Source organism: Hermetia illucens, chromosome 6 (genome assembly GCF_905115235.1).
Source record: "Hermetia illucens chromosome 6, iHerIll2.2.curated.20191125, whole genome shotgun sequence".
In the NCBI taxonomy this organism is placed as follows: Eukaryota; Metazoa; Arthropoda; class Insecta; order Diptera; family Stratiomyidae; genus Hermetia; species Hermetia illucens.
Genome location: NC_051854.1, coordinates 21,118,612 through 21,240,507, shown reverse-complemented (window position 1 = coordinate 21,240,507; position 121,896 = coordinate 21,118,612). Strand labels below are relative to the sequence as shown.

General features: G+C 42.3%; 1 protein-coding gene across 1 annotated transcript; it reads left to right on the top strand.

Moving 5' to 3' along the window:
- Positions 1 to 444: 444 nt before the first annotated feature.
- Positions 445 to 99,946, top strand: LOC119659509. Its single transcript, XM_038067639.1, has 3 exons — positions 445 to 1,283; positions 51,415 to 51,699; positions 97,407 to 99,946. The coding sequence occupies exons 2-3, from the start codon at positions 51,582 to 51,584 to the stop codon at positions 98,144 to 98,146; spliced, it is 858 nt and encodes a 285-aa protein (XP_037923567.1). The 5' UTR covers positions 445 to 1,283; positions 51,415 to 51,581; the 3' UTR covers positions 98,147 to 99,946.
- Positions 99,947 to 121,896: the final 21,950 nt, after the last annotated feature.

The following is a 121,896-nucleotide window of genomic DNA, read 5'->3' as shown; positions in this document are numbered from 1 at the left end:
ATTCACCCCAGAATAACGACAATAAATTTGTCATGTTAATGGCGAGGGTGACTGAGGCGAGAAGCGTGAATTTTTGCAGTCAGCTTTCTGCAACACGTGCCGTTACCCATTCGGTTACTTCCGCTTCTTGTTAATGGCAAAAGCACACACTGACACACCAATAAATACCCAGAAATATCTGATAGATACGCGCCTGCTAAAGATATTCGTCACTTACAGAAAGCACGTGTATGCGCCGGAGTGTGTGCGGTCTCCCAGTGGAGCTTCGCTAGCTTTGGGGACCGAAAGCCAGTCAGCTGAAAAGTAGCGAACAAAGCGCGGCATCGAACAAAGTGCAAGGTTGATTCATGGGAAGGATGGCTGTGGGTGGTGGAGGGTTCAGGCTGCCCGAGATGCTCAGAGGGATGAGTAGGCATAAGAATGGATACAGATACGTCCGGAAAAAGTGCGACATGCGCTCGAAAGCTTTTCACGGTCACATCAGCAAAAGTAACAATGTGGAGCCGGCATGTGGGGCATTCAACAGTAACTCGCATAAGTGCTGTCCCACTACCGGCTTGTGTGGAGCGCTGATAGTATAGTTTGAGTTCTAGTGCAGAAGCCGGGCGGCATTGAGCTTTCTGCATTGGCCCCCCTTTGGATCGGCTAGTCGCGAGCTAGCTAGCGGTGTTTATGTTTGATTGGAGTCGCGTTGCATGCCAGGCCAGTTGGCTATCAGACCGAATGTATATGTGTGAAAATCAGAGAACTTAGTCGCGTTTTTAGTGAATACCAGTCAGTTGGCAAGCGTCAAGCTACAAGACGAGGTCGGCAGCTCCCATTTAATTTCGGTGTAGGTTTTTATGTTTGCAAGGTTTTGTTTTTGACGCTGAATGTATGGTGTTTTGGATGATGTTTGATAGGAAACTTCTGTGATTTTTTTTTTTATGAAGAAAAAGTATTGAGGGAATACGTGATTTTCTATAAAGAAACATATCTCCCATGTTTACTTAAGTCTGTCTAAAAATTCCGGATTTTGCGCTGTGGTGAACGAAAAAGTTAAGTACTTTTATTAGTCGTGAGAAATTCCTTGTGGACGGGCCGTTTCCGGGTTATTTTCAGAAATTCTGTGCATTTTTAATTAAAGTGTTGTTTACATTAAGAAATTAGGAAGTGGTTAGAAGTGAAAAGTTCAGAAGGGGTTGTTGCTATCTCTTCACACTCTTGAAAAATATTGGATTACGGCCGCCTACACAAAGGATTATTTTTCAGAGATTCAACGGAATTTTACTGTTTGCTGGAAGGTTAGTATTTAATATTCATGTTTAATGCTTCAGGCTTTACCAGATTTCCTTAGAGTCCTATCTAAGGGGCGTTCATTAATGCCCATTTGCCTTTGCTATGCTGAAATTTTTTCCTGAATTGAGATTCATAATATAATAATGGAAAACCTTTTTTTTTCCAAATTTTTCCCAAAGTAATTCTGAGTATGAAAAGTACGGTGACTTAAAATTACTGGAAAAACAGAGCAGTAAAGGTTGGACTTAAATAATTCCTGGGAGCTATGAGCCAATCTGTGCGTTAGGATAGAAAATTGGCAACAAAAACTTTTAGCCAAAAATAAGAAGGATTTCTCACAATTATTATTTATACATTTGAAGAGGGAATGGGTCTTAATGGCTTTAGCATCAAGTGGAACAATTAAGGCCCGTGAAAGCCTTTTCTTTTGGGAAACAAGTTCGAAATGTTACTGTGACTGATTTCCAAGAGACTTGTAAAATCTGCTCGTGCTTTACTTCTTTGGTTTTATCAGAACAAAGCTCGCATCCGTTCTTTTGTCGAGAAAATTGTAAAAACCATTAGTGACCTACCTACCATTAGGAACCCACCTGCCATCAGGGTTCTACCTACAATTAGCCGCCTACTACCTCTATTAAAATTATCTCCCCATCAAAGGGTTCAAACACAAAAGACCTCCTACAAATTCACATCTCCACATCATTTCAGCCCAAATCCATAATAATTACTTTTGTAGAAATACCAAACACACAATCCTAAGCCCAGACCGTATACCTCCAAATTTCATAATAGTCTTGGATTAATAGCAGACACACATGTGCTCCTAATAATGTCTGATACCTCACACGTTTTTGTTTCGGCGGATCTTGTGTAATAATTCCCATTGCATTAGTGGCCTTGGTTAGCACTGCCAAAAATTTCTTTGGCACATTTTTTTCTTATTTCTGGTACAGTTTTGGTAAGAACGTGGCTTTCAAAAAAAGTGGAGGGAACTTCACATGCTCGTGCCTGTTGCACATGAAAGAGGTCTTTTTTTTTAAGAAGATGGGATTTTTTTCCTGCAGTAAATGCCATTTCTATGAGTAACTAATTGAATATTGGCAATTGAAAATTGAAAGATTTGATCGAAGGCTGATTGGTATTCAAGCATGAGTCTCCATTGCGCTGAGTGTTCTGGTTTAAACTAACTTTATCCATGGTTGAATTGAGTCCCGGCTCTGTTTTGCGATTTTGCAGAATCTCAAAATCATTTGCAAGAAAATCACTTAAGATATTTAGCCTTGTCTGCTGTTCGAGGACCACCAAGTTGATAGTGCACGCGCTTAGATGCTAACTGCATAGCTTTATGGCGGATAAAAATGCCGGCTAATTGGTGATTCCAATCAAAGCAGCAATGCAGATACTATATAGCTCGTTGGTTTGTCAGATTCAAGGTGAATACTTACAAAGATTGATTGTATTTCTATTTTTTTAATCTTCTGTATGCAGTCCCATTCAAACGAGTGTATCTTTCTAAAAATTGGAGAGAAAAAAATTGTGGATGTGTTTTCTGATCCTCATTAATATGAGGAAGTCGCCAGAGTTGAAGGAGAAAGGAAAAACAACTGTCTGTTGAGCACAATTGAATCGTGAACTCATGTCTAGTTGTCTAATCTCATTAATGAATGCTATCCAAAGCCAATTTTTGAAGGATTAATGTTTGTAGTTCTAAAGTTACCGTTTTAGTTTTGCATTGACTAATTAACATCACGTTTAACGCATTGCCTAAAGTCACGATACAATGCTTTCCGTTGATGCGCTTCGTCGACTCTCGAACCTCCCAAGTTAGAACAGTTTGAAGCATAGTAAGCCAATGATGATTTCAACTCATCTTCAAAGATGCTACCAAGTGATCAAAGTTCTTTTTGCAAATCAAACTAGATCAGCCACGCCCTTTTCCACTTCTTAGAATTTAAAACCCCACTGTCATGTCCAAGAACTTCTCCCTCCTCACTACTAATCTACTTTTATGCAATTGGCATCAAGTAATGCCAGATTCACATTTTCTTTTTGTTCTAGAAACCAATTACTATCTCGATAGTTCCCCCGGAAGTCGACATGTCTTTTCAAGTGAAATTCGATTGGGTCATACTTTTCAATATTGCCTTCCGAAAAGACGCCAATGACGGGAAACTATCTCAAAAAAAAATAATCTTTTCAGTAATGTGTGGTATAAGTAGTCACTCCCAAAGTAACTTAGCGCTCTAGTGCCAGACCGTGGTCGTTTCAGGTAGCGAGGGGAGCAAAGTCTAGGCGGGTTCTAAGTTTTAGAGTTAGCCTGTGAAATTCACGAAAGATATCAACTCCGTTATGATACACTTGCCGATTCTTTGAAAACCAAAGAACAGTTTACCTAGTGATTGTGGCCTGGATCCAGCTCTAGATTTTTGTAGAATTTCCCGGTATTTTGGAGGCACCTGCCGCGAGGTTTAGAACAAAGATTATCTAAATGTGATTCAAAAAATATCTCTAATTGAACCCTCGTAAATCCCTCACCATCAGAGCTTCTTCTTCGTCTTCGTAAGTAACATTAAAGACTCTCTCCTAGTCATGAAAATATCTTGAACTGAAATAGTTGAAATGGACGTTGATTGGTAAACAGTATTCGTAAAATTGAAAGGAAACCCGACCTGTTCTACTTTAGCGTTGCCGATCGGTCGTGACCCATGTAAGCCGAAACATAGTCTGCTCTTATCGACTTCAGTTTAACTAATGTGAGCTCGCTGGAACTTAAGTCATCAACAAAAAAAAAACATAGGGCGAACTTGTAATTGTCAATGCAGATCTCCAAGACCCAACACATCTTCTAGGTATTTTGTCACATGTGCTTAACGTGAGTTCTCGGCTTTTTTAGGACTTCCAATCGATGCTGATTTTAGCAGCGCATGAGCTGAGAAAAACTCCAGTAATAATCCTTTAGCTGAAAATTCGTCCGTTTCCGACGTCGATTACCCCACATTTGAGAGAAATGGAGACCAATTTAATTTTCCATATTTCCCACTTCCGTCCGGAAAGCTGATTGCTTAGAGCACAAGACTTTCGTGGCTCAAATCTCACTGGTGGCAGTGGGATCTGTATGGTGATCTGACTCAGCTGTGGATGAGTACCTGAGTCAAATCAGGGTAATAATCTCGGGCGAGCGCAAGGCTGACCACATTGCCTCTTACGGGGTACTGTACCATGTTCATTGTTTTTTGAGGCACAACTCTTGTCACTATGCTTTTACAGAACTTGCCTTCTTTTCTCTGTGTCCAAATTTTTTTCGCTTGGAAGTTTAATATTTCGGATTATGAGTCGGCGCCTACAGCACGCGATTTGATGCTCTGCGTTCAAAGTTGTGAACGCTTGCCCGCATTCTGTATGCGCCGGGTCTACTAGTTTTAGTCCAAGTTCTCGTCTTGTGACTAGCAGTGCGGTAGCAGGGTCGTTTTCTGTGTACTTCTTAGGTTTCTGGACGTCTACTTATCCTATTCTCACTTTTTAATTTATCCTGCTGATTGCCGCCACTTGAGTCTTGAGTCCCCCATTAGTAGCTCATAGACACAAGCTGCATCTGCATTTTCTTCTTCTTCTGTAAGCTTTGTCCTGTTTGGCAGAAAGATCGGCTCCAATGTATTGGTTGCAGTTTTTTGGTCATAGACTAGGTGCGGATGATGTTTAGAAGTTCTCAAATCACCTTTTGCTGTATCAGATCATCGGTGACCCGGTGGGCCTTAGAGTCCTTTCACATTGACTTGCATACTCAGGCCAAACTTAGTTAGCAATTTATCATGAAGGCGAATTAAATGACCAGATCATGAAAAACGCCTTGATTCTAATGTACTCATTTCGGACATGATCACAGGGATTAAATGGAGCATTTTCGTCCCCATTATTGCGAGGTGACGTTAGTTGTCACCGGTGAGCACTGGAAACCATACCAGGTTGAACAATGCTGTAATAAATTTAGGTCTTTTGGACTGTAGGTTATGCGATAGATGAAACACTGGCTAAGAATCTTGATGCTAGATATTATAGTTTGGTTGCTCAGAGGAGTAGTGAACTGGCGCTCCCATCTTAAATACCAGCAAAAACCCGTTTTTTGTATACCTGTTACACTTTGCCTTTTAGATCGAGGAAGGAAATGAAGGCGGCACGAGATCTTGAGCTGCACATTACTGAAGGCAACGTCAGCACCAAAAACAGTATAGAGTCCTATTTGATACTCGCGAAGAAAGAATTCTCTTTGAGTACATCATCAGTGTCGTACCAGAGTTTTTTTTCCTTCGAGTAGTGGTCGATAAAAGCAGCAAAACACCTTCCGATTTGGTTCTAGTCAGTAGAATTTCAGTTGCATCCACCCATTTTCAGCCAAGCTAATAAACTTGATAGTTTGAATAGTCAGATCGCTTTGCGGGAATCAGACTGTCAATGTGAAATGCTTCCAGGTCATCAATTTTCCAGAGTATTACTTGCTTCAGTTCTCTTTTCAAAGTACGTAAACGGTATATAAGGAAGCAATAGGATGGCTAGCCTCGAAGTTTATCAGGTGTAAGTATCAACACAAGCTTCGGCCCCTCCCATGGGAAGATTCGCTTTCCAATGCAAATTCAAATCAACCCGTCGACTTTGACGATATCCCACTTCTGGCCATGCGGATTTTCTTCGAGCTCCCTCCATAGTTGGAGAAAATTCCTTGGTCGACGTTGTAGGGATCCTCATTAAAGTGGTAAGGCATGGTATACGTCTCCTCCGCAACTGAAACAGTCCCGCTTTTGTACTACATACTTATATCATTTGTATTGGTACTATGTCCAAATGAGCGAAAGCTACCAAAGAACTGAGTTTTCACTGGCTACAACAATCGCGGGCTGCTGGAGCATCTTTTCAAACTTTGTCAAAATAAGACTTATAGGATCGTAGCAGTTTGACACATATACGCTACCTACCATAGCTTACACAAAACCATCTTATGAAATCCCGTATGGTTTAGACGTCAAATGTTCATATTGAACCTTTGCCAGTCTAATCCGAAGCCCATACATTATTGCTAACATTCCTATAGTGTTCACTTCCGAAGTGGTATGGAAATGCAAATACAGAATGAAGTTTGAGGACGATTTAATTTTACTTTCTCATTCCAGTTAACCGCTGTTGCAGGCATTCAATCTAGGGGCAATTATACGCCTTATGACACCAAATTATTGTATAAAAATCTCTTATCCACTCCCCCGAGGAAACTTCGGGCTCGGGGGAATCACCTCTTTTTCACCTTCCTCTCGGCAGGCCTGGATAACAGCTGAGACGGTGAAACTCTCGCAATAGTTTGTTTGATATCCTGTTCATCAGACCTAAACAACGGTGGCTTGATACGCTGGATGGGGATTTGAAAGCCTCGAGATTGCACTCAGATCAGGCATTCGATAGAGTCAAATGGCGAAGCCGATCACGACGAGTCGACCCCGCTTGTGAACGGGACAAAGGCTGAAGAAAAAGAAGAAGAAGTTTGTTTGATATCCTGGTTGTATGAGTGTCCGCTCTTGCAAGGTGATATAGATCTCTGTCCCTATCTGAGTGGTCCAGTTGATAAACAAGTATAAGGTTGGGTAAGTCAACTAAAGCAATGATATTGCACTCATTGCGTTTGCCGAAGTTTGTACCTCTGTGGTACTATTTCTTGTCTAGCTTCTCTCCCGGATAAATATTTAAGGCTATTCATTGTCAGTCACGTTATGTATTGAGTTGTTGCCCGAATATGTCTGTGTCGCAAAAGTAGAAAAGAATGTATGGACGTTTTTGGCACCTTTATCTTCTCGCACAGAGTAGAAATCAATGTGTCCCTACTGTAAGTTCCTCCATTTTGCAGTTGATCGTGCCAATGTTAGGCGAGCAGATGCAGATTTGTGAGCTAAGTTTAGAGCTAATATGCTTATGCTCTGGCATCATCCGTTTATCAATAATCCTTGTGCATTTCTCGATAGGTCAGGATTGAAGGCCCCAATATTTTTTCGAAGGATATTATTCGGTTCCCATTTAACGCTTTCGAAGGCTAACCTTATCACCTTACCTGAACGATGCAATAGCAAATCACTCTTTGATCTTTCATGTGTAATATTTCGGGGACGCGTTTTTTCAAGTGTTCTTTACTTGTCAGCAGCTTTTCACTAGCGCCATCCATACAGCCATCCTGGTGACACACACTTGCTGGGTTTTTTGCTAGCCAGGATGGAATAAGTGGGGAGAAGGTTCACTTCTGAACATAAGATGGACTACTTGCAAAATTGTTGCGTATCCTTCAATCCGATGCGTGGGACTTCACCGAAGTCTGAAATACAGAGAGGGATAATGCGCAATATTACGCAAATGTGGCGAACACCAAGCTAAACATGGAAGAAGAAACTCCAGTTCGATTGTGCCCCTGGTGCTGGTAGGTAGCGCCCAACGTGGAGTCTGGCATTCTTTATGTGTCTACTTAATCGAACCTATGGGAGATATCCTTTCCGGACTCCCAACCTGGTTTTGGTGTATAATATCAAGATATATTGGCTTCTCAACTTCGTTCTTGCTCAGTCTCTATGCACATTTCATTTAATTTCTCAGACTTTGGGTTACATGCGTTTTCGTTTGAAGCAAGGGCTCGTAAGCCTCACTTTCATCTCAATTTGGAGAATAGAGTTTCGTATTCTTCCCTTGGTACTGTACTTCAGCAGCTTTTATGTTTGGTGGAATACGAGGACCGTTGCTCTGAACTGTGTCTATTTTGTCCTCAATGTCCCAACTTCATTTTGAATTCGCGCAATTTGCTGTTGATTGATTTTGCTAAGCGATATTTTATGAGAGGCAATTACTCATTCATATTTGGGCTTTTATTTAGTTCTCTTTTGTAAACAATTACTTTTCTGCTTTTCAGCCTTGAGCATTGTTTATTTGGCTTCAGTTTACTTTATAAATCATATGAGCAAACGCGTACTGTGCATTTTATTATATCTCTCCAGCAAGATTTTTTTAAGGGAAACCAAAATCGTTTTCCATGCACTGTTGGTGGCAGCCAACAGAGTCTACTACAACTTACAAAAACTGTTTCGTTCGAAACGTCTCACCATAGAGTCAAAGCTCTTACTGTACAAGACAATGATCTTGCCAGTCCTTATGGGTTCCTCGGAGACTTCTTAGCAAAAAAAAACTGCGAACTCTTAGCCGTGTTCGAGAGAAGAATCCTCCAACGCATTTTTGGCCCCCTACTTGAGGATGGACGATTCCGTAGTCTACATAACGATGAAATCTATGAGCGATACCACAACCGTCTGGTTGTGAATAAAATCCGGCTCAATAGGTTGCGGTGGGCGGTCACTTAATCCATATGGCTGAGGATGATTCAGGTTGGAAAGTCTATAAGGGCAATATCTATGGTAGAAAAAGAAGATGAGGCAGACTCTGCCTAAGATGGAGCAATGGCGTAGGTCAGGACGGCAGGCAGCTTTTAGGGATATCGGATTGGTGGACCTCGGCGCAAAATCGAGATGTCTGGAGTTCCTTAATAAGGTAGGCCTACACCGGATACCGGTTGTTGCGCCGTTGATGATGAAAATACTCTTTCTTCCTGAACTGTATTCTACGTCTTCTCTGAGGACTCTGAAAACGTGACGAACAACCGCGCTACGGCTATTCTCCTCTAGGATGTCAGGCACCATTTAATTCTATATCTACGGATCGTGTGTGCACTATCATCGCATCCTGGGATCTGGTTTTTGATGGCACTCCAACATCTTTGCTAAATAACTAGTTTCGTTTCCGTGTAAAAGATTTACCCCACTCAACCCTTCATGAGGATTTCGGGCTATCATGCCCTTACATATATCCACACCCTTTTCAGAGGCAAAACAGCAGATTGGTATTGAGAATCTCCTCGTTGCCAAGGCATTCCTGTTTCGGATGTTTGCGACTGCGTTTTTCAATTTACCTCCTCCATCGATAGTTTTACAGCTGCACGTGAGAAATACCAAGCAGCCAGAGACCGAATTTTCGTAGTGGTAGAAATGACAACACTTAAAACAAAACAAAAGTAGAGGTTAAAAAGGAAGAGAAAGTGAAGGAGATCCTTTCTAGGTACACTGACAATGCCGCAATTCGCTTCCGCCACCACCACGAAAGTTTACCCATAACTTTTTAAAAGGGGGAATCACGACAATTCTAGAACGGTTCCTCTTCCTTCTGTAGAAGAAGAATTCAAACGTCACTAGGGTTCCACGGCTTTTTGAGAGGGGGAGGCCGTTACGGGTTTTTATCGGGATTGAAGGAGCGCAACCTCCCCTTCACTCCTCCTTTTATTAACTATAGGGGTTACTTCATTCCCGCATGCTCTGACTTTTATATATTAGCTGTACTTTGAATACTACAATACAAAACTTTCATCATATTATGCTTCCCAGAGTCAAACTTAAAAGAATGTAAATCGTGACAAGAAATCCGATCAGTGGAATTTATCATAAATTTCTGAAAACAATGGACAAAAACCAGTGGCTGATATCTTTTTATTGTTAAACCAACTCTTTTTTGAAATTTTCCACAGCTATGGTAGCTGTTAAACAATTGAAAATAAATTATCTAGTTTCGATTTGTACATAATTTTCTTCTCCGTATCGTATCTATTCTGCATGCATTCACTTTATTTAATTCCATTTTATTTTTAGTTGGTTTTATTTTCAAATCACATTCCAGCTAGATTGTCTGCGTGATAATTTCTAAAGAGTTTACTGGCAGACATTTCTGCGTCGCCATTCGCGTGATCATTTCAGATTGTAATAAATCTTTGAGGTTTATTTGGCAATGATTCAAAAAGGTTTAGAAAGATTTAGAGGATGAAGAACGCGAAACAGAAATTACTACAACAGAAATGGACAAATTGCAAAATTTTATTTTGTATCTATATTTAGCCATTTAATGGATTCCATATCGTAGTTTCAAGATAGTTTTCTAACTGGATTATACTAGTTTGGTCCTCACTTATGTGTCTAGGAATGGAATGGATATGCAAATCTGAAAATGTTTTTTTTCGACTGCAGATGTGTGTAATGTTATCTTTATTTTGGAATTTAACACTGTCCCAATTTTGCTTGTTAGTTCGTCTATGAAGAAAGAAGTAATGCAAACAAAGAAAAGATGTTTCCTTTTTTTTGGTAAGAATATAACTGGTTACTCCATATACCAAAGGCGATATAACTAGCGAATCAGAATTGAGCGCTTTAAGTATAAAAGTTTTCTGGCTTTGATAGGCTGCATGACTGTTCCACTGCGTATCATTTCCCTTTGTGTATTCTCCCGGAATTGTATACCAAGCTTCAGTCCTGTTTCAATTTAAACTTGTATTTTCGGCATCTTCGTCTCTCTCTTTACCAACCGACTTCAAAACCAAAAAATCCCCGAGAAAGAACCAACCCTGTTTTTTCATTTGATATCACACATGACTAAACCCAAAACGAGTCGGAAATCGGGACTTCGGCGCTTCTGGTGTGTAAAAATTGTTGTTCTGGATATGTAAGAATATTTCAATGCATGACGGTACATATGTACGTAATTTGCAGATCACAAACGCAATAATGAATGTCCATTCATAGCTCCAAAAGTTTTATCAAATTTCGTGACACCTATGTAGATAGACAGACGGATGGACGAATAAGAGTTGTGCAATTGCCACTAGTCACTAAGTGGTCGTTAAGGATATAGAGGAGACGGAAAGAAGCGGAAAGGGGTAAGAGAGTAAGTGTTTGCAATTTTGAAATCGCCAGTCGGTATCCCTCGATTTTAGTACCTTGGTAGAAGACAACTTCATACACCTTGCAAAAGAAGGTACTTATGTTAAATGTACTATGGTTCTTGCTAGGTCAGTGGTAATAAAATGATACGTCAAGGGAGCACTCTAGCCGACACAAAATAACCACTTTATGAGAAAGCAATAGTGAGTAAGTAATTGAGAATATGAAAGTGCGCAGGGAATCAGGGTACCGTACAATAAATGAGGAGAAAAACGAAACTAAGCTACTCTTCCGAAAGTATCCTAGTCAAAGACGACCACTCTTGACGTTGCATGTTATGTTGTTGTTCATGTCTTCTTCGCCATTTGGCTCCATTAAATGCCTGATCTGGATGCAATCTCGAGACTTTTAAATCCCCATCCAGCATATCAAGCCACCGTTATTTCGGCCTGCCTTTTGGTCGTTTACCATCGACTTCGATGTTCACACCAATCTTAGCAAATGAATTCTCGATAGCGTGAATTGTGTGACCATATCCTCGAAGACGCCTCTCTCGCAATTTTCTCACGATCGGTGCAACTCCAGGATGTAATAAAAACATGTCACGCCACTAGTCCAACGCAACATCTTCGTCTCGATTACCACAAGACGCCGTTCATTGTCTTTTATAGTTGGCCAACACTCAGAACTTCGATTTGAGACGTTCGTTGATACGTCGATCACAAAGAACACTAGTTGTGGAACGCCACTTCATCCAGGTTGCGTTAATGCGTGAAGCAATTTCATAACGCAGTTCTCCAATGGCTGGTAGCTCGACGTTTGGTAAGCAAAGTACCGTTCTTGTCATTAACGCAACAGAAGTGTTCGATACCCTGTGTGTGTTCGTTACGGCTTTTGACAAGTCGATACAGATCCCTCTCGCCATCCCAAGTGCCCTTTCCCTTCCTTTTGTCCACTAAAAATAATACTAGATGTTTCGAAATAATGTCGGAATTATAAGGGGGGGGGGGCCTTTCCACCCTGGGCACCCTGTTAAATGTAAGACCAAAATCCTTACTGGACTGGTGGAGTAGCTTAAACTACAGGACCTTTAGGCAAATAGGTGGCCATCATATCATGGAATAACTAGCAGCTTCCTAAACTCTCAAAGGAAGCCTCGAAATCAAACCGCGGTAACTGCTACGGTCTGCCTCTGATTGTACCACTAATAAATTGAAAGAATTTTGCATTTTCTACGTCACCGTGTGCCTTTAGTATGGAAAGAACTTATTTTTATAGATGATAAATTAAACGTCCCGAAACCCTGCAATCATGAGAATGACAGAAGTAAAATTAGAGCCATCTTGTTGAAGTCAGCGGGTATTGAAAAGAATTCACTACCGGATTGGCTCCTATTAATTAAGACGAAATGTTTGGGTTGAACTAAAGGCCGCGTTGTAGACCACAAAATTGCATCGAATGACACTTTTGCGAGTGTAGAATTCACAGCGGCAACAACCAAATCGACTTCCAATAACCCAAACACGTTCTCGAGCTTTCTTCGGAGCTATAGACTGTTACGCAACAACATCCAGTCGCCAGGGTAGTCATAACAGTCGACCGCACTACTCTCCAGCCGTGTTAACACAATTAATAAAATAACGTCGCTGACAATGCTGAGTAGATTTACTCAGAACAGGACTCCTCAAGGACACCGAAAATAAATGTCAGCAGTAGGCTTGCGCCGATATACGCAGTGCACAACTCGATTGTGTCCTTTTCAGATCAATGATGTAGACTGCTGAGAAATCTTAGAGTAACAAAACCTGTGACTTTTACGCTAAACTCTCACATTGAGGAAGAGACACTCAAATCAAAGCAAGGGGCCTACTCCAAATATGAAGCTGCAATCCTACTAGTTGTCGCCCTCAAACGGGTCTCCACTCGGATGGCGATGCAATGTTTTGCATCCTTCTTCCAACACATAATCGTACACATAAGGACGGCAAATTTCATAGATGTCATCTAGTTCTCAGAATGGCCATTTATTGGGGGTTTCAATTCAGGTTTTTCAAAGAGCAATGTCTCAATGACTAATGGTTCGGAACTCCGAACTTCTAAGCCATTCCTTGTGGTCAGCGTTGATTTTGAGTTACTGCAAAGTGAAGCAGTATCTGGCAATAATTAATTCACACGGAACCATCACAGCTTTAGCTATGTCATTTGGAATGCGAAGAGGGCAATTTTGCTGTTAATATTCTCCATTGTAAAAGATCTTCTGGGGACTAAGAAGTACAAACGTGTTATATCGAAAATTTCAAGCAGCATCCGATGCACCGATGGTCTGAGTCGTCGCGGTTCCAAATAAAATTGTTGATATTCCTCACATGTCGGGAACCACAACATTAGAGCTCATCCTATAATCTGTAATGTCAAGCCACTATTGCGAAATCAGCTCCCAAGTAGAACCTGATTCTAATTCAATCCAAATTGGATCGAAAAACTAGCTCCATCACCCCGAGGTTAGGCAATGAGGAATAATATGGAATAAAGAATATCATTTGAAGTAATCGAGTTGCAAGGCCGGCCTCTCCCTTCATACTTTTTCCGTATCAACGGGGCCTTCTTGTCGATTTAAATGCGGACACGCTACCGAAAGAGTGACAAATTTCTCTATCACCGAGGCCGTGCTGAATCTACATCTATATTTTACCTAAGAATCTACACGTTCTCAGCAGGAATATTTTTTTTCAGAATTTGTTTAAACAATATGTCAAAGCAATCTTACTTTGAACTTGAAAAAAATGTAGGAGATAAAGGTTTTGCCTGGTATACTCATTGACGACCTGCCGTTGGGGTAAACTGTACACAGACTTATCATAGGAAACGGACAAGAGGTGCAAACCCAATTCTAGTTCATAATGTTCCGTGGAATTTGTCGGACCGTTTCGAGTCAATAACCTAGCTCATTGCATTGAAAGGCAGATCCTGCCACCCGCTGACTTCACAATGATGTCAGTGACTAGTAAATATTTCGCTGTGAATCTGCATAATTTTTCACAGAAGTTCGCATTATATTTTCAACAATAGAGTCGACTGACCCCTAACACCAAATACCAATGGAACTTGAGGATGTCCCGAAGACCTGTTCAAGTTTAAGCTAATGACATTCAGGCTATGCTCATCATCATCAACGGCGCAACAACCGGTATCCGGCCTAAGCCTGCCTTAATAAGGAACTTCAGACATCCCGGTTTTGCGCCGAGGTCCACCAATTCGATATCCCTAAAAGCTGTCTGGCGTCCTGGCCTACGCCATCGCTCCATCTTAGGCAGGGTCTGCCTCGTCTTCTTTTTATACCATAGATATTGCCCTTATAGACTTTCCGTATACCGTAACCTATTGAGCCGGATTTTATCCACAATCGGACGGTCATGGTATCGCTCATAGATTTCGTCATTGTGTAGGCTACGGAATCGTCCATCCTCATGTAGGGGGCCAAAAATTCTTCGGAGGATTCTTCTCTCGAACGCGGCCAAGAGTTTGCAATTTTTCTTGCTAAGAACTCAAGTTTCCGAGGAATACATGAGGACCGGCAAGATCATAGTCTTGTACAGTAAGAGCTTTGACCTTATGGGGAGACGTTTCGAGCAGAACAGTTTTTGTAAGCTGAAATAGGCTCTGTTGGCTGACAACAACCGTGTGTGGATTTCATCCTCGTAGCTGTTATCGGTTGTGATTTTCGACCCTAGATAGGGGAAATTGTCTACGGTCTCAAAGTTGTATTCTCCTATCCTTATCCTTCCTGTTTGACCAGTGCGGTTTGATGTTGTTGTTTGGTTCGTCTTCAGTGCTGACGTTGCCACCATATATTTCGTCTTGCCTTTTATTGATGTGCAGCCCAAGATCTCGCGCCGCCTGCTCGATCTGGATGAAGGCAGTTTGTACGTCTCGGGGGGTTCTTCCCATGATGTCGATATCGTCAGCATAGGCAGTAGTAGGGTGGACTTGAAGAGGATCGTACCTCTTGCATTTACCTCGGCATCACGGATCACTTTCTCGAGGGCCAGGTTAAAGAGGACGCATGATAGGGCATCCCCTTGTCGTAGACCGTGGTTGATGTCGAATGGTCTTGAGAGTGATCCTGCTGCTTTTATGTGACCTCGCACATTGGTCAATCTTATTAGTTTCGTCGGGATACCGAATTCTCTCATGGCCATGTACAGTTTTAGCCTGGCTATGCTCTCATAGGCGGCTTTATGTTACAATTCACAAACTACAATAAGGATTTGGAGCCACTTTTTGGATGCAGGACAATTCATAACGGCGATGGGTACAAATACAATCCGGACACGAATTAGTTATTGGCAACGGTAGTGTAGTAACTTTCAGTTTCTGTTCGAAAAAAATTGGCCAGTTGTGATTAGATATAGTATGGGCGACAGGCAACTGAGCTCGCCATTAAACTGCACAACCAGGATGTCCTCTTTACATGCAAGTAAAATTTGAAGAAGACTTCACCAATGAAAATCAGTCAGTTGGCTATATTGGTCAAATAATCCATGCTGTAGGAAAGAACAATTTTGAAGAAAACCCTCTCTCTGACGGATATTAGCATGTGAGTCTCTTTTACAAGAACATCGCTGCATCCTAATTCCCCTAATCTGGGGTTTGATCCAACCCTAACCATAACAACATTTAGTATTAATGGAGGTAATCTGCTATGGTACATCGCGCGATGAGATCGAGCCCTTTATACGGATACCGTTCAGGAGGTTCTCGAGATTACATGTAGTCTGACGCATTCCAGCAGAAGCAAACCGAATGAAATTCATGTGGCCACACCACACAAGCACATCGGAGTTCGCAATCCGCGATTTAGACAAGATAGACAAATTGATATATTGGGGAACTTTCTTTGCATTTGCTATGATTGATATGTACGAGAGATGGGGGCGGGAGTCGTAGCAGGAACTTCTTTGCTGCTAGTCCGGGATCTCCAGATTCAAGTTCCTTATAACGATGACGTCTATATTCGGGACATTGTGTTGCCTAAAGCTCTCTTTTAATTGGTGGAATTCTGGAAAATTAGTTCAACCGCCTACCAGCGATGGTGCAAAATGGTAGAGCTTTGTTATCGCGTAGGTACCGCTTTCTGAAAGCAGTCATTCTGTACCACAACGAGGGGAGCAAAAGGGACTTGTTTGCAATAGTTTTTCTAAGTCTGTTAAATTCCAGTTTTTTTCATTTACACAGGCCTGTATTCATGCTCACATGCTGTTATAAGCATGTTAAAGAGACGCTGGAGCAACCCAAATAGGGGGCCTTTGAAATGGTAATGCGAATTCCGCAACGTGTTTTCGCTATCTTGATTAACGGCAAAGAAGTCCCGCGGTGAGCAACTGATCTTCTTGGAAGTATCTGAGGACATTAAGGAAAGAGATATGAATACAGCGCATATGAATACATAATAGGAAGCAGCGAATCATTCTTCATCCATTCATTCATTCAGCTCAAGGATTCTTTGCCCAAGTAACTGTTGCCGCTCAGTGAATGATGAGACTTCAGCTTGGTGATACTAGAATATCAAAATAATCAGACCAGCTAACAGGAATTGTGTTGTTCGCAGCATCAGGACGTATCCTTTTTCCAGATGGAAGAAAAAGCATCGAAGGATAGTAGGGCCCCAATTTAAGGCATCGTCTTTTTTTTTTGGGGGGGGAGGGGGTCGTTCTTCACATATCCTTTCTATCTTTTCTTCTTCCTCTGAGGGTAGGGCTGAGAATCCCAAATACGCCGTGGTGCAGTACAAGAAGACCAAACTTTGAGGCGCCTCAGCTTTCCAAGAGGTGTTACCCATTATGTGCTTTCATCGGGATTGAAGAGTAAGGACCTCTCCTTTATTCTCCTTCCACTTCCGGGGATCGCATCTCTAGCAGACTTAGATTCGCTCTGCTTTATTGCATTGAGTCTAGATACTTTCTAAATGGCAGGAACTACTTTTATTTAATTGATGTGTTAAGTTCGTTATCTTTCCACTGAAAAATGCCTATTCTGTCAACTAATCCGACTTTATCTGCGATAATAAGCTCGAATGAACTTACCTCAATATCTAAAATCATATAAAAACGTTATGGGTTTATAGACTCTACAATTAACAATCGCATTAATCACACGCGAGATTGCTTCCCATCTTTTTTTGAATATAAACTATTTATCAAAACTATTTTTGTTTGTTGTTCTTCAGATATATATATATACATATGAATACGTGTGTAGCTTGTTAGCCATGTAGCGCATACCCTTGAATATCAATCAGGTACAGATAGATCTAAAAAAATATCTTGAGGCCAAATTATGAACCAATCCAATGGAAGACAATCTAAGATAGATTTTTTCCCAACTAATTTTATTCTATCATAATTCAAGAACGTCGGAGTGAATTGAATGAATTCAATAGAAATTTATCCTTTTCGAATCTCATTAAAGATTTTATTCTAAAAATAGAATGCCCCGTGCCTGCTCTTCGCCATTCTTAAAATGAAAATATCCAATTAAAATCTTCTCGTGTGTTTGATATATAGCGAACGTGAGAAAACTATTATCATTGAGGAAGATAGAAACACCGTAATCTTCAATTCAGGTGCAAATTTATGGTTCAAAAATAAATTTCGCGAATTGTGATGATTACCCCTAGTGCGAATTGAATTGATTTTATTATAGAAAAATGCTATTTTTAGATACTCTTTTCCGTGCCCTTTGCAGATAATCTTTCTTTCGGATAATTAGGGGAGAATTATATCTTTCTTAGAAATTCGGGGCCACAGAAAAAAATTCTTTGACTGCCATACTCTTTTATGGTTTTCACTAGAACGTTACGTGACCGGCAAGAGCAATCAAAAGAACCAGGTGGAACATTTTAATTGCAAGCAACGAATTTAAGCCCCTCATACGGTAGAGAAATTCCAAATGAAATTAAGAGGCTGCACAGTGAATCTCAATGGCTCAACTATTATGTCTGCCAACAAAAGGAGTCACTCAGGCTCTAAAGAGGAAAAAATTAAATGGGATTTCCATGCAAATAGAGACCAAGCTCGTGTGATATTTAAATTAATAATTCTTTCACTGATTCACATGCAGTTTTTCCAGTTTTTTACGTGAGAAAACCGGCGTGTGACCAACAACTCAGGTTGGAAAACTTATCTTGAGGGATTTTTTTTATATATTCGGAGTAAAACCCATTTACAGTGAAAAATGAAGCGTCTTATACGGTGAATTCCAGCTAAATGCTAATTAAATTTTTTGTTATTCGTGGACAATTTCCTGTAACTATGATAACGGAAAAAAGTTCCATTATCTAGAAAAAATGAATGCGATTAGATTATGCAAACAAAAGGTGACGTGTGCTTTGGTTATATGCACGCATGTTCGGCTGATCTGTTTTTTTTCTAATACATGCAAAACATGGCGAACGACCGATAAGAAAATTGCAAAATTTATTTAAATCCGAAGACCCAGTTTCAGCCCAATCCGTTTTTTTTAAGTGCGACTGTTGCTATCACTGATAAGGTTACACTTTAGACAGTCCAGACGTGGTTGATTTAGCACAAATTAGGGCAAAGGTCAATAAACTTGTTAAACTGTATAAGCAGATGAAATGCTTTCACCGACTTATTGCTGATAACGACTTCAAAATTGTCTTTCGTAAAGAAGAAAGGTCAACCTGGAGATTGGTCAAACTCTTCTCACACATTGCCAGGCCTAGGGAGGATTCCTCCGGAGTTTTCTTTGAATTGAAAAAAGGAATAATAGGGGTTTCGCATAATTTTGACCCTAGATCCATATAATTTTCACCACAGGCCACGATTACCACATTACCAAGTTGAAGGAGATAAGCTACATGACCAAACAGATCAGTAAGGATATTGTGCAAGGGAGGGAGATATTATTCTGTAAATCCCGATGTGAATTACCTCCCAGTTCCATTACAACAATAACTCGCTTGAAGATGGGACTAATAGTCAAACTTAACAACAATATGTAATGACTATCTGGATTGTTTGGTGGTCAAAAGATCATCCGAGTTGACTCAGACAAACTAAAAGGGAGGAGCTATACTAAAAGCCTAAATAAGCAGCGAAATTAACCGTGGAGATTCGCCTGCAAAAACAGCAGCTTCACCAAAGTGTCATGTCGGCACACACATGCGAAGTTTGATTGGACAAAGTAAAAAAAATACCATTCGACGTAGAGTCAAAAAACTCGACACCCGACTGTCGAGATTAAGAGCAAAACCCACGACGGACCGCATCTTCAATCTACGCTTCGAGAGCCTGACTTTTTCTAGGAGGCGTGGTCTTTGTAGTTCACTCTACCTTGGAATCCTCAGACCCGAGAAAAATAGATAAGTAGACGGATCTCCATAATTTTCCTTAACCTGCTTATAGGACAAGTCGGTATGATGATGAGTTTGGGTAGGTGGGGTAGGTAGAGTGGACACATTAATCGAATCTGCTTCCAAGCAAAGTTCTTTGAAGCATTCCTGGCTGAAAGCGCGAATAACTTGCTGAGACTAACTCCGAAGATTCATGTGCACTTGCGGTTTCCTACTAATATCCGGTCCCTCTCTAGGCTGGTGATAGAGTCTTTTTGGCGTGCAATGTTATCATTCTATCAAAATTTTGGCCGCCTAATTTTAGATACTCTCCAACTGGGACATTCGTTATTCGCGCTGGGTTTTAGTAGCCACACTTTCGTTCAAGGTAGGTCTCCTATCAACATTTTTGCCAGCATTTCTCCCTCAAAGACCTTCATGGGCCAATCTGACTTTCCAGCATCTCTTCCTTGGAAACGCTCTCTCTATCGCGCACCTCTTTTGCGATCTAGGAAGAAATTACCTGATTGTCTCTTAGAGCGGAATACTAAAAACGCATTAAGATTCTGGCTATCCTTCACCATGTTCGCCGCTTGTAAGCACAGATCTAATTCTGCAAAAATTTCAAATAGCGTATGCCCTCTGATGTTTGCATTCCGGCTTCCTTATGCTTTGTCAACACATTAAGATCGCCGTCTATGATTTTGGGGGTTCGGCTTCCATCATTTGAAAGCAAGATATATACTGTTTCCTTGTATTCTGGCACCGTTGTGTCTAGAGGAATATAGCAAAGGTAGATGTAAGCGCCAGGTATTATTGTCCTGATGGTCATCTTCCAGGAACTCTGTAATTTATTGGATGGCTTGATTGTTACACGCAATGAGCTTCGTTTTATCAGTTACCTTTTTTTAGCCAAGCCTCGTTGCTGTTGCACCAAAAGTCGCAAATTATGGCTTTTATGATCTTTTCACAAAGCTTTGTGGAACAGGCCCTACGCTGCCTCACAATGGTTGATGTTGGTTTGTATCAGCCTAGTTTCTTCATTATTTTGAAAGATTTTCTAAATACTGTGTCTTACGCCCTCTTCCTGCCTACAAAGCATAATTTGAAGGTCATTTTCTGAGCGCATGGTTTCTCATCCCTATTTCCTGCATATTTTTTAACTTTGCAGTCATGGTTTGCTCTTCCCACAAACTGTTTGAAGTTTGTGTGCTTCTATAAGTTTTCCTGCGCTAACTCTTACAACCTCCGCTGTCTAGATTGTTTTCTTTTTTAGAGTCTCGTAGATGTCCTGCTTCATCGCTAATTTGCATATCAATCTTCTGCCTGTTAACCTTTACTTGAGCCTGCTTTCCAAAAATGTGACCCTTCCCTTGCAGAGAAAATTTTCCGGCGTCTTGTCTGAAGAATTCTTTCATTGAAGCGTCAAATCTTCCTTAGTAAGTTTGAGTACCGGTGGATAAGCTTGCCATTCTTCTGAGATAAAACCAACGATCAAAATACGCCCCAAGGAAAGACACACACAACTCACTACATATCAGAGAAAACTTAGAGCTCTCGAAAATGGTAAACTCTTGGAAGAACTGAGAGATTTTCGGTCGTTTTTTTTCTCTTGAAGACACCCCATGTCTATATCAAGTTTGCTAGTTATCGGTTGGATGACAGGCTAAAGTAAATGGCCTACTTGTGCCCCGGTTAGAATAGAAAATTATGGCATTAATACCACTATTAAATCGCTTGGAAAAACTATTTCCCTACTTTATGTCAGACTGCCAAGGTTGTTGTTCACCTGAATTCACCAGAGAGAGATCGGAATAATCTTCCTTCGTACGACGTTCCCTGACCTTTGCAAGATCCGGGAGAAGATAGTGGTCCATTAAATGGGGGTGAAAATACCCCCCCAACAGGCGTTGGAAAGACAGCCTGGCTTGCGCTTGTAGGTCTACCGACGACACCTTAATGCATGTCAAAAACTTTGTTGTCCGATGTTTTATAAAATCCATCTTTGACATTCTGTAGATATCAAACGGGCATTTGATTATCTAAGTTGGTCCTCTGTGTTGTCAAGGCTTTGTGAATGTAGCTGCCGGAAATTACCCCTTGTACCTTTCCGTGGTAGGAAAGCATATGTCGAAGGCGTTGACGAGCTTATGTGGCTTAATGTAGAGCGCGGCTGCCCGCAGGGATCTATTGCAAGTCTACTTATATGGTAGTTTGGTGGTTAAATGCGTTGCTTACGCGGATGATCTTCTCATTCTCATTGAGGGGAACAGCGGACTTAAGCTCGAAGAGCGTACTGAGTACATGCGCATCGTTAGTGCGTGGTCTCATATTGTTGCCCAAAGGCACTTATTAAGTTTAAAAGAAGGAATTTAAAATACCTGGAGGGAGTGACATACTTAGGAGTTACAATCACGGTTTCGACGATACCACGCAGTTTTTTGGGTTGTCTCAGCCTATATTTGATGCATTTCCAAATTAGAAATTCCTGTTGATTGCCTAAGTTATAATATCACATAAAGAACATATCATAAATTCATTATGTTATATGTAGTCCTAATTCGTATTGGTTGGGTGGTTTTTATCTCAATGGCTTCATGTTTTCGGGAGTAATGTGTGGCAGGGGGATGTGTATCGAAGAAAATTGATGCCCTGATACCAGTGGGTGTTCCACTAAAGCTGACTCTGTGAAGTGGTTGTATTTTATATCGCTTTCGTGCTCCTTCCGTTGATGTATCGTCCAATCGGTCTCCGCTATGACTTTTCCGAAGTAGCAGGGAAAATTTCCCCTCTTTTGGTCGGGGGCTTGAAGATGGTTTGGATTTTGTGTTTTCTAGGGATTCTCTCGATTTGCTTCATCGTGCCTTTTATGTAAGGTAACGCCGCGCCTGCTGTTGTTTCGCGCTTAAATTCACCAGAGAAAGATCGGAATAATCTTCTTTCGTACGTCGTCCCCTGACCTTTGCAAGATCCGGGAGAAGATAATGGTCCAATGAATGGGGGTGAAAACAACCCAATAAGCGTCGGAAAGAGAGTATGGCTTGCACGCTGGTAGATCTACCAAAGACATCTTAATGCATGTGAAAAACTTTGTTGTCCCATGTTTTATAAAATCCATCTTTGACATTTTGTAGATATCAAACGGGCATTTGATCATCTAAGTTGGTCCTCTGGTTGGTCCGCGCCTGCTGTTGTTTCGGGTTGGCTCTGTGAGTCCGTGTTCTCTTTGGAAATCCTTTGATTCTTAATAGCGTGATTTATTTGATGTATCTCCGTTGAGAATAAGCGCTTCCCTTACTGTTGTCAATTCTTGCTGTAGATGCGCTATGTCTGCAATGTTTACAGCCCTGAAGATGAGAGAGTTGATTACCGATTGTTTTTGCGATGGTTGGTGATGTGATATTGCATGTAAATATCGATTGTTTACGTCGGCTTCCTATATACATTATGACCTAAGGTGTTGTTTGGCTTGTTGTATACCAATACGTCAAGAAATGGTACCTTTCTATTTTGTTCTTTCTCCATGGAAAATCTGATGTTTGGCTACAGGCTTAAGATTGAGCCTGATTAATAAGACTTCATCGACGAACCAGTCTGATGGTTTGTGGGGACCTTGTTTAGTGCCCTGGACTCAACGGGTTCCCTGGAGATGTTGGCAACGATGGGCGAAATGGGGGATTTCATAGCAATTCCAGATGTTTGTTCGTAGAATTGGTTGTTGATCGAGAAGTATGTACCGGTAGAGCAGTGTCCTATAAGGGGAATGAGATGTAACGGGAAGTTTAGTATCTTTTTGATGATTTCCATGGTTTCCAGGATGAGTCTCTTTGTAAATATGGATTCGACGTCGAAACTGGTTGTCATGTCCGTTGGTTGAGTTGTTGAATTTTTTATTTTGTAATGCAATCTTGTGACTTGTAGTGACTTAGCATAATCAATCAGTGGGTGCGCTAGCAAAAGTGAAGTCGAATATGGACTCTATTTTTGTCTTCGTCTTCTTTCTTGGGATGAGTTCCCTTCTACTCAACTGCTTTTCAGCCAATACGGCGAAGTTTCCAACTATTATTTTGGAGTTGTAACGAGGTGTATCTAAAGATGTTTTCTCTAGCAAGAACTTGAATTCCTCTAATCTGTACTTCAGCCATCAGGTATTTCGGCCCGCCTCATTTGATTTCAAATCAAGTCTTATAATTTCGTAGCATTTATTATCTTTGATTGCGCCTTTAGTTACATATATTAGCACCCAGGGTAACTGCATTGATCGTAAACTTGTTCCAGAGGGACTAGCATCCTTTTCGCTAATTGAAAGTCAAGTGCTACAGATTATCCATTGGAATTTGGACGCTTTACTTCCGAGTATTTTTTTGCTGTTTCCAAGACCTCTTTCTCGCCTACCTACCTATGGCAAAAGATTCGTCACAGTTTCTTGTAGTACGTTAGGGCCACTAGTCGGCCGAGAGCGTTTGTCTTCGATCATGGGGTCCAATTCAGCTTCTTCATCCAGTCGCTTAAAGTGTTCGATTTTCCTTTCTATGATAGACACATGCAACTTTCTTTGCACCTTTTTATATTACTCGTATCTGGATAGGTTTTTGTTTCGCAGACTGCATCCTCCTGCATGCTCCAACGTGCCACTGAAGATCTTTATCTAAAGTGTGTTGGCATATGCGACAGCTATCACCGATCCCATCCCGCTCCTTCGCATAGTATTGATACTTTCAGTATTTGCAAGTACAAAATCCAGACGAGATTGAGCTTCAAGCAATATACCTTCAGCGTGGTCACCACTCTGCTAGCATAACGGTCTGGCGGGGAGTTTCTTACCATGAGGTTAGCGATATTCACTTCTGTGAAGTTGGCATAAAAACGAATTCCAGCGTATAACAAACCATGTTGGAGAGATTGTTGAACTTCTAAACGATACCTTATTCGCGGGCGGAACAATATTCAGTGCCGGTACGCAAAGTTAAGTGAATCCAACAATGGCCGACAGAGCTTATTCCCAGTTTCCTTTCCTGTCTCGGGAAATCAAAGAAATTTGGCGTCTCGAACGGGTGGTTGTATTATAGTTCCCATAATATTGTCAGCTACAGGTATTGTACCGAAATCCCTCGCGGCTTCCCTTGATGTCCTGGGACTTTCACACAGTCTGGTTCAAACCATGCATGATGTTGCGGGGAATACTCGACGGATTCCCCCTTTGACCTACCACCGGCCACTACCACCAGCGCCCCTTTAGTTTTTAAGTAGGTAGGTTAGTCCGAGCCTAAATGCTTGACATTTAGTGCTAGTATTAGGTAAAATCCGGCATCTGCCGATAAGAGAACTTATGGCTATATTGCGTAAAAACACCTAAAACGTTTTTTAAGAGATATCTGCTCTCGTATCCATCAGACAACCCATCTTATCCGGGCTCTGATGGCAGTGATAGCTGTTTTGGTTGCTTTAAGAGTAAAAATTATTGTCGCAGTTTGCTTGCCGCCTTATATCTTAATTAGCCGTAGAATTTCTGTCTTCTGTAAAGACTATATTCTTAGCTTGAAAAACTTGGCAAATTTCTTCTTTTTTTGGCAAGGTAATTCAAGCATTGGCATACGACATAGAATCGCTTCGAGTTCATTATTTGACTTCTTAACCTAAGGGTATTGGTCGAATTTCTCGCCATTATCGGCCTTTCCTGTTGGAGATCATACTAACTTAGTACTCTTTCTTCCACCCTGTGACCCACTAAGATTCTGAATACTAGCCGATTACAAACGGCATTGAACCGCGCCTTTGCGGTAATAGACACAAAGATGTTGCGCTGGATTAGTGGTTCAACACGTGTGATTGCATTCCAAATGAGGAAGTCCGCCATCGATATGGGGCTGTATCCATTGTAAAAATTCTGAGCAAGGTGGTTCGTTACCTAGGACTGAGAAAAAGGGATTAATCCGATGTACAAGAGCTGATTCCTTTACTGAACTCGACAAGGAGAAAAAGAAAGATCAGGACTGCAATATGATGAAATTTGATGTTTATGTGAGGGAATAGCGGAAACTGTCATTCTTGCCGACGGGGGTCAACCAAGATGTTAGGAATATTGGGAAATGGTAAAAATTATGGCCTGAGATGACTATGGTCACTAAAAATTTTGTTCAATCCCCAATATCAAGACTTATTAAAAATGTGCGCCCAACGTGGGGTTCGGTGGTCATAGTCACTTTTGTTACTTAACTTACATTGCGACCTCGATAATATCTATTGAGTTGATTGTCGTGAAGACTTGACAAATACAAGTTGTAATTGTAATTATTGGTGGCAATTTTTTGAAACATTTTATCAGTAAAGTGTTTGGATTTGTCATGAAAATCTGTCTACTGCAATATTATCTCCGCTATCTTCTTTTTGTTCAGCGAAACTTTTTTGACCCATTTTAATAAAAATCTTAGTTGGGCTTAAGAAAGGCACAAACATCGTACCAGCAAAGAAATATTCTTTCGTGTGAAATTGAATCGCAATCTGGAAGCCGGAAACTAGTTACAACCCTGACAGTTCTGAAGTAACATTGGGGATATCGAAAGCTTCGTTTACGTATAAATCTCTTCAGCTTACCCTTCCATGAGTCGAGCTTATGATGGCGATGGTTTCAAGTCAACATGTTGGAGCTAACAACAGTTTCTTGCAGACAGATCGATTTTTTGTCCCGGCCAATACGTCGTAGAAAGAATTAGGTTCTACGTGACCGCAGAAACGAACTCATAATTCGCTTAATGAGTTGATGATGGCTTTCTCGAAGCAGATTTTGGCTTTGTTTACGATAACTTCGGCATTGATTAAGTTAACAGAATCTAGGCAGTGTTATGAGGCGAATCAATTTTGAATTATTCTTAAAATAGCGGATATTGCCAACTGCATATTGAGTTCTTACGTAAGGGTATGAATTTGTATCTAAAATCTCAAAGCTTAGCTAATGATTCTGCACATTCGATTTGTTATGGTGAATTGCCATTCTTTAATGAACATTTGTGGCAGCTGTTCCCATGCAAAGCACATCAATACGGTTGCCATGACATTCCGAAATCATATCGTTCCTTTAAAAAAGATATTAGACAACCTCTAGGTATACAAAAATTAAAGCCTTAAATACCATACAATTGTCAATTCACACGAACCTATAAAAAGATTTGTCTTCTCATAATAAACATGTCAGCACTTTCGAATAATTTTTTCCACCATTAGTACATAACCAACATGCAATAAATTATCTTTACAAGGTTGTTAACCTATCGTGGCACACGCAAGTAATTTTTACTTTCCTCTCGTCCACCTAACAACTTTAGATGGCCCCAAACAAAAAAAAAGTTGTATATGCTGCAACGGTCAAATGATCAGCAAAAAAGTTTTAGTACCTAAATAAAGAAACAAAACAAAAATCTTAACTTTTCCCACTTCTCAGATGGTTGTATCTATCTGAATAGATGTGCATGTGATTGTGGAAGCTGGTGGAGGGCTTTATCCCGGTCGTGTGGCGCTTGGAGAAACTGAAATTTTACGCGCGTTTCTGCAGAAAAAAATGGTTATTTGCGCTTTGTTGGGAACAGTGCAATGACCAGGTCAATGAAAACTATCACCTGACAAGGTGATACCTGTGAGACTGTCTGCCGGAATGAGAGGCGTGTGATATAAGATGCTATCCACGGTGATAACAGACATGGGATGATTTACGAGTGGCACCTCTTTTGTGAAGTTTGGAATGGTATCGGGTGGCTTTTTGTAAATATATGCGCAACGTTACTTGGCGGCGACTGTCAATGTCTTAGCTTTTCAGGTAACTCGACACTGAATCTGAACGTTACCCCTTTGCATGCATTTGTCATGAGATATTGAATAGGATATCTGCATAACGTCTTTTCCACACGTTCTTCGGCATTGCGGATTTCAGGTCTTGTACAGCAATCAATAGCTTGTCCGCAATTTCTGCAATCGATATGGAATGGAGCTCCCCTGCTAGTTTCCTCCTCCGCATCGTTCGAAAAATGCAGTAAAGCACACGCTGGCTAAGTGCACAGCCACATATGGAAGCAGATACGTGCAGGAAACCAGCTGGAGTTTTGGTTTGCGTGCAGCGCAAGAAAATGAGGTCATAGATCGATGGCATCATGAAGCATGCATGGCCATACACGTGCCGTGGTGAAAAGTTCATTGTCGGCATTTTAGATTTCGTTTTCTGAACACGACATGGTTGCATTAGCATCATATGCTCCCCCAAAAGTTCCAGTTATATCTAAAGCAGGTCTCAGGTAATTGACTGTTTAGACTCACACCAGGCTAAGGCCGGTCAAGTGGAAGCTACACGTGCCTCCATCTGTTAAGACTGCATTCAATGGTCCAGCGCATGTTGATGGTGAATGACTATTGGGGTCATTGTGATGATTATATCATCGTCACGAAACTTGGTGGATTCATGCGCTTTAAACATTTGTCCGTTGCTTTTGTTGAAGATTTATTACTCAATTTTTTTGAGTGGACTTGAAATGTTGCATAACCGCTCTTAGATGATCGGAAAAGTTTGATTAATTGAAACATTTTAAATCGGGTATGAGCTTACAAAAAAAAGAGCATTGCTTTGAATTAAGTCCAATTATTCAACGATTTGCAGTCATAATAATGTGAGGCTATGGCCAGTGAAATGGAAAGGAATATTGGAACAATGACTTAATATTGGAATTCATATGTGGAGGTGATGGAGTCGATTTCTGCAGAGCAAGTGTTAAGCAATACGAATTTGGGCTATTTGTAATGTCTATAGGAATAGCGTCGGTCAAAAGACCATCATGTTTGGCTGGAGTCGACCTAGAGAAGAAAGATATCCCAAAACGTTAACAATTGTCAAATTTGACAGTTTGTCAAATTTGACAGTGAAGGTCCGCCCGCAAATACTGAAGCTCCATTGAAGTGTTCTGGGGCTTGACATTCGCTTTCTCGCTTCTTAGCTAGCCAGGCTCGAGAATGGGTGATAGGGCGTCCTTTGGACACTACAGTCCATAACGTGTCATTTTACGAAACTTTATGTGTCCTTAAGACCATGCGTGAGTCCGCATAGCAACCTTGAAATCAAAGAAACGTGAGTATATCGCGCGTATCCAAAACACGGAAGTTAAAGCTGGAAAATGAAACAAAAAAAAAACAAATAACAGCTCTACCGCGCACCTGGAGCCGTATTAATCCGAACCCGACTGCGGCGATCAAAAGGGAAGCTTGGCGACGGATCAGACCCTAAATCGATACTTCTCCTGCTTCAGATATTCATAAGGGGCGGCCTTTACGTTCATGCCATGATATTTGAATATGTCGCTATTTTGTTGTGAGTTCCGCAGGTTAGAGAAGAGGTGAGGAGGAGGGAGTCCTTCAGTAGAAAGACTTATAATTTATGTGCCTGTTGCAACGATGCAAAATCTCAGACCAAAATGGCAAAATGCATGAAAAAACCAAAAAATCACAAGTTTCCAGAAAAGTTGATAAGAGAGATAAAGTTAAAATAAGATAAAGACAAAAATCGGGAAAATAAACTAAAGCGTACAACGTGAAAATAAACAAAGAACACCATTGCAGATAAATGCGCTAACCTTCATCCATCCATCTTCGCAATCCTCCATTCAATGGTTGGCCAATGTCGAAATTCCGTTGTCTAAAAGCATACACTGAAAAACGCTACTGTTGACATAGTCTGAAGGGCTCAAAACGTCGCTCAACTGCTCCCGATTGTTGCTGAATCCTAGTGCAAATCTTGCCAAAACCACCCAAAAAAGGCCCTTTTAATTTTTTCTCCTTTTTTTCTTTTTCGACGCTTGGTATGTACTGAATTTCCTACACCAGGCGAACATCTCGAAAACCTCAATCTTTTCCTCGGAAAAGTCGCCGTTCGCAACGCTAACCAACAATTTTATAATAATCGTTGACGCAACAATCCATATTGTATCAGGGCCTGGAAGTCTGTTAAAGCACTTCCTTCAAGACCACTGCCACCAGTGAGGTTTGAACCGGGACCTTCTGTACGATAGCCTTGTGCTCTAATCACTCAGCTATCCGCACCACTAACAATTTCCGCAGCTTTTATATACGAAGTACACTCGCCGCTCCTTCCAACCGTCATTGAGCCGACATCCATCCAATAGCAGTCCCGCTATATCCCATCATTTGTGTCCGGATAGCTGAGTAGTTAGAGCATAAGGCTCTCGTACGGAAGGTCGGCAGTGGAATTTGTATCGTGATTTGGCGTCAGATACCAGTCGACTCAGCTGTGAATGAGTACCTGAGTTAAATCAGGGTAATAATCTCGGGCGAGCTAGCTGCTGACCACATTGCCTCCTACAGTATATTGTAGTGTACCGTTATGGTCTTCAAGGAAGTGCTTTAACAGACTCCGAGGCCCTGATCCAATATGGATTGTTACGTCAACGATTATTATTTTATCCCATCATTTGCATTTGCATGCACGAAATTTCGCCTGAGTTAGAAACAAGCGTTAGTAATGCTTTTCATAATATGAAACATGATTAAGCCTATGTGCAAACAACAATGAAAAGGTGATTGAAGTGTATAGTATATTAACGTTGTCTTCAAAAAACACGCGTTTGGTACTGTATTAATTACGAATTAAATGAAACGTTACCTCTAAGACGGGGAACCAACTTCTCCTTCCTTTATGGCGAAACTTCCCAAGTCTCCGTCTCCATTCTTCTCAGACGAACGTCCGCGTTCTTCAATTTCGGAAACCGGGCAGCTTGTGATTGTCGTATACCCCTTGAATCCTCGCAACTGTTTCTCGTAACCTTCCGCTTTGTCTTTGAGTATGCGTCTGGGAACTGTGTTGACCTCATACGCTCTCCATATTCTGCTCATTGTAGTTTTCGAATTTTAACATGGATGCGGTTTCTCACTGTTACACCTCATGCACCATCCGTTATCAGCGATCGAATGTCACATTTTGTCCGGTTGGCGTCTTTCTTCTGGTATGTGTGTTGATTTTGGTTTTAGGCCAACTTCCTTCCATATTTTATCAAATTTCATAAGCGCCTCTTTTGTGATCTCTTTCGGACATGCCAGGATATGTATATCATCCGCACAGGCTACTCCTTGCGATGAATTTTACAGTAGTGTACGATTTAGATCTACTAGCGATATTTCGAATGATATACTTCAGAGAGGGACCAACCTCTCGCTTTCCATTAATTCGGAGTCTGCGGTGAAAAGTCTTTTTAGCTCGTTTTGTATCTTTACCTGAGCGCTAGACTGACTCATCGTCATTCTAATGAGTCCAGTCAATTTAGTTAGATCTTTAAACTCAGGCATCCTACAAAGTAGGGTTCTCTGCTGGAATCCTATTGTTATCGGTTTTGTCTTGTTGTAAGCAGATCTTAAAGCTATTGTTCAATCTGCAGATTTCGTCATTTGCGGCCTTGCCTTTCATCTTTGTACAGATCTTGCCAACAGTATGACTTATTGCTACGTTTTTGTTTCGTTGGGCTCCTGTAATTTGTTCCTGATATTGTTTGTATGTAGTTCTTCCTTTTTGCACCAAGGTTGTTGTCCCATAGTTTTCTTTGAAGCCATCTTGATTAGGTCTTTTAGCTGGCTCCGCTTTGCGTTTCTTCACCTCTTCATTCGGAGCATATATTTTGATTAGACAGGCATCGGAAACTTTAATTTTCAGCGCTTACCCTTTCCCTGGTTAGTCTGACGTCTGCGTTGTCGTTGGCGAAATTTTTCGCTTCTGAAAATAGTATGCATTCAAGAGTCGAAGACCTGCCTTATAATTTCTTTTGCTAGACCAACTGTCCAATGAGTTGTCTTAGAATAGCAGTACTGAACATTGTCATAGTTGTCTCTGTATTTCTGATCCAATTCGACTATGAGTTTCAGGTACGTATACGATATTATACTATAAACCGGGTATCAGCCTGTTGCACAGCCTCCAACCTGGAGAACCAATCAGCTTGTTCTCATGTTATGGTACACAGAACTCTCACCCACCCTCGTCTGCTGCTTTGCATTTTCAAGGGGTTACTATGGGGGCAATCTAGTGCCTATTTATAAACAGTAATAGTGCTATTCAGAAATGGAGCAGAAACAAGTGGCAATCGGTGGTTTTAAGCGCGGTATATTTGTATATTTCCCCTGAAGCTGCATAAATTCAAATTTCGGACACTGTTCAACCAGTTGCTAAAAGGTCACTGAAGAATAAGGTTCAAAAGAATCTACAATCAGAAGCAGCGTTTGAAGTCTGCAAAGAGAGCTTGGCTTAGGCAGGACACCCACAGTTCCAAACACCGGCCATTATCTTACGCGAACTATCACACCTTACTCATCTTATATGAACCTGTCTATTGCTTACATCCTTTAATTTCCGCTTCGACGAAATTTTGATATCCGAACTTCGTCAGATAGTCTACAATCGATATTCAGCACCCCGCAGGGAAGGAAAACGCCGTCGCAGACATAATTTTGTGGGTCGAAGCAATAAAGCCCGAGTTAATCCTAAAAACCCGAGTTACATACGTAAAAAGTCAACGCCGAACTAAGGCAATTGGATCAGATTAATTTATTAGACCTATCGCTTAGATTCCAAAAGAAGTAATTTCTGTCAGCGCGATTACATCGTGTGCAGAGCGTGTGCAGTTACTAGCGCTGCATTGATTCCGGCAAGCCTGACTCGACTCCGCAAGGAACTAATCCTAAATGGATCTAGCCACCGAACCCCACAGAAGGTTATCTGATACCTTTAAAACTGAGTTGGCATTCTGAAAGCATATTCTCCATAAGAATTCTTGTTAGATATGCTTTTACGAGGTTATTTGCGGCTGGACATCTTGCGGGAATTCCATGATGCCTATGGTAACGCCCGAATTGCGGGCAGGCTCAGTGAGGGAAGCTTTACAAAGGTCGTATCCACTGGTATGAATATTGACTTCGCACTCAGCATAAACCAACACTGCTGTGTTATTCACAACAGGGCTCTGATTGTGGTCCCCAAATCCATCCGTGTCAGAGGTGGATCCATTCGTTAATTGTTGGTTTGTGCTTACACAGATTTCAGTATTATTGCACTGAACCGTTTTTGACAATTATAGTGAATTTGCTAGCAACAGGGCAGAGCTACACCTCAGTAAAAGTCAATGGCGAATTTTGAGCATTCTGATCCGGCAAAATATTAGTGAAATTCCTTCGATGTGTCCGAATATATGTATTGAGGCGGGGCGTAGCGAACTAGGGCAGGAAGGTAGGTTGGATCTTCGCGCTTCAGTCCTTAATGCATTGTTATACCAAAATTCATGTGTTTGAAACCAGCCACGTCGAGATTTGTGCTTTAAAACCCCAAATGGAAACATTATAAGCGGTTCCGCTGTGTGCATGAACAGTTTGGCGCTCTTTGCAACAGTTTAGCGCTCTAATCACTGAGCCATCCATTGCTGGTCGTGCATTATTTTCTCCCTGTAAGGTCTTTCTTATCGGTGATTGTCTACTCCTCAAGCAGATTTCGGTCTTTTGGGTCCTGATAGTTGTAGCATTTTGACTTCCTTCAAGGGCCACTTCTAGGGAGCCCGGAAAAGGACCCTTTCTTATTTTGTAAAACTTTTCCTCCTCCAGTTTCTCTTTCATTTGGTCATCCTATTGTGGCCTGTTCAAGGTAAATCCCTCATTGTTCTTATCAGTAGGGGTGGGGTTTTGTCACAGCTCATCAATCAGTTGCTAATGATTCTTTCGATTGACATTTCCTCTTATTTTAATATTTGCTGGATAGTGTCACTAAGATATATTTTTTTCTCCTGCTTTCAGGTAATTGAATCTTGCTTCAGTATCCACAGTAAAGCCCTCTCTTGGAAAGTTTTTTGGTATTAACTCCGGAGTTTTGAATCAGTTGAGTATGTAAAAGTACGTTGAATGTCCTTTTTTTTAATTTTTTTTGTATTCCTTTATTGTTTTCTGATTTCGGTACCATTCCATAAATTTTATTACAACCAGAAAAGGGTGGTATAAATCGCGAAGGAAGATTCTATTAGCCTTTGCAGGTCTCATAAAAAGTAAAGGAAACGGGGAATATGGACATCTACAAAAGTAAAAACAAAAATCACAATTTAACAGGATGCTGAAATCGGTCCAGGACAAAAAAGTATAGAAAGTCATATTTACACAATTACTTGTCCAAAGGTTGACAAGAGACGTGTGATAAACGAAAATATTGATACATTCCCAGCGATCGTAGATACAAGATACAGATACAAGGCGAAAAGACGAAATAAGTCCAAAAATTCAAAAGATTTTGTAAGTAACAATTCGAAATAATGGCTCTCGAAATATTGTGCGAAATCAAAGCTATCAAAGCTAAGACCTTCTTAAAAAAGCTCCAATCGAGACCTTTCATTTAACACCCCATACTTTCTTTTATGTGCATGGGGACCTCCCTTCAAGCCCGAAGACAATGGAGTCGAGTCTTCTATACGCTTCGGGCGGTATCCGGTCTTCAGAGCGGAATTAAAGGGAGCTAGGAGACGATTAACATGACCTTCACCCTACAGATCAACATGCAGAGTGCAATCACTTTTGAGTTGCTAGGTAAAAGCTGATGTACCAGTCATCAGTTAATAGGAACAAGGGCTCAGCGTCGTAGCATCTCGATTTATCGCTGCCCTGTGAGTTCGCGATTCGGTGTCAAGGAATTACGTTTTTCACCTTTCACTTTCGACGCAGGCTTGATGTTCTGGAGGACACTGTCTTAGGCATCAAGGGGGACTGCAGTGTCAAGGCACTTGAATGGAACATGCCTCATCCAGGCTCCAGAGGGAAACTGAACTAACAGCGAGATTGGGGTTTGTAATTTTAAAGACCGGGTCCACTCCAATGTTCCGGCACCCAGGCGGTTCCCGACGGAACCTTTGCTTCGGAATCACTGGTGTCGTTGGTGGAAGGGTGGCGAATTCTGACAAACTTTTCGGTAAGAGACCCGTTCAAAGTGGTTAGGCTACCTCTAGATATAGACCAGCCCCGCGCTTTCCCTAAGCGTGGAAGTGAGCACCGGAAGATTCGTTGATGCTCTTGAAACAGGTAGAACTGCGTTATAGGGCAATCCGGGAAGAGGTGGCACTGCAACTGACACTGTCGCAAATTTAATTGTGAATCAGATAAACGACAGCCTGCGGAGCTTCCATGTCTAAGAGGGTACCCAGAGGTGACAAACCCTCTATGTATTGCCGGAGGGCGAGCTGTGGAAGGATATCATAAACTCCGCCGTTTGACACAACGTTTAAACGACAGGGAGTAGCCAGGTAATACAATGGCAGAGTACAGATTAGCCGAAAAGAGACTGCGACGGCGATTAACAAAAGCAATATTCGTTTCTGGCGGGACTTACTCGACCAGGTGAATGGGCATTTGTGGGGACGTGGCTTTAAATTGGTAACCCGTACAGTTGTATAGAAGTCGTGTTTATTTACTGGCGAATAGATGGACTGCTTTGATCTATAAAAGAGTTGGAAGAGATCAGATGGTATCCTGATTGAGGTATATAAACTGGTGTTCTACCACCGGTCATGGGTGTATGTGTGGTGGGGGAAAAGCTACAGCTTCTGAGCACTCAGGCCCTGTTGGCCCATTGTACTCGCCACGCTTGCCTGAATGTGGGTATTTTTCCTTCCTGCTGGAACGTGGCGTTGATTGCGCTGTTAAGCAAGTCGAAAAGAGATTCTGAGTTGCCGTCTGCTTTATCGACCACTTCGTCTGCTTGATAAAGCCGGGAAAGTGCTTGAAAAGCGCTGGGGCAATATGTGCTGCCAGCGACATAATTCCAAAACAGCTCGATTTTAGAGCTATCATGCAAGTCATTGATGCGATCCGTCAAGTTAAGGTACACAGCTGCCGATCTCTGCGGGTGGTGCTCTTTCTAATGCTTGGTATCAGAAATGCTTTTAACTCTGTAGGATGGATGCTAGACGTACTATTCATTTCACACACCAGGCTATCTCTTACGGAGCCACCGTTCGCTGCTCTACGAGGGGCTAGAGGACCAGACGATCGAGATTACGTCAGACCTCTGGAAGACTTCTTACGATAGTCTTTGCTAAGACTCGACATGCCAGGAGATTTACGCCTGGTCGGTTGTGCACATTGACGTTGCGGCACTTGCTGTGAGACGCATTGTTGAATAGTTACAAAGCAGACTTCGCATATTGATGCGATAGGTAAGCGAATGTATGACTGCTCATGAGTTCAGCTTTTCGCTGGAAAGAACCGAAGTACTCATTCCGACTAAAAAAAAAATCGCAGCCCTGCGTTGTATATCGAATGGCGTCTGATAATCGAGTCGCAACCAACGGTTAACTACCTTGGATTAAAGCTTGTCTCAAAGATGATCTTTCCCCAGCAATGAAAGCAGCGAAAAAAGCGGTAGCTGGAGTTTCACGCTTAATCGGTTAATGGCAAACATTGAGTGTCTTACATCTAGCTAAAGATGTTTTCCAATGAATGCAACGCAATCTGTTCTGCGCTTCGACGTGGAGATACTGATGTTCTTTCCAAGTACTAGGTGTATCGAGAGCACTTGTTCGACACACCTTTGCGGGTAGCGTCTGCCTGTCGCACTGTCTTTGAACTGGGGGTTGTGGCGAGTGATTTATTTTGATTTTCTTGCTAAGGAACGTAGAGCAATATACAAGCGCAAGGGAAAAGACTCAAGGGAAGTGGTTGCTTGTGAAGACTGACAACACACGCTAACTCTCTTGTCAATACAAGTCAAGAAGCGGATGGATTGCACGGCTCATTGGTAACGTAAGTGCGTAGTTGAACTGAAAACATGGTGAGGCTGAGGCTTCCTTACCCAGCTTCTGAATAGGCACGGAGGTTTCCAGTCTGATTCGCACAAGATTGGGAAGACACGCGTATTCTGCAGTGCAACGCCGATCACACCTTTTGAAAAATGGATGAGCACTAGTTGCAGACAGAGGGAAGTTCGCTGCAGACTACATTGGGATATGCTGATGAGCGTTGGTAGATTGATCTGTATTGCGCACTACGTTCGGGTTTTTGTTGTTTAGAAGAAGGTGAAGCTAGATCGGCGAAGGTGTCAGATTGCAGAGGGTTCCCTTCCAGTATATCTAATTCCCTTCCACCTCTTCGACAGTGTGTTCGGGAGTCCAACAATCTGAACATAATTGCATTCATCTAAATTACCCAAACATCTCCTTCAATGTGAGCGTTCGCAGTTCCACAAAGTTCAATGGTAATAGCTATAACCTTCTCCCAATAGGAAAACCGTGGAGCGATTCTAGGGAGGTTTGATTGTACACGAAACCCCATACTGTACACAAATATACGAATATAGAAAGGATGTTTCTGGAACCAATGCATATCGATATCCACCTAGATCTGTTCATTTTGCTAGGTCACGAAGCCATTAATCTTTACTCCTATTTAGCGAAAAAGGGGGAGGTATTCACAGGTAATTATTGTAGCCCAGAGGGGTGGCTTAATCAATTAAGTGACAGCAATGAACGTCATTGTGCAATGGCGGTGTAAAGTCAAATAGACTTGAATCAGCTGCCAATGTCACGCACCCCAACTGATTCAATCTGCAAAAGGGTGAATACATTATAGAGATGGAAGGGTGAGCGAGTTCTCTTTGATATTCTTTTCGTATTCAGAATTAAGTGATGTGTGTGCGAGTTGTATAGCTTGAGCAGGATTTGTCTGATTTGAAGTCCCCCCTCAGGGATTATAGTTGAAATCCTCAATTTCCTTCTGCCAAATTTACAACTCACGAAGGATATATGGCAGAAGCGCATCCATCAATCTGTTAATTTTCCGCTTCCATCATGAATCAAAGACCGATTAACATATCGAACCATCAATGTTTCCAAAACATTAGTCTAACCCTAAATCACACAGTCATTCCCCATAGTACCCGCATCTCCCATGGAACTTATGCAATGCACATGGCACATGTGGGAAGATTATTCGCCTTTGAAACGCCAAGAAGGTCATACTATGCCGCCTAGCCGCTGCTCCAGCAGACACGTACACTCCTGGCATGCATGGGGTATGGGGAAAAGCTCTGAGTTGCTTGGCTCTACCCCGTACGCCTGCCTGCTAGCCATGTCAGTTAGCTGGAATAACGAGCCCAACGGCACGTGTTCCGAATTCTTTGGAAACATTTCTAAATTGAATCACAGCCGGCGTAGTTGCTTGCTTCGCCACACCGCAGAGGGTATGCCGACATGCTTTTCGTTTGGTAAATAGCTTTGCGGCGGTAATGAGTCAGCTTTTACACACTTCTCATGGAAGTGTGAAGAAAAAACTTGATTTCGCGATTATGATGTATGAAATGCGGGGATAATTTTTTGTTACGTAAGTGCAGAGTGTGCAGTATGATGACTCTTTTCTTGGGGATCAAATAAAAAATGGCTTTAGTCATGGCTTGGCGACACGTTTTCCTGAGTGCTGTTCAAGGGCGATGAGTGGACTACTTGACGCTTTTCAATATTTGCGAATCGACCCATTATTCACCTTCGATTTGTGGTTCTTCCTTTTTTTGTTGACAATGGTATCAGTCCACAGTCGATGTTCATGCAAGATTAAGCGTGAAGCGTTCGATGTGTCAGTGCCTTCCCAAGAGTTTGAAGAGGTCACCATGGATATACCACTCATCTCACCCAAACAACAAACCGGAGCACCCAAAGAAATACACGTTTTAAGCTATAAAACTTCAGAATGCTCGTGAAGCTTTATAGGCCCCAATCAACTTCCTCAATACCTCCGCGATAAAATATCTAATCAACACAGTATTTTTCCCACGGGTGACTTTTTCCACACATACAATCAGTAATAAAAATTTTTCACGACCGTAACTATAAATTAAATGGCTCAAAATCTGTAGCACGTGGCGCCATTAACTGGTCCAACTGCTTTTGGGACCGGAACTTCCCAATTGTTCAGTTTTTTACTGGGAAGGACCCAAAACAAATGTCTTGAAATGGCTGCGCTGTATAATTTACAACCCCATTCTTAGTGCTTCAAACATAACGAGTAAAACAGGGAACTTGGCCTGAACTTAAGGACAATAAAGAATTGATGACTTATCCACGTCATCGACATGTGGGTGCTAGCAGAATCCGATAAATCCGTAGGCGTCGTCGTTGAAAAATGGATACCAGAAAAAATGATTCCCATAACATCGACATGGAATCCGACAGAAAAGCAACAATCGTGACGACAATACCTCGTAATTTGCATTTAGAATAAGAGAACGTTGCGAACGAGATAACTTATCTATGTCCGAATCGGGAAGCAGAATATCTAATATGTCACTTGAGACTGGAATCAGTTCGAAATTTCATTTTCCATAAAGAATTTAAATTGCAAATTCGATTTTGGAAGGTAAACATTCACTCTTTGTTGCTGAATAAAGGAACAAGATTTATCCTCATAATTCAGATCAACTGAACGAAAAAAAAAGTCTATAGAAAGCTGTTTACGCATGCCTGCAGATACGCACGTGTATCTAGATCTATTTATTCAGACAAATTGAGATTTATCAGGCTCTTCTCCGCTAAATAGGAATTTGAAAGTATCTAAAGTATCTTTCGAAAAGGCGCTTAAGTTTCATTTAGGGAATTCTCATAGAAATTAAATTTACATAATGTCCCTATTTATGGAAATTGAAGATACACATTAGTCTGAGATAATTTTAATTGTATCTTTTGTAAAAAAAAAAAACTTTTTCCAATTTCCATTTTGAGCCGTTTAATAGTATTTTTTGTCAGAAAGAATATTTTAAAAAAATTTATCTTTTGCCCATATATTGTGTAGATTTGGTAGAATTTAAACGATACTCTTAGCTTTGTCCCGTTTATTTAATTCATTTCAAGCGTGAAGTTCTTAGTGCTGGAATTCACATCAAAATTAATTTTCTAGAAAAAGACAAGCAAGTCGAAAACCGCGTTTCGGCTGTAAAATTTTTATGGTTTTCTTATGTAAAAACTATTGGATTCGCGATTTTGTTTAACATTTGGGTTCAAGCTCGTGTTCTGGAGACCAAGACGAAGAGATTTGTTTAACTATTATAGATGCTGGCATTCAAATTTTATATAAAAAAATTAATGAACATATCATTTTAGTTTGCATACTTTTATCTGTTTTGCAGTTAACTAAAAAAATCAAAAAAAAAAGTAAAATGTTTCTAAGTGGTCCCCCATTCAAGTACCAAACACTTTCAAGAAAGCTTAACTGAGGTGGTCGGATGAACATCAGTTTGTCCTTTTATTCGGTCTGTGCGGGCCTTTCCTTTGATGTCCTACATGGTAATATACGTGAAAAAGTAGGTTTCCATGAGTAGGATGTTCCCCTACAATTAATGTAAAATAATGCTGAATGATCCAAATATTTTTTCTTCTTCTTCTTTTTCTTCAGCACTTGTCCCGTTCACAGGCGGGGTGGGCTCGTCGCGAATGGTTTCGCTATTTGGCTCAAATGCCTGATCTGGATGCAATCTCAATGCTTTTAAATCCCCATCTAGCGTGTCAAGCCACCGTTGTTTTGCCCGGCCTTTTTGGTTGTTTAACATTTCTTCATTTCAAGGTCGTCATTCCAAAGCCAAGTATCTCGGTTGATGTACCGCTTACCTGGCTTGGCGGCCCCGAGGGTTGCATAGGCCGTTTGGTGGATCGTGTCTTTCGTTTGGTTCCACTATTCTTCCACATTCGTAATGGTTTTTAATCGCATAAGTGAGATCATATCTTCTTTCTTCTCACGAAATCGTCACCATTTAATGCGCGGCGGGCCAGTGCGTTCCTCACGCTGTTTTATCGGTAGCTTAATTCGCAGAACGGCAATCAACGGCCGATGCTGAGGTGCGATGGTTTCATAGGGAACGGCTTTGCAATCAGTGACGGTAGTAAAATGTTGGCGTCTTATGAAAATATAGTCGACTTGCATTTTACTGTTCCCACTATAAAATGTAGGAAGATGAGAAAATCTTTTGATGAACCATGTTTTCATAAGTGCAAGGTCATGAGTGTCCGCAAAAGCGACGCCACCCTCATTGCGCGATCCGAACCCCTTTCGCCGTGGCACCTGTTACCGTCTCCCTTTTCATCCACATGACCATTAAGCTCGCCGGTAATGATGATATAGTCGTTAGCACGCACCTGATAAGTCTTTTCATCGAGAAGCTGCCAGAAGTCATCTTTCTCGGCATCAGGTCGACCTGTCTGTGGTGCGTACGCGGTGAAGAAGTGAATAGTGCGATCAGCTGATATAATGGTGAGCTTCATCAGCCGATCATCAAATCGTTAGACTTCTTTAATGGCATCACGGAAACCCTCTGAGATGGCAATGCCAACAATGTATTGAGTGTGTGGGTTATCAAAATGGAGAAGTTTATAACCATTTTTTCCGCGTTCGCGTTCAATGTCACAGCTTTTCGCACTAGACCATCGGGTTTCTTGCAGGGCGCACATATCAATGCGCCTTTTCCGAAAGGCTCTTGCGAGTTCCTCCGTCTTTTTAGTTAGGGTACCAACATTTAGCGTGCAGACACGTATTTGTTTTGTTTTTTTATGTTCGGACTTACATGCTTACGTCCTGACGCCGTCCATGCGTCAAGAACCCTTGCCCATTTCTCAACAGGACCGAGGCCCGTCCTGCCGCGTCGACTGAGGTGGACGCCCTAGAATTTCTCCGAGGCATGTGACTTAATCCGATCATCATGTTTGTAATGACATTGTATGCATTTTCTTGGTCGGCCTGTCGTGGGACCTGTCACCAAGAGAGATTAGGTAGGATTTAGCATAGTGGAATAACTCCAACTATACTCTATTTATCTCTTTCCTTTCTCAGCATTTTATTTTTGTTTTACTGAGGATAGTACAGAGTGCGTTACCTCAAACTCTCCTCCTTTACCTGGGCTTGGGGTCAGCATACTATGTTAATAGCATGGCGGAGTTGGTGTTAAATCTCACCCGACCTGTGCAGCTGTGAGGAGAAGGAGCGTTTGAGCTCAACTGGAGATTGGTCGGATATGCCTTGTAAAGACCTGTATATCCAGTGAACTTTACATTATGCCTGCTTTTTAGTCACGCATCTGAAACGCAGTAGTCTGCTTTCAGAGTGTCTTCCAACTTTTGGGTGCCGTGTGAGACCAGGGACGCAGAGTTAAATGTGACTACATTGACATTGTAACTGCTTTGGTAAATTGATAATGTACGCAGTTATCGGGGAACGGGCTATTTTTAATGAGGACTGACCCTTATTACTCCTTATAATTTTTTTATGTTTCCTTTGGACGAATTTGAAGGCGTCACCTTCCTTTTCCTAGATGACAACTTGGGTGCACATCTCCTCATTATCCGCCGGTGCCGTGTGATGTGGTTGTCGATGTTGTTGTTATTGATGTGTGCTCTTGTCATTATCACTATTGTCATTGTCGCTAACGAAGATGCTGCGGATTCGCGCTCACATTTTGAACCATAAAGGCTGCTGCTGCAGCTGACTGATAACTACCTAGTGGCACTGGCCATATCGGCTTTCTGCCCCTGCAGTTTCACTATCTGCATTGAGAAGCCTGAATTCAACTCGATGTGTGCTGCAGGCCCGTGGTCCTCTTCTTTTCCAAAGAGAGTTCCCTTGGCAAGATCGCTATTATTTTCTAGGTGGACACCCTGTCCCAACGCCTGTCTTTGTCTTTTGCCGGCTGACCACTTATTGGTGTGCAGCCGCGGTGCATTTCCCTGCAATTACAAAAGAAATTGTGAAACAAACATTCCTTATAAAGCACAGTGTCCTTATAAGCACAGTGTCTTATCAATTTTTAGAGGTTCGAATGCAAGAAGTGAACACTGAACTCCCAGATATTGCTTGACTTCAAACGGACTCAGAACTTCTTTTCTTTCTTTTAGTTCGATCGACTTGAACTAAACATTCTTTGTCCTGAATATGAATTTGAATAAGTTGATGAATAGGTGTTCCAGTCGATCTTGGGTCGCGATTATGCACACCATATGATCAAATTTATCGCGAATGTCGTCATTTCGGGCATGACCGCGGTTATTGTTTTTCAGACTGACCAGAACTCAAAACGACAACGGCAAGCAGGGCGAACGACAATCCAAATGAAATGAACATAACTAAAGGAGACTCTGCATAAAGAAATACTTTTCGGAATTATGTTCAGCATTTACTACTGAATAGAATTTTTTTCATTAGCTTCAATTGAGGACAATCTGGAAATGTTCAAGTGGTACTCGGTAAATTGGCTAATACTTCCAATAATTCCCTGATTTTTGGTCTTCTCTTCCGCGTTGAGACAACGCTTTTGACAATTAAATTAAAATACAAAACTTTGCTGTATGATTTATGTTAAAATGAATTTTCTCTGCGAGCTCCGAAGGAAACCACAGAAGTCTATACTTTTAGATACTCCCGGAAGACACTGTCCACGGAAAAGAGGTGGCAGACAGTTTGGTTTACTTCCAATTCGAAGATTGATATCTATTTAGAAGCCATATGTATATATGTTTGTCACCTTTTGTGGGGATTGTGCATTGTGCATCAACCACTTCACTGAAATGTGCTTCCACTCTCCCGCAGGAGTTCCCGAGAAGCCCGGACTCCTCCTCTATTGTTCTGCGCTAAGTAGTCGCTAGTCGACCATCTTATGAGTTACACTATATGGTGTAGCCAGTAATGGAATAGTTGGCCATCCTAAATGTGTGACCTATCCACTGCTATTACCGCCTTCCATCTCGCGTACAGGTGACAGGTCTTCAAGCTCTTCATTTGTGATAGTATCACGCCAGGATACGTTGAAAATATAGATACTCGTATATGAATTAGAACTTTGAATTGGTTTCATGGCCCCACATTGGGCGCCATTTTTAAAAAAAGTCTTCAATAGATTTTGAGATGTACGAATGCCATTCAAAAAAACTGGCTTAGTTTTATGAAATTCTGTATGCAGTCCACTTACCCATACATTTGAAACCGACCCCTGAGACTGTCACTAGTTCATTTTGATGGACACTTATCCTTAAACTGCTATGCATATGATATTTTAGTCTCGGCTGCACATTTGTCTTATGTAAATGATACACGGTTTTTTTTCTTAAAACCTTGACGCTTCACTGTCCATATTAAACACTCTCTCTAACAATAACTGCCCTGAATTTTTATCTTGTATATCACCGTCGCCTATCATTTTGTCTCGAAAGAATGGTTCAATTTAAATTTATGTGGTCATTTCATCGTCTCGAATTTCGTGGCCCCCATCTTACCTACGTTCCTGGTACCCATAAATTGTTAGCTGATCCCAAGACCACCGGTGGTTACGTTCTATTTTTTGAAACATCGTCATACCTTCTCGTCGGCTTCCATTTGTGTTTTCCCCCCTGGTTACCAAAGTGGACCTGGGGCCAGGATGTTAGCAAACTGCTACTGATGTCTTTCCAGCAGTTGTTCGAATATTCTCGCCAACTTGTCTCAGATACAATCATGCAAAAAACGTATCCTAAATTCAAATTTGATAGCTTTGAAACCTATTTCTTGGATTTCATCACAGAACACTTTCATTGCGTCTTTTACTCCAGTTTTACGCGTACGTTCGGGGAAAACATTACATTCAAGCTCCAATCAAAATTCATAAAACGTATTTCCTTACCGGATCTGCTTAGAACAAAATTACTTAAAACAATCAGTTCATTGTCATTCGCTGGAGGAATTCTTACTTGTTCAGGAAAACCCAGTTCGATCTAGTATTTCATGTGAATTTCATTGACTCAGATTCTCCGTATTTGGCGTGTTATTTTCATATCACGATTCTAACCACCGAATAAATGCGTGTACTTTACATAATGAAGTAGAGAAAAAAATGCAATCTACCTAGTCATTGGACTTTATCATCGAAAGTAAACGTGCTGCGAATTTAAATTGCCTGCATTATGGCAAAATGTCCTCACAGTTTACAATTGAATATTACGTGAATTGTGCATTGTGTTTGTTTTTGAAAGATGGAAGATAGTAGATAGTTGGAATGTGGTTTGGAGGTTGGAAGCACCTTATGAATGCACGTGTTGAATATTTATATTTTTAATTGCGTGGAAGGCCAAACACTTCAGCAGTGATTCTGAATTATTGGGCCCAAGTAATAAGAGAGAGACTAGCGAGAAACTTTTGGAGTTAGCCCCCAGCAGAGGTTAACTATAATACTATCAATAGGTCAGAAAACAGCAGGTTACGAAATATGATTGGGAAAAGTTCTAGATGATATAAGCTAGAAAACGGAATATCACTCAGCGATTGCTGTAAGTTTCCTCATATGAGCTCGCAAAGGAAAGAGCAGAGAAAAACCCTTTTATAAATAACTGCTCCATTTGCAGCCGCATGAAGAAAATTTACTTTTACAGTCTGCTAAGGAACAGCAGCCTAGCTACAAAGCTAAAGAATAAATTTGAAAAGCAACCATCGTCTTTGGCAGTTCCTTGAATACCCTGGAAAGAAGTTTACTGCAGAACCCAGGATAATTTGAGCCGTATGTCCTCTTCTTTTTCTTTAGCCTTTGTCTCGTTCACAAGCGGGGTCGGCTCGTCCTGATCGGTTTCGCCATTTAGCTCTATCAAATGCCTAATCTGGGTGCAATCTCGAAGCTTTTAAATTTCCATCCAGTGTATCAAGCCACCATTGTTTCGGCCTGCCTTTTGGTCGTTTACCATCGACTTGACAAGTGAATTCTCGTTAGCACGAATTGCTTGACCATACCATCGAAGACGCCTCTCTCGCAATTTTTCCTCGATCGATGCAACCCATAACGATCGCGGATATCCTCATTTCGGATGTGATCAAATCGTGTCACGCCACTAGGCCAACGCAACATCTTCGTCTCTATTACCGCAAGACGCCGTTCATTGTTTTTTATAGTCGGCGAAGACTCAGAACCATAGAAAGCGACAGGACGGACGTCATTGCGGTAAATTTTAGATTTGAGACGTTCGGTGATACGTCGATCACAAAGAACACCAGTTGTAGAGTGCTACTTCATCCAGGTTGCGTTAATGCGTGAAGCAATTTCATAACACAGTTCTCTATTGGCTGATAGCGTTGACCCGAGGTATTTAAATCGCTCAGTTCTGGGCAGATCACTGCCGCTGACAGTGATTGTGTCTATTTAATGGTGATTGGTCGTCAAAAATTCAGTTTTTGACAAATCCGGCTTGATTCACGGTTATTTTGGATCCGTATGTCATCGTAAAACCAATTCCACTGCATGGAAGTTCGGTTTGGAGATTGGCATCTGATACCCAAACAAACTGAGGGATTTTTTAGTGCATTGAGGACTACGCATTTGTATAATTAAAACAGTTCCATAAACAAAACAAATCCTGGTTGATTTGGGTTTTCGCAAAGGGCTTGATAACAGGCGCAGTCAGACACCAAATGAATGTGCACTCAGGGCTTGTTGTATGTAGAAACAGGAAATTGTGCCTGGTTAGTTACAAGTGGAATTATAGCAACATTAAGTTGAATCTAATTCACAGAAATGACATGGCTGCACATTAATAAAGAGCAAGCTACTAAAATCTGACGCAACTTGCAGGGAAATTTTCGCTTTGACGTGGGTACCCCTTCTTCTTCGTTTATTTATTTATTTATTTAATTAACGGACAACAAACAGAGAGAATTCCAATTAATTATTGTCCTCAGGAGGAGAAGGAGCAAGTAAAAAACTTATCCTACGTTTAAAATTACTTAAAGTAGGGAAGTTAAAAGGACCAAGCTGTGTTGTATTATAATTACGGCAAAGCCTGGGAATCGGGGAATGAAAATAGACTTCGAGCTCCGCGAAGGGCACGTTGAAAATATCTGCGTTACGTGTGTCATAAGACGCAGGACGGCAGGTGATCTCGTCACAGGCGGAGCAGTCCATCAAACCCGAGGAAAGTTTAAAGAATGTGCATAGATCCAGATAGGATCTACGCTGTTGTAGGAAGGGAAGGTTTAGAAAACGGAGGCGGGAGGGATAATCCACACGAGGGAAGCTTTTCTTAAAGAAGAGAGAACGGGTGAATTTACGTTGCACATTTTCAAGGGCAAGACAATCACAGTTACGAGTGGGTGACCAGATCACGGAGCAATACTCGAGGGTATTCCTCACAAGGGAATTGAAGAGAGCTAAGGAGGGTTGGATGGAGTCAAAATCAGAGGAGGAGCGAAAAATAAAGCCTGACAATTTTGCTGCTCGATTGATGACAGCGAGGCAATGGGTGACAAAGCGGAGCTTATTGTCGAAAGTGACTCCGAGGTCTTGAGTGGAATTTAAGCAGGATAAGGAATGTCCGTCAAGCGAGTAGGAGAAAGAAGTGGATGAGGATTTTAGGGAGTAGCACATAGAGTGACACTTTCTGACGTTTAGCGCTAAACCATTGGTCGAGCACCAACGAACCAGAGTGTCCAGGTTATTCTGAAGGGAAACACAGTCTATAGGCGACGATATAGCGGAAAACAGCTTAAGGTCGGCTGCATAGAGCAAACAGGGACAAGTAAGGAGGGGAGGAAGGTCGTTAGTAAAGAATAAAAATAGCAAAGGACCCAGAATAGACCCCTGTGGGACGCCAGAAGAGGGGGAGAAGGAGCGGGAAGTACAGCCGTCAAAAGAGACGCGGCAGGATCGGTTGGAAAGGTAAGAGGCAAGCCATAAAACAAGTGGTATGGGAACGTTTAGGGACGAGAGTTTGGATAGAAGTATCTTGTGATTTACAGTGTCGTAGGCTTTCGCGAAGTCAGTGTAAATGGTATGCACTTCTTGCCGTGAATTTAGACATTTGGCGACAAAGTTGGTAAAGTCAAGCAGGTTGGAGGCAGTGGACCTACGTTTAACGAAGCCGTGCTGTTCTTTCACTATGTGATGGCCAAAGTGGGCGGACAACCAGTCGCTGACATATCTTTCCAGGATTTTGAAACAGGAGGAGAGGAGGGAAATGGGACGGTAATTCTCGGCAAGCGAACGATCGCCACTTTTGTGAATGGGGATAATGGGAGCCTCTTTCCACAAGCTGGGAAAATGATTCTCTTCAAGGCTTTTGTTGAAAATAAGAGATAGGGGAAGGGAGATGGACTTACAAGTTTTAAACAAAAAGAGGTTTGGAAGACCATCGTGGCCAGGTTCGACCTTGGCATCAAGTTCGCCAATGAGGTATTCGACAAGGATAGGAGTAAGAAGGGGAATGGTAGGCGATGCGGGGCAGGCTACATCTACTATCGGGAGGGATTCGGAGGAAGGAGGAAGAACATAGACTGACGAAAAGTAGCGGCAGAGTAAATCACAAGATTGTTGGGGAGAGTTAGCTGAGAAGCCAGAGAATTTAATGGACGGAGGGGATAACTGGGCAGGGCAGCGGGAGTTGCGAATGTGGGACCAGAAAGGTTTCAAATTTCCGCGCTTTAATGAGTCTTCCACGCTGGACAAATATTATACCTTTATTCCGTTCGGTAGCGGGAAGGGCTCGTCAAAATCAAATCCATTATTTTTCTTGGACGTTGCCTTGGTCCCGGTGTCATCGTGAGGCTCCTAAATCACCATCTATCCATTACAGTTCATCATTATCTAAAAGTATTGATATCTGCCGATACCTATCTGATAGCGAGTCGTCATAATGGGTTGGTTATCTCGACTGACGAATACAGCAGGGGACAATTGGATTCAGCTTCGTTAGTGGATTGTAGGGGATTCGAATAGATAAGAATTAAAAACCTATCTCTCTCTTGGGGGAGGTGCACTATCTACCTCTGCCTTGGCAAGAATAAAGATTTAGTTAAAAAAAAATTATTCATAAGAATAGTACAAAAGATTGAAATTTCTAAAAGTAACACCCTTCATAAGAGTGCTGCCAACGAGTTTTCCAGTTCTCATATGGCTCCTGAAACGCCTGGATCTAAATTGCCTCTAGCGAATCGTGATGGTTCTCCTTGAACAACAAAAAAAATCTGGTGGGGTCCCCACATTGTCCAAAATGTCGGGGTCCTTATAGAGACAATACAGGCCTTTTGCTTCTCGTATAATTTCCTGGTTGGTTAAGTTTTCTGTGACGATCTCACAAACTTGGGTTGGATGGATACTGAAATCATCAGCAATCATTCTAATACTCATCCTATGATCACTGTTCAATAAATTTTTCATTGTGGTCGTCATCTGCCACTCTTTCTTTACCTCCTTGGTAGAGCTTGTGCCCTGGGCGTAGTGTGATCGAAAAAGCCTTCCAGATTCTCCTAGGTTCGTTCTTTTACATAGATCCATGCAAAGGGTGCCATATAGATCCACAAACGCGACATTTGTGTGAATCATACTGAAGGTCGTCTTCTTCAATCCTAATCAGAACTAATTTTTGTTTTAAGATTGAGGGAGCCCTAAATCTACCTTCCACTTTAGGAAGGACCGAGAAAGAGTGGAGAGAAACCTTTTTCCTCACTTTTTTCCCCAATTGGCTTGGTTCGTCATTAAATTGATGATGAACTCAAGACTTAAAGACAGTAAAATAAACGTGTCCGGATGGCCTAGGGGTTAGAGCGTTAGGTTGTTGCAGTGGAAGATAAAAATTTTTGTCGGATGCAATACAGAGCACATTGCTCTTTAGTGCACTTCTATGATATAAAATGAAGTGCTCGAACCTGCTTCAATGCCTAGATTGTAATGACTAAGTGCGCTAACATTGTAGCTTGAAGAGATTATGAGCACCACATAGGAAACAAAAGTAACCTCTCCAGTCTTGCCGTGTGTACCTCGCTTTTTCATAGCTTCAGCATGTATGTGAGTCTCGGTCTCTAAGTAGCGTCCCGATCGTCAATTCCTGTGAGTATCCTGCCATTGTGTAGCTCCCACAGTTAGTGTTTTGTAGTCGCCGTCTCAGTGAATTTACAAGCAGCTAAACGCTCCTGCTCTTACGAATTAGTTTACTCATCCGTGTAACTGTTCGACCATGGAAAAACCGCTCGCATTACTTCAGATCCTAAACTTTGATGCAGGGGTTTCACCAGTTCCATTTCCTGAAGTGATTGCTGCAATCTGGACACAAGTTTGTGCACACCTCGACTGACTGCGAATTCGTTCTCAGAGTTCAATGTCGAATAACCGGTCGCGAAATCAATCCTGGAGAGCATCCCGCAGACTCGCCCCATGAACTTCCGCAATGTTCTACTGATATCCTCAGTGCCAGTCAACAGCGGCCTCTGTGAAAAGCATATACCTTTGTTCCAGCAGCAGCGAAAAGTGCGATTCAGAGTCGAATGCTTCGTAGTTTCGAACCCGCTGGCTGTTCGACCTCACGCTGTGTGTTCCTCTCAACAACAATGAGGAGATCATCCGGGTAGATAATACACTCAGCAACGGTCGAAAGCTCAAATGGACCCGCGATGGATCCCTGTGGGCAGCCGCGCTCCACGTTCACCCACACACTCGTTCATTGACACCTTGGACGAATGCTTTTATACCATGGAAGTAGCTCTTCCACAGAGCTAATTCCCGGCAATCACACTCACAAAGCTTCAACAACACAGACGACCAACTTAGGTAATCAAATTCGCCTTTGAAATCTACAAAGATTCCAAAGTCGTACTTGCTAGGACAACGGATAATAAAGTTCTTCACATGCATCAAGGCGTCGTTGGTGGACCTACCAGTACGGAAGCCATACTGCCTGTCAGACGTCAGATGGGATGTTTTCACGCCCAATCGCTGGACCACAATCCTCTCCAGGACTTTGTCAAAGGCCGGGAGAAGAGATATCGCCCTGTTCGACCGAGGACTACTCTTATCCTTCTCTGGTGACTTCAGAAGCACAACCATCCTGGCAATCTTCCAGAATGCATGAAAATAGCCCTCCCGAAAGCAACAATCAAACAAACACTGGACATGAGAAGGGATGGCCTGCCAGATGGCTTTGTACATCTCGCCTGTCATCCCATCCCAGCCAGGTGACTTCCGAGACCTGAGCCTTGCCATGCTCTCCTCGATCTCACAACTCCACAGGGGAGGAATTTCTTCCCCTCCCTGAGCACGACCGTCCGGAGACATCGAAGGCTCGGATCTCGAAAATAGTTCACCTAACCAGAGTGACATGTTATGAAAAGTCGCCGACTAGGACAATGAATAGATGCTGATGAGCCATCGAAGCATATGCCGAAACCGAGCCTCCATCCGAAGAAGGTAATGGTGACTGTTTGGTGGTCTACAGCTGGAGTTATCCACTATTCTTTCTTGGCACCTGGAGAAACGATAAATGCACAGAAATACTGTGCCAAACTGGAGGAAATGCACCAAAAATTGAGTATTCAACGGCCGAGATTAGTCAACAGAGATGATACTCCTTCACGACAGCGGACGACCTCATGACCCAAGCCTGAGGGGTTACTTTATAGAAGCTAGGTCAGCAATTTTGCTTGGTTCAAAGCGTGTTCCTCTTGTAATAAATGCACCGTTTTATGTCCACAATATGCTCAATTTTCGGCGTCCTAATAAATTGAAATTGAAATTGAAATTGATAGACGCCATGACAAATTCCATAATTTTTTTGCACTCAGATATAAGGTAACTAAATGGATAAGATACTTTTGCAAGTACTCGATTTTGCTAGTCATCGCATTAAATAATAAGATCTTCAGTCAATGCCGTCAGCAGGCAGTCATACCCAAAATCGTGTACGTGAAACTAAATATATTTCAAGTGTCAACGTCATGACTCAAAAAATTCGTTAATTGCTCTGCATACTTCGCAAAGTCACGTATCTCAATGGAACTATAAATACGTCCTTATCCACTAATAATAACAATTACGCTTCTAAGGAATTTTCCGTTGGGCACGTGTACTCTATCCACTCTATCCGCCGATGGGGTCCATTCATTTCAGACTTTTCTCCTCCTATTTATTTTTCTGCTTCTAAAATAAGAATTATTTATATTTAATTCGGTCCATTCATTCATTTTTTCATCTTTTTTTAATTACAGTGACTTCCCGTGTTTGAAATTTAACGAATAAATAGTTTCGAGCAAGACAAGAAGACCTGGACGCTGGGCTAGTGTTGCTGCCTTCGGTGTGAACATAAGAAGCCGCCTACCATTGCTTTAGGAGGAATAAAAAATAGTAGAATAAAGCAAATAAAAATATCTTAAATATGGCGCCAACAGTTTGTAACAAAAAAGAGCCGCATGTCCGTACCGGGACTGGTATTCGTGTTTCAACAAAACTTCTTAAGAATTCCATAAATTCATCGGGATCGAGTGTCAGTGGTGGTGAGTGTGCTATTATTATTGCTAGTGATAGACAAGCAAAAGTAAGAAAAAAGATTTACCTACGTATGCACAGTGCGTATGAAATATGAACGGAAAAACGCAAGAGACAATTAAGAAAATATTCAGACAGAAACTGAAAAAATGCCTATTGGCAACGGAAAATATATTGAGAGCCTGAGAATTTCAATTTGAATTACTTAGCTCCGTAGAATTACCTTAGGCTGGGTTGAAATTAGATTCAATGCGCTGGGCTGATGAGAAAAATAATTAAAAGGAGACTTGGGAACGGAAATATATGACTTGCGTTTCTTTAGTGTAAGCACGAGTGGTTTGAGGTTTTCTCTTGGAATTTTGAAATTGTAATCTAAGTGCCTGACCCAATTTAATTGAACGGTCTGACTATGCTAGATTTGATTATGAGAATTTTGATTGCAATAATCAAAAGAAAGAGAGAGGTTTTTTTTATTGCCTTGATTTACTTAGCTAAAAGTGCGTAATTAACTCCTATTCTTGCTGGAGATTTCCTAGTGACTATAATTATGTGACAATGAAGGACAAGTAGAGTCCTTTGATATCTAATACCCTTAAACATTGAGCCTTAAGTAAGGCATAGCGCGCTTACCATGGTTATGCTGCTATTGAGCCTTAGGTAGGGCTAGTGAAGTAAGCTTTAATTCAAACATAAGCCGAACAAGTTTACGGCGGTTGTAAACGCTGGCTGTAAACGAAACTTCGGATCTAATTCTAATATATATATATGTACTTTCATTTTCTCTGCAGCCTAATTTGACCGACCCCCTTTGTAATTGTTATCATCTGTTTTCAAAAAAGAGATAAAAGAAGTTATTACTCTTTTTTGAATACCTTCTTTTTCTGGAAAACACATTCCTTCTACGTTGGTTGGCTGTGGATGGAGAGTCTACGTATCTGATTCATGAAAGTGCTCGCATCCCCATAATTTGTTCTTTAACTTGGTAGAATTGGTATGCCATATGATCAGTAATATCTTTTGGAGGATGTTAGCAGTTACGGTATCACTAAGAGACTTTAGATCGTCCATAAACCAGTTTTAAGCCATTTGGAACAAGCCGGTTGCAAAAAGAAGCTTCATGCTTGGATACCTGACGAATTAAGGGAAGAAATCGGTCTGAAATGCAGCTATTTGTGAACGGGAGACCAAAAATGAATCGAATGCGGCAAAATATTGTGCAAATACGGTATTATGCTGAAACGCATGTTGAAACTTTCATGGCAGGAAAGGCTGTATTTTCTGGAATTGGAAGGATATGATTTATCATGCAATACCACAGATTGGTGAAGTATTTGATTCGAATTACTGCTGCCAAGAATTGATGTAGTTGATGCAAGCATTTTAGTCTCTTTCTTGGTATGGTGTATGGTCTCATCTGAAGTGGCTTTTGCCACAAAGCCCTACCGGAAGTTATCTGCCACCACGAGAACCGGGATAATGACCTCTGAGAACATATGTTTTAGAGGAACCCCTGGAGGATGTGCTCTTGGCCCAGCTATTTGGGTTTGGCCCGCTTGCGGGAGTTTCATGGTGATTGTGTCCATATCCCGGGCAAAGGTCCTTATGAGCTCAAGCGTGGAGTTGCGCTGTATAACTCGGGCGCTATACCCCTTACTTGCAGCAGAGATGTTAGATAGGTCTCACATCCACTGGGATGAATGTTGAGCCTTCATTCAGTATAAACCAGTACCGCTGCGTCAGCCATGGCGGGCTCTGATTGTGATCTCCAATTCAATCCGTCTCCGAAGAGGACCATGGAATTAACCTTACACGGCAGGTACTCACGGTAAACCCCCAGGAGATTCATACCTGCTGTAGCAATTTGACAGTTGATTGGTACTCCCTGAACTCATTTGTGATTTTCTTTTAAATTCATTACAAAATTCTAATGCTACACTTACTCCATGATGCAATCCTGAACAACAGAGGTCGGTTATATTTTTACACAACGGTTGCCCCTTCTGCTTTGATTATCATTCTACTTGGAAAAAAACCTTAGTTATTACTTATTGTTCTATGGGAATGAGATAATGAACAATATTACCCAAGGAATGTTGAAGCAAGTCGGTGCAAGAGCAAGTCTTTTTGCAGGCGGTCGAAACACTGATCATAACGACTTATTCGCTTCTCTTAAATGAATTTTGATCTGACCCTGTTTCTCTTTGTATCCAAAGATCGAATCAGTTCATTGATACATTTCTGATGGACTATAATAAATCCGTTCTAGATAAGCTTCTAGATTTTCGTCCTGCTATATGGTTGTAACGAGGAAATGTGGAATTAACTGCGTATGTTGCCATAAATTGGTAAATTGCTCTAACTAAACTAAGGTTTAATTTGTAATAAGAGGTGCTTTACTGGTATTGTTTCGAAAATTTAACGGTGTGCGGGTAGATGACTTTCACTAGGTCTACTTAGGCTATTGTCAAGTGGAGATGGTGAATTGTGCTTCATTGTTCGCCACTTGTAGTAATGGCTTATCCGAGAAATTGGCTTTGTGTTCGATCCTGGACCAGCCTATCGATCTTGGCTATCATTGTTTCCTCTGATGGTGTAGTGCGTCTTGTGATGCACGTTTATTTATGAGGGTTGAGATCAGTGGTCATTTGGTGGCAGCATCTACCGCAGTCTGTAGTCGCCCCAATTGGAAGGGAACACTATGCACAGTCACCCAGTCCTTATTTTCTATGATGAAAAGATGATGTATATAAAACCATGACCATTTATAAACCAAACAAAAAACGACTTAATTCTCATGGAAATTCGCTTTCAAAATAACATCTATTAGAAGCACGCGTGTAGCATTTCACCTACCCGTCCATGTATCCCGGGTAGGTCGCCAAAAAGGGGAGGGTGCCTTTACCTCTATCGTCGTATTCTGCTTTTTCGATTTCGGCTGGTCTTCAAATCGCCAATCAGACGATTGTTGACTTGTCTCGATGTCAAACTCGTAGGTCCACGTCTCATCATTCCATGTTTTTGCACGAAATTTCGGTCATTTGGGATGTGCTGGGTTCGATAAGTTTCACACGCAAAGTTAGAGAGCCACATTAGAGACAGGCAGGGACTGTCCTGTGCTTCATAGCCCCACTTCTAACTTAATGTGCAACACCAATAAGCTCCTCCGATAATATAAGAAGATCTTTCTATTTCGTGTCCGAATGGCTCAAGTGGTTAGAGCATTAGCTATTGTAGCACATGTGAATTTAGGGGCTGTCCCGGTTCTCATAGTACTAGTATACCCCTGTTGCTTCATAACCTAGAGCCACTTTAGATGAGTTCCCATGCAAAATCGAGTCCGATCGCCATTATTAGGCCTTGGCTAGCAAAACATGCTGAGTAAAAGGTTTCTACCACATGGAAGTTCTTGTCGCCCACTTGGTTATGGTTTGGCCGGCAGGGTTACTTCCCCGTCTTCCTAGCCGCCATCTCAGGGTACCGGCAGTAATGTTCAGCACAAGTAGGATTCTCTGTTCCGGTCTTAGACAATCAGCTTCATGTTTCTTATAAGGAAGAAAACCGCGCGCTGAAAGTTCACGAAAAGGATCATCATTCAGATAAATGCAAGAAAAAACAATTCTCAAAAGCACAGGCGGAAGAAACTTTCAGTTTTCATTTTTTCATATATTTTTATTTCAACCTAATTCCTCTAAGGACGAAATCTATGGAAAAGGTACGCCTTTGTATCAGATTATTTCATATAGCGCTCCCTTGTAAGCTTTTGCCAAAAACCGTGTGTCTTAAATTTGAAGCATTTGCGCCAGGAGAGGACCTTATAATATAAAACATTTTCTATCGTATTGGAAATCAATACGGCCTTTATGAGATGAAAAAAATAGGAGATTACATTGATTTCCCGACTTCTACGATATGGTTGAATGTTTACATGTGTAACTGGCACGTTTCTCGGCCAGGCTGTTGGCGATAGTCCTTCTTGGTTTTGAACAGACTTTAAAGGGGGACCTTCGGGCCTTATCAGCCATGATGGTTTTTGGAACGATTTTCCGAGTATGAGGCGAGTTATTTACATCAGACCGCAATGATTAGAGCCTTTCGTCCTTCGTAGGGTGCTTATCAAATCTTGTGTTTGGCGTTGACATTAAGAGCCAACCAACCGTCATGCTGGAACCAACTTATTTTGAGGCCTCTCGACGTCTACCTCGTTATTTCTATCAATTTTTCCGAGAGGCAAACATCATACCGCCATCGTAATGCCAAAGTCGTGAGTCTCATCTCCTCTGAGGCCACTTAACCCATCTGAATAGGAAAAAGAGATGGGTTACGTTCTGCTACAAATTTTCGAAGAACATTAGAGGGGAGTCACTTTTGCTCTTCCAGCGCTAAAATTAGTTACGTGCAGAAAGCAAACACTCGCTTCAAGGGCCGGCAATGACGGGGTCGTTAGCTTTTTCCCGGCTCTATTTGTGAAAATAGGAGACAACCGATTGTTAAGCGGTAATTAGTGGTTATAAAGGGACTATATTATTATGTATTACGAACCAAATCTGCACGAATTCGCTCCTTTTTCTTCTGGTATGATTTTTTTAAAGGTACTTGGCTTAGTATTTACTTCACTTCAAATGACTCTTTCGCATTGCTTTTACTCCTTTCAATGGTCCACTTGATCCTCCAAACATCCGCCTTTTCTCGTGACTCATAAATTAATCCTCCGTCATATCCTTCGTCTTCTCTTCGAAAGTGAAGAGTGAAGAGTGGAATCTTCTACCTCAAAATACCAAAATTTCAATACTGTTTTTTCCCTCTTAATTGTGCCGTCCACCTATTTTCCTTACCATCTTATGTGGAAAATCGCCAATAAAGGCTAAATCTGAGGTATTTTGAGATCACATTCGCGGTTTGATATGCTATCATTATCATCATCAACGGCGCAACAACCGGTATCCGGTCTAGGCCTGCCTTAATAAGGAACTCCAGACATCCCGGTTTTGCGCCGAGGTCCACCAATTCGATATCCCTAACAGCCGTCTGGCGTCCTGACCTACGCCATCGCTCCATCTTAGGCAGGGTCTGCCTCGTCTTCTTTTTCTACCATAGATATTGCCCTTATAGACTTTCCGGGCGAGATCATCCTCATCCATACGGATTAAGTGACCCGCCCACCGTAACCTATTGAGCCGGATTTTATCCACAACCGGACAGTCATGGTATCGCTCATAGATTTCGTCATTGTGTAGGCTACGGAATCGTCCATCCTCATGTAGGGGGCCAAACATTCTTCGGAGGATTCTTCTCTCGAACGCGGCCAAGAGTTCGCAATTTTTCTTGCTAAGAACCCAAGTTTCCGAGGAATACATGAGGACTGGCAAGATCATAGTCTTGTACAGTAAGAGCTTTGACCCTATGGTGAGACGTTTCGAGCGGAACAGTCTTTGTAAGCTGAAATAGGCTCTGTTGGCTGACAACAACCGTGCGCGGATTTCATCATCGTAGTTGTTATCGGCTGTGATTTTCGACCTTAGATAGGAGAAATTGTCAACGGTCTCAAAGTTGTATTCTCCTATCCTTATTCTTCTTCGTGTTTGTGTTTGACCAGTGCGGTTTGATGTTGTTGGTTGATTCGTCTTCGGTGCTGACGTTGCCACCATATATTTTGTCTTGCCTTCATTGATGTGCAGCCCAAGATCTCGCGCCGCCTGCTTGATCTGGATGAAGGCAGTTTGTAGGTCTCGGGTGGTTCTTCCCATGATGTCGATATCGTCAGCATAGGCCAGTAGTGGGGTGGACTTGAAGAGGATCGTAGCTCTTGCATTTAACTCAGCATCACGGATCACTTTCTCGAGGGCCAGGTTAAAGAGGACGCATGATAGCGCATCCCCTTGTCGTAGACCGTTGTTGATGTCGAATGGTCTTGAGAGTGATCCTGCTGCTTTTATCTGGCATCGCACATTGGTCAGGGTCAGCCTAGTTAGTCTTATTAATTTCGTCGGGATACCGAATTCTCTCATGGCCGTGTATAGTTTTACCCTGGCTAGGCTATCATAGGCGGCTTTAAAGTCGATGAACAGATGGTGCAACTGTTGTCCATATTCCAACAGTTTTTCCATCGCTTGCCGCAGAGAGAAAATCTGATCTGTTGCTGATTTGCCTGGAGTGAAGCCTCTTTGGTATGGGCCAATGATGTTCTGGGCGTATGGGGCTATCCGGCCTAGTAAGATAGTGGAGAGTATCTTATAGATGGTACTCAGCAACGTGATACCTCTATAATTGCTGCACTGTGTGATATCTCCCTTTTTATGTATGACAGATAATGCCTCGTTGCCAATCGTCAGGCATTGATTCGCTGTCCCATACCTTGAGCACAAGTTGATGAACCACTTGGTGTAAATCAGATTTCCCTCTTTGTCTCGGCAGGATGAGCATCGAGGTGTATAAGGTTTGATATGCTAGGAATGAAACAAAAAATGATTTCAAAATTCAAAAATATTTACAAAAATTTATTGCACTGAAATCACGAGAATCCTTGATTGCCAAAAGGGTTGTCCTCATCAAATCTTGTCGAGCACGAAGTCTTATTTCTGCTGAAATACTGAAATATTTTATTTAGAAACCGAAGTCGACTCAAGGGGCAACATTCAAAACATGGAGTGCAATGTAAACAAGTGTTCCATTTCTTGGGTATATTTTTTCCTTAAATTGCTTATGAAATTGGAAAACATAAAATAAAGATGCCCCACCCCCATGTCCCATGTCCCCTTTACAATCCATTTTGTGGCCTTTACGCAAAAACTTTTTTCCTGAAGTCTTGAAGGATAATTAAACCAGTCTTTCGGCCACTAGAAATACTCCAAAGCCTTAATTTCAATGAAAATATGATTTTCGCGAATAAGCAACTTCCGTGGCTTTTCACTTCTAACTTTCTGCTTTGGCGATCCCAGGCAAATCTGTCAAAGTAGTCTTCTTCAACTTGTTTGCCGTCCATCTAATTGGTCCTAGGGCTGGCAATACATAGCAAAAACAATAAAAAGTAAATAAGTATAATTGTAGTTAAAGGGGAAAGATTCCTTTTGGAAATAATTTTAAAATAAAACTTTGAAAAAATTCAATAATTTTGAATTCAGATAGGGAGTAGCCAGTATTTTAGGGCAAAGGGAATCACCACAACGCCATTTTGTGGGGGAGGAAAGTGATTTAGACAAGTAGATGGATTTTCATTCATTTACAATTCGTTAGGTTAGCGGACAATCGTAATATGCTGGAGTAAAAGGACGGTTTTTGCCTTTGGTTTTAAAGTAGATCTGTCTGGGAATAAGTGAAAACATTTGAATCTAATTGGTTACCAATGAAGGCAATAAATGAAAATGTTATCCAAGCTACTTTTTTCTTTGGAGAACAGTAAAGAAAGTTTCCCTCTCTTCTAGACCCTTTATCGGCTGAGAACGATTTTATTTATATTCCGCATTTGCAATCCATACGTATCTGAATGCTGCAGTCGAATTTCTGGATCAGCAATTGCATATGTTCACACCCTAAAATAACACATTATTTTTGAACTGAATTCGCTGATTTATGTTACCATTCAACTCAAAAATATAAAAATAATCTATTCATGTGTATATTTGTCTGCATTATCTGAATTGCATGCTAATTGATTCATGCCAGATAATAGCATGTTTTCGCAAATATCCGCTTGAAAAGTCGCACATGCTTACTATTTCGAAAACTCCACTCCACATGTTGTTTACATTAATCCATAATGTAAACTAGATTCGGCTCAGCGATAGTTTCAAAGACGCAACTTAAGCGCTACGAGCTACGCGAATGGCCTAATATGATTACGTCAAATACGGAAAAAAATTAATTAAATAAACTTTAAGAAGTTCTTTGTAATCAATCGGATGATTTGATGATTGACCGTTACTTATTGGTAGCACACGCAGATGATATTTTTATCTTTTCCCAGTAGTGTGTCTAAATGGGTCCTAATTTCACACGAATAGTATTGCAAAAAAAATATAGTATTTCGCGTTCAACATGCGCGTGTCTATCTACACGCAGCAAAAAAAAAACGATGTATCTATTTTCATGTTCCCACAAATCCATATGCTTCAAACCACGCACAAGTGCCAAACTATTTCTAAAAACTTTTAGCAATTTATTATCTTGTCTGAATTAACACGCGTTTCTGTGATACCGAGTTTACGTTATCTAAAGCGGAGTAGCGCATTTTACAACTTATCGAAAATTATGAGGGGATTTTGCTTGACGTTCGCCAAAGAAGCTATTAATCTCCCATATTTCATTTGGACGTCCAAGAAACTATGTAGAATTAGTTTCTTTGATTGAAAGAATGTTCATATGCAAAATGTATCTTTTTTTCTATGAAAGAAACCCGTTTAGTGATGAAAGTGATAATGATCGTACGACATTAGCGTAGACGTCAAAGTCTATAGATTTATTTAATTGTGAAGTAATAGTATACTATGTTACGCGTGTGGAGCAAATCTTATATTTATCATGAATAGAAATACATTTAGAGAAATTAAAAAAGCATTCGCTTTATTATTAAATTAAATAGATACACGCAATGCGTTATTGAAGCCTCTTGCATCACTTCATGACAGCTGGATAGAGGGCCTCTCGATTTACGTAGATTGAAACCAGTTGGAAGTATGAATTATAGTTGCTCTGGGTAATAAGATTTGTCATTCAGAGAATGAATTGAAAAAGAGTTGAATGATGAAAGAGAAATTGTCGTCAGAGTAGACCAGAAAAAAACCCATTATTATTTCCCAACATCTCAACTCCTTTGCCAAGTTGCGAATAATGCTGGTTTCTCAATATTTTTATGACGGGTTTCATATTTACGTATGCACTACTATGTTGTTGAAATTTTGGCAACTGCCAAAACGAATTATTTTTTTCCCATCAGTTCTTTTTTAAGGTTTTGTGTAAACACAAAACCTTATTAAAATCGGTTTACTGTCTGTCTGTCTGTCTGTCTTTTCTTTTTTTTTTTTTTTTCCCGATGGAAGGTGGAAAGCTTCAAAAGCTACCGCAGGCTCCTGCCACACGGTTATGTGGGACTCTTACCCACTAAAACCACCTCCTTCTCCTTCCACTCTCCCCGCGGGACTCCCATTTGGTATTACGTCGCGGGGCTGGATCAGAATTTATTCTGCGCTCATGTCAACATTCGTGTTCCTCTCGCGTTCATTCTTTCGGATGACTTCCTTCTGCCTAAGCTTCTTTCCGATGGCTGTAATCACTTTTTCAACTTCGGTCCATATTCCCTTGGCTTTCACCATAAGCTCCATGATATTTTCGGGTGTAAAGTGCTCCCCGGTTGTAGCTTCTAATGTAGCCTTTTGGGTTTCGAATCTGGGGCAGTGAAAAAAGACGTGTTCTGCGTCCTCTGGAATGTTTGCACACTGTGGGCAATATGGCGAATCATCGCGCCCAAATCGGTACAGATATGCTCGATAGCCTCCGTGTCCGCTCAAGAATTGAGTTAGGTCGAAACCTACTTCGCCGTGAGCTCGCTCGATCCATTTCCGGATATCCCATATGATTTTGTGAGTCCAACGGCCTTTTTCTGACTCGTCCCACTTCTCTTGCCATTCCGCGACAGTTTCAGCTCGTGCGAACTGTCGCCGACGGGCAGGAGATTCTCCGGTGAGGTACGTTCGATCGTAAAGTCGTTGTATTTCTTTCGCCAGAATCTCAATCGGGATCATTCCTGCTATCACGCAAGCTGCTTCATTAGAAATTGTTCTGTAAGCGCAACATGTTCGGAGTACACTTATGCGATACGCAGCTCCAATCTATTTTTTATTTATTATATTTTCCAGTGCATCTGCCCATACTGGGGCTGCATACAGTAGGATCGAACTGACCACCCTTGAAATAAGGAGTCGACGGCTCGGCCTTGGGCCACCTATATTTGGTAGCATTCTCGCAACCAGCGCTCCGATGTTATATGCCTTGGTTGCTGCACCCTCCATATGCAATCTGAAATTCAACCTCTGGTCAATCATTACACCTAAGTACTTAAGTGCAGGCTTGGAATAAATTGTTTGCGTTCCAACTTTGATCTTCATGGAAGTGCACTTTCTTCGCTTGGTAATAAGTACTACTTCCGTCTTATGCTCTGCGAGCTGTAGACCAGCATTCTCTAACCAGGATTTAATCTCATAGACTGCTTCATTTGCATAGAGCTCGGCTTCCTCGAGAAGGCGTGCAACAACCGTCACACAAATATCGTCCGCGAAACCAATGGAGGCCACACCAGTAGGAAGGGTTAGGGTCAGTACTCCGTTACACATAATAATCCACAAGAGTGGCCCTAGGACAGACCCTTGCGGAACTCCGCATGTCGTTTGGTAGGATTTCATTCCTTCATCTGATTCCCAGCACAGAGTCCTATCGATTGGGAAGTCGGCAACAATACGCACCAGGTACTTCGCCACGCCTAAGTTAATTAGGGACTCAAGTATCTTGCTCCATCTAGCGGAATTGAAGGCATTCTTCACATCAAGTGTAATCACTGCACAACATTTGCCCTCGTCAAGTGCGGTCTTAGCTGTGTTAGCTACTAGGACAAGTGCATCCGTTGTAGACCTCCCCTTTCGAAAACCGAACTGATTTTCGGAGAGACCGCCATCCTTTTCGGCAATTCGAATTAATCTGTTATAGATTACTCGTTCGAATAGTTTGCCAGTATTATTTAGAAGGCATATCGGCCTGTAGGACGAAGCTTCACCCAAAGGTTTGTTTGGCTTGGGGACTAGAATTAATTTCTGCTTCTTCCACTGTGTAGGAAATACTCCTTCTTTAAGGCATGTGGTGAACGCCTCGGCAAACATATTTGGAGCTATTTTTACTGCTGCCTTCAGAGCTTTATTGGGGATGCTATCCAAGCCAGGTGATTTATTTCCAACAATTTTATCCACAGCTTCGAGGACCTCCTTTTCGCTTACCGTGGGAACTTCCGCGGTGTCTATCTCGACAGTGGGAAGGTTAGCGGTACTCACATTCTGTGGGAAAAGAGCTTACTATTTCATTAAGCAGAGTAGGGGAAGAGATCGGTGGGGAGCGTTTGCCTTTAACTTTCGATATTACGGTTTTATAAGCGCCACCCCAGGGGTTCGTGTCAGCTTCATTACACAGTCGCTTAAAGTGTTCGCATTTACTTTTCATGATGGCCACATGTAGTTTCTTCCGAGCGTTTTTATTATTCTTCATGTAATTGCTCGTATCCAGATCGGTTTCTATTTCGCTGACTGCGCCTTCTGGCCTTGAGGCAGGCCTTGCGGCATTCTCCGATTTCAGAATTCCACCAAAAGTTCGGAACTCGCTTCTGTGATACAACATACCTTGGCATGGATGCGTCACATGCTCGTCGCAACTTCTCGCCAATCTGCAGAGCTTTATTTTCTGCGCTTCCTTCAAGCACTGTATTTTGCTGCAAAACCTCTCCGAAAATCTCCTCGTCAAACCTATTAGCTGCCCACCTTTCAGCTCTCGTCCGAGACCGTTTCATTCGTTTTCTATGTCTGATTTCAAAAATGATGGCCTGGTGGTCGCTATGTGTATATTCGTCACTGACATACCACTGCAGATCCTTAGCTAAAACATCGCTAACAAAAGTGACATCTATCACGGACCCCATTTCTCTCTTACGGAAAGTGTTCACGCATCCAGTGTTAGCCACTACAAGATTCAGACGAGAAAGAGCTTCGAGTAATATTCGTCCTCTTGCGTTCGTTTCTCGGCTGCCCCATTCTTCAGCCCATGCGTTGAAATCTCCAGCCACTATCTTAGGACTATGGTTTTGTGCGTCTGTTGCTAACCTCTCCACCAAAGAATGGAACTCCTCTGTCGTAAGGCTTGGAGCTGCATAACAGCTGTAAATAGATATTCCGCCTATTTTTGCTCTAGTGAAGCCATTCTCGAGGATCTTGGTGGTTCCTTCTATGGCCCGATTTCCGCATGTCCATATTGCTGCCTTTCCGCTCTTATCCGCGACCCATACTCCACTGTCTAGGTTTTTGTACTGCTCGCAGATAATAGCAACGTCGATTTTGTTTTCGAATATCGTCTGGGAGAGCAGGTCCTGAGCCGCTTGGCAATGGTTCAGGTTTAGCTGTAGGAACCTCATTTGCGCCTTCCTATACACCGGACATGTGCTGCTGCCTGTGATATGGGCGCTGTCAATGTCGTTTATTTGCCTGCAGAACAGACAATTGGGTTTTTCTTCGCAGGCTTTTGCAATGTGGCCTTTATTTCCGCATTTACGACACAGGTCGGACCTATCGTGAACGTTAGTACATTTCTTCGCCACGTGCCCAAATTCCAAACACCTGAAGCATCTTTTCAGAGTTATCTGCTCTCGTAGTCGGCAGACGACCCAGCCAATCCGAACTTTACTGGCTGTGATAGCCCTTTTGGCCGCTTCAAGTGTTAGGCTTATGGACGCAGTTTGTGTGCCGCCATATGCCTTTCTCAGCCGTAGAATATCTCGCTCCTGGACCGACTGTATTCCCAACTGGGATCGTAGCGCTTGACAAATTTCGTCCTTCGTTGTGATCTCGTCCAAGTCTTTGCACTCAATGACCACATTTTTTGACTGAGCTTCACTTCTGCTGCCTCACCCAGTGACGACTCGATTTTTTTCTGCAAGTCTTCTGACTTGTTTTCGCCTGATTTGAATTCCAGCAATAGGTCGCCCTTCTGTGGTCGCCTTATGCGGTTCACACTTTCACCTAGCTCCATTAACGAGGTGTCTGTTTTGACCTTGCGCAGAATATCAGCGTATGTAAGCTCACTTGTTTTTGTTATTATTAGCGCATCAGGCCTGCTTCTCTTCTGCAGCTTTTTCTTCTTTTCCACCTTAGTCCAAGTGGAACCTTGATTGGAGTTACCGTCTTTAGCCGTAGGCTCTGGTAGTCTTTCGCGAATTTTCCGTGGAGGCGTTTTTTTCCATTTTGCGTTTTTGGCTGCGTCCTTGATTGTTCTCTGGAGAACTGTTCCTCGCAGTCTGCGGAAATTTTGCGAAACTGTTGCTTACACTTTTACGCAAATCCTGGGAATCGGAGATCTCTCTAGGGAGTGTTAGGTGGAGAAGTTCGTTAAGATTCCGAAGAAGTGCACCCGTCTTGAGTGGTGAGGGGTGGTGCATCGAGGTAGCATCCCGAAAGAAAAAGGAGTCTGCCAGCTTGCCTTTTCCCACCGATATTGTTTCTTTTCGTTACATGTAACATCTTTCATGCTGTTTTGGCTGATACGCATCTACATGCATGCTTGAGAAAGAATCTACCAAAGAAATAGAAACGAGCTATATCCATATTCTCTTGGACAGTCAGACAGCATTGAAAGCTGTTACATTCTCTCAAACCATGTCTAAATTGAATTATAACTAAAAAAGAAGTAATATTTGTAATGACTTGTGGATTTGGTAATGATCAAAGACCATCCTGAATGCCCGGAGTAGACCTAGTTATCCAAAAAGCCTAAAAATTGGGCAAAATTAATCGTGAAGGTCTAGAACTTCAGTGAAGTATTCCGTCGACAGGCGTTTACACGCATTACTGTTAATCAGGTCGAAAAATTTAGAGGAATTAAATCTTTGCTTGTGTCTGCACTAGAACCTGAAAATAAAGAGCATCGGGAGTATCACCTCTGCCTATTGATACGTCTCTTGCCTCCGAGGTTTACAACGCGCAGCCTTTGGAGGTCTCACCCTGCTTTGACATGCTCAGGTTATAATATTGGAGAATCATCATCATCAACGGTGCAACAACCGGTATCCGGTCTAGGCCTGTCTTAACATGTCAAAACATCTCGGTTTTGCGCCGAGGTCTACTAATTCGATATCTCTAAAAGCTGTCCTGGCGTCCTGATTTACACCATCGCTACATCTCAGGCAGAGTCTGCCTCGTCTCCTTTTTCTACCACAGATATTGCCCTTATAGACTTTCCGGGCTGGATGACGTTGCCACCATATGTTTTGTCTTGCCTTTATTGATGTGCAGCCCAAGATCTCGCGCCGATAGCCGACTGCTCGATTTGGATGAAGGCAGTTTGTACGTCTCGGGTGGTTCTTCCCATGATGTCGATATCGTCAGCATAGGCCAGTAGTTGGGTGGACTTAAAGAGGATCATAGCTCTTGCATTTACCTCAGCATCACGGATCACTTTCTCGAGGGCCAGGTTAAAGAGGACGCATGATAGGGAATCCCCTTGTCGTAGACCGTTGTTGATGTCGACTGGTCTTGAGAGTGATCCTGCTGCCTTTATCTGGCCTCGCACATTGGTCAGGGTCAGCCTAGACAGTTTTATCAATTTCGTCGGGATATTGAATTGTCTCATGGCCGTGTGCAGTTTTTAGTGCTATCATAGGCGGCTTGAAAATCGATGAATAGATGGTGCAACTGGTAGAAGATTGGAGAGGGATTGGGATACCCTTCGATTAGTGCGACTATTTAGGGAGGAGTCAAGCACAAATGTTGTCCACTAACACTAAAATATTCTATGGTTTACTTGGTATTCTCAACCATAAACTTGTCATAGTTATCCAATTCGCAGGACATAATTCGACGGGTTTGACAATGAACTGGAATGCTTGAGCTGAAGACAGCGTTTCATTGAGATTGTGGCGAATAGGTAGGTCATCTGAGGATTGGAAGACAGGCAACAGAATGATATGATAATTTAATCATCTACCACGTCATACCCACAAAAAATAGACAATGACTTGTCTGTAAGCAACGGGATGTCTGATTTTTCCAGTTAGAACTCTTTAAGTGCAGTATGATCAGCATCAAATAAATTGTCCGCGTTTTTGTTTTTCTCCTTATTTTTCATTTCCTAATTCATGCAGAAACGATACCTCTTCAGCCATGGTCTTGACCAAACTTATGTATGTATAAGGAAAAAAATACCCGAAAAGTGCAATAGATACTAATGGGGTCCATATTACGTATCTCTCCCCTTCCCAAATATCCACATTTATCATTGTTCTCATAAATGTATGCAACTTTGATCGCACTGGTTTCCTTGTGAAGGGTTGAGGTGGTGGGTGGGTGGAGTGGCACAAAATCCCGGTCACGCAAAGTAATGTCACTTTTAGGTCATGAAATTTAGGCAAATAATCCAGTGCAGCAGGTAGAGTAGCCGTGTTTTTACGATTCAACCGTTGCAAATCTGCTCACCTTTCCCAACTATTTCGTTAAAATAATGACGGAAAATTGCTAGGGTCGGTATGTAGATTAATACAGTCTACAAACCGGACATAACATCATTGATGAAATAAAGTGCTCCAATTCCTATTCTTCCTATTTTCGGTGCAGTATGCTGAGATGAACACCAGCGGATAGAGCTTCTCCAAATAATGTTTTCCGTTTTATCTGTAAGGACATCAGCTGTTGGCGATAGTGCTGATCTGATCAGCCAGGAGAGAAAGCCCGATATAATCATTAGAAGAGGATATCATATCACAGGCTCTATTCAGAATTTCTATGGGATGAGTTAAATCAACCCACTATCACCTGGTGCTTATTCATTACGTAGCTGAATTACTAGATTTTAGATAATTTCTTGCAATAGGCATTTTTCAAAAATACTATCTGATACAAGCACGGAAGGGCACAAATTGGGCGGTCATCGGGAGCCGTTTTTGACGGTTGTGACAATCAGAATCGCAGCCAATGATTGTTTCGAAAATCCATGCGCTTGTTGCCACTCCAAACTTAAACGCTTTCAGCAAAGCACCTGCTCGACTGTCCTTGATCGAATTTGCATCTACCCAAGAGCATCCCACCATACTCCAGTTTTTGCATTTGCATACACAATATTTCTCCTTAGCTTGAAACAAGCATTAGCAATGCATTTAATAATATCCAACATGATCAGGTCTATGTGAAAACAATAACAACGAACGTCTTCGGAAAGTTAGAACATTTGTATATCAACCTTGAAGTTTAAGAGAGTGGGTGGTGTCGTTTTTATCAGCATTTTGAAGCCAGAATAGCCTATTTTCAAAAATTGGGTTTTAGGGTCCTACGTTGGGGGACACTTGTAATGAATCTGGTTGATTGGCGTAACCAAGAAGATTCGCTTCAAGTTCTGATAAACATTCAAGTTCTTTGGAATGGCGCCCAACGTGGGGTCCGGAAACAGTTCAACAAACACTACCAGTTTTTTCTATAGAAGGGAGCCTTTCGGATCCAACAATTATATTCATCTTCCATATAATCATCCCATTCTGTATCTTTTTTTAAAACACTCAAACTTGGATAGCAATTCGCACGTGTGGTTTTGGCAGCTTTATGAACAATAAACAACCGCCTTCTGATAGATATTTTAGTCGCTTTTTGATGGATCTGATTCACTCAGCATCACCTGATGTTGGTTTCTCCCAAACTAAATCGCAAAAAAAGCAGCGTTCTTGCAAAACAATGGATGATGTTGCCCTTGGTCACGTCCACATGTTTTGATAGCGTCGCTGTAGAAGCTTATTTTCGTTTGAATTTTGTGTTAATTTGGGGATGGAACTTTTGTAAAATTAGAAAGAGCAGATGCATTGTGAGTTTTAAGGCTCGAGTAAAAGGAGATGTGTTGGACAGGTCAAGGAGAGAGGGCACTTTATAGGTGCATATAATGGAACCAAAAGTTGTTTCGGGAATGTTCCATGAGATTATTGGTTTAATATGAAGAATAAATGAGTAATCAAGGCACCATATACGCATCCAATTCCTAGAAATTCATCTAAACTTTGAAATCATCTACGCATTGCAAAATCTATTTTTGTCAGATTGTGAATCTATTCGAATGAATTTGAAGCGTTCAGGCGCACCCAAACATCATCGTCGCGACACATGAAACAAATGGTTCAACAATAATCTACTAAAAAACGAAAGAAATATGTAAAAATAATGGGAGGATTCCATGCTGAAGAGCAGTTACATAGACATGCGGCCATCATCGCCAGCTCGTTAAAAATGACATATTGAAAAGATTAGTTGGAAACACGTGTGGTTTGCGCCTTATCGCTGGCATTATTCTCATTGACGTCATAGGCCGCGCACGCCAAATATTTTAAGATATTTATTTATTTTTTTTCTGCTTCTTTAAAAACGTCTCACTTTTGTTGGCATTTCTATCTTGAATTTTTTATTTTGCGTCCAACGTGTAAATTACTTTTTTGATGAAAGTTTGGCTGGAGAGCAAAGATTAAATATAATTTACACGCGCGGGTGTCATGTTGGAGGTTTTTTTTTGGGTTGAGATGTGAGTGTGTTCAAGAGGGCGCGACTTGCACGAGAGTGGTGAGCTGGTAAACAAAAATGGGAGTTTATCATACTTCGCTTCGGGTGGTTTTGTGTAAACATTGTCATGTTCTGGAAAAGTTTTTGCGAAGTATTATATATTGGCAATGATTGGAAAGTGTTTTGGTGTGCGGGATTGAAAAACTTTCATTCGGAATATATTATAGTAGCGGTGAGAGCATATGGACAATATGCCAGTACCTTGAATACATGTCTTTCTGAGTAGCTGGAATGGTGAATAGAATCCCTTGTCAATGAACCTCTGAAAAGAAAAAGAACTTGAATAGAGTTTATCCTTAATCTCGCTGTTTCCGGTTTGCCTCCTTAGCATACTTTCATGCCGACTACCGTTGGTATCCTTGGTCCATAGTCTCAAACTGTCCGTTGTGTATATCTGTTATTTTAGGATAACTCAGACCCTTTTCCAACCGACTGTTCTGTATCTTAAGATATAAGTGACCCAAAAGCAATCCGTCAACTACGAACAGAAATGAGAAGCGTGGACTTGACATAGATTGATACTTTGTCATAAAAACGAAATAAATCTAAGATAGAAGGGCGCTTGCGGAGGTTTTCAATTTTTGCTTTTTTTTCTTTTGGGAAAGTGAACCATATTTGAAAAGTATTGAATATAACGTGGCAGCTTTTTCTCCGGTCAGAAAACGAAGTTCACAATCTCTGGAAACCTGTTAGAGAAAAATGAAATGAAAAACGCTGAATTCCTTGGTCCTTTGAATTGCACTAGAGATTTGTATTAGCAACAAACGTAGCTTCGTTAGCAATCGGCCGAAAACGTTCCCCCCCCCCTGCGCAACCATATAAAATAAAAAAAAAAACAAGAATCAACAGTGAAGAAGACTTCACCATTACAAACAAATATTTGTCTAACTGTAGTACATAAATAAGTCATCCGTTATTCTGAATAATAGCTCAGAGACATCGTTTCAAACTTACCAACGTCTGCGTCATCTGGGGGCTATTCCGGTTCATGCTTTCCATAACGCGTCACAAAGACTATTTTTATTTGTTTTGCAAAATTTCGGATTTCTCGGACGAGCGTTTTCCATAAACGTTCTACGGGGTTAAGGCCAGGTGATTGTGGAGGTGTGTACAGGCATCGCGATGTGTAATATAGGAGCAACTCATGCATTTTGTGCGTTATACTCTTGGGATCATTGTCTTTTAGAAAGTCAGATGTGTTCTTCGGACTTAAAAGGACATACTACCCAATTAAAGGTACACATTGAATTTCCAACCCCAATTCCGGAGGAAGTGAGTAGTTTATGGAGGTTCAAAGTGGATAAAAACTCTTGACAGTCACATCGCCATTAAAAAGCTAGGCCTCTCAAAGTGGGTTTTTTTATATCATCATGGTGAAGTTTTTCAACCTTACCCCGTGAGAGGCAGAGAATGGAGAGGATATGTAGAAGACAGACAAACATTCCCCCTTTCTAATTCGTTAAAACATTGCGGCAGTCAACCACTTCAAAAAGCGATGACCCCCTTAAAGTGGGGCTATTACCATGTCCACCTCTTAGGATTTATTTTGAACTCTATCCTCGCAGTAGTAAAGGGTATGAAGTGAAAAGGGGCAGGACGTCCTCTCTCTTAAATCCCGTTAAAGAAACGCGGCGGTCACTCTCTTTCAAAATGTTATGGCACTGCCAATGGAGGGTATTTTGATATCATCATGGTAACGCTTAGTTTTCCAGCCCATTCTCGCAACACAATTTCTTCCGCCACAGTGCACCAGACATCAGCCATCTTCATTCCGAGCTCCTTTCCTACACACTCGGGTGGCCCTCTGCTGCAAGTCGCATCATCGCCTAAGCAACTTTTCGTTACCAGACTTGCCTATTACACCTTTTCTGATGAAGTTCTTAATTACATCAGAAGTAAAGTTGGTTTATCGCCGTCGTCTCTTTTTTGTGCGTGAAACTGACGAGGGATGGCTCCTCCGATCCCGTAATTGCATCTTTCATTCCTTCATCAGCTGGTGGAGGAGCCTTGATCGCGGTTAAGTCCCCCCTGCGAGTCGAATCCATCTTTTCTTCATCTTCTACCCGCTATGGTTGTATCACTTTAACTGCTTCCTTCCTAACGCCGGTCCTTTTATTATATGTTGCGCATACTTCCTTTGCCTTAGCCTCTCCTATCGATACGATGAATTTTTCGACAGTCTTTCAGAAGTCCTTACTGCAACTTTCCCCCCTCTCTCTCTCTCTCTCCCTTCATTGTCTGTGACTTTAACCTCCCTTTGCTCTCCTGGCCTAACATTCCCGGCCCTTAACAACTTCCAATTTGATCCTCCTGGGCTTCAGTCCAACCGTATCAAAAATCATCTAAATCGCACTCTCAATCTAGTCCTTACCAACTTGCCAGAACGGCTCCTTTCTCAATATTCTCTTGCTCTTCCCTATGTTGCTGCTGATGTCGATTATTCTGCTTCTTGAACCTAGCTCTGGCGTCAATCAAATGGGCTCCCATTCTCTCACCATTAACCAGCGACCAAACCCTACTCTCCTTTTATTCCATTCTGTCTGATCTCCTTCCTAGTTATGTTCCTTCCTCCTCCAAATCCCTGAACTCCTACCCATCGTGGTTCACTACTGAAATCTATAAAAACTTCGTCTGAAGCAACTTGCGAGGAAAAAGTTTTTATTCCTGGAACCCGTGCAGACTTTGATCATTTCATCGCTCTGCCAGCTTCAGTTAAGTCGTTGGTTCATAACTCCTCTCCCTCTTCTTTCTCTCTCTCCTTTCTGAGTTCAACTTACTTTGAATCTTCTGTCATTTCATCCCATTTTTGGTGGAGCACCTCATTGACAACCTTGATGTCAACGTGGGACCCGGCACCGCTGGTCTTTCCAACCTCTTCCTGATTAAAGCCTCTAAGTCCATTTCCCGTCCTCTCTGCATTATTTTCAATAAGAGTCTCGAATAATGTCTTTTTCCCAGCCTGTGAAAAGAAGCCCTTTTTTTGCCTGTACACAAAGGAGCATACTTTTGCTGAGAATTACCGCCTATGACCTCAAGCTGTCTTTCTCTGTCTCGTCCGCAACGGATTGCAGTTCCCTGCAGGCAAATATAGATACTTTGGTCCGTTAGTGCAGTTAATAAGTTGGCTCTTAATGTCAGCAAATGCCACTCGATGTGTTACTCGCTTAAAACGTCTCTCACCCCTGTCATCTACTTTCTTGGCACTCTATCATATTTGAATTCTATCCTCGACCTTCGACGGTAAACACCGTTTTGACAGCCACTACTTCAATATCGCTCGCTCTTCTTGAAGATGAACCCCCCCCCCCCCCGTATTGGCTATCCTGCCCGCTTACTCGATCTTTGCACCCTCTTCAAACTCTCTACCCGCCTAATGGACTGCCCCGCCTCTGCTAACATCGTTTTTCGTGATGCGTGACGGTGCATCACAAATCGTTAAGAACGAGACGCAATTGAAGTCTCTATAAAAACAAATTAGACCTTTTTCGAACATTGATTGTTATATGTCAGGAAGTGCTGCCTCCTTGTACTTATTTTTCCGGCTGTCATGTTGTTTTAGGAGAGTAGCTTTTTAGGAGTATACCTATCTCTTATAAAGCAATCTAATAGTTTTCCTACGTTTTAAGGTAGAAGGAAGTTTGGTCAATGTGTTGGAAGTCCTAGTGCAGGATGGTGTACTAGATTTTGGAATGAATACCAATAGTCAAAAGAGGGACGAAGACGGTTACGGTTTCGTATCAGGGCAGAGGCAACTCATCAGACCTCTGCCTGGGAACAGCGTTACCGAAGCGGCTCGCAGGTGTTATACGCTCCCTTTTATAATTTGCAAAACGTAAATCCGCCCACGGTTCGGACCAAAGCTTGGCCGAAGCTTGATCATTTTTTTAGAGTTGAGGAGCCCTAAGTTCGCATCCACTTGACGTCAGACCGGACCCAATGGAAACCAATTTACTCCCACCTCTTATGGTCCGTGGACTCCTCTTTTTGAAAATATCAAGAGGTTATCGGAATATGTGCTTCCGAATTTGTAGGACAAGAATATGTCTATCATCTTCCTGGGTAAGAATGATCTCATACAAGTCGCCCCTACTTAATATCATCATCAATGGATTTGATGCAACTATCAATTATATTTACTTAGGTGCTCAGTTTATTCATCGTCTAGTCAGTTTACTCCAGAGAAGCTGGGAGTGGTTCTATGTGCACTGTGAAATATTCACGCCTGTAATTCGATGCTGTGATATCATTTGTTGCTCACCATTCTCCGCCCAGGGTCGCATTGATGGATTCATTGCTTTACCAATCTGTAGTTCTATTTCTACCAGATATTCTGGTAGTCGAGGTCCTCCGCCTTTGGTGTTAATCATGCGTTCTTCACAGATTCCTTTTTCTTGTGATTTAATCTTCCTTGTACAACATGCATCGTGGTTCCCCGTTTTCGTCCTCGGTTGGTCGTCTTTTTCTTCGGATTTCCTGTTCTTTGCGAGTTGATTTTGGTGCTGTAGGTTGGTCAAACTTAAAACCTAAAGGATCTAGAAAAATATTTGCTTCCCGCGCCTGCACATAACCCTACCCACCTTTAACTTCCATGCGGTATACAATTTAGTGCTGTTTTTACCGGTGTAATAAGCTCCTGTGTTTACATCCAAAGCAAATATACCTTTTTCCGAAATAGCTTCATTTAAATCATTTATCCCTCAATGTTCTTCGCTGCAGAAAGAGCGCAGTTCATCGTGGGTAAGTTCGTATCCTAATATCCATAAATGTGAAATTGGCATTATTTTATATAAACGGTCCTTTGATCAATGGAGTTCAGTGAAGCCCTTCACAACAGCTGGAGCAGTAGCTGAAGGAAATCATTCTGCTGGAGGATATGCGTGATTGTAATTTAGGCATTTTGCATGAGAAAGATCTCAAAGACTAACCAATTCTGGACCTTCATGATGGTTTTGATATTAACGTTGTTGAATGCTCCCCTAGGAAGGCAGCTAGAGCATATTGCTACACTGTAAAGACCCTTCAATCGTGCTAAATACCTCGTGAAATGTGTTTTCGTCTTTGAGGGGGGCGTTTTCTCAATAATCCTCTTTAAATCAATGTTCAGCACTCGCTCCAGTCTTTTCATCACGAAAGATGTCAAGCTGATTTTCCTTCGTGGATTCATGGGGTACCTAAGCGCTTTTGTGATTTTATTCTTCGTAATTGCTAATTTCACAAGACTGGGGCTGCATATCCCCCCCCAAGACTCGGACTCATTGTCCTCCTCGCTGGTGGTCAGGTGCATCGGAACCAACAGAAGATTCTTATCCCAGGAGCCCTCCCACTTTTTAAGTAAGAATGAGCTTCTATGTTTCTCGGCCAGGATCTTATTGAGTTTCGCAGATTCGATGTTCTGACAATATTCCAGTCGGGACCACTTCTTAGCGGTCTTGATGACCAACTTGTACTTCTCCAGGTAGTTCTTGTATGGCTTCCAAGATTTGTCTTTGTAGCAAATATTCAAGACGTCCTTAGTCAGCTTCGTGAGGCAGAACAGATCTTCATTCCACCATGGTCGCAATGTCTTCTAGCTTTATTTAGCTGGTTAAGAGACTTGAAAAGCGGTTTCAAACGTTCTTTTTCAGGGCATCGACCTTTCTCCCAATTCTTTAGTTATCCCAATGTTCCCGAATTGCGCACCGACGGGTTTATTCTCGATAACGTAGTCAAACTTCCACCAGTCGTTTCGATATTGCTTGAGATGGGTTTCAGGGGTATCTCTTCAGTGTTCAGCTGGGAGCGTGTACTGGGTCCTTGCGCAAATAGCTGGGCCGAGAACATATTCCCCAAAAATTCCCTGAGATATATGAACTCGGAGGACTGTCGCGGTTCTCATGGTACCGGGTAACCTCTGGTTGCGGCTCCGTCTGCCTCCTTACCACCTCTGAGCACTAGGTGATGGTGAGTAAATCTTGTAATATCTTAGAATTCCCAAAGTAACTTCCAAGATTTGCAGAGTTGAGGAAAATTTCTAAGCAGTTGTTCCACCATATCAGGTAGTGCGAGATTCGGGAGAATCCTCGTGGTGCTCTTTGACAATGGGGGGGTACGTAGAAAAGTCGGTCCCTTAGAATGTTTTGACTGTATTGGAATAAACAAATTCGCTCATACGAAGCTGCATCTTCTGGGAATTGGGGATAGTTGAACTGCTGTCTTTGCAATGACTCAACGCTCCAGGTTCATGATTACAGATTGCAGGTTTTTGTTAGAGTCTAATGTTTTCAAGCCCCACGTTGGGCGCCATTTGTGTAAACCTCCATTGTTGGGTCCTTATGTGCAACTATTTGCCTGTTTGTAGGAATGTTTAGTTGCGGTTGATATCTGTCAACAACTATTTACTTCCAGCTTATTCCGCACTTTGAAACTGAAAACAATTTCCATCTTCTTTGTCTCCGGAAATAGATGGCAATAATTGTATAAAATATTTGTTTCCGTCTTATCAAAACATCTTTAGTTTCGCTGTTCTCGCGTGCATATGTTAATACAACGTGAAGATTGTAAACAATCAACAATAGGTAAGCAAACGTCAAGGTTCTGAACGCCATGAAAGTGAATCAATTACAATCTACTTGAAAATTTTCACTGAGCTCGCATGGCTGACCATTTGACTAGAATGTAAATAACGCGAATATCGTGCGAATCTACAACGTGACAAAATATGCGGTTAATTCTTGTGAGTTCGGTTCTGTTATGGAAATTGTTACAAAGCGAAAAGTCTGGATTGTAGGTGTGCGCTTTCTGAAGCAATATGGAGCTCGGTGGATTTGTGCTATAGTGGGCGCTCCCGCATCTCTGAAGCCAGACGCATGTTCTCTCCACCCCTCGACATAAATCTGACCAAACAGCGTGGAAATGAAAACAGTAACCTGACAGCAAACACCTTTCCTTTCCAAGTTTCTGGAATGAATAAAAAAACTGTAAACAAAGGCTCAATTTGCAATACGATCTCCATCTTTTTTCTGCTCTTTGAAGGCACCGATGTTGGGGTTTTGTAACTTGGCCTGGGTTTTTTTCTCTTTTTTTTTGAAACGAATAAACATGTTTTGCACATAGGCGCGAGATTTTCAAGGCAGATACTTTTAGGCATATGCAAATGCTCAGAACAGCAAAAAAAAACATTTCAGGGCAGAGGAAATGGAATGTAAGATACTTAGTTGTGCGGTGAGGGCTCCACAAAAGCTTGTTTTGTTGGATATTGTTGCTAATGTTGCGGGCACGTGCCTGGCAAAGTGACTCGATTGTTAGGCTGGTCAAGAGCTGAGGGACAATATCGCACGAGAGTCACGTTGTCGCAGACCTCGAAATAGATAACGAGGAAAAAGTGTGTTTTTGATTCTGAATTACTGACCTTCTGCCTGTTTTGCTGCAATCGCATATTTTGTTTTGATGAAGGAGTCATAATATTTTAGTTTGTTCGAGCAGCTTTTGTATGTCTCGTTAAACAATTAACAACAATTGTTCAGTTTTTGTTGTTGCTACTTTCATGTGGGGGAGCTCAAGGTCCAAGTTCTGAATCAAATGATCAACACAAATACTTCCCTATTCATTAGAAAAGGCCATATTATTTGTTTTCTTGACCTTTGCATCTAATTCTGTGGTATCAGATACTTTCTTTACACTTTACAAGGAGCAAGTTATTGATAGCATTCACCTCTGTTTTTGTGTTCTTGAAGATAAGTCTCTAATAATAGACGCCATACTTCGCTATATATAGTTGGCCTTCGGGAATACAGCTGTTGTTATTCCCATGTGGTTTACCATTTATTTGGCATCTGTATATTCTATATTTTCTGTTACTACGTCTCCGTCGTTAACTTCATTGGATAGCATAGTTTTGAATCCTAATTTGAGGTGGGACAGACTTGAAATTAACGTTGACAGTAAAGGATGTAAAGGCCAATCGAAACAGTGACAGCTTGACGCATTAAACGCTGATTAGAAAACCACGCGATCTCCTAGACCAAGTGTACAACCGAGATGAGTGTCGAACTTTGCCCACACGAGCCGGTCCCGTTACCGAACAGGACAGAAACTAAAGAAGAAGCGAACAAATCAAAACTTATATCTACCATGATACCTCCCTCTCCCACTCGGGTTTTATTGGAACAGGCAATCCTGTCCTTGGCGTCCCACCTCCTTGCAGTTCCAGAAGCCATGAGTTCCGGTAAATGGGTCGCGTCCTTTACGCGTGACCTTACAAGCGACTAACCGATTTTTCAGTTGTCGAATTTGTCGATTTATCCGCGTAACGCTCGCGGGACTTCCTATCGTAAACTATGGTGCAAGGTTCCCACCATATCCGCCTTCTGAAGTGGTTTCTACAGTCTGGTATTGCCGGAACTCCAAAAATAAATCACAGCACTGGTAGAGAGTATGCATGCATGTTCCAATAGAAGTGAAAAGTTTTCTTAAATAGTTGAATGTTTTAACGTTTTGATCCCAAAAAGGAAGTTATACATTTTCAGCGACCCTTCAGAGTTTATTTATTTAATTTAACGGACAACAAACAGAGTAAACTCCAATTACTTATTGTCCTCAGGAGGAGGAGAAAGCATTAATTTTATCCTATGCTTAAAACTGCTTAAAATAGAGAAGTTAAAAGGACCAAGCTGTTGTATGTTGTAATGACGGCAAAGCCAAAGGATCGGGGAATGGAAGTAGACTTCGAGTTCTGCGAAGAGCACGTTAAAAATGTCTGCGTAATAAGACGCAGGATGGCAGGTGATGTCATTAGCGGTGGAGCAATCCATTAGACCCGAGGAAAGTTTTAAAAAAGTGCTTAGATCCAGATCCACCCTTTTTGACGTTTAGTGTTAAACCATTAGTCGAGCACCAACAAACCAGAGTGTCTAGGTTAGATTGAACGCAAACACAGTCCATATGCGACGATATAGCAAACAGCTTAAGGTCGTCGGCATAGAGCAAAGAGGGACAAGTAAGGAGGGGGGGGGGGGGGGGGGGGGGGGGATATCGTTGATAAAAAATAAAAATAACAAAGGGTCAGAATAGATCCCTGTGGGATACCAGAGGAGGGGGAGAAGGATTGGGAAGTGCAACCGTCAAAAGATACGCGGCAGGATCGGTTGGATTTGGTGACAAAGTTGGTAAAGTCAAACAGGTTGTTGCTCTTTCACTATGTGGTGGCCAAAGTGGGCGGACAACCAGTCTCTGACATATCTTACCAGGATTTTGGAAAACGAGGAGAGGAGGGAAATGGGGCGGTAATTCTCGGTAAGTGTACGATCGCCACTTTTGCGTATGGAGATGATGAGAGCCTCTTTCTGGGAAAATGATTCTTTAAAATAAGATAGAGGGGAAGGGAGATGGACTTTCCAGTTTTGAGCACAAAGAGGCTTGGAAGACGATGGTAGTCAGGTCCGACATTGGCTTCAAATTTCGGCAAGGAGAGGGGTAAGAAGGGGAATGGTAGCCGACGCAGTGCAGACTACAGCCACTATAGGGAGGGATTCGGAGGAAGGAGAGGGAACATAGACTGAGGAAAAGTGGCGACAGAGTAAATCACAAGATAGGGGGAGTTAGCTGAGTAGCCAGAGAATATAATGGACGGAGGGGGTAGCTGCGCAGGACAGCGGGAGTTACGAATGTGGGACCAGAAAGGATTGAGGTGTCCGCACTTTAGTGAGACTTCAACACTGGTCAAATATTCGTTTCTGGACTTACGTATTAAGGATTTGACCGAAGAACGTAGAGATTTGAATAAAACTAAGTCAGCATAGACAGTCAAAAGACAGGAACTTCTTCGAAGTAGTGTGTTTTTGACGTATGTTTTTCTGGACTTTAGTGGTGAACCAGACAGGGTAAGTGCGTAAGCACTTAGGAGAAGAGGGGACGTAACAAGGAAGAAGATCAGATAAAATAGTATAGACGGTGTTGATTGCTTGGTCACACGTAAATGGAGAGTGGAGGGGAACACAGTTGATTGTCGCCTGGACTGAGTGTAGACCTTCGAAGTTCGCCTTACGAAAGTTGAACTTGGTAGGCTCGCGAGCGACATGAGGGTGGAGTCGGTATATCTGAGCATAGAACTCGAGAGCAGGATGATTGGCGTCAGGGGCAACGTAAGACGGGGCATGAAGGGATTGGGAAAGGCAACGCACAGGAAGGTTAGGGAGGACAAGTGCGATCTAAGTGGTTTCTAGAAAGGTAAAACTGGAGGGCGCCATAGATGTACATGAAAGTGGATAGAGGAAGGGAAGGGTGGGTGGAGTTATTAGGGAGGGAGGGAAGGCCACAAGAGCATGGAAAGATTAAAGTCGCCACAGAGGATGAAAGCAAGTGAGGGAAACAAAACGATTAGGACCTTTGATAATCTGTCGAAGAAATCCTCGTACAGAGAAGGCGGCCTGAGGCAGGGAAAATATACACACGATATGATAAAGGGTCATAGCTTTGGCGGAATGACTCGTATGGTGACAGAATCGTAGGTAGAGGAGGAGAAGGAAAAGATGTTTTCGGAACGGAGAGGAGACTTAACAGCTATTAGGGCACCTCCGCCGGTTGTCTTGCCAAGCGCAGTCTCTGCCACAACAAAAGACAGGGTAACCTTCGAGGAGCTCGGAATCTTAAATGTCTGTCATCCAGCCAGATATCAGAAATGCAGATGACGTGGTGTTGGAATGTTAAGGCAGACAGTTTGAAATCCGAAAGCTTGGTCCTTAGACCCCTTAAATTTTGATAAAAGAGTGTAAAGTTATCGGAATCATTTAAGTTCGACGAGTTCACGAAGCTTAATCCTCTGATAAGGAAGAATAAAACTAGGTAGCTTTCTTCTAATATAATATATTTCAATAGTTAGTAAATACGTATTTCGAGAGCTACTTACTCTCTTCCTCAATACTTAAGCTAAGGAGGAATCGTATGGTGGTACTAATGTAGTGACAATAGGACAATCGTCAGAAGTGCGTAGTGCAGCCGATGCTGAGTAGGGATCATGTCCCTCAGATGTAGGACGATTTTTCAGTTGGCTAACGGACGTCGTCGGGCTGATACAATCTTTTGTAGATCCTACAGTGCGTGGCAGATTAAGGCAGAGAATTAGTCGACCGGGAAGACTTAGGTACGGCGCCAATATTGTTGGCCACAGTCGGGGGCAGGGTATAAGCAGAGTCAATCAGCGCCGCTTCAGGAGCTGAAGCTACGCTGATGCTCGATGAAGTAGCAGCTTGAGGGAGCAGAATCGACGCTAAAGTCGACATGTGTGTTATTATTATATATTTTAGCCCCTATGAACTAAGAATGTGAATTATTCAGTTAGATGATAGTGTCCCACGTGCGTGGAAGTGGAAACAATGTCCACGACAATAAACCAAGTTCTTGAGAGTGGACGAACACTGTTGTCCGTTCTTCATCACCCTGACCAATTGACCATTTGAGATAAAGAGGAAAATAACGATTGAAATGAACAGAATTTAAGGTACCTTGAGGATTTCTATCTCTAAAATTTGTCTCCTCTTCACTCTTCCACAGAACTTACACTAAATTCTAGTGGTATTTCCCAATATCATAGTCTGTAGATGCCGAAGAACGGTGGAAATCCCGAAGGACGCACCTCCTAAAAATCCTGGGCAGAGGAAACACGTGACAACTTTGTATCTCCCCGGCCTCGAATTTGGCAAAAACTCCTCTGCATTTTCCCACTACGTGCTTTCCTATTTTTAGACATAATATTTAATTCCTGCTTTGATGTCCATTACGATGTCATCTTTGGAAAAAGTGGGGTTCTTTAATGTGAAATTTAAGCCTTTGTTGAGTAGTCATAGTTGCTCCTGGGCAAAGTGTTCGTTACATAGTTGGGGATCAGTACATCTTCCGGTTTTTCTATTGCGTATTATTCAGTCATCTCAACTGTAAAATCAGAACAATATCCGTTTGTCTAAAACAATTACAGGACCTGTGTTTCTATATGGGTGCGTAAATTGGGCGTTCTAAGATAAATCACAAAATATAATTAACTATTTCGAATGAAATACTTTATGATGAATCGTGGGAGTAGTGAGAGAGAGCTCAGAAAGTAGCTGTACGATTTGTATGACGAATCATATCCATCGATTTCTGTAAAACTAGAAAAACAGCATAATCCTGAGCAATGAGTAGGTCCGACGCATGGACATATGCAGAATTAATAATAATAATAATAATCGGTTCCTGGCAATATGTTTGCCACCACCCTCCTCCACGACTTTCCGAAAAGCTTATATTCTTCTTCATTATTTTGTACGTAGCTTTTGAGGTTGTCAAATTAGCCTGGCAGGGAATAAGATATGTAGTTTACAGTGTACCGAGCAGGGGAGCTTGAACAAGCGCGGTATATGTAGGAAGAGGAGTTCATTTATAATCTCGCGTATGCCAGAGGTTTTTGGTTTTTAAGAAGTTGTCTTAGTTTATTTATTTTGGGCGAGGTTGTTGAGTTTTGAGAAGTCTCATATTTGCCTCCTTCAGTTGCAGTTGTGTGTTTTTACAGCAAATCCAACTTGTTTTTTGCTTCTGTACTCATCTACCTTCATGAATCAGATCAAGTAGGTAATGTAAAAATACACAAAAGCTCTTTACTTCCCATTTTAACTTCATGCTATTAAAAACCACTTTCAGATGTAGGTCACTAGTATACTTGAGACGGTTTCTTTATGTCAACGAAAATACGTATATCTTACGAAAAGTCTTTTGGGAGCTACATTTGTGTTATTGCTCAGTCATCTAGAAGAGACATCGTGAATCTTAGATCTTAGATTTGAGCCAAAAGTTCATTGATTGGATTTCAAGTAGCATAATCTCGATTTTAACCGAATGTGGTACGTTTGTCGTATTGGTTTTACTGTTTCGAAAGTGCTCCCTTTCAATTCAATATGATATATGGTAATATATGTACTATGTATTTATTGTCACTTCGTCCAGTCCTTAAACTTGAGAACATCTAGAATCATAGAGACCAACCTTGAATATCTTCCATGACCAATTTCCCAAAAAATTTCCCATTTTCAACCATCTACATTGAATCTATTGAAATACTTTTCAATATCAATGCCAATCGCGGTTAACATATCTTATCAGTCTTATCAACTTATCAGTTTTCCAACAACATTCCTTGCCAATACAACACGGTGCGTGTGCGGGAGACATATGTGACTAATTAGTTTCTTTTTTGTGTATACAATTTTACCCACAAGCCTTCGGTGTTAGCCTCCATCAATGTCAAGGTTTTATCAGTTATTATCGATCTGTGTTCCAATAGTTTGTTATTGACATTGAATTCTCTCCATTTGATTATTTCAATATTTTCATGCAGGTGCAAAGTCGAAGGTATGTGAAATTTATATTTGGCGTCTAATGATTAAAATTTGGAAGTTTTGACGTGTTCGCTGGAAACAGTTGCCTTCAATTGGTTAGGCAAATTGATTCAAAGTGAAGTGTTTGCTTAATTATTCAGCATCGGATTTTCATGTGGATTTATGTATTTCTAAGGAAATATTTGTTTGACTACATTGGGCTTTAAATATTCGTCTGAAGTGCCCTTAAGGGGCAAATTCTAGACAAGTGTTTTGTTTAGCATTAAGGGAGGCATTCGCTGTACGACAGACCGGGCCAATTATAGGGAAACTTTTCCCAGTTTGTGGTCCCGAAAACCCTCTCTTTGGGCTAAGTGCCTAAGTTTTGACAAAAGCACGACCGACCGGTTCATCCACAGGGTTTTCCAGCAAGAACTGTCATTTAATTTTTGAACTATCAAAACGCAACTGTCATTGAAATGGTATTCGACAAGTAAATAGGGAAATGTTTTCAGATATGGATCGATACTAACTCATAGAATACATTGAAGTAATGAAAATTCAATATGAAAATGGTTACTGTCAAAAAACGTCGAGTCTTGAAAACGGTTAATAACATATGCACTGCCTTTGATCGTCAGGGGGAGCCTCCACAGCGTCCACAGCTATAATGAATTTAATCAATAAATAAGTATCTCTGATAAAATAGTAACAACTGTCACCTGTGCGACGTTTGCTAGGGTCGCTGAAAATAGCGCCTGTGGAGCGGAAAATCGAAGTTTGTCAATACTTAGCGCAATTATGGACCATTTTGCCAAGCAGTAGTCCGCATTATGATCTTGGCCTGCATGCATACATGCAAAACTTAAAGTTGGTAGATCATGCACAATGGCGCATATTTATTGGGAGCTGATATGGTATGAACAAGGTGATCATGCATTTTTAAACCAAATTATTCTTAACGCCGAGGTTCATTCAAAAACAAATCTGTGACATCTGGAGCTTCAATAATTGCTGAAGTTAATTGCCTCTTGGGTAACAATAAGTGTGAATTTGGCCCAGCATTTGGGCTATACATTTTCGAACGTGTTGCTGTTCCAAAGGTTGCAGATTGAGGACCCAAGGACCTTCACTGATTTTCTTTGCTTGAAGTTAGCTGCGGACAATTCTTTTTGGTAACAAACAATGGTCCTATAGCGTGAAAAATTTCCTGCATCTGTGCTTCCTTGAAAGAAGTTTTTAACTGGCTACCGTGACTGTTCGATTTTTTTCTTTAAAGTTACCCTAAATTCGGATTTTTATCCTGTACTTCGGTAACGATTTAAGTACTCAGAGATACAATACAGCCGCTAGTATGCGAGAAGTGATGAGAAATATTATTTCAAGACCGTGTGCAAGAAGAACCGAAGTTGGCTTTTTGCAGAGACTGCAGTGCAATACTAAACTCTGAGACCATACTGCGGCTGAACTTTCCCACTCTAAGTACGAACGATTGGATCAGCGACTAGCTCTGAATAAGGTTATCGAACTGCCGTTATTCAATAAGTGCATTATATCACTTGCAGGTGAGGCTTTGGAATCACTTGGTATCCAGAATAATCTCAACATCACCACCAGGATATTATTTTGTAGCGGAGCAGGAGGAAGAATTGATGGGTCAGGAGGAAGGGCTGATGGGCCAGGAATATTTTTCAAATAAATTTGCAGCACTGTATAGCACCAGCACCCCAATCAGCTCCCGGATCAATTATTGAATTTATTTATATACCTCACCAAAAAACTACGGCTAGCTATTGGAGAAATTAGGTGCTTTAACTTTCGATATATTGTTCTGCTCTTTGGCAACGGAAATTTAAAATTCTGCTCCTTCATGGTGGTTTCAAAAGACCTCTGGGCTATTTTGGTTAACGATCTATGTGATGGCACTACACCAGTCAAATTAGCCGTAAAAAGTCAACAGGCAGGGAACATTCTTCGAGCTCTGCTTATTTGAAGTACGACATGGATGACAGTGGAACTTTCATAAGAGCTATTCAATATGCCAAAAGTGGAGTGATGTGAGTTATTATGGGGTGCAATTTTAATGCCCAACATATTTGTTAAAAATTTTAACATCAACACGAGGAAATGCGAACTATCAGGGCCGCCGAACTTATACAAAAATTGGGCATGGAACCCGTTTTTTTTCATGTGACCAGACAAGAAGCCATTGACATTCCTGGGATTTTCGCTCTTGCCCGATATTGACGATATCGCAGTGAAAAATACGGTAACAGGGCATCCATTTCATAATGGCCATGGAACCGCTCCCGGAAGCTCGATTTCAAAATAAGCAGAAGACAGATTGGGCGACGTATAACCTAGTCCTGAGTTTTCAAGTTAGTATACTTGCTTTGCGTCCAGGCCGCTCTTCTCCGCGATGACCGTTTTGGTACTTACTACTTTCGTAACCTAATTCAATTTTCTTCCATTGATTTTGCTGAATCCACTGCAAGCTCCTCACAACAATCCTGCGACCTTCTCTGTTCTTACATCTTTTCCGTGTTTACTCCCTTAACCATTGCGCCCTCTACACCTCTTTTAGGTGCAGAATGCTCCAAATGTCTGGCTATTCCTCTTCCTTTTTAATTATATGCAATATATTTTCCTTTCTCTATTTATTCCTATCCTCAAGAGCGGAGACCCTTATCTAGTTGTGAAATACCGTCCCATTTCTCTTCTTTCCTCTTACTCCAAAATCCTTGAGACCAGGCACTTCGGTCACCTCATTGTGAAAGACCAGCATGGTTTCCTGAAACATCGGTCTATTGTTTCAAAACTTCTAATCTTTACAAATTCCGTTACAAAATATCCTAATTCACTACAGTAGGTACACGCTATTTACGTCGATTTCTCCAAAGGTTTTGATACCGTTGGCCACAATATTCTCCTCTCCAAATTCTCTCTACCCAACTTTCTCTCCCTAATCATCTCTTTCCCTCCTTAATCATCCCTTAGGTTTTCTCCTACCTATCATACCATTTCTCCACAGCTTCTTTTCATTATTATTCATCTCGTTTCTTTCTTCTCCTTCCTCTAGTGGCTCCATACTCCTCTGCTATTCCTGTTTTCGTTATCCGCTCGTGCTTGCTTTACCCAGACGACCCTAAATGATTTGCCTCTGTTTCATCTTTGCTGGACTGTGTTCTTCTGCAGGGCAACCTTGATGTTTTTGGTGCTTTGTTGACAAGGTGACACTGAATGTCAGCAAATGCCACCTCTTTTCAAGACCCGGGTGTAATCTTCGAAGACAAACTCAAATTCAATACCCACTTCGCCGACATAATCAATCGCGCTTCCGAAATGGTTGATTTTATGCTATGCTCCGATTTTACCTCAATACAGCCTTCCTTAACACTTTTCAAATCCCTTGTCAGAAACATCCTCAAATACTGCTATGTAGTCTAGTCTCTTTTTCACCACATTCTCTCGGATCCTCCTTTTCAAAAACTGCATTCCCCGTGTGGATTTTCTTTCCCAGGTGCGCACCCTTAATCTTGTGTCCCTGCATCAAGATGCGACGTTGGTGATACGTGTACTTTTTTAAAACTCTGTAATTGCTTGATAGGCAATCTGCTAACTCCAATAATATTTTCCGAATCGCCTCTCCTAGTACACGTAGTGCGAACATTTTTGACGTCTCCTTCGCGTAGGTCGACATCTGCTTTCACTCCTCGCACCGTGTCACCTCGTACCAAGTCTAATGCTGGAATTGAAAGGACAATCCCCATAATCGCAACTAGCTTGAGAAAAGTTTCCCAGGAGAACTATCCACTCAGTACGCGAAGGAGGAAGGAGGTCTGAAGTCTGATTCAGCTGCGGGCTGGAATCGGTGCCAAGTGGTTTAGAGAGTTTTGAAGAAGAGTTTAACGTCAGCCAAAGAATCACCATGAAAGCACCTTTGCCAAAAAATTAATTCGCTCAAAACGACCCCAAAGTTGAAACGGATCAAAGAATGTAGCCAGCAGTTAGATAACCTACATTTAAACATTGAGAAGTGTACTGAAAGCGATGAGGAAACCGCAAAACATTTGGTTGAAGTGCACTTCTGAGGCAATATTCAAAATCAGATGTTGACAGCCATTGTCAGTTCTCAATCTAAAGATAGAACTTTGGCATGCAAAATGGTGTCACTTAAGTGTGTTAAATGACCATTTAACTCGTTCCATAGATGGAAAACTACGGGCCCAGATGACTTCGTTGCTGCCTAGTAATAGAAGAAACGAGTAGCCTGGGTCTACATATTCGGAACATATACTACGCTTCCATCTGAAAATCCTTGAGAAAACATAAGGTAGTTGGGACGCCTGTTCATTATATCATTTCTAGAATTTGTTGCAATCAAAGAGAAAAAAATGGTGGGCAAATGCCCTCGAGTTTGTGGTTCCGGGATTACAGACATAATTATTTTCACCGATTAGTCAGTCTTGGAAGGTGGATTGGGCTCAGGGGGTATTTCCGGAAAGCTCGATTACGGAACTAACTCGATTCCTTAGAAAAATGATATATTCTATTTTATTGGTCGCAGAAGATGGCTGCAAGCAAGGCGAATCTGTTCCGGGCCCAGCTGCTGTTGACACTTGGCTGACTCAACAAAATTTTTTTGAAGCAGGAAGTAGTGCATTCGAACATCCTTGATAATTTGAAGACTGACAGATAAGCTCATCAAGGATCTAGCTCCACAATGGTGTGACAAGAGCTAGCATTTCGCTTCAAGCCATTCACTGTCAAGTCTAATCTAGGGTGAACATGCTGTAAGAGCTCCTTGTTAGCAGGTAAATATCTTTACAAAAGAATCTAAAATATTGAGAAAGCCAAGCCAATGATGTTCAGCCGACTCAGTATTTAGCCAGATAGATACCTTGGAAGGACTTTCTTTAACGACGTTCTCATATTTGTAAAAGTCTCTGAATGCCGCAGGTGGGAGGCCGTTGAATAGGAGTTTTTATGGAATAGTTCAAAAGACCTTATAAAACCCCAAACCTTACATAATCTGGTACTGTGCATTTTCATCCTTTTTCCTCTGGTCTGCGTTCTTATGTTTGCTTAAAATGTAGCACAATGATGGAAGGTTACTGAAAGGGCCAGGATGCTATTTAGCGGTTATACTGACCCAGCTTGTTCTGTGAATGAGTGAATTAGAAAGCGGAACTCGCAGTAGATAGGCCACTCTTAAATCAGCTGATTCAAGCTATACTAATGCGTACGCTGCAGCTGTTCGCACCTCTCTTATCTAGGGGCAATCAGTGACAAAACACTTCATTTGCCGATAATTCCATTCAAAACTTTCCTTGGAATTATTCATTTCAATATGCACAGATATCAACCCTGTACTTTGAAACTTCCACTCTAAAATAAGATTTCCAAGTACCAAATAAATAATAATTAAGTAACCTGAATAACCTCACGTTTTGCTGATTTCACTTTATCAGTTCTATAAATAATCTAATAATTTATTGCAGATTAGTAGCATTTTAGGCACTCGAATGTGTCGCCATGCCTCATGAACCGGTCATGCTTAGATTGGGTGACCAGAAATTTTGTTTTTAAGTAAAATTAACAAAATTTTTCTTTAACCAACTGATCTTATCTGGAATTCAACAGGAAATGTTTATAGCTATCTGGAGCGATAAAATATAGGAGAATATTTATTGAATATTATCTCACTATTTGCATTAATGAGGTAATGCCGGCATTTTATTTTAATAGCTCTTTAAATTAGACATTTGGACTCTCATTTCTTTACTTTTTGGGGATAAAAAGACTATGCAAGACCAGCAGCATTTCAGTCCATGCTAAGTGCGGGCCTAAAGTTCAGCGGAAGCAGGAACTATCTAACAGTGCGATTATAATTCGGGAACTAAGTGTCGAACAAGACCCAACTGCAATTTCCTCACGCTACGTATTTTCGAGACAACCCTCACGGAAATCCTACTAGAGGTAAACTGTAAATAAACTGGCTAATGTTTGATTTTCCGAGAAATGGGAATATAGACGGATTCATCCTCAAAAGTCGTTTGTAGGACTTGCAGCCAGGATTTTATCGTACTTTTCATGTAGATGCGTTCCAATCTAGGGAGGTTTGCCTGTCATTTGTTGCAACGAATTCGGGACCCAATTTTACGAAGGGACGGTGGTCGATATAATCAAAGGAGCTGCCGAAATTTCAGCCGCTTCAGAGAAAAATCCTTTACAGATTCCTGATAGATAGTCTAGTAGTGAGATATCAGTAATAACATTTAAAATTTTGTTTGAGGTTTGAGGGAGTTCTGAGTCAGCATCCACTTGATGACGGACCGAATCAACTGGGAAAAAATTCATAAAAAGGGGTCCGTCCAAACTGTCAGTCTTGAATCTTTAGTCCAAAAAGAGGAGTTTTAAAACCACAAGACTGGGAGAGAATTTCTTTCCAATTCGTATTCAAGTGGATGCGCGCTCAGGACTACCTAAATTCTGCTCGCAGCGCAAAGGTGAGGCAGCATCTGAGGAGACTTAAGAAATCGTCAGTCGACCTTTTTTCTAAAAACAGTTTATTTATAAATAGCACATACATCACATTCAAAATATTCTTAACAGGGATTTTAACAACTAATGGAGTGCTAAGATGCATCTCGTGGAAAGATTGAAAAAACCTCCTGTCTTTGTTCGAATGTCATTATGTGGAGTTGAGGAGAGGTCAGGGTTTATACTGGGAAGGGAGGAAGAAGAATAGCGTGGGATCATTTTGTTTAGGTGGTGGCTCATATTGAGTATTGGAATCGCAACCTCTGTAAAGGACTACTCTAGCTTCTCTGTCGAGGAGGCGTTTATATTATAACTATCGCAGAGAATGTAGGAGTGGCGGGAATTGATTTTTGGCAGGACGTTTTCCTGAACAATTTTAATACCAATATCCCCGGCGGTTAAAGGGTTGGGGTGTCACAAGCACCTTCAAAGGAATTTGACCGCGTATTTGGCCATGGCAGTATCGGTGCGAGGCGGTATAATAGAGAACCTGGTTGGAAGTTTCGCAACATGTTATTTGTAAATATACCGCTGCAATGGCGGAAGATCTATTTGTCCTTAGACGTCACCGATCCATGTGGAAAATGAATCCGAAAGTGATCAAAGGTCTAATTAATAGCTTGTAGCAGAGAACGTTGATGTTTTGCGGGGGGGGGGGGGGGGTGACATACAGGCACCGTTTGGAGTTTATTGAAACACATACAAAAAAATTGTTTACCCATGGAGAGAGGAGTTGAGTTGGGTTTAATGAACAGATTCGTGGTGTCGGAAGTCATTTTCGGAGTCATTATCATTCAGTTCCCGCTGACGACTTTTGTCGGACATTTTTGGGAACGAAGGGCATGCTTTCGTTTGGTAAAGTATCAAGAGAGCTCGTCCAATTCGTCGAATTCAGGCGAGTCTGACCGTGTACAATATCCTTCGTGCAGGTATAACTGATGATCCCCGCATATTGGAGAATTTTGATTGTGGTTAGAACGGGGTTTGAAAATTTTTGCTCTGTAGAGCGAGAAAGGGGTTGCAGAAAGGACAGAGCCTTGCGCGGTTCCAACATGGTTACTATATAGTGTGGGTAGCTGTTTCATTGTTGTTCTCCGCACCGAGTTTCCAGTCGACCCGTTGAGGAGTGCGAGGTTCCCAGGTACTCGAAGACGCCGATCGAATCCGAGTCTGCAATGGACTCATCTGAAGTGGCTCTTGCCACGAAGTCTAACCGGAGGTTATCTAGTACCGTTGGCCTGAGGGCATGTGTTTCAGGAGAATTCCTAGGGGATATAATGTATTTTCGGAGCAGTTGTTTACAGTTGGCCCCCTAGTGGTAGTTTCATGGGGGCTATTGTTATGTCCCAATCGTGAAAAGAACCCTTCGGGACTCAAGGCTCGAGGTGTGCTGTACAAATGCGGCGCCATACTCTTTAGTTCGGTAGAGACTTTAAGTAGATCTTGCATCCACCAGTATGAACGCTGAGCCTGCACTCAGTATAAATTGGTACCGTGGTTGTTCGTGGCAACGAGGATCTGATTGTGGTCACAAAGACAGTCCGACGTAGGGTTAGGCTTACACGGCGGAAGTCACCTTAAACCATCCGAAAGTAACTGAACTTTCATTCGGGAGTGCCACTCATCTAGGAAGGTAAAGATTGGCTTATTGAAGTGCGGATGAAAATCAAGGCTGTTTTCCCCATACGGAGTCGAAAAACCTTCTTATATAAAGGGAGCAGGCTATTGCAGGTGTCTTGCGATTAATTCCGAGTATGAGATCGAATTGCTGAAAGCTTGGAATAGAATTATTACTACATATCACAGTGTCCATCATTAATTAATTTGGCATTCCGCTCGGCGATTCCGACGGAGATTAACAGGATGGAGGTAGGTCTGTATCGGTTGGAAAGGAGAGGTTTGTCCTTTTTTAGGAGAACAAGAAAGGGCTAATGTTTGTGGATCATTGCTCCAGGATGATGGTTGGTATTTGGCCAGCCTGGTCGATTCCGTATTCTTCCTCTGCTTAATGGAAAATGCAACCGATTTGTGTTTGACGAAGTTCTTTGGTGAAATTGAGCCAGGTAGTCTTCTTATGAAGCGTGAGTGGTGGAATAATGCAGTTTAGCTAGTTGTCTGGAAGTATGGTGGATTGGATTTGAAGGAGGCGATTAATGCATTTACTCCTGCCACAAAGCTTCGGTCAAACATGTGTTGAGTGGTGGGCTTTGAGAAAATTGCACGTAAGGTCATTTGGTTTTTCGAGAGGAACATCTTTTGGGGTATGATATTACCGCGACTGACAGTTTTGCCAAGTCGCGGGTTGGTCTTATGGATTTTCCTGTATGTGTTTGAATTTAATTCTATGCTGGACAAGTATTTATGGAGATGGGCGGTGTACAGGGTAAGGATTTGCTTCACGTACTGGCGAACTATGCGGTCTGTGGTATGGTCTATGGTCTGGAGTGAACTGCCAGTTGGCATTTCCGAAGTCAGATTCTATTAGCGGCGATGGGTGAATGAAAATAAAGAAATTGTGGTCACTTATGCCAGGGACATTTCGAGAAATGGGAAAGTGTTTCGATTTGAATTTATGCTGATGTTGCTGTTAATCATAAAGTGGTCAAAAAAAGACAATATCTTACCTTGTACCTATAATGTAAGGAACTGACACTCTTACGGGAATTGCTTAGTGCAGCGGGAATTGTCAGCCAACGGTGTACCCCGATACCATTGGTATTGACATAGGTATTAAACCAGGTGGTATGTCATGTCGGACATCCGTTTCCCAAAATTAGGGTCCACGTGTTGCTAGCTAGATGGAATTGGCGCGTACGCAGAAGGATCTGATGATGGAGTGGTCATTCAGGTCAAATATTTATTTGGGACAATAGATGGAGACGATGTATACGAAACCAGACGTAGCTTTCATTGAATTGGTTGCCGCATGGAGGGATTTGAGGACATTAGCGGATAGAAAGAGTTGTTCAGTGAGGAATTTGTCGGAGGATAGTATTGCACAGGCGTTTGATTTGGATAGTGTCCGTCGGTAATGGAATTGTTCTATGCCCTGTTCTTTTCATTCTTTTGATTTATCCATTTTCCGGAATCTTCCATCAATAAAACCTATGATTTTGCTTCATATGGGAAACTTATCATGGCTAACAGAAAGTAACTTTCCGGGTTTTCTAAAAGCTGCACCCAATGTGGGACGAACAAATGATTCGAATTTTTTTCGAATAATAAAAGATAAGTTAATGTCTTCAACCAGCATTCTCAAATACCATAAAAATATCAGAACTCTAGGACCAATGGTTTACTAGTCACCTAACTCAAACCCACAATCCAGCTAGCGACCTAATTCAATTAATTAAATTGAATGCTGCCAAGCACTTACGATGTTCCTTAGCAACACAGTCCACCATGCAACTATCAGACGCTAATGATTCATCATAATCATCATCATTATCGTCGTCACGACGGCGACCCTCGTGTGGAGTCCATGTAAAACCCAATAGAAATGCATCGCTAATTGAAACCATATCATCATAGCTTAACTTTTTATATAACCCACGGCAGGGGTAGTCCAAGTGCTTGTGAACACGCTTCCAGCTAAGTAAGTGCAATTTATGTAGAGTTTGCAATAAATATAATATAAAAGTATGCGGAGGCACGAATCGCGAAACGTGTTCCTAAGGAAAGTCATCGATGCACATATGCATCCGTACGTTCTGAACTCGTGGGTTTTTTAGCTATCAACGGATATGCAATTGATTGCAGTCGCTTTATGCACTGCATTCATTTGCATTTCCGCTAGAAGCTGCATGTATTTCACATTTTCCTTGCAAATTTCAAGATTTTCATCTTTATGTTGTGCGCGGATGTGGGGAGGTTTCGGTTGCTAATATGAGGTTGGCACGTGTGGGGTTGTGCACTTTGTATCTTAGATAGGCGGCAGTAGATTGTAGAGTCTACGAGCATAATTGAAGATTATAATCTGACGGGAATGAAGGGATTAATAGTTTCGTATTTCTGGCGTTTTGTTCGTAATGTAAAGCACGTGTTCGAAAGCTATTTGCATAGATGTAGCTCGTGTTTATGGATTCTAATTGATATTATCTTTAGATTTAATTGAGTCAACGCCTTGACGACCATGCATGCTTAGAGAGCAAACATTATTGGTTCAAATTCTTCCCTTTATCCAAGCCTAATTAGAGAATCGGCTCGTAATTGTGATGTATCTTTTTAGAGCAAGTTGGTTTAATCTTTATTCTAAAGGGATCAGTATTGACTATTGTAAATGGGTGGGTAGGTATAGGTTGCTTGAAATCTTATTTTTCAGTCTTTGGTTTGCTTGGTAGTGGATCATCTAAGATTGCTTCTAAGCTCATTATCATCAGTATCGTGGCTCTTCAGCAAGACGTCGAGCCCTGACCCCCTGGATCGTTGTCCTTCAATTATCTCGGTCATGTAACCGTGTCCTCCAATGTTGGAAGCTGCTCGGCGTCCGTATATGTTGTGCCTTCTCACCGTGCTCCCGGTCGTCGCCCTGCTTCAAATCTGTACGTGTTTCAAAAGGGTCAGGCAACTTGTTCTGGATCCTGACCTGTTAGATGGAGTTGGTCATTGTGATCTTCGTCGATTGTACTAGTTTAGTTGGTATACCAAATTACAGCATAATATTGTACAGTACAATCTATATTATCGTATGCCCGCTTGAAGTCGACAAAGATTTGGTACACGTCAATGTTATATTGCCAGCACTTTTACAGGATTAGTTTAACGGTAGAAAGCTGGTCGGTTTTGGTGTGACCCGGTCTGAAACCAGAGTTTTCGTCAGTATTTTGTAGTATGAAGAGAAATGCCTCTGTAGTTTTCACAATGCAATATATCTCCCTTTTTTTGGATGGGACAGATGATGCTTCTGTGCCAGTCATCTGGGATCTCCTCATCCTCCTAGATTTGCAGCAGTAGTTGGTGATAGTTGTTCCACCAGGACGGCTGTATATACCTGCGGCATAGCATAGCTCAGGAGTTTATCAGCCGCAAAGATTTTGTAGGGCTGATTTCCGATTGATGCACCGAAGAGATTCTGCATCGCTATGTTGCCTTCACCAAGTCATGGTCTGAATCGCAGTTTGCTCCTCGACAGGATCGTACATGCAATACACTGTATGCTCATCTTTTGCCAATGAGGACGTGGTCAATTTGGTTGACGGTATATGGTCTCCAGGCGTGAATGAAACTCGTCTTCCACTACATATTCCTTGACTTCAAGCGGGGCGTGCGCGTTGATGAGCCAAAAATTGAAAGAACGACTCTTGATGCAAATCCCACAAAACCTTTCGTTGATAGTTTGAAGTCAATGACCCGATGGTTTGCCACTTCGGAAAATTGTGTGTGATTTCATTTCGCTTAGTTTGCTACCAATCCAATTTGTTTCCTGGACTACAATCATACTCAATTTGTGAATCTCGCCCTGTTGAAGGAGGTCCTTGATGGCCCCTGGTTTGTTCAGGAAGCGTACATTTCAGGATCGAAAATAATGGTCTATTAGAGGTTTGCTTGGACGTGGTTGTTTATCTGTCCAATACGAGGCAAATGTTTCAGGTGTCTTGACATGGAATAGTTTTTACATGGATGGGTTGTTGGCTCATCGTAAAACCCTATCCAGCTGTGGCGTCGGTGATAGTTGCTTCAGGTGGTTCGAAACGTACCAGAGTTCACACAACTATGTTGCAAGTCTTAGACACTTAGGTGTAACTCACCCATTCATGCTACAGTTATCCCTCTCCCCTCCTTGCTCAACCATGGCTTGGGGCAGGCTACGCCAGAGTTCAAAGCTCATTATATAAACATGAAAAGGAGTGATTGCTGAAAAAATTTATTTTACAGGTTTAGGATGGTGATTGTATAATAGTATGACCGCTGCTTAGAGCTTTTATCGGGACTCCTCCACTGGTTAGTCAACACTCCCGGTCCCACTAATAATGAAGATTTTATCAAGGTCTTTGCGTACGTTGATAGCCCACTTGTGTCTAGCCTTTATGCGCTGTTACATTAAGAATTTTTTTATTGCACCTAGAAACTTGTGCTTAAGTTCTAGTCTCCAGTTAGGGCCGAAATTTTTTTCTAGGCTAATATTTTCTCTGCACATTTTATCTCCTTGCCTTCAGATTACAACCCTTTCTCTCTGACGTTAATCTCCTTACACGTCATCTGATCTAAACGAATAACGCGGAGTTTTGAGTCCACCATACACTTGATGGCGGACCATTTGAGAAGAAACTTTCTTCCAGTTTGTGATTCATGGGCCCCACAAAAAAGTGCTCCATAACACCTATAAGCGGGAAATGGATGCCAAAATAGCCGCAGTTATCGGATGTCCTGGAAATGGAGCATCGACAAATGAACTTCATAACAACCTATCATTGGTACGGTTACAAACATATTTGGCCTCAATTGCAAAACAAACCGGAGCGACTGCCTTCATAACGATTGCTGGCAGGCTAGGAATGGAACGAAACAATGTGGCATATCGGGTAATGTAGCTGCCTCAAGGAACGGTAGAACGTGCAGACTTTTATTCCGAGCATCGGCGAGCGGAGAAACGACTTCACCGACAGAAAAAGGAAACTTGTTGCTGAAAACCTCGAAAAGGGGAATCAACAAGTCAACAGGGTGAAGCTATGTCCACTTCTGTGTTCAGCCTGCCGAGACAAAGAGGCGAATCTGATTTCCGATCGTATGGGCATAGTGAAGCGATAGTTTCAGTATTTTTATAAGATTGTCAGGACCCGAATATTGGCTAGTTGACCATTTGGAGACAACGAGCAAATTATGCAACAAGAAAGCATTGAAGAAACGGTCCATGCAATTCATCGGCTTGAGAATCTTAGTACGCCAAGAGCCGATGGATTTACAGCTGAACTGGATGTGATCAACAACACAAAGTGGTTCATCAAATCATGCTCAACTGGCAAAAATAGAAAGGGGATATCATGCAGTGCACCAATTATAAATGTATTAGGGAGGAGGCAGAAGTAATGGGAATTTGGCTGCGGTGGGGAGGGAGAGTGGCGGACCAGATTTTTGTTCGGCTGTTCACCGGAGTCACTGTGCTAAGTTAAATCGCTTTGAGGGCATCGATTCGCCCATGGGAGCTATTTAGTAGGACCACTTTTTCTATTCCGCCGAAAACGTGATGACAAATTGTTGACTATGATACAACGCGCGGCTGTGAAATGTTGTTTTCTGTTGAGGAAATGGACTTCAATTCAGAAGATTTTAATGAAAGATTTGCTCATGTCAGCCAAATTTGTCTCTCATCTTCTCAAAAAAGAGGAAAGGAAGTGTCGACCTTGGGCACATTTTGGGCTTTAAAATCAGCTCAAAGTGGACCCTGAATTTGTTTCAAGGTGATTATCACTGGTGATGATTCGTGGTGCTGTGTGTACGGCCCCGAAACACATCAATAATGAATCAAGTGGAAGAGAGCTGGCTCTCCTGGTACAAAAAATGCTCGCCAAGTGTTTGTTTCTTCGATTGCAGAAGTATTGTGCACGCGGAGTTAATTCTCCCGTGACAAACTGATAACCAGAAGTTATGCTTAGAAGTTTTGAGAAGATTGAGGGAGTGTATCCGGAAGGGGAAGGTGGACCAAAGATCGTACAGGCGACTGGCATGACACCGATTGTCCAACCCCGCACTCTCCGGACCTAGCCCCCCATGGCTTCCGTTCCTCAGACTCGAAAAGGACATGGAAGGAAAGCATTTTGCCACTATAGAGGAAGTAAAAAAAATCTCTGGAAGGCAGAAAGAACATCCCTATAAAAACTAATAATGAAAAGGTTGTTTGGAGAAGTGCGTTGTTGTCAATCGAGAATATTTTGAAGGTGATTGAAATTTGGTGTAAAGATATTAATAAATATTGAAGTTATATAGAATTTTTTGTTTCTTTGGATCCCACTTCGTATCACGTTGCTGAGTACCAACTATAAGATATTCTCTATTTTGCTAGACTGCAGTGCCCCATAGACCCCACAATACCATCGGTTTATATCAAAGACGCCTCACACAGGGGAAATCAGCAACAGATCAGATTTTCTCTTTACGAAAGGAGATATAAAAACTGTTTGAATTAATCGCTTATCATAGCATAGTTACGGTAAAATTGTACACTATCATAAAAGATTTCGGTGTCCCAAAAAACTTGAGGTCAGTAAAAGCAGCAGGATCACTTTCGTGATCTTTTGTTGTCACCAACGGTCTAGGACAAGGTGATGGCTTAATAGACTGGGGTGCGTGGAACATCAAATCCATGTGGGAAAGGATCATCTTGTCAAGAAAGTGTGTAGGAGAAAACGTGGCATACTCGACTAGAATTCTAGCGATGGTTCGGAGAGGTATGAAATTCCTCTCTCGGATAATAATGAACTTGTGGTTATTTTCCCGTTATTTAATGCAAGAGATTTTCGACTACTTTTAAAATTTATTATAATTTCAAAAATCAAATATATTAACCAATTTTTTTTTGCATCATTTTAGCTGGAAAAATCACTCATAGACGCACTATCGCTGATCGAACAGCCCGTTCTCGACTATCTGCACGGCGTCTACCAGACAGTGAATCTTCATCTTCAGACGAGAGCGAGGTAGAAGACTATCCCAGAATGGATGAAGATGACAATTTTGCCAACAAAGAAGATGCATTCCCACCCTCCGTTGATGCCGTATCCGCTGATGCCAATATGGAATTTGCTTCAAGTCCCGTCGCAGGCAGTGATATTTCAGCAGGATGCCAATGTTCAGACCGTCTAACTGTCCTTACCGGCACAACAGATAGTGCATATGATAGTATTCGCTGCCGATACTGCAGCTCACCAAATACGATTCTATCAAACGAGACCATGGCAACCACCGATGATGTTTCAACAGCCATCACTAATGGCATTGTATTATTCAATCGTGATCGTAATGACTTAAGTGATGATTCCGCCTCGAATTACTCTACATATTCCTCTGCGTGGTACAGTGATGATTATAGTTCGTCAAATCTAGACAATAGGTACTATGTAAGCAAGAAACCACATAGAAACAGTCGAGCTCTTCTGGAGATTGCGGTGAAGACGGTGAAGCTGATCAAGAGGAACCAACTGCTGCAACAGAAGCTGGCCCAGCTACAGTTCGAAACTCGACAGTTTTTTGAATCGGTCATGGCGAACCCGGAGAATCAAAATGTCCACCTGAAAATCACAACTGATGAGAGGAAGGAAATCAAAGCGTGAAGAAGCTAAGACTGTTGTTTTGTTTTGATCAAGGTACATTCAATCAGTGCTTGGGCATTGGTGTATATGAAGACATGCCGTCTAATTAGTATCTTCTCTAGTATTAAATCATTTAATTTTCAACCTTGTTTGAGTTATGATGATCTCAGATTTTAGTTATTGTTTCCAATGCTTTGCGAACGATTCTAACTGCTTTGGGACAGGGGAAAAAGGTTTAGATTTCCTAATCTGATCTTGTTGTTTCGATATTGTAGCGAAATTGTTAAGAGATCTCAAGACGGCTGGCAACTATGCGAATGAAGCTCGTATTTTCAATTATTTGCCAATTAAATCTTAATTTTATAAACGTAGACAATCAAGTTATTCCGAAAGTTCTAGACTTTCCTCCCTTTATCCATGCTTTTTTAGATATCTAACCCCCAATCATTGGTTGAGTGTACTATGGCAGATACATACAGATACATCCACTCTATTCTATTTTAATCATTTATCTTAAACAAATATTATCATGTCTTGATTCTAACTATCATCATATTGTTAACGTAGTATTCATATTTTACATGAAACCCATTTCAAAGTCATCTTGTATCTAATCCCAGGATGCAAGTAAAATCTATTTAATAAACATAAGTAGTTTTACCAAATGAAACAAAGAGAAAGCAAACAAAAAATAAAAAATTTAAACATAAAAAGTAATAAAGCTAAGGAAAAAACTGGAAAAAAATCAAAAAGAAAAAGATAAATATTGTCATTTCTATTTATTATATTCCTTTGTAAATTGTATTTTATAAATTTTTAGATGCTATCTCCATTTTTAGATATACATTGTATATTTTAAGATTGAAAGAATGAAAATGCCCAAACTCTGTTGTCTTTAAGCTGTTCGTTTGTTCATTAAATTCGTAAGGAATGCATGTGTTACGTAGTGTTCTGTATTACGCAGAAAAATCAAGAAATTGTTTAGATTTTTTATATTTATAAGGGTACCGAGAGAGAGAGAGATAGAGTGATTTTTAATTCAGCGTATTATTGCATTAGTCATGCGATTTCGATAAATGGAATATTTTTTGATTTTATTGAAGAATATTTTGCTTGCATAAGACATTATCAGGAAAGGAAGCTTATATAAACGTACATATTTGTATTTAGATGCAAGGAAAGATGGAAGTTTGAAATTTATACATTACAAGTACCATAGATGCGATTGACCTTTAACTTTAGATGACAAGGTGCTCAGTAGTTATTCCAGAATAAGCAAGTTTAACATCCCAAACTTAGATTCAATAGAACGTTGTTGAAATATTAACATTACACTTTTATCTACCCCATATTATAGGATACAATTATCTAAATGTTCAGAGATGCAATGCAAATAGAGATATTTCTAGCTAACACATGATACAGGCGAATTCAAATGATTATGCACAATAATTCAATCATTCAGAAAAGTTAAAGGTTGATATTTTCATACATTATACAAATTTATCTAAATGCTAATAATAGAGTTGAACTGAATTTAATGAAATTTTGCGAAGAAAAAAAATGAGAAACAAATTCAAATGAAAAGCAATTTTTTAGTCGATAGTGAAGATAGATGCAACAAATACATGTGAAATCTATAATAGAAGAAATACTGTTACATATTTTCTTGAAATGAAATAGATACATGAATAGTTGACACATAGGAGAAGAAATGAAATTTATGAAAAAAATGAATAAATCAAGAACAACAGTAACATAGTGATGATGATAAAATCCATTTTATTCTCTTTGAAATAAAGTTTTTTCATTAAAAATGTGCACATTGGGGTTTTGAGTAAAAAAGTGGCAGAAAATCCGATTTGTGCAACTTATATTATAAAAATTTATGTTTCAGACATTTTTTTTTAAATTAAATCATTCAAAACTCGCACGTGTCGCATCGTGGCAGGTTTCACCAAATATATGAAGAAGAATTTTGCATGCAAATGCAGACCAAGAAGAAATATTTGGCTGAATGCCACGAGGCACGGTCCGCAAGGAGCTTACCTTTGTCATTTAGAAACCAGATCGCAGTATTCGAAGCCAAAATTGGTTGGTATGCTGGAAAAAAAGACACAAAATACTTTGAATAATCAATCTAGGGAGAAAAATTCGTCACAGGTTTTCATCAATCATTTTAATAAATGAAATAAAGTGATATGATAGAGTAACCTATTCTCCTTTCTAGATACAACAAGAGGGTATTTACCATTTCAAGATACTGCTCTGGGAAAAGATTAAAGGAAAGAAAACTGGTTCTAACTAACTCAGCAACTTTCTTACGAGTTTTTACTCATTTAAGGCAATTTCATCGAAGGATACAATATACAAGAATTATCTAAGTATAAGCTGCCAATGTCGATGGAGATTCTAGCTTGATCTACAAAAAATTGAACAAGAACAAGGCAAGAAATAGTGGGCGTTCCTGAAAGTAATATGAAGAAACTCGGGAAACAAATGGGCTGTCTACTGTTTAACGCACTTAGAAACGTTACTAAGTATCGAGTCCTAATTCGTATAAGGAAGTAATTTAAGCGAGCAGCGACATTAATTGAAGAGGTGAGTACCTTCTTCAATATACCCTTAGTAATCAGCAGGAAGTATATAATGTAGAAAACACACCAACATTCCTAATCAGCACCAGGCAAGAGGTATTAGGTGTTCGGAGAAAAAATGAGATTTGACACCGAGAGCAGCTCTGAAGTAGTAGACCAGTTTGGGATTCCTATATAAGACAACTGAGCAACAGTAGGTCATATCCAGGGGTGGGCGATGATATCAATACTGTTTTTGTTTTGAATAGGGTAGGTGAATACGTTTATGCACAGAGTATTGTCTTGCCGCAACTGTACGCCGTCGAAATACCATAAACGCCTCCCCCTCGGCAGAGAGATAGCCTGAAACCGTTTATTACATTATTTCGGGCTAGTTCCCTTTCACCATCGAAAGAGGAGAGGAGGAAGGGAGTTGTTAGTTCTGGGAACTCAAGGCAATCCGGCAATTCCAGTGATCGAGCTCTATTTTCTTTGCAACGAAAAGAACCTGAAGGTAATGCGCAATATAGCTCCACCTATCAGCGCTGTTGTGTGGCGATATATCCCCTGTGTTGAAATGAAGTTGTTGACGAATCCCATCCCACCTTTCACAAGGAATAAGGTGTGATAGGCGTCGTCCACGACCCCATTGCAAAACACATAATCAGGAGATCATGCTTTCCTCATCTTGTGCAAGTCACACTGAAAACTCCCATGCTCACTCAGGAGTTGGATAAGGAAATAGTCAATTTCACCGTAGTTTCGATTCAGTCAATTGTATCATTTTGCCAAGAGAGTTGCCACTCATTGAATGTACGCTGCCGTTCTTCATTTCCCTTGGCTCTTCTCCCTTGCGCCTGTATATGACTTTAGGCTCCTTATCAAGAAGGGCAAAGGGAATAACTCCTACAATCACCATCATTGCCGGTTCAGAGACAATGTGGTAGGCAGACGTCACCCACAAGGCGCCCCGTCTCTGTAGTTACGCAAGGCGTTTACAATATACCTCCAAGAGCGCCAATCCATACCTCTGCGCCGTAGAGCAGAACAGACTGCCCTGAACTCATCAGGAGACGTCGCCTGATAGATGTCAAAATATTTTCCATTAGCCGACTTTAAGTCGAAACTGCAGCCTTTTGTCTGTGACTACTTTCAATTCTTTTATAGAGAAAAGTGGGCAGCCCTTGGCGCCTTCTAAGCTATTGTTATCAATCCATACGGTATGTGTGGGGAATAGTGGCCGTATAATGCGTGCCATCTGCTCGGTCTTAAGTGGATCGCGTTCCTGCAGAGCTGGTTACTAATTTATAACCGAGTCCCCATGGGCCCCCATTCACCTCGTCGACCAGGTCGTGCATGTAGTAAGCTTTGCTTCTATTTATTACGCCACGGAGTTTCCTTTTGGCTGATATGTACTCTCTCATTGTGATACATGCCCCTCTCGGTCGTTTAAACATTGTTTTAAGCGGCGGAGTTTGGGACACTCCTTTCGGAGCTCCGCCATTTCATGCCACATCTCAATGCCTTTCTGGGAATGGAGGCTCCACAGTTGGTCGTTATCTTGTTCATAACTGAGATTACGATAGCTGTAGCGCCACGCCAACTGTTCCAAGAGCTTCGACACGCACAGGAAGAGCGCCCGGGTACCAGACACTGAGAGGTTGCGTAAACTACTTCGAAGTCGATGTATTGATAGTCGTTTGCCGAGAAGTCTTCGAGAACTCGCCATCTGTCCACCAGTGGCACCAGTTATTTCGATGGAAAGGTTACGTCGGGAATGCTTTCCTTGCAGCCTGGACGCTGGAACGTTGGTATGTTTAAAACTACGCGTCCTGTTCTTGCCCTTCATTTCAAGAATCCGTTTTCCTCTGGAGGCGGGGTGAGGTATGTCCCATTGAAGAGGACAATATTGTGGAAGGCCTAAACATAGTTAAAGTTTTGTTTAAGAATCGAGGGATTCCTAAGTCCACCATCCACTCAATGACGGATCCGACCAGGCTAAACGGAGTTGTCATTGACGAATATCCCGCCAACTGGCATAATCGCCAGTCACTTCATTAAGGGATATACCCTGCAACGGGAATCTAGGTGAAATGAAAGCAAAGGTCCAAATACTTTTTAAGAGGGCGAAACATCTCCAAAATTGGCTGACTTGCTTTGAGGAGCCTAATTGGCGTGCGCCGTTTTGATGCCATAAACACCTAAAAACGTAACTGCTCTGTTAAGGGTAAGGTGAGCACAATCTAGCCGTCTAGAGGTCCAAAGAATTATTTACCTAGTACCGTAGTCCGGCCCTAACTAGGGTTGAGTAATCGTAAAGGAAATGTCTGAAGGTTTTTTCCTCCTCTCCGCAATTTGGCAATGCGAATTGTGGGGCATAAACCTCCTGTTTTGCATTATAGATGCTAATTTATCATTGAAAAATACCATTTTCATCGGTTTGAATCTACACCTAATATTGCTTTACAATTTTAAAAGCTAAAAATAAAAGCTAACAACCAATTCAACAGTAAAACGGAATAGATTCATATAATTCATAATACAACTGCGGCACCCAAATTGTGCTCATATGCAACATTGAAAGGGGCCGCGCAATTCGCGATCTTACAGATTTCTTTCGTGCAGAACAGCTACGTTGTTTTCCAGATTTTAGTATTTTAGTGTAGTTTAAAAAGAAAATCGATTTCCCAAATGTTCTAGAGTGCTTTTCCCCCTTAATGGTTGTTTGAATGTCGGTCAGAATGACTTTGTTATGGTTGTGGCTCGAATCGTGTCTCAGGAGTCAGCATTGCCAGTATCTCCGCTTGGAATGGCGAATAAAACTCGACTACACTGTGTGCATCCGTGAACACTGCCGCAACGAATCTGCAGAGCATCTTTGATTTGCCGGTCAAAAAACTGCATTACAGCCTCGCAACACATCGACGGTAATCCACTCTACCCTGGCTAGAAAGCCCACTGTAAAATTTTTCCTAAAGCCCGAGGTATGTACCTCGCCTGTTGCTATGGCCAACTTCCCTGTCCAACATCCGCACTCATGTAGTGTAACAAAACTTCATGCTGCGGCGAATGTAGTATGGGGGATTCAGGGGAGGAGGTGTAGGAATGGATTGAGGGCATTTGGTGGGCAGAACTGCAGAGCCCTAGTACCACTTGGGCACGCGGTTCTTTAGATCTTATTGAACTTGGTCCTATCGTATTTCTTGCTCAGCGCCGATCAACACACAATAGAAGCGAATTTTAGTATGAGAGGAAATACATCCTTGACCGGGGAACCCATTTCCTTACAAGGGTCCTCTTGTAAGCGTAGAAAGTTATACAGGCTTTCTATGTTTAGTCTCCAATTTACCGTATGATCTAGTATCATAGACATTGGAGGAAAGTGACAATCTTTGTCCAGTTGGCCGCGCAACGTAAAATTCGGGTACCTTTGGCTTGGTGCGAAATTGCATCACCTTTGTTTTAGCTGGATATCTTGTAGTCGGCAGACACACCCTTCTCTTTCTCCTTCCATAATGTAACCACCACTCAACAGCGCAAGTTATCTCGGAAAGTGCGGTTTCTATGGATTTGCCTCTGGGTTACGCAGATTTGGAAATAGGCAATCTCTCTTCTTGGCAAATCACACACTTATGAAGGTTCGTCTGAACAACAACTGTGGTTCGATACGCTGGTTGTTGATTTAAGAGTCTCGTAACATTCAGACTAAGCCTTTCACCGAGCAAAATGACGCAACCGATCAAGGCCTGCCGACTCCGTTTCTAAACGAGATAAAGACTGCAGAAGAAGAATCTCTCCATGATCGTCCTTAAGTGGTTTTGCAGGAGAATCTTTAACACGAAAGAGTAGAGGTTGATTGGTCGAAAGCCCTCTGCGGACTCATTGCACCGCTTGCTTACTTTCGGTATGAAAACCGCACGCGTATGTCTCCAGGAGTGCCGTACATATTCGAAGGAAATACAGTTTTGATAAATCTTTACTAAGTCGCGACACTCCCATTTCTTACTGTTTCTAGAGAGTCGCAGAAGTTTCTAAGTTATACAAGGCTACAGCCAAGAAGGACAATATCCATGCCTGGAAAATAAAATGGGACATTTATCGAGAATGAGGAGGGCAGGGTACATATACTCCGGGTCCCATCTTACGGCAGTGGAAAATAACATTCTGTCTGACGCAACGAGAACCGACAATCGTAAATTGGAGCATTCCAAAAGTGATACCTTCACAAACTAGAATAAGAACAAAAGTACGAATGTTTAACGCACTGAAATTCCCCGGATTGGATAGTATTTTCCTAGCATTACTTCATAGAAGCTTTGAAATTAATTTAGGATTCGTCCTAAAAGTGGTAAGGAGCAGTATAACTCAACCCGAGATTGTCCACAAGGTGGGGTACCATTAATTCTAACGTGGGAGTATAGTAATTTCCAGGAGAGGTAGAATACAAGTCCAGGGTCACGCTGACGATATCGAATTAATCTCTAGGGGTTAGTATGAGAGCACCCTATAGTATGAAAATAGTGGGATAACGGGTTTAAGCATCAATCAATAGGAAGCGCAGGCTTGATCACTTGAGATCGATGGAAATTAAACAAAAAACGGAGGTCAAATATTTGAGCATTACACCAGATCAAAAACTACACAGGAAGAAACTGCAAGAGCTCTAAGGATTTGCAGGTGCATAGAAAGAAAGAAACGAGGATGCACCCTGAAAAACGACGTTGGATATGTACAGCAGTAGTCAGGCCGATGATTATCCATGGGGCCCTAATCTGAGTAGGCAGAACCAAAGTCGGTACAACAGCGCGGTAGTTCACAAATTTCAAACATTCATGAGGACATGTCCAACCGCATTCTTGGGGGTTCTTCCGGGTCTGAGTTCTCATGGGGATATAGGAACCCAAGAGCTCGCAAGCTGGTTTAAACTTCACCAAGAAAAGAGGTAGGATCATAGTGAAAATAGAGTTACTCAAGGCGAAATTACTACCTGGAGAAGCTAGGCATTATTACGGACACTATCTGCAGATTCTGTCCCGTGTGGAGTTGCCAAATCTCCCATCAGGCGCGTCCCTTCGTGCGGATAAGGGAATGCTCGGCGAATGTGTCATGGCCATGCACATGCACGCATCCGGAGATGTGCGTGTATGGGCATGTTTATGCGCAGGCCGGGTAGGTGGGAAGTAAACGCCCACCCGTGGATAAAAATTGGCTATGGGAAGGATACCCAGAAATAAAACCAAACATGGAGGAGCAGAAGAAGAATGAATTTACGGTGAAGGGCTTCGGAAATCCAGTGCCGGTGGTTTTTGGGAGTGAGCAAGCGGGCTCCCGGCCGTCGATATCCAACGACCGCAGTGCCTCAGTAGTGGGAACCTTGGCTACTGTGGCATCTAATGTTACAAGCGTACGGGAGGAACTTGAACTGGCTCCAGTGATGGATCCGTTCAGAAGGAGCTCGATTTTTCGCAGATCCCCTCCCACACGGGCACAAGCCCCCACGATCGCTACCCCCAGCGGTAAGCGTATAGCGGGAGTCTTCGATGAGGAAGAATCACTGACGCCGATTCACCCGAGCGATGTTTTGGGCAATGATCAGTCTGGAGCTGCCTTTACTGCCCTCGGTAAAAAGATCATGGAGCTGTGTGAGTTTATAAAGGAGCGCAGGAACATTCACCAAAATATAAGGGCTATGATAAGAGGCATCCATTCGACGTACGGCAAGGCCCAGGATGAACGAGTAGGGAAGTCGCCGATTGGAAAAGTGAACCAGGCAACTCAAGTAACGCCGGTTCAAAACACAAAAGGGGAGAGACCGGGAAAGAGGCTGCGCGAGAAGCTGAATGACTCAACAGGCCAGCAAACCCCGAAAAGAAAAAAGGACTCAACTCCCAAAAAGGCGGAGTTCATGAAAAGTACGTCTGAAGCTACCAGTGAAAATACTGCAGTGGCTACCTCGAGAAAAGGGATCGAACCTTCAAAGGCGGATGCGGAAGCTTGGAGGAATGTAGAACCGCGGAAAACAAATTATCGGAGGAAGATTAGACCGGAGGTGATTTTCATTTCCAAACGAGGCGAAGGGTCATACGCCGACATTCTCAGGAAAGTGAAGGCAGACCCCGAACTCACTAATTTGGGAGACAACGTCAGCCGTATTAGACGGTCGCAGAAGGGAGATCTTATGTTGGAACTTAAGAAATCCAAGGATGTAAACGCGGACAAATTCTTAAGCCAAATCGGGAAGACTTTAGGGCAGGAAGCCGACATAAGAGCTAGCAGACCGGAGATCACTATAATCTGCAAAGATATAGATGAAATCACGACGAAGGAGGAGGTTCGCGAAGCGTTGGAGAAACAGTTCGATCTTGCCGGACCACAAGAGTCAGTGGTGAAAACGCTAAGGAAAGCCTATGGGGAAACACAAACCGCCATCATCAGCCTACCAGTGGAGAACGCACTCAAACTGTTAGCAGCAGGGAGAGTGAGAATAGGCTGGGTTATGTGTCGCCTTAGGGAACAGGTGGCGTTAAAACGGTGCTTTAGATGCCTTGGCTTTGGTCACATTGCGAAGTCATGCACTAACCCAAATGACAGGTCAAAGCAATGCAGGAGATGCGGAGTGGAAGGCCACATCAGCAAGGACTGCGGAGCTGACCCAAATTGTCTACTGTGCAAAGGAAAGGAGGGTGTGGACCATCGGCACATTGCGGGCAGCAGCAGGTGCCCGGAATACAGGAGAGCCCTTAGCACAAATCGCAGATGAGGTTGATACAAATCAACCTCAACCACTGCGAGGCGGCGCAGGATCTACTCGCGCAAACCATCCGCGAGAAAAACATCGATGTGGCCATCCTAAGTGAACCATACCGAAACCGCGGTGGTAGCGTTTGGGTCAAAGACCAAACGGGCCAAGCAGCGCTGTGGACTTGTGGAGAACAAGGCTTCCAGGAAATAATGGAGCACCCGGAGGAGGGCTTCATCAGAGCGAAGGTGAAGGGCATCCACATCTACAGCTGCTATGCTCCACCCAGCGCTACACTCGTCGAGTATGAGCGGATGCTTGCTGCTCTTGTTTTGGATGCAAGAGGACGTTGGCCGATCATAATAGGAGGCGATTTCAATGCGGGGGCTCTTGAATGGGGCAGCCGGATAACTAATATCAGGGGACGTGTTCTCCTCGAAGCATTCGCGGAGCTGGACGTGGTACTGGCGAATGTTGGGTCTTCGTACACTTTCCGGGGAAGGGGCCTGGGGTCTATAGTGGACCTGACATACGTGAGTGCCACTTTAGCCAGTAGAATCGTTTGGCATGTCAGTGAGGACTATACTCACAGCGACCACCAGGCAATCTGCATAGAGATCAAGGGCGGATCGAGCTCGAAAAAGAGTTTTCGCAAAATGCCGGGTGGTATGCTTGGCTGGACAGTGAAAGCGTTCGAGGGGGACACGTTTTCCGCGGTGCTCAAATCCGACATATCCCTGAATGGTACGGCTGGAGAGAAAGCCACCCAGATCACTCAATGGGTGACGGAAGCATGCGATGCTACTATGCCCAGAAGGCGATTGCTCCCCAGTAGGCAACCCAACTACTGGTGGAACAACGAAATCGCAAGTTTGCGAGCCGCATGTTTTCGGGCAAGGAGGCTTTGCCAGAGGCTCAGGGGAAAACCCGGCGGCGACGGTCGAGAGGAGGCACACAAGCAATTGCGTGGCCGCCTAAAGGAAGCCATTCGGAGGAGCAAAAAGAACTGCTTCAAACAGCTGTGCGACCATGCCGACATAAACCCTTGGGGCGAGGCTTACAGAGTGGTGATGAAAAGGCTGCGGAAATCACCCCAGGTGACCTGTCCGCGCCTCCTGAAACAGATTGTTACCACTCTGTTCCCTCACCACGAAAATAGGGGAAGGCAAATTTTTGTTCAGCTAAATGACGACATAATACCGCCTGTAACTGTGGAGGAGCTGCGGGAAATATGTGGTAGGTTCGGTGACAACAAGGCCCCAGGGTTGGATGGCATCCCCAACCGAGCTTTGAAACTGGCAGTGAAGACTAGGCCCGACCTTTTCGCCAACACCTTCGAGGCGTGCCTAAAAGAAGGAATATTCCCTGCCCAGTGGAAAAAGCAAAAGTTGGTGTTGCTTCCGAGGCCTGGCAAGCCACCTGGAAACCCAGCGTCGTACCGTCCTATTTGTCTGTTGGATACAATGGGGAAGATGATGGAGAGAGTCATCTACAACAGACTCCTGCCCATCGCCGAAGCCAGCAATGGTTTGTCGGAACGCCAGTTTGGTTTCCGACGCGCCCACTCTACGGTGGACGCAATTGGCATGGTGGTAAACCTGGCAAAAGGTGCACTGATTTCTGGCGGCTGCTGTGCCGTGGTGGCGTTGGGTGTCAAAAACGCATTCAACTCGGCCAACTGGAATAGAATTAAACGGGCGTTGGCTGACATAGGTGTCCCCGGATACTTAGCGAATTTGGTGGAAAACTACCTCTCAGAGAGGACTCTCTGGTACGGGACGGATGAGGGCCCCAAAGAGTACATTGTCACAGCCGGGGTACCACAGGGATCGGTACTTGGTCCCCTGTTGTGGAATATCATGTATAATGGGGTGCTTGCTCTTCCCGCCCCAGAGGAGACTACGATTGTCGGCTTTGCTGATGACCTAGCTGTGGTTGTTGCAGCAAAACACCCAGAAGATGTGGAGGTTTACGCAACAGAAACAGTGAGAGCGGTAAAGACCTGGCTAGAAAAGGCCGGGCTGACCTTGGCGGACGCGAAAACGGAAGCGGTCTTAATAACGAAACGCAGGAAAAATAACACTGTAAAAGTGGAGGTCGGTGGACATACGATCGTATCAAAGCCGGCTCTCAAATACCTGGGGGTAATAATTGACACCAAATTGAGTTTTAGGGAACACCTAGAGTATGCATGCCAAAAGGCAGCCAGTGCCACCACGGCACTTGCAAAAATGTTGCCAAATATTGGTGGGCCGAAACATTGCCGGAGGTTGGTGCTAGCCGGAGTGGTGCGCTCCATCTTGCTCTGCTCGTCGCCTGTGTGGGCAGAGGCGCTTGCAAACTCTCAGAGACGGAAGCAGGTGAACTCGGTTTACCGGCGGATGGCTTTGAGGGTTTGCAGCGCTTTTAGAACCACATCAGATGAGGCAGTACTGGTGGTGGCAGGCATGATCCCGGTTGACATTCTGGCCAAAGAAATGAGTGTCCTGTACAATGCAAGACATATGGAGGGGCATGCACAGCGTAGAAGTGCGGCAAGGTCAGAGTCGCTTGATCTCTGGTAACGCAGATGGGACGAGTCTGCGAAAGGTCGGTGGACGCACAGGCTCATTCCCAACATTAGGGTGTGGCTTGAGCGAAAACATGGGGAGGCCAACTACCACATTATCCAGTTCCTTACGGGACACGGTGGTTGCGACAGGCAGTATCTGCACCGCTTTGGGTTGGATGATTTTCCGAACTGTCCCAGATGCGATGGCATACCGGAGGATCCAGAGCATGTGATGTTTCACTGCCCACGATTTGCGATGGAGAGAAGGAGCTTAAACCAGGTGCTGGGCAGGAGCGGGACCCCGGAGAGCTTGGTTACTGAGATGCTGGAGTCCGAGGAGAAGTGGCTTGCGGTTGGCTCCGCAATCATCCAAATGCAGAAGGAGTTGCTGAAGGAACAAAGAAGGAGGGAAGCTGCAAATAGGAGAAGGATGAGTGCCTAAGAGCAAACCTACCCCGCGAAGTAATACCTCAATGGTGGTCCCGCGGGGCTGGGGCTGAAGAGACCGGGGGTTGTTTTTAATGGGTGTGAATCCCACACGCGCCCGCTGTAGTTCCGCCGTTCAGGCGGCGGAGCTGCGGCGGACGTGTCTTTCTAAGATTTGCCACCTCCGTGTACGCACAAAAAAAAAAAAAAAAAAAAAAATCTGCAGATTCTGTGAGGAGAGTGATGAAACCTCCATACATATTCGGGGACAATATCCAGCACTATCCTAGCCTGTAACACCTAGAAATAGGAAATATCTTAAAATTCCTATCGGTCGACATACTATAGTCAATATGTAGGTGCAATATAACCATTGAAGCGACAACTTAATTCTTTTGGGACGGAGTGCATTTTTCCTCAATACCATTATTATTTTTATTATCTTCAGGAGGCGCGGTTCTGGTAACCAGATAAAACATTGTTAACAGATTCTAGGAAATGTAGCATTGGGACAGGAGACGAATTATGGAGTTTCTTTATAAAGCAAAAAAATGTTGCAAACGAGAATGGGTATTGTTTCGGATACTGTATTACTAAATCAACAGGTTTTTTATGTATCAAATTTCGAGGGAGGGACTTAAATAAATCTTCAGTGGATCATATATACAGATTTATCCTAGGCGAATTGACTTTATAGACACGGAATTCTTTTTTTTCAGAACAATTTAGAAAATGTTGCATGAGAGTTTCCTGTTTTTGCTTTCAACTTTCTCCGGCAACATCACTCAGCCCTTCAGTGGAAGCTTGTAATGCAGTCTCGCGTGAGCAACAAGTTTGCACTTGCTTCTGAGTTCTTTATTCTCGTCTGTGATAAGTGCGAAAACCAGTTCCCTTCTGTTCCGCGTGCTGATAACAAGTATTTTTAATTTCGGGTCTAATTTCTGCATTTTTAATTTTTATGCACCTAAATATAATACAAAATGTCGCGTAAAATAAGGAAATTACAGTGAATTGAGAATTTTTCAAAGGAAAAGGGTTCGTTCATGATCGTATTTTAATTTAACGTGTTTGTGCGGTTTTCATACCATTTTGTTTCCATTTCGTACCAAAGATCACCAAAGTTAATCCAGTTTAAATTCATGCAATGCGGGTATTACTATCGACGTGGGTGAATAGTGTGAGAAAATTTTCAAAATTGGTGATGAATTCCTACGATTCCTCGTGAACTGAGTGATACGTGCGAGTGACATAACTGACATCGAATTCCATTTTTAAAACCTTTTTGAAATTTGATCAGTGTCTATTCGGCAATTGCGCATGTTTAGTGCATTGTGTAAGAACTATTTGTGGGGGTGTCGTTTATGAAGGAGCTACAGATCTAAGGACACTTTGATAAGGATGTATCAGGCGGTGAGTACATATTTCCAACTTTCCTTCTTACATCCAATTAGTTATCGATTCAGTGGAATGATAAGAGTTGTCCACTTTGACGGCGATCCTTCCTCCAATTTGATAGTGAAAGGCGGGGATGGTTGTATTTTATGGTAAAATAATTAATTACCAATGAAATCATTGATGGTAGCTACAATTAATACATTTATTCATGACGGCAAAAACTTTTGCTCTAAAGTGTTTATTTGTCGGGTGGAAATATCGAGTACATGATTCTATGACCGGGAACCCCAGTCTGTTCAGCGAATCCTTGCACTACTCGGCTAGCTTGGAGGATTGAGCATAAAGCCTTAATAGCCGCTTGACTTTTGACAAGGGTTTGTATATCACGCTTGGGGCTTGGGTCATTCCCCAGCCCTGGACAGGCTTTGAATATTGCCAGTACCTCCGCGAACCGGCTACTGTGTGCATATCCGAGAAAGTAATTCCACCGATTCCATCTTTGATTGGTCGTTAAAGAATACTGTGTCCGTGGTGATTGAAGCGAAGGACTATCAGGAGTACATTGAAGACATCTGCCGGGTAGAGCAGCAGAGCCCCATTAGTAGGCCGAAGATGCACGCGTGGTAGGCTACATAGGCTTTCTCTCTTGTCTTAGTGATAATTAGTATTATTATTTTGTTAAGAGAAAGTCGCACCACGTCCTTAAAGAACTATTGTGCCCCTTTTACTGGTTATATTGTACCTATTGATCATAGTACCCCAAGCAAGCCTATAACCGTCAGGAACTTTAGTATGTTCCCTACTTCCAGATCTTTCAACTTTGCATCTAGTGTTAAGTGTTCTCCCAGATGCCTCCACCTACTTCGCACAAGTCCCGGACACTGTCTCAGTACGTGTAAAGAGGTCTCGTCACACTCCTCACAAAACCTGCAGGCAGTGTCCGTAGATATACCTAGCTCCCCTAGGTGATAGTTTAGCTTACAGTGACCAGTGAGAATTTCTATTATGATTAGGAGGTTTTTTTGGTGAGGTTTAAGTAATCCTTTGTTGTGTGCATGGGCTCGTATCCCACAATTAGCTCCATCTCTGGTAGGCTCGCCCAGTGTAGTTCCATCAACTGTTCCTCCCCATTTCTTAGTGTCATAGCCATGAAACCGTTTCCGATTCCACAGAAGGGTTCTGACCCGTGTAAAGGCGTCCCTGTTCCCTTCTTGGCTAGTTCATTCGCTGCCTCGTTGCTTTCCAGCCCAGCATGGCCTGGAATCCAAAGTATTCAGACCTTGTTGGACGAGCCGAGTGTATTCAGTCTCTCAAGGCATTTAGAGTTCACCTGGTTGGACCTAAGTGCCTTGAACGCTGCTTGGCTATCGATGAGAATAGCAATCTTCTGCCCCCTGTAGTTTCTTTGGAGATTAAAGGAGGCACATCTGGGTTAATCCCAGAAGAACCTCTGGGGATGCCGTTTGGGATGTCCTCATTGCCCTATTGATACACACATAAGCCAGTATTTGGAGCTTGTGTAATTCCCTGGCTTGTGTGCTGAGTTCGATTCTTTTTGCCCAGATTAGCGCTCCATAGGTAATCATTGGCCTTACTATTACTATATATCAAAAGTAATATCTTCGGGCTACAAGTCATCAGAGCCCTCGTGGCTTTCCGACAAGTGTTTCCGACAGGTATCTTCCAGAGTAATTTTTGGTCTGGCGTAATTCCCAAATATTTGACCTCTGTTTCTCGTTTCACCTCCATATCATGTAATCTTATGGCTCTCAGATGATCAAGCTTACCCCTCCTAGTGAATGGTACTACAGTGGTTTTGGCTGGATTGATCCTCAGTCCGACCTTTTTGCACCAGGCACTAATAACCCTTAGTCCCCCCACCCCCTTGCCCCTACAGATTAAAACAATGTCGTCCGCGTAACCCTGGACTTGTATTCCAGTATTTTTTAACACATCCAGGAGTTCGTCCACTATCATAGTCCACATCAGCGGCGATAGTACCCCGCCCTGTGGACAACCTTGAGTAGTGTTCATGACAATAGAATTTGTGCCTGTAGGTACCTCTATTTGTCTGCTTTTTAGCATTTTGCCCAACCAGAATGCCAGGGTGTTTGACATCTTGTATCTCTGTGTGCGATGTGTTGACGATTGCTCCTTCGATATCCAAAAACGCACACACTGCAATTTCTTTTGTTTCTATGGCATCCCGTAGTGCATCTGTCAGCTGATTCAGAGCAGTTTCAGTTGACCGTCCTGCCCAGTAAGCATGTTGACAGTGATGTAGGGGATTACGCTTTAGAACTTTAGTTCTAATATAGTTGTCGATGACCTTCTCCATCGTTTTGAGTACGAACGATGTTAGGAAAATTTGTCTGAAAGATTTAGGGTGAAAAGGATCCTTTTTACCCGCTTTCGGAAAAAAGACCACTTTTGTCCGTCTCCATGCCCTTGGTGTATATCCCAGTGCTATGCTCCCCTTTACCACCCTCAGAAGAGACTCTAAGCTAATTCCTAGGCCTCCCATCTACTCCGGATGATTTCAGTGGTTTAGAAGTTCCCACTGCCTATGTTAGCCTAGCTTCTGAGCATACCTCTTTTTTCAGTTTCCAGTTCTCCTTTCTTTTCCTTTTATTAGTTGTTGGGGTGTCAGACAGAATGTTGTCGCCTGCTACCGCGGGGTAGGACCCCGCGAAATGAGTTCTGAGAAGCAGGTGCACTCTGTCCTCCTCATTTTTGGTAAATGTTCCATTTTCCTTTTTTAAACAGACAGAGGATATTTCCCCCTCTTTGACTAAACCCTTGTAAAGTCTGGTTGCTTCTGTGATCTGTTCGACCCCTGCACAGAATTCCCTGACGCTGTTCCGTTTTGTTTCCCTGATCGCGTTGCTATACGTAGTCAGTGCATTTTTGTGCCTCTGCCAGTCCCCGGTTTGTTTTGCCCGGTTGAAGAGTTTTCGTGCCTGTGTTCTCATTCTAGTCAGGTTTCTGTTCCACCGTGGTACATCCCTTGATGACTTAACTGCCTTAGCCGGACAGCTGGCCCCATAAGCGTCAATGACGATTGTGTTGAATTTTTCCACCACAGTTTGTAGTTCGCTCCTGATGTCACCGCCCCCTTGGAGGTGGGCAATAATAAATAATAATAAATAGTATAAGCTCCATTTTCGTTGCATTTATTCCCAGTCCACATCTTAGCCAACATGCACATCGACCCCAACGTGTACTTCAAAATTTTACGGTTTTGAACATCGGAGAGTTCTTGACACCGAGGGGCCTCACAGTTCAAGTCAAGTGACTACCTAATCAGATTGGATTATCTTGGTTTTTAGGGTGAGTGCTATCTATTGCGTAAGGCACTCATCCAATCCTATTCTGGTTAGAGTCTCCTTGATGGCTATGGTACTAACGCTCCCTTTATATGTAGAAAGGCAGCTAAAGGGTGTTGCTTGTAGTGTAAAGATCGCTTAATCGTGCTAGCCTCAGTCCCCTCAAGACCGTTTTGTCTCCGTTTGCCTGTGAGGTGTGTGCTGAGATTTGGCGGAAGGCGACCTTTCTATGGTCGTCCTTAAGTGGATGTCCAAGGCACGTTCTCAGTTGTTTAACACGAGAGAGCTGGAGCTGATTGGGCAAAAGTCCTTCCTTGGTATGAATAATCTTTTGAAATGAACGGGCTGTTAACTCTTCTATGGAATGGGAACTATCATTGATATGCTCCTTATATATTGGGAAAATGTCCATGTTATATTTTACCCAAAGATTATCCAGCATCACGACCGATTAAAAAAGAGGACACTAGTTGTTTTTAAGCGGGAACTACAATTGCAGCATTCAGTGTTTGTATTCCTCAACCACCAAACCTGATAAAAATAAAAATAAAAACAACGTCTCCGAAGCCTCTAAGATGAAAGATTTTGCATTGGTCTCAAAGAGGAAGGAATTGCAGCTAAGTATTCAAAATGTCCGTGGAAGTTTAAACTGTTAGTTAGACCTGAGAACACCAAAGGTAAGCCTCTTGTAACGTCGACATCAACTTTTAGGTTATCTTTTACTTGAGTTCCTAAAAGTAATAGCTCTATACTGTCACTTCAAACGCCTTTCTTGTCCGCTTCAATAACTAGAGGAACGTTTCAACCTGCTATGCCATCCTGCCAATCATAAGTTGTTCTTTTCCTTTGATAACTTCCTGCAGTAGTTGAATTCTTGTTTAAAACTTCCATTCTCAACTTTTCTATCTACTATCAATCTAGTTTTGATATTTTATTTAATCCTGCCGTTTTACGAAAAGTATAGAACTTACCTTCATTTTCTTCTGAGTTTAGTAATGAAGAGCTAATGAAGTTTTATCTCTAAATACTAACTTATGTATTAAATAACCTCTGCTTGTTCATGACCCGACCATCGCGCTCCCTCAATTAATTTGACTGGTAGAAGCTCCTAATGTCCTTGGGTTACAATATATTTAATAGCGATGGAGGCAGAGGTGTTTAGGAAAGCATCATTTTACCAGAGAAATCGAATGACATCGTCAGCAAATCGAAAATGACATTGTCCGTTGCGGAAATCGAGAGGCAATACCCGCTACATTGGCTGGTGTGGAACAATGAGCATGAAAAACTGCAGAAACTGCTCAATCAGAAGAAACACTTTTTTATTAGTCAAGTAACCTTTCATCACTTAAAAATAATTAAACAATATTTTCTTCTTTCACTGCACTCAAAAGTAATATAAATATCTGAAACGGGCTCGTCTCAAAGCACGCGCGTGTCCTTGGTCAAGGCTGAAGACAGAAGAGAGTAATTCTCTGTCGCCAACCAATGGCACTTTTTTCACCGCCTGCTTCCCATTCTTGTGGCGAGTTCTAAACTGACACCGATCTTGAGCTGGAAGAAATGTTCTCCCCGCTCGAGAGCGCGGTACGGGCCTTCACAAGATTGCGCTGTAATGTCTTTCAGAGGTATTGCCTCAGGCCACCGCGTAAACCTGTCGATGATTGTGAGGCAATACTTGTAACCGTGCGAGTCTCGCAAAGGCCTACTATGTCGAGGTGTATTGTGTGGAACCGCTTGGTAGTGCGGGGGAATGAGCCCACTTCTTTCCTTACATGCCTGGTGACTTTACACTTCTGGCATGCTATGGCGTCATCTGCCCGCTCGCGTTCGCAACATTCGAAATAAATTTCAAATGCTGCGAATCCTGCTGCGCTACAAGTCTAGCGACGATGATCAAGCGAGAAATGAAAGCCTCCTATCTTTAATTAAACGATTCGGTGATCAACTCTTCACTTAATTTTGAATTTTTCATTAGGAGGTTTGAAGGTTCCCTTCGTGTACTAGCCTGTTTTCACTTTCTTACTGGTTTAAATAGCAGACGTATTCCGTTTTAGTTTATAGTTGTCAAAATCAAATTTTATTAAAAATGAGTAATAAACAGTAATAAGTAGATTGAAAGAAAAAGAATAAAATACAATCTTATGGGTAGTATCAGTGGGTGCTCGAAAGAGCCCAATTAGCGCTGCGGTGCGCCGTTTTGATGCTACAAACTCCTAAGACCGTGACTGCTGTTATGAAAGCACGGAAACAGAGTCGGGGCTCAAATCTTCAGAGCCGGCCCGTAGCGTTCACGTTGGAAAGCAGCTCTTCCACCCTACAGCTAGAAATCCCACTGAGGTTCCCAAAGGATAGCTTACTTAGCTTTCGTAGCCTGACTCAAGCTAGAGTTGGGCAGTTGCAAAGGAAACGCCTGAGAGTTCCCCTCCCCCCTTTTCCGCAGCTTTGGCAATGCGAATTATAGGGTATGCCGAGTCTGGCGGAATGGTCTTCTATGGGTCAATGCCCCGTATAGTTCGCCTTAATCTTGTATGTCTGGTACAGGAGCTCTAGCGATCGGGTTTTTATTATACGCGGCCCAAACCGTACTTCACTTGGTACAGGTGGTGGGCCTTCGAAATTTGAGGTCCGCGGTTGTTAAGTAGTGCGATTAGATTCCGTCCTTGACAGTTACCAGTGGGAGTGGAGCACAGACTGTACCCGCCGAAGGACTGCCAAGACCAGAGCCCTGCCTGGCCAATCTGCCAGCCCGCTAATTCCTCTTTATATTTCTATGACCGGGAAATCAGAGGATAGTGACCTTGAGTATGCTACACAGACTGTTTAGCCCGCTCCTGCACTACTCCATAAGCATGGAGGATGTCGTTCTTGAGTACAAGGCCTTAATGGCTGCATAGCTGTCAGTCAGAATGGCTATATTATGCTTGGGGCTCGGATTATTCCCCAACTATCGACGGGCGTCCAATATAGCCAGTACTTCCGTTTGGAATACATTGGCGAAACCCGGGAGACCATACGACTTGGATACACCGTGTGTATTCGACAAAATCCGCGCAGCGCCTTCACAGACCATCTTTGATTGTCGGTGAAGAATACTGTGTACTGTGCCTTGCAAGACGCGTGCCAGTCCTCCACTTTCCCCTGATTCGAAAGTCCACAGCAAAGTCTCTCGTCAAGTTCAGCTTGCGTGTGGCAGAGTCCGTGGGTAATGCCAAGATTTCCCGAGGTACTACGCTTCAGCATTTAGACTCACCTAGTTTGACGGTACTGCGCACTACAACGTATTTAATCAGGAGGAGATGCAGGAGTACATTGAGAGCATCCGCCGGGCAGGACTGCACAGCCCCATTGTAACCTCTTTTTTTACAAAGGTCTTGCATGCATAGAAGGCTATACAGGCCTTCTTAGCCCGCAGTTCTGTGTTCAATCTCCAATTTAGCTTTGGGCTAGATATTTTACATTTACATTGAATGCTCCTTCTATATCCATATGCCAATTACGCCGTGGACAGTCGCTTCTGTAGATTTACTTTTGAGGTAGACATGCTGAGACTAAGGGCAAGGAATTCTTCTCATAGTCGTCCTTAATTGGATGTCCAGGACGCACTCTAGGGTCGTCAACATGAAAGAGGTGATTGATCGAAAGTCCTTCTCGGACTTATGGCCGTTCCTGCCTGCTTTCGGTATGAAAACCATGCGTTCGTGTCCCGAAGACTGTGGTACGTGTCTCCAATAGATAGAGCTTTTGTAGCATGACTGGCATTATGCCATCTGGACCCGGATATTTATATACGGAAAAACTGTTTAAAGCCTAGCCGACCTTATCCTCGGTAATTACCAATTTGATAGTTTCGCACGGTTGGGTATCTGCTTTCCCTCAAAACAAGGCTCTGACTCACATTCCTCTTCGCTGGCAGCAAATTGCGTCTGAACCACCAGCTCTAAGGTTTCATCAGAAGATTCCGTCTATGAGCCTTCCCACTTTTTAAGAAAAGATGAGCTCCTATGTTCCTTGGACAAAATCTTACTAAGCCTTCGTTGGTGCTTTGAATGTTCTGGCAATAGTTCAACCAACACCGCCTCTTGGCAGTTTTGATGATCAACTTGTACTTTTTCAGGTAGTCTTTGTATGGCTGCAAATATTTATGCCAATAGCAGATGTTGAAGATCTTCCTGGTCAGCTTCTTGAGATTCGTCAGACCTTCATCCCATTAAGGCACGAGACTTTATATATGATATAGTACCGGGTCACCGACGAAATCAAGAACTAAACTACTTTTGTTCAGATACACGATCGTTTCGGGAAGAATGAACCCTGTGGTGAGAATTTACTCGAAATACCCGTCATTTAAGTATGCCCATGCCCACCATACGGAACGGATCGCACTATGTCATTTCGAATCAATCTAACGATAACTGTGTCGATTCTGGGAGTAGCGGCAACTGCATAGGTGATCTATGCATTAGTTGCATAATGTTCATAATTTGAGGAAGCAATTCTGTTAAGTTCCATGTAAGCGCACAAAGATCCTTATTTTCTTCATTTGGCTAGTATTAAAGTTAAACTAAGATGGCTAAGATGTGGAGTATCCGAGAATCTTCTAAGAGACATAAATGCTTTTCGAGCGCTTTCTAGCGCAACTGTAAATTCATTCGGGCTTATGAGGACCGCGCTGAAAACCATCCTCGATGCCCGTTCAAGGCATTCAATACTAAAACCTCAAATAACTGATACAAACGGTTTGGCGGTACCTCTTAGGACTAGATAAAACCGCCCCTCTCTGTAAGATCGGGGCTTTTGGGCTTTCTTTCATCGCCCTGGAAAGAAGAGATTGTTCAATAAATTATTTAACAGGATGCAATAATTGCGAATGCCAATGTCTGATGCCTGACAACAACGTTGGGAATGCCCTCCATATTAGATGATCTCTTATTGTTTTTCCGTTTAAAGACAAAGTAATCAAGCAGATTATCACACTGTGTGAGTTCAGCCTGCATGCTTTTAGACTTATCGACATCTCGTTCCATGATTTTCGAAAGCTGTGTTGGTCCTAGATATATTCGTGGCTGATGTACTGATTAAAAGTGTTCTCCTATAAGTTCGAGTTTCGGACCATCATTCGTCGCGGTGTAATTGCCTTGCGTATCAGTAGTTACACTATAAGTATCTATATCTAAGTCAATGAAGTGTTGTACCACCGACTTTGTTTCTCGGCATAGTTACTCGTGACTTCTTTCAATTGGTGGCGAAGGGAATAACGCATGTTTATCTTTGCAGTGTCCGGACAGCTGAGTGGTTAGAGCGCGAGGCTGTCGTACAGAAGGTGGCGGTTCAAATCTCGAGGGCGGCAGTGGGATTTCTATCGTGATTTGACGTCAGATACCAGACGACTCAGCTGTGAATGAGTCATTATCATCATCAACAGCGCAACAACCAGTACCCAGTCTAGGCCTGCCTTAATAAGCAACTCTAGACATTCCGGTTTTGCGCCGAGACCCACAAATTCGATATCTCTAACAGCTGTCTGGCGTCCTGACCAACGCCACCGCTCCATCTCAAGCAGGGTCTGCCTCGTCTTCTTTTTCTACCATAGATATTGCCCTCATAGACTCTCCGGGCTGGATCATCCTCATCCATACGGATTAAGTGACCCGCCCACCGCAACCTGTTGAGCCGAATTTTATCCACAACCAGACGTTCGTTGTATCGCTCATAGATTTCGTTGTTATGTAGGCTACGGAATCGTCCATTCTTATGTAGGGGGCCAACAATTCTTCGGAGGATTCTTCTCTCGAACACGGCCAAGAGTTCGCAATTTTTCTTGCTAAGAAAGTCTTCGAGGAATACATGAGGACTGGCAAGATTATTGTTTTGTATAGTAAGAGCTTTGACCCTATGGTGAGACGTTTCGAGCGAAACAGTTTTTGTAAGCTGAAATAGGCTCTGTTGGCTGCAAACAACCGTGCGCGGATTTCATCGTCATAGCTATTATGTATTCCGTAAGATGGACAGATATGCTAGGCACACTAGAGAACTCCTTTCACGTGCCAAGCTATCTCTTGCGGATATTGAGGGATTATCTGAAAGACCGCTCCTTGCTCTATGAGACGCTAGAGGGCCAGAGGAGGATGAAAATCACGTCGGGAGTAGCACAGGGATCCATCCTAGGGCCGGATCTCTGGAACGCTTCTTATGATAGTCTGTTGAAACTCTATATGCCCGAAGAGTCGCGCCTGGTCGGTTATGCAGACGACGTTGCAGCACTTGTTGCCGGACGCACTGTTGAACAGGCGCAAAGCAGACTTGGCATATTGATGCGACGGGTAAGCGGATGGATGACTGCTCACGGTTTCAACCTTGCGCTGGAAAAAAACCGAAGTAGTCATTCTGACCAGAAGGAGAATCCCGACCCTTCGTCCCATATCGATCGGCGACTTGACTATAGAGTCAAAACCAATGCTCGACTCGAAGATGAGCTTCTTCGAGCAAATCAAAGCAGCAGCGGACAGGGCTGCAGCTGGAGTTGCGGCCTTGAGTCGGCTAATGGCGAATGTCGGGGGTCCTATATCAACTAGGAGACGTCTCCTCATGGGAGCAATGCAGTCCGTTCTTCTCTATGGTGCGGAGGTATGGGCTGATGTTCTTGACAAGAAGGTGCATCGTAAACGCCTCGCTTATGTGCAGAGGCGAGGAGCTTTTTGAGTGGTGTCTGCTTATCGCACCGTCTCCGAACCGGCAGTGATGATGATCGCGGGAGT

What these genes read in the sequence shown, in the direction of transcription:
- LOC119659509 (XM_038067639.1), top strand. Translation starts at nt 51,582, where the DNA reads ATGGCGCCAACAGTTTGTAACAAAAAAGAGCCGCATGTCCGTACCGGG. An exon ending in GGGATCGAGTGTCAGTGGTG is followed by an intron (nt 51,700 to 97,406) that starts GTGAGTGTGCTA and finishes GCATCATTTTAG; the next exon opens with CTGGAAAAATCACTCATAGA.